We start from the raw sequence: 144,179 nt of genomic DNA, 5'->3' as shown, positions 1-144,179 counted from the left end.
TCAGGGAACACTTCTGAGAGATTAACAGTGGAAAATAACGCAGGCCTCTGTCCCTGTTCCAAGGCCATTCCTGTTTTTACCTAGTCATTGCCTAACATAAAACKTTGTATTTCCTAAGCTTCCTATTTAACCACTAGACCAAATTTTCTGTTTCATCCTCAACCATTTATTTGTCCTGAAATGGCTGTGCTCAGCAGGCAGGATGCTCTCTAGTTCTGTGGCATAGCATCCAGGAAGAAAACAAATGCACATGTCAGTAGGCATATCCTTACCACAGGCAATAGTCCAGTATACCAAGGAGTCTGGTGCTTGATAGAGGATTCGATATGGTGCCACTCTCGCACTGGAGTCCAGCACAACATCGAGAGTACCCACAAGGAGACCTACGGGAGAGGGAATAACGATCAACATTCAGTGATGAACCATCTGGGATCCTGCGTGCTTCCTTCCCTCCCTTAACTCCCCCAGTTCACCCTCAACAGGCAAAGACAAACCTTGTCTTCATCCCAACATACTTGTTCCTTCGCATTCCAAGATCTCGCTAGGAAAAGCATAATCCAAAGACTACCAGCAACAATAACTATGAAATGTTATGGTTTGGGTCTTCAGAGCAGGAATGAAGAAAATAATAACAGTGAAGCTCTTTTTCAGCAAAAGGATATTGATGAACAAGTCACTCCGCCAAAGCAGCTTTGACAATTCTTACCTACTGCATGCTTAACTGGTGCATATTCTCTATACTACCAATAATGCATGACAAGATTTCCATTACTTCTATAGTAATATGAAATCATTAAAGCAAATAAACAGAGGGGGAAAAAATATCCCCTTTATCCTTTAAAGTTACATGAGATATCCCCATTTTTCACCTCCATAAGAAAATCTTCACCTCCTGTGCAGAGATGTGGGGTGTAAATTTTTGTGTTGGAAACTCTCAGCAGATTTATCTCCTGGAAATGAAACTTCAAAAGGAACTTCGTTTTTGTAAATATTTACCAGGGCAGAAGCTACTTTTCTAAGAGCTGAAATAACTAGCATGCGCCAAAAACTCCAGAGCTTTAAAAGACTCTTATTAAAATCCCCTTCTAATTGTAACTGGTTCTTTTAATCTTTTACTGTCCGTTTTGTTAGTTCCCTATTCTGCAGGGTCACAGGTGGTACAGGAGGCTGCTTCCCTACCTGTTCCTCTTTCAGGCTTTCTTTATGCATCACAAATATAGAAAAGTATCRTTCATTTCCCATCTTAGAAGGAACATTAAATCCAAACTACAACTGAGATTTGGAAATACCCCACCTACCAGTGATTCTGTGTTCTTCAATTTGATGTTTTTTTATTTGTTTGTGGAAACAAAATTCATATTAAACATACTCTCTTCCCCCCCAATCCATTAACATCTTCCACTTTTTTAATCCGATAATTCTAAAGCATATGAGAAACACATATGGACATGGTATCAGGTCATTATCAAGCAAGGCCAGAAAGGTGCCTGTCGATAACAGAATATGAACACAAAATAGTAATTTTAAATACCCCAATGTTCATTAGCCAAGCTGGTTTTAGCAGTAACTATGCAATTTTACATGCTCCTCTCTCTCACCTTTTTGATTACTGCTAAACACTGACACGTTTCCCCAGTACTCCACTGGGCCTCCAAATATGGCTCTTTTCAAACTCATCACATCGAAGTATTTTTTTAATATTCTTTTAAACTTTCATTATCTTGCACTCTTTCCTGTTATATATACTCTCCAATCTACCAATATAAAAGAAAATTCTGATTTATAAAACTCTATAGACTTTTCACTTCAGCAATGGGCAGAGATCCTCAAATGGGTAAAGGTACTAGTAAGCTTAAGAGTATTTCTCATTTGGAGCGCAGACTAAGCCAAATATTATGAGTTTTTCCTCCAGATTTGCTGTAAGAAAATGGCTTATGCCAAAGAATATTCATGATTTAGAAGAGTCTACTGATATGCATTTTTTGCATATTTTTATGCATTAAATATGCAATAACATACACATTTACAAATTGCAATATATGCATGGTTTGATGCAATATTAAAATAAAACTGTATGCTGACCAAACGCACACTTCCCTGGGGTACAGGAACTGCTGGAATTTTAGAAATATGCTCATTTCTTTCCTACTGATACATTGCCACATTTATCGGCGCGTGGATGGTCCTACCAACTTTGCCATCTGCTCTAAAAGGGTGTTACAGCTGTGAAAACTGTGATCCACTGATGAACATAAAGAGCAGGAATAAACTGACTGACTTGCCAGGGAGSAGCAAGCTAAGAGAGAGTTCTTATCCTTCTCCCTGTGATACCATTGGTGCATTTAAAGTTATCCAGTTCCTTCACCCTTGAAACAGGCTGTAGAAATACCCTCGCAGCAAGTATAAGGGAAGAAAAACTAYAGAACTCCAAAAAGTCTCAAGGAAAATTCAAAATCTAGCTTTCTGAATCAATTGCTAAAGATACATTACCATTAATATCCTACTTACACAATAGAATATCTGTTCTGATAGAATACATAGTATTTTAAAACTTATGTGCTATTACACATCAAAGCAAATTAATATTCACTATTCTGATTAACTTCCCATATTGCTATCCTTTAGAAACAGATCCTTGATTTTACACTGTATGTCCTTTTTTTTTAAAAAAAAAAAAAAAAAGGCAAATATATGATGCAACCACAATGAAATAATAGCAGTTTAAACTGATAATCTCTCTGAGGAATTTCTACATGGAAGCAATCATAATGAGGAGAAATAAATAATTGATTTTAATCCTGTTCATTAACTCTTYATATAGCATGTACCTTCTGAGAAGCACTAAAGAAACAAGCAAATGAAAGAACAWGTAAAAAGAAGGAACATACTGCTTGGATTAGATCATTCCCTGGGCAAGAGCCAGCAAATTACCCAGTTATCAAACTGATGTGACTACACTGATTGCAAATTTATTTCCTTTTATTTCACCACATTTCTCACAAGACACAATGTAGCAGGGGAAGGAATTTCTGCTGTAAGAACACCAAATTTGCAAGCCCATGTTCAAGTGAGCACTTCTCATGGGCACACATTTAAATAATGGGTTWAAAATCAGTGGAATTAGTGCCTAACTGATGACAATGCTGATTCTGTTGGCATCCAAGCACAAGTGCTCAAGGTCCACATGCTAGATATCTGGAGCAAGCAGGTATAGACTTTTGGGGAGGAGTGAGAARACAGAAAGAATGTTTTGTTTTGCTTGATAGGACTTTTTGAATAAAATCAACTTCCTCTCTTAAATTTTCACATCATAAAACAGAAGACACGTTTTTGTGGATTTTTTTTGTGAAACATTGTGACAGAGAAAAATAAATCACAAAGGTCATGTCTGAATCCAGGGAAAATGCAGAAGCAACTGGTAGGACGTCTGTGCAATTGCTCTTGCACTGCATTACTGGAAAGATGCACAATGCCCTGGATGATATTACTGGAAAGGAATCACGTTACTTGATGCAATTTACACTAAGGGAAGAAATCGTACTACAGTCTACTTATCTGAGCACTGGGCCTCACATTTAGTCTTAAGCAGGAGGGGGACAGACAATAATCACTGCACGAAGTGTAGAGATTAGCAGTCTGCACTCATGCACTAAATTATGATGCACCATGCTTGCAACTTTATACTAGCAATCAAATTTCAAAGTGTCTTTTGCTAGAAGGCATTACTTCAACATCAAGCCTGATTTCCAGGATAACACAAACCCTCTCCACGCTGAAAGATTTCTCTTTCGCCAAAGCCTGTCTCCCAGAATGGTATGTTGTCTTGTTTTGATGACCAGCCCAATTGATCCCACCAGCTAGACTCTTACAGCCACCTCTGCACTCTCCTGTCCTCAAGGATCTGCAGGAAGCACCAGACTGCTTGCAAATTGCCCAGAAACAGTACTGCAGTCACAGATGACCTGCAGCAGAATCAAGTTGCTATATCTTAAACTATCGCTACTGAAAATATACTTTGTAGTAGATGGAGACACATAACTGTAGAAGTTGCAACATTTTTAGTGGTTTGGCTATACACATATTTCTGTACTTTATGTYTGTAACACAACTATTTGCTGCAGGTATTTTTTTTCTTTATTTAAAAATGTAACTARTGATCACTTTTTAATCTTTCATTAGAATTCGCTAATCTACTGCAAGTTACTGATAATTCCATTAAAATGAAAAGTAAACTTATGCATGTTACAGAAGAACAATCATTTTTCATTACAACAGGATTTCTTCCACTGAAAAGCAGTAACCCTTTATCACCAAGAGCCATGTTTTGACTTAAATAATAATAATAAAAAAAGGACACACACATACATATCAAGTAGTCTTTACTGCCTTGCTACAGTCCATCTGACGGCAACTTCATGATTAAGTTTGTGACCTTGCAATGTTTTAACCACTAAAACACACAATGTCCTCATGGTAAATTTGATTACACAGCCAAGATTGTATGTGGATTATATATCACCTTCTGTGGCCCATTAAAAGACCAAAACCAATTCAGGTACCAGCAGCGATGGCTTTATTGCACAGCTAATACTACCTAGCACAGAACAAGGTGATAAAGTGTCACTTCTAGTCTAGCTACAACATTGCAGTCCTCAGATTTGGAGTGTTTTTAGCTAAGACCAATCATCTATGGCCATTCTTCAGCATCATGGACAACTTGCGTGAGTCTTACCCAGACCTTGAAGGAGCTCATTTTGCAGCTGGCACAACTGTTGTGCCTCATACTCATACCCTGTGTCATCCAGGGACATGCTCTCCTGCCAGTTTGCCAGATGCAAGAAATATATTATGYGAAGGGAGAAGAAGCTGCCTGCCCTTGACCTGGCTCCTGGGAGCCCTGTCCTGCCATCATCACTGCCTCATCCTCCTCTCACGCTGCTCAGTGGCTGTGGCTGCTGCAGAAGACCCAAGWGTGAGGGAGACCAAGATGTTTGATGGGGAGCAGTCAGTTGCTCCTGGGAGTCACAGCCATCCTTCYGCCCCAGGGAGAGGCTGAAGAAAGGTGTAAGCATCTGCAGAGCATGTGGGCAGAAGAGCAGCAGCTGCTCTTTACTTATTCCACCCTTCCCTTTGCTCTAATCTTCCAACTACTGTTGCTACCRGCCTAGCCTGGGGCTGGGACAGCAGGAGCCAGAGTGTTATTTGTTACCACTTGGCTTCCCACTCCTARGGAGGTTGACTGCGTCAGCCTATTGAGTCTGTCAGAGATCTGTAAGCTATCACCTTGCCAGGGTCAGCGCTTCCTTTGTTTCAGTGGCAGTTTAATCAATAGAAACAACCCTGATGAGGATCATTTTCACTATATGCACAGCTCTTTCTGCTGGGCTAGTAAGACCATCATGCAGGTCTACAACAATAAAAATGTACCACATCCCTCTTTATTGCTATTTCTCCAAAATTCTACATAAATTGTTTCCAAGAGAAGATGACTGCTGACAAACCTTCMTTTATAATAATAAGCAGCCTGTCAATCTCTCAACATCCTCAGTAACAGTTTTTTATTTTTTAAATGTCTAAATAAAGASCAGGCATGCATCTTCTTAGCACACAGAGAAGGGCTGAAGCACACATCCCAAAGGAGTTAAGGCTCAGTACAGGTCAGAGTATGGTTCTCAGTCACGCTGATGAACTGTTACTTGAGGAGTCCCATTTAAGTCAGTAGCTGATTTATGCATGAGCTCAACCCTGCAAATTGGAATGTCTCAGTGCATTCCTAAGAAAGGTTGCAAAATCACATGCTTCATTAGTAAGTTTTTTTTGTTTGTTTTCAATGAGCATACTGACATTCCAACACTGAATGAAACGCACACTGTTTAAATGGTTCCTGATATTAAAAACATGTTAAAGACCCTTTCTCCTCCCGCTGTGTAGAAGGAATATAAAATGCGCTCCAGTTCTAATCCTGAAATTCTGCATTTGGATTGCAGATCTGCACTGATTTCTGACAAAGTCTCAGTCGGTAGAGTTGTTTTATATCCCATGTTTTCATCCCGAGTATTTACTTTTATATTTTATGGTTAGGGAACAAAATCTTCCTAAAGCTTCCTTCTTCTAAAGCTTACGTATTACTTCCTGGACTATAAGAACAACAACTCATAATAATACACTAATATTAATTGTTAGGATGTACAGACATGGGTTTGCTTTTCCCTAGTCACTCTAATGAATCATTCTTTTCCCATTCTTTCTCAAGGTAGTCCACGTGCTTATGTAATCAGCTCACTCATTTGTTATTACAGGAAGAGGTCACCCAATTACTTGTCCGCAAAACCTAACCTAAGCCACAACCTGAATTGCATAGGTAGCATTATAGACATACCCCTTCAGACTACTCATCAGTTTGTTTTGATTTCACAGGGCAAGCTAAATGAATTTTCAATAGCATACACCAGCTAGACATAACCTGAGTGTTAAATTTCCCATCCTGGTAACAATATCCATAAAAGTATGAAAATATCATCCTTGTGAACACCACYCTTGGAACTTTATGATGGGGTAGGCATTTCTGTAGCCTATGTGTATACTCATTTTAAAAAAAAAGAGGKGGGGTGTAGGGAGGGGACAGTGGAATACAGGAGGAGATTTAAAAAAATGGAAAAAAAAAAAAAAGAACATGCATGCMAAACTCAGGCAGGGTCAGATTAGATGGTATAGCTTGACTACTGCAAAGATCAGCAAAGCAAAAAACTTTCATCTTCCTTTCATATTTAACAATTGCAGTTGAACTGGATTATCTTCCGGAAATCACAACAGCATTCAGCAATTGAACATCTACTGCAGTACTTGCCAAAGTGCCCAAATGTCTCATCCTTGTTAAAGAATTTAACAAAATTCTAATCTAAATCTGAGTAGGTTCAGACTTCTAGCTTTTAGAACTTCCTGTAGCTTGAAGAGCTACATTGCACATTCAAGAGCTTTAAATCGTTTTAAGATATGAGTATATTGGTCAATATCACCYACTTAATTTGAAAATATTTTTAGAATTGTAAAATCTTGCTGCCTTTCTCCTCATCAGAGACCAAATCAAAGCATACACAGAAACACACACACACAAAAGAATGGTCTTTATTTCCACCAATGTCAAGTTTATAGACAATGAAATGGGCAAGTGCAGCAACCCACTATACCCAACAGAGTATAAAAAACTATTATACTCTGTTATTATAGAGGAGGTGTTTTACCAGGGTAAGAAAGATCATTGAATGGAAAAACCAAATACTTTTGCAAATGCAATACTGGAAAATGCAAAGGGGAAGTAGAACTCTGAATTGTAAGAAAAGAACCAAAAATAGAGAACTCACAACTGAAAAGGAGGCTGCTGTGGTARGAATTCACAAACCCATCAAATCAAGCAGATGAGAACTGTCTGAAAGCTTCAGAATAACAACAAACATGGTGCATGCAGTAGTTTGGACTAGAGAAACTCAAAATCTCCCAGGATTTAAACCCACCTTAACACCGGATTTGAAGGCAAAGCATAAATGTCAAATATTGAATATCAACATTAAATGGGCATCAGAAGAATGATTAGCAACTGCAAAGCCGAGAAAGTGCAAAATTTCATAATCAAACCATTAAAATCACTTATATACCACCTTACATCTTTATTTTTCAGCAAAATCAGTAGCAGCAACAACTTTGGCTTCTTACAGGAAAAAAATATTATATTACAGAGTGATACCATAAGGGATAAAAAACAGCAGAGACGCAAATTGTCAAAGAACAGATAAATCTAAAGAGACTTTGCACATGCCAATTGTTTACACAAAGAACAGTTACACAAGAATATATACTTTTTAACTCACTCTTAAAGGCATGTGACAGTCTATACCAGCCTACTTTGTGGAACCTTTTTTAATTCTACAAAACTTACAAAACTAACYGAAAGTATTAAAGCCTCAAGCCTCTGAAATATGGTATATTCTTATAAGAGCAAATAACAGGACATCAGTGTGATGAAAATGTAGACACTGTTGCAGAAAAGTGCCACTTTCTCTGTATCTTTCAGTGCAGTAGTAGATAACAGAAATCCTCTAAGCAACGTGAACTCTGGTATGCAGAAAACTACCAAGAGGTCTACATTTGGCTTATTACATTTTGCTCTTAAGTGTCATTACCAACAGGGTTTTAGATGTACAGAGATCTCAGAAAACAGCAAGCCCAGAAAACATCTCAGAATTCCAAGCTGTCAACATGTTAGAAGGCAAAAAGGCCAAGTGATAGATCAGTTTGGAGGCCTTGATGGGTCACAATATTCAAAGTGTAAAAAAAATGAAATAGCATTAAGAACAGGAAGAAAAATCTTTCATTAAGAAGCAACACGGCATGGAAACAAGAGTCACACTGCACCAAGCAACACTGAGACTTTTTATCTCAAGCACTGTATCTGGGCAAACGCTGCATTTTCAGTATAAACTAGTAATCAACAGAAGCACAAGACAGGAAAAAAGACTTCCTCCAAATGAGTATATGCAAATGTATTTGGGAATTCAATACAAAGACTGATGAAGCAATCCAGAGAATCAGAGCGGTTCAGCTGCCCATCTCTAGACCAAATGATTATCACAGGGTATGAAGAAGCAAATATAGCCATACTGAATCCTAATAGCAAACTGCAGCAGCAGGAGAACAGACAATTTTAGCAACAAATGACAGAGTGGAGTGCAAGAGATGAGTTTCCACTCCATGAGCCAGAACGGACATAATGAGTGGTCAGTCATCAACTTTTAAATTATGCTAATCACATGTATTTTGATAACTGCTTTATCTCAAGTATCAGGAAGCACAGGTTTCTCTCTGAAGTCTCACAGACGATAAAATTTTAACTGCTTTAGTCAACACGGAGAAAAAAAAACGTCAGTTTGTCAAAATGTGCAACATCTTTTTATGAAGACTTACGATATACTGGCCAGAAGCTTTTCTGCTTCTTAAACATAAGCAGGATTTTAAGTCATCCTTTCCTCAATGCTCCAGATTGAGAGGATGAAAACAAGGCAAAATTTCTTCCCCAAGTTTGGGCTCCTAACTGCACTGTTCACTGCAGAAAAGCATCCTGAGTTAGAACACTGTCACAGTATTAAAAATTACACTAGACTTGACATTGAAGGTCAGCATCAGTCAGTCAAGTTCCCAACCTTTCCTTTCTGCTTTTCCAATGTGAAAGTTGCACGTCATCCCCTTCCACGCAAGTATCTGGTGAGAAAGAGTTCATTTTATCATCCAAAGTCAGCCAATTTCTATCTGCTCTCTTCTGGCTAAGTATTAGAATTATCTTTGGCAACATTTCATGGACTCACGAACACGCACTGACTCTTTTCACTCACACACACACTGCCCCATCAGCAAGCATGGGCAAGCTATCTGCAAAATAATGCACACAGGCAAAACAAAACCACACCAACTCTTAAAAGCTAAGAAGAACAAGTTACTTGTTCGGGTAATCTGCGGGATTTTACCATGCATCTGGGAAGTTCATCTCTTTCACACACAAATGTATGTACATAAGCAGTGCAGCCACACAAGCTAAGCGTGCCACTCCCTCGATCTCTCTCCCTGTAAACTCTAGCAGAAACATTTGTTATGCTGTCAGGTAGGGGCTGCATTAATTTCTTGCAGTAATGTTTTCAAGGAAGTTTGGCAAGCATTACAATAACACAACAGAAAGCGAATATCGAGACATTTTAAACCTATCTTATTTCACAATGAACTATATACCGAACACAAATAAATATAAGCCTTCCAGGGATTCATAAGACTTAGGACATAATCAAATCCTTACATCCATGAAGGTAGTGCCAGGCACATGTCCAAATCACGGGAAAGAGAAGGTTCACGTGATATGCAGTAACACAATGGACCTTACCGGGAACAAAGCATTTATACAGGTCAATTTACCAAGCTGCTCAAGAGAGGCAACTGACAAATACGTAAGGCAACAGCTATCAAAAGACAAAACAGGTATTAAAAGGAAAAGATTAGAAGCACCCTATACCACTCACAATAAATAAAAAAACCCCAAAATTACGCTGGTGAACAAAATGAAGATCAAAGTCTTGCCTAATGGTCACACAAACGCAAAACCCATGCAAGTCATTATGTGCAGAGTATGATATTATTTCATTATGGGGAATATTGATCAATCATCAAACCATTTAATACAGGAAAGTACATTTTTGGTCTTGCCCTGGAAGCATCTTGCATCACTGCATTACAATCAGTTTACAGAGCAGATGTTAAAAAACAATCTACATCTTGTCCTTTTTTTTCTTACTTAAGAGAAAAACAAAACTCAACCAAGTCTTTGCTTAGGGCATGCTTACAAAGGAGAGTTGCACTGGTATGACTGGCTCTGATGCAGACACAATCATGCAAAAGAGTCTGGGCCTCAGTTAAGCATAAAAAAGGCTTCATAAAGCTTAGTAGAGAAGCTGGAACTCTGAGGCAAATTAATAATTAGCTACAGTTTGTTAGCAGAGATGACTTCTAAGGGCTGATAAGGCACTGCCCTAACACTTAAAGCTTCTAGCAGGTTACAATCCAGTACTAAACTAAATGCCAATAGTATTTCTAATGTCTGAGCAAGTACTTAAACAAAAGAGCTTCCTCTCTTTAACAAAGTTATGCAAACCAAAGTCAAAAGCAGAAAATCAGTGCAGAAAAGGCTAAGACTTCACCCCTTCCTTCAAACTGAAATAACTGCTTCATTTTGAACAAAGGTGTATAAATGACACCCACAAGATCCCTTCTCTTGGGCTTTGCTCTGGTGGTGGTAACTTTTACACCAACATCATGTGATTGCAGTGCAATAAACTCTTAGGCATATAAAGAGTTAACAGAAGGAAAGAGGAGCCTTAGCCTTAACCCAGATCATCTGCTGACTGTGCAGTTTCACTGCAAAGTGAGGTTTGGTGGCAATGCCTGCGAATCAATGCTGCGCATTGTCAATCCATGGCCTAAGCTACAGTGGCGAAGCCATCTCAAATTCCTAAACATGCATGTTCATCAACCTGAAAGTCAATTGTCATTTTACAATTTAAGACAAATGGCCTCAAGAGTCAATACAACGAGGGAGCACATCAGCAGAAATTAGATCCTGAGGGGAGAAAATAAATTAATTAAAAGGACAGCTGCATTTACATACTATTTGCATGTATAAATTCAGACCACTCCTACCACATTGCAAACCTTACATACAGTATTTCTAGTCAGCTTCAAAGACATGTTATCTGGTTTCTTGCAGAGCAACCAAGGCAAATTTTCTACAATGTTCACGGGTGGGTGACTTTTTAGGGGACAGATAAGCATATTTCAGTAGTATGTTATCATAAACCAGGAAGTCACTATAGAACAAGGAATTATGAGGAGCTTTTAAAAAAAAAAAAAAAAAAAAAAAAGGAGGGGGCGACTTATTCCTTGGTTTCTCCAATTTGGACCAGATAGCCTCCATTTCTGTCATTACAGTTCGTTCTTTATAATTTACAGAGTTTCCACAGGATAATCCGGAGTACTTTAAAACTATATACCCAGCTGGTAGTTTCTGCAGTGTTTTATTTATTTATTAAAACCTCAGGATCAGGTAGGTCCCCAGACATCTTCCTTTTAGCCTGCATCACCTATTAAGCACAACAGCTTGCCTCTCTTGACCTGCCTCAGCCCTCACTGGGCAGCCCACGAGTGTTACAGCAACTGGCACAATATTCCATGAAATCCATGAAATGCAACTAATCAGCAGCTCCACTGATTTTGGTGCCTACCAGGTCAGAATTGGTCCCACCACTCTGTTGCCACTTTTTCTCCTCTCCCATCCTTTGTCTACACTTGTGGCAAAATCCCATGTGTTAAAGTGGCAAGGTCTGACAAGTTCCCATATGGCTCTTTTACTACTGCCAATCTACCAATAACTTTATGAAGGCTGTTCCTGCTGCTAGCATGATGAGTGTTTGTTTAGTTATGGTTCTAGCAATATAATGCAATATAATGCAAAAAGCTATATTTTTTTTTCTCCAGATTCCTCCCAACTCGTGAACAAACAAAAACAAACAAACCGGCTATTTGTTGCTTCTACCTTATCCTTGGTGAAGGTATGGTTCTAGGCAAGCAAAGACACAAGCAAGTAACAGCCACATAGAAATCAGTTTACAAAAATATGTATATACGGTTGACATTCTAAAACAGTACATAGACAGCATCCACACAGTCAAATAACTCATACACTGCACTAAAACTCAAATTCCAGGGGAAAAGATGTACAAAGACAGAACTGTTTCTGTACTCTGATCTCCTGCCAAATTCTGCCGGCTCACCTGGGCTGCACAAAAGCAGCAGCGGACATTTACACATCCTGTTCTCCCTCAAAGGACTCAATCCTCAAGAGTTGTCTCTTGCTCTATACAGTGATATCATCCATCAGACTATCGCAGCTACTGCAGCAATGCTGAGACATCTATATACTCTGCTGAAGAGAAAACCTAAAAGTCTCAAAACAATTTTCAAGCATCTCCCCAAAATTGGTTTCTCACCAATTTTGGTTTGGGGGTTTCTCACCATCTCCCTCAAACTAACAAGGTTTCTCACACAATCTCTAATTCAAAGGTCACAAAGCCAGAGAGGCACAAGGATGCGTAGGCAGACCACCTATAATAGACAAACAAGGAGACCTTTGGAAGCAGCATCCAGTTTTCCGAGACAAACAAAGAACAGCCATGGAGAACTCACTCTCACTTGTGGTAACTCACCAATGGTCAGTTAGTCTCTTAAGGCTGTACCCTTGTTTCTCATTGGCAAATCTAACACTGCTTCAATATTTCATTGTCAGGAATCTCCCCTGGCTCTTCAAGTACTGCACTGAGATACTGGTAGCAACACTTAGTGGCAGTGGTCTATGCCACAAAAGGCAAGAAGGCAAACAATTCCTTGGCAATTATTGGGGTAAACTCCTGAGGCAAGAAATGGGTTTGTCAGTCTTGTTCATGATGTCAAAGATAAAGACCAAGGAGCAGCCAGTGTGGAGTGACTGCTGGTCACTTCCTTTACACGAATGCAGCGGGTGCATTAATGAACACCACCACCGTGCGCTGCAGACCTCAAGGCCTATATGAATAAACACTTTATATGGATGCTAAATTATGTGTGTGAATTATTTACAAGTCTGTAGAACATCCAAAGGCTGAACAAACACTTGATCTTTTGGCAAATATAGAGATGACCTTGAACTAAACAAACATAAGTAATCCATATGTTTATTTTGACTAAATAGACTAAAGTCTATTTTGACTAAATAGTCTAAAGAGCTAGTTTCAACGTAAAGTGGACAAAGAAGAAATCAGTCTTCAAAGACCAACCTGACAAATTTCTGCCAATTCAGGCAGAACTGGGGGTAGTCCTGTTGAGTTCTGTATTTCTGATCTTATAAAAATGCATATATATTGACTAAAAATAATGAAAGGTCTTGAGAAATGCATGCACACATTATTAAAGAGACCAAAATGCATGTGACCCAGACCTCTACAAAGGTGCTTTGAGTTGCAGCGGTTGAAAACAATACATTCGGGTGACATGCTCCACCATGACACCCCCAAAGAGGAACACAGAAGACTCAACACAAACAKGCTCTGGTGATTTCCAAGCACGCCAAGTCCGAAGCCTGGGTGCTCTGTGCACGCCTCCGRGTCACACCCTAACCTACAACAGGATCGCACACACACCCGCCACGGCCACCTGGGCAAAGCTCCAGCTTCCCTAGGAGCCCAAATCCCAAGGAAACCAACRTTACCTTGCTGCAGACCGTGCACAAGAATTAAATACGTAAGTAAACAATCAGGGGCGGCTTCAGGCTTTCAGGTCTGGCCGCAGCAGCCCTCGGCCACCACCTCCCTCCCGCCGCTCGGGCAGGGAGCCGCAGCGGGAAGGTCACTCCGCCCCGCCAGCGCCGCGGCCGTTATTCCGCCCTGCCCGGCCTGCGGGGGAGCCGCCGCCGCCGCCGGCCTTACCCGCGAGCCCGCCGCCGCCTCCATCGCCGCTGTGGCCCTTCCTGCGCTGCAGGATGAAGTAGGGGTTGGCCCGCTCCGTGACCCACAGCGCGTTGGCCAGCAGCACCTCCTCGGGGTTCACCCACATGCTCCCGCCGCTCCGCCGCCCGCGGCCCGCCGTGCGGGGCAGCCCCGCTCCGCCCGCCCGCGCCGCCGCCGCTCAGGCTGCGGGAGCATCACACGCCGTGCCCGGCCGCGGCGGCAGCAGCAGCAGCGACATGTCCCGGGCACCCTGCTGCTGCTGCTACCGCGGCCGCGGGACCCCGCAGCGCCCGCCTCGGCGCTGACATCAGCGCCCGCTCCGCTCCGCACTGCGCCGCCCCGCCGGCAGCTGCCGCCCCGCCCACGGCCACGCCCCGCCAACGGCCGCAACCGCCGCGCCGCCAACGGCCGCCGCACCTGCGCGCGGGGCGGGGCGCTGCAATGGGCGGCTACGTGCGCTGGCCGCTGCCCCGCGGCCGCCATGGCCGCCATGGGGCTGGGTTGTGGTGGCGTTTGGGGTGTGCGGGCCCCCCCGAACGGCCCTGGGGTGACGCGTTCCCCCCGGCGCCTTGCACCGCGACAGGCGGAGTGCGGCGGTGCCCTCCCGGGGCGGCCAGGGCATGGAGAAGGCAGGAGGGTGCGCAGGCCTGGGCACAGATCACATGGGGATGGGGGAGAGCCTGCCTGTCCTTCCAGAACTCGTGGCAGAGCCAGGAATTGCGGGATTTTAACGTGGTTGAGAAGACCTGGCCCTTTGGGTTGCATCATTTTGTGGAGGGGAAGGAAAAAAAAAAAAAGCATTTTTAAATAAAATTTGAACAAGTGAAGGGCTGTCTCCTTTTATAAGAGAGAATAAAATTCAGTATTTTTTTTTTTACTTCCCTCGTTTGCTTCCCGACCACCTCTAGTTAAAACCCAGCCAGAGCAGACTGAGAGTTAAATTCTGGCAGGGCTAAAAAGAGTGTCAGAGATGCCTGTCGGCGTCCTTRGCTGGTGACAGCGGGCAGGAGGGCCCAGCAGGCTGCCCAGCGGCTGCAGGGCTGGCTAGTGCTTCACTGTCGCCACTAGCCAAGCCCTCGTGGCCAGCAACCTGTGGAAGAGCTGCCCTAATGCTGCCACTGTGACACGGGAGGAAAGGAGGAATAAACTGTGCCGTCACCAAGGCCCGGGATGCAGCTCATTCTCTGGGAACACTTTGAGGTGATTTTGAGAGAAACAGAAGCTTTCCAAAAGAGCCAGCTGTATTTTAGATATAATTGGCATTCTCTGCTGTACTCCTGGTTTATGGATGTAAAGACATGGAGTTTGGTAGGATGATTTGGGTCCCCATATAGCAGTAAATGTAATGCACTATTATCCTATCCCAGTTCTATCCTAGGAACCCCTATGTCACTTGGAAACATTGTCAGTAAAGATTATTTAGTTATTTATGAAGTCTCCCTCTGGGCTTGTTTCATTCACAGCTGTTATGACCAAGTTAATTCTATATCCACCTTTATCTGGCAAAATCCCGGCTTCCGATATTAGCACTGCCATCTGTTTTGACCAAGGCTGTTTATACTGCCAAAAAAATAAACAAGCTTCCTTTGGCAGGATCTACTTCCATAAGATCATCTGTTGACGGACAAAGATAAAACACAGTGATACTGCCATCCTCTAACTATTTGTGAATATTGCTCCAGAATGATCATTTTGTTGTTATAACAATGTTCAGAGATAGACCAACTAGCCCCTGGTTTGTTAGGTCAACTGACAAAGCTTATTCTTTTTAAACATGGCAGGGAACCACATCAGTGTAAAGATGATAAGGATCAACATGTCAAATTGTGCTGTCTTCTGATGGCAAGAAAATAGATTAAACAGGCTTAACCRTTAAAACTCCAAAGCAGTTTTAAAGGTACCTAGAGCAAAACAAACTGACATAAAGTTGAGAAGAAAAATAACAGCCCTTTCAAACATGCTTTTGGAGACTGCACACATTTGAGCTAACGTTACCAGCAAAGGTGAAAACCCTCTAGACAACTGCCAAGAACTAATATTTTAAATGCAGCAGGGCCCTGAAAAGGCCACTCTGGCTATACTGTGGTGACATGCTGGAGAAAGGGGAGGTATGCAGCTTGGTAACATTATTTTTTTTCCTTTTTTGCCCCTTTCATGCAGATGCAGTAACGTGACATCCCCTTGCACTTCTGTGTCGCACCTGCAGGAGCCATCGCAGTCGGACAGGTAAGAAGTCATCCAACCAGTTGGGCAAGCAGCAGCATTGGTCCTGGGTCTTCAGCATGAGGGAAGTGAGGAGGTTGGGAGMAAAACACTGCTAAGGAACTAGCTTTATTCTAAAGACTGTAATGGATTGTAATGTTGTAAGACTTAAATAACCTTGGCCTTTCWTAAACTGTTTTTTATCCTTAAATTCAGCATGTTTATCTTCAAATGACATTCTGTGCTTTTCTATATGGATTCTGTTATTTGTGTTATACTAGGGTGCACATCTGATCAAAACTTTCTCTAGAGAAGAATGATTTCATCAGAGATGGGACCTAAACCTATATCAGAGCAATGGAAAGCCAGGGAAAAGCTGAAGTACTGATCTGTTTATTCATTTGCATATCAACCAATTTGTAGGATTCCTTGATTTAATTACGCACTTTCCTCCTCRGTTTCTGGAGTCTCCAGAAATGGCTCTGGTTGCTGATACCAGTGCCTTGAAAACTACCTCAGGGATTTCCTGGGCAGGGAAACAGGGTGTTCCTGGGCGTAACTGAGTAGAAGACATCATGAACTGGAACTCAAATAGAAAATATCTCTATTTTTCCATTCATAAGTCATTTCATGGCTTATTAAATTATGATTAATAATTAGTAGGTGTCACAGTAATGTGTTATAATAATTGCAGTTCTTTTGCTTTATCATGTTGTCCTCTAACCCTTACCAAATAACCCCATGTGATTCTAGAGGGAGTCAACAAAGACGATGTTGGTTTGGCAAGTGCTTGCATAGAGATAGTGATGTAATTAGTGGGAGTGTCTGCTCACAGGGTAAACACAGGGAGAGAGGGAGGAAGAAACTTGGATACATCACTCCAAATCCTAGCTTTTTGTTATTTACTTATTTATTTGCCTAAAAAAAAGGTCAATATAAATTTGTTGTCTGGGTTCCACTAACGCCTGTCTCTCGTTCAGCAGACTCTTCAGGAGACAGCTGATCATTAATACTGCTATCTGACGTGGTGCCACATGTATTATTTAAGAATAATAAATGTGTCAAATTGGGGYCATCATTTTTAGGTAAACCTCCTTGACAGTCTTAATAGAGTATATTTCAAAACAAACATTWGGGGTAAGTATGGATTAGATAATTATTGCCTCAAATATTTCACAGATTATTGTGCAGCATGTCTGTGTTTCATTTTATCTTCCTTTTTTTTTCATTTCACTTTTTATCTCTGTTGGCTCTATTTGCTTGTAAAATGTAGGAATATACAATATGTACCAAATATGTTTCTGTGCAACTCCAATGCCTTCAGTGAAGATGCATCAGGCAGAAACCTCGCTTTGTGTGACTAAAAGCTTAATAATTTATCGTGTGGCAGCCAATCTGAATTGGCACTTAGAGATTTCTGTTGTATGTTCTTAAAGGACTAAGTGATTCTTGAAAAGCTGATAAGATATGCTTAATCTAAATGAAGTCTAAATGAAGAGCAATAATTATTTGCCTGCTTATTGAAAACAGCATAGACAACGCCAAGATGAGTTACGATACTGAAATTTGAAGAGCTGCCATTCTTTGAAAACATCACATCAGTTCCAGTCAAACACRTTTAAATCCTCCATAAATAATGCCATCGTTCTCAGAGTAACCCAGGAGCAGTAGCCTTGTAAACCAAATACGCTAGCTGATTTGTGCTGATTTCCACATGAAATGTGTAAAGGAATGTTAATCTGGATAATGCTGTGATTTTTTTTTTCAGTTTTGCAGAAGAATGTTGCCTCTATGTAAGGATAGGCTTACARTGCTTCACTCTGTGCTCAGCCCTCTTTGAAACCTGAAAAAAGAAAAAAAAATAACACATGTTGTTTTGCTTTGGGGAATCAAAAAATGAAACCAATGTTTTGGTGTTCTCCAAAAAGGCACGGCCACAAGAGACTTTATATTGCACGATCTGTTGCATTGGGATGAGGTGGTCTTTAGTCTAATCTTGCTACTCTGCCTTACGCTAACTAGCTTCTTAATAGAGGTTATTGTGATGGAGGGAAATAAAACCACAGGGAAAGAAAAGACACTTTTTTTTTTTTTTTTTTCTTGAGGAAACACAGAAGATTCTTTTCCAGAAAATAAAAGTCAACAAAACTCCCTCTTCACTTGCTGGGAATTTGGACCTACCACATCTCCATTAAACATCTGGATTTACTGTACTGATCCCGCAGACGGAGCAGAGGGAAATGAGTGCAATGTGCCTGGCCACAGCCTTGCTGCCTCCTCAGCTTCACCCCAGGGCTGGCCCCCCTGTCAGCGAGCGGGAATTGCAGTGTTCAGTCCAGAGGCCTGCTGTGATACTTGAGGGAATGGCAGGGAGAGGAACGAGGCGAGACTCACCCCTCAGCCATTCCACGTATCCGTTAATTCCCACCTCCGTGCTCCCAGCCTGTGTGGTTTGGTATTTCTTTGTTAGGATCCTCCTTTCTTTACAGGAATGAAGGGGTTAGGAGGTGGAAGTAAGAGTAACTTGCCCTCCAGGAATATTTTTAAATGATTGTTCATTCATTTATGGCCATTTTTCTTCGATCCCACTSCTTAGGAAAAACTGCGTGCAGTAAATCACATGTTGCAGTTGCAGACTGACTGTATCAGWGGTGGCTTTCTGTAAAAGAGCACAGATCACATCCTTTTCAAAGGGATTTTCCTAGTGCCACTCATCTCAAAAATGGAGAAGTGGAATTCCTTCAAATTTTCCTCTTCTTCTTGAAAACAGTCACTGAGAGTAGTCATGGAAAGTCTCATCTCTAAAACAAATCTTTTCAGAAAGTCATATAAATAATGACAAGTCAAACACAGAGCTGTGGCAACTGGATTACAACCTAAGCAACAGCATGGACTATACCAAGAGCTTTCAGGATGTTTAATAGTCTATCTCATTATTTGTTTGATTMGTAATTCACATGGACTACTAAGTCCTGGATGGTCTTGACAACAGCATTTCTATGGATTCATGTGATTTTGTTACATTTTCTATAGCAATTCTGACACCTGCTCATTCTTTTCTGCTCCCTTGCCCTGGTTCGGCAGCAAGGATTTTCAAGACCTGACCTGTATCAGAAAGGAAATCTCCATCTGTTAAAAGTGTTAGAAGTTTCAACATTGTTTTTTTCAACAAAACAAAAAAGTGCATTTTTAGTACAGTTTAGAAGATGACATATCAGAGATATATTGGAAACCAATAGTCAGGAAGAAATGTGTGTTGGAGTCAGTTTTTTTCAGGAGAGGCTGTTAGAACATCACAGAGATTACATCTCATCTTAACCTTTTCAGAAGTTTATATTTACATATAATGCATCTGCTTGTAAATAATAGAAGTATAACAGAAGATATGTAGAAAAACACATTTACTTTTTTCTTTTTTTTTTTTTTTTTAAGGGACTTGTCAGTAATATATTCTTCTCATAGTCCCATGACAGAGTTTCTGGACAGTTGTGAGTTGCAACACTTCAGAGAAACTTGCTGTTTTAGACTTCTCAGAAGAGATGACAGGAGAGTCAAAAGTTTAGATGCAAGAAGCAATAAATCCAGTGAATCTAAGCCATGTGTACTGCTGATGTGCCTTGGGGACCTCCARGGGATAATTAACACTCATTCAAAGGTAATATAAATTTAAAAGGCTGATGTCATAGTTGCCACAAAGCTTAAGAGGACATGAAATCATGCTCCAAAGAAAAGCAGGATTCACCACCACCCTGGGGAGCTGTTCCCCTCGGCCAAGGAGGCCACTTGGTCTCCTACATCAGTTTTGGTTGTGATGGAAGCTTATCAGRATTTTTAGGATGGTGCATAATAATTCAGAAAACACTTTCATGGCAGGAATATCACAGACTTCTGGAGAAGCAGAAAGAAAGAAAAAAAAAAAAGGTGTATTGAAATGACTTTTACCCCTGTAGTCTGTGGTTCTGTTCTGCTCATCACCAGCACAGTGTTAGTCTTTGCTCCCTTAGCGGGAAATCCCTGCTCCCATGAGCGTTCCTCCTAAGGACGGCCAGCTGACCTGGGCGAGCCACTTCATCGGAAAAGCCATGGCAGCTTGCCTCCTTTTGGAGTTTTTGTTTATTAATCCACAGTAAGTCACACAATACTACAGCAGCRAGGACAAAAGCAGCTCATGGACGGGCTGCTAGCCCTGCCCTTCCTCCCACCCCGCTCCTCCTGGCTGCCCACCAAGCAGCTGCCGACAGTCTGCGACCAGGGTTTCTGTGTCTGCACAAAATGCCTGTTTTTACCAATTGCACAGTTAGCCTGGGCACCCAGCCAGCTCTTAAACCAACCTCTTTCCCATCACACAGCAACCCTCTGGAGCTGCGGGGGATGTCTGGGCTAGTGCTAGCCCAGCCCACACGACTGTGAGCTGCGAACCCAGGCTTCAGGTTACCTCCGCCTGGCACACGCCTGCTTTCCTGGCATCCATAAAAGTCCTCCTGTCTTCCCACAGTTACCCCTCAGGCAAAGCCAGGCTTTTCTTTAGATGTAGCACTGCAGTGATGCATTTTAGTACAAGGCCCTGTGGTCCCTGTGCCGAAGCACGTGCAGGGAACAGCGAAAGCACAGGGAAAGCAGCCCAGGGCTCCAACCCTGTCCCGGTGCAGCTGTGCAAAGCGTTCACTAACTTGCAGCGGCACCGTCACCGCTCAGGCACCGCAGTGCGGGTCCAAGCCGGGCCTGGGCCTTTCAGCCATTCCCCAAATCTCGGCCAGGGCTAAGGGAGGGAGATGCATCACTCTCCAGCCCCTTCAGGGCCACTGACAAGCAAAAGAAAGGGATGGAATAAAGAGGAGGAGGAGGAGAATGCAGAAGGGAATGATTCAAGGCTGAAGGTGAAATAAAGAGGAGGAGAATGCAGAAAGGAATGATTCAAGGCTGAAGGAAAAGAAGAGAAACAGATACATGAACATGAGAAGTGGAGAAAGAGAAGAGGACCTAATGGAAGTGTGGAGGTAGGGGTGGAGAACAAGTGGGAGGGGAAAAAGGAAGAAACAGAAAACACAGCCTGCTGCAGCACGTCAAAATATCACAATATTTTAAAACTGGCAGATTCTTTTAATCTTGTGTTACCTGCTTTGGCACACAAAGCCAAGCAAAACCTYGTGTCGGTTCATGCCAAGGTGCCCATGAAGCAGCTGCTGCAGGATCCTGGCAAAGGCTACACAGGCTGTAGCCTCTATGTTCATAGGAATGAAGAGGAATGGAAGCTTTTAACTCATTAACTCTTTTTTTTCTCTTCACAATGCTTATATTGGTTAACTCTCAAATAGAGATCCAGGAGCAAACCAGGACACAGCATCTCAAACACTCAGATTTCCTCACAAAAAAGTAAAAACATGTAAATTAAGGGGTTTTATCAAATTCCTGGAGGCATATGACCTTTCGCCACTCGCTGCTACCTCAGTGGACCCTGCCCTTTGCTTTTGTGGAAACAGCCCGCAGAAACAGCGAAATCCTGTGCGTACTCCAGGARATGTTTCCAGTGGCTCTTATTCTCCTTACAGCAGGCTGCAAAAAGCCCTGTAAAAATTCCCTGTGGAAACCCAGAGGCTGTTTGTGGGAGCCTCCCCAGTGCAGAACATCCCCGCTGAGAAGCTGGGACTTGTCACTAAGGCAAGGATAACCTGGAGGCTGCACTCCCAAGAATAATAATTCCACGTCTGCTGCTGTCAGACCACCCAGTAGGATGGGTCTGATCCATCCAGGATCACATTTCCATGAAATTGCACGGAATGTGCTGGAAATGCCAGCCCTGTGCTGGCTCCAGAGAGGACTGAATACCTGGCCCAGCATAAAGCCTGACAGAACAAAGTTCTCCAGCCACACATTTTGGACAAAATCCAAACCATCAGATACCCAGTATGAGGAGCCCGAAGCCACACTGCTGAGGCACATCCCAAAGGCAGCTTTTCCTTGGGCTTACTGTAGCTCCTGAAAGGGGATTCTGAAAATTGCCTGTGGAGACATGGGCTGGCAGACCTCCCTGTGTGTCAGCTGCTCATACAAGAGCTGCAGGTCATGTGGAGAGGAATGTCAATTAAAAACATACGTACAAGACTCCTATAGGCCAATGCATTTATTCTTAGACAATGTTATTGTCAATGACAAAGCAGCTGTGGGTTGGCCAGCCTCGTTTTGCGTCTGTACAAACCCCGTACCAATGCCAGACATACGTGAGAGCTGAGCTACTTGGACCTGAACCAGCAAAGCATCCGAACACTGCGCTGTCCTGGGAGCGCTGCTGAAATCAGAGGAGCAGCCTCTGATCTGATCCRAGCTGGCTGCTCAGCTCGCTGTGAAGCAAGGTCAAGTTCACCTCAGCACCGCAGAATTAAATTGCCTCCTTCCAGCGCACAACTGCAAGGCAGAAAGAAAAGGAAAAAAAAGAAAAAGCACCTGCTTAAGAAAGATCATTTCTGATAACACAGGCACAAAAAAAATGTCCCCATTAGGCCTTCTGCTTATTGTCACCCCGCTTTGAGCAGCTTATACGTGTTCCCRGTGCAGACAAAAGAATATGAGAGATGAAGCTGGCTAAAGGGGAAAAACAAACCAGCGAACCAAGAATGATAAAGCCAATGTGACCTGGAGAATATAAATCATTCAGGAGCTGGAGGAGGAATCTTTAGGTTAAGGTGGCAAAGGAAATGGACTGCATGAGGAGGGCTTAATGTGACAGAGCATGGGGATGAGGCAGCAGGAGAATTAAAGGAAACAGGGCAGAAATGAAGGATTTGAGATCAGTAGGGAGATAAACGTTGATAGGGGAAAAAAAAGAAGAAAACAGTTAATAGAACAGAGTAAAAAGGAAGAGAATAAATGAAATACAAAAAAAGTGATGATGAAGAAAGGAAACAAAATATGTCAGGACCTAAGACTATGACAGGGGGAGAATCAACCTCCAATATAAAGGACTCTAGAGGAAAAAAAAAAAAAAAAAAAAAAAAGCATCTAAAAAAGCAACTATCTCACGGCTAATAAATATACCACTGTGCAGAGCAGGGCTTTCTCCCCAAAGTAGTTATCCTTGAATTCACTACTCTCTTGCCAGGTAAAAATAGGGGAGGCAATAAATGAATATTTTGTAATAACTTGTTAAGAAGGCAGCATTTATAGCAGTACTGTAGGCTCTATGCAAACATAGAGGCAGTTCCTGTGGTTTTTACTATGCAGCACCCAGCAGATTTGTTACTGGCACCTAACCACAACAGGAAACTGCTTTCACCACTTTCATTAACTTTTCTAGGTATGACAAAGTACAGAGCTAATTCTCAATAGGTAAAGCAACAGAGGCATTATGTAGGCCCCCCTATGCTCTGTGGTTAAGAGTATTTGTGAAAACATAAAATCTTTTCAGAAACAGAAGACCATAAAATATCAACTGTGACTTATACAGAGCAGCACATAGATGTACCGGCACACTARAAGGTAAAATTGCTTTCTAAATAACTCGTTATGGAGCTTAGACCAGTCCCAGGGCTGAATTATGTTCAAAGGCAAAGCATTAAAATTTTTCTGTTAAGGCAGAAACACCGAAATAACTCTCTGTGCTATTCTAAAAGCGCTGTGCCGATAAACTCTACCCATTTCTCCCCAGATTTAACGTGGGATGCATTACTGTGGGCACGTAGCAGCTTTGTAAAACCGTGCTGCCCGCTTGGTTTGGTACTGCTGCCTCCCGAGCACCTCAGACACCTCCACAGCCCGTTGCCCGTCAGCCAGGGCGCCACCTGCACAGCATAGAAAACCAGGGTTGGAAATGATGGCCAAAAACCAGATCCTAAGCTGTGCCTGGGGAAGCAGAGACGGCCTCTCCACGGAGAGCTCAAGCAGCCTGGATCACTGCCTGTGTCCCTAGCCCAGGGTGGGACGGAGGCTTGAGCATATGAAAGGGAAAAAAGAAGGAAAAAATCTGCTTGCACAGCTACGACTTTTTATTGCAGGCATTGAGACTATTTTTAGAGAGCCATATTATCTGCTCAGCTACATTGTCTTCACCAGAGAGCACTTTTGGCTCTTGCAGATAAGACAGAAAAAGAATGCTTTTCTAGGGAATGCAAGGAGCAGCAAGCCAAGAGCCACCAGCAAAACTCTCTTAGTGGAGGGAGCAGGAGGAAAACAAAACAAAACAAAACAAAGAGTGGAAAACGCTCAGCAGCACAATCAACTTTCGTACTTTTCCCTGGAAATAAAGAGAGGCAGAGGCCAGAGGGTGCCCCAGGGCCGCCCTGCTGCAGAGCTGCTGGTGGCTCTCGGGATGAGCAGGGAAGGGCAAYGTAACCAGCCACTAACGTTCAGAACACACAAAAACCAGCCAGTGCYGGCGGAGAGCGCGTGGGTATTTACACACATGCTCCTGCTACCTGTTCCGTGAAGGAAAGTCCGCTCATCCGGAGGGTGCGTTTGCTTCGGGACGCTGGGATGACGGAGCGGCCTGCAGAGCTGCCGCAGGGCGCCCCAAGGAGCCGCTGCCCCGCGGGCAGAGCTGCCGGCGGGCAGGGCAGCCTCCGCATTTCCAGCGGGCCCTTCTGCAGCCGGCTACGAAACCAACTGCAGAAGGAGCAGGGCTAAAACAGGGGAGAAAAAATAAAGTCAAGGGGGTCGGGGTAATTCGCGCAGAACTGGAATTCCTGTGGAACAGATAACCTCTGTAATTCTTCCAAAATAACTCCACGTACAGACATATTCATTTAACAATAACTTTGCCTTCATTCAATGTAGTTTTGAAAGCGGATTATGCTGATCTGGATTAATGTGTTCTTTCTCCCAGAGTAATATTATGCTCCAAGGAATCACTCAGATACAGCTACCAGGGCATAAATTCATAACCTGCCAAAATCCACGTTAGTTGTCATGCGTAGACACCTGCTTTGTAGAAGGACAAAGATTAAAAAATGATTGCACRGCATAAATATTTTTGAATGACAGTGTAGGTGCTGCCCCGGAGTTAAGCTGATGGATTTCAAACATGCCCCCAGACTATGAGATCTACGTTTAAAGACTTGGAATTTTGTTTCCATACATCCCAGTGCTTGGATTCTCCGCATTTTAAAGGAGTGAGTGCCACAAGTGCCAGAACAGCCAGGCCCAACACAGGAGATATTTTCTTTCCCTCTGCAGCCATGAAATATTTATTTGCTCAAGCAAAACTGACAGACGGGTTACGGCACGGAGCAAGCCGGGAGAGGGGCAGGATACCACCAGGCCAAGGCGGCACGCGGAATCTCTCTCCGGCCATGGAGGCGATGCGCACGCGGGCGCCGCGCGAGCCGCCGTGGCCGGGCAGCTGCCCCCACGCAGCTCGCCGACGGGCTCTGCGGCAGCAGCGCAGAGGCGGCTGCACGCGGCTGCAGCGGCGCCACGCGCGGCTGCAGCGGCGCTGCTCGCCAGCCTGCGCCGCGCCGGCGGCTCCCGCTATTTTTAGCGGATGACTCAGCCCGGGCGCGGAGCCTGCGCCGTCCCTGCGGCTGCGGCACGGCCGCTCCGAGCGCCACGACGGGCTTTGCCTGCAGGGCTCCCTCCGCGGCGAGGAAAGGGCACGGAGCGCCAGGGCGGTGCAAGGGGGGAGCAGCGCCCGGGCGCAGGGGTTCCCCACAGCTCCCACAGCAGCGTTTCTGTAACGCGTGGCCGGCTGCTGGGATGTGACCGAGCTCTTGAGCTAGCTCCAAAATCCGTGGCTGAGATCCCCAAAGCCCTCAGCCTGTGCTGCTGACGACTGACCCRCTGCCTGCCTCTGCGTGCGTGGACACGCATTGATTTAGTTGCTGAAAAGCTGATGTATTTTATTAAGCCTCAGCCCTAGCTGGGTCTCCCCACACAAAGAGGCCTTCACGAAGGGGAGCCCTGCGCACGCGGTGAGCGGCCCTCTCGAGCAGGACCCGAGACCTGAGGCTTCCACAGCACCCTGGCAAACTAGTTGGCTCCCAGGCGCCGCTTTGCCACGTGCCGCTTCAGAGAGGCACCATCGATCCCTGCGGGCACCATCAATCCCTGCGGGCAGCTTTTCATGTGTTTTCAATCCCCATGCCGTCTCACAGCCCTGCTGGCCAGAGCAGCAGGGAGCTGGAGCCAGAGCCCTTCCCACGATCTGCGTTTCTCTTGCAAGGCCCAAAGCTCCCCGAGCCCCATCCATCAGTTTTAACGAGAGCTGAGAGCAGTCAAAATTTCGCAAGGAACCTGTGGTTCCTGCAGCCTGCGAGCCTGGCTTTTAAATGCTTTTTTCCCTTTCCAAGGGCAGGCAGACCCGAGCCTGATCTGAAGCACGGTGGAAAGGTGGGCTGCGATGCAAAGGAGTCGTCACCCGCTGCTGGGCACAGCCGCCCTCACGTCAATACCCAAACACACACAAGCGGAGGCCGCCTGTGCTGCGCGCCCTACAAAACGCTCCTTTCTCTGGGGAGCTGCTTCCTGGGAGCTTTTCAGCATTCCCAGCTTCACGAGAGCCCCATGCCCCGCAGCACCACATCGATTCAGAGCGGCTGGCACCAGGCCTCCTGAGCAGGCGTCACCAGCCCCGCCAGAGCGGGGCATGAAAGATTCATACTGCGTGTAGCCACGCGCTGCAGTAACACTCACGAGGGGCAGACAGGATTTCTTCAGGAGCCCCTCAGCCAGCAGGCAAGCAGTAAAAGGCTTTCAGAGTGAGCACCTTTGTTTTGATTTGTTTTCATCCTACAATTGTTTTAAAATTCTGGTTAGCACCACAGCAAGCGTAATTTGTGGTACAATAACCTTAAGCAGCAGCAAATTCTGCCGATCAATAAGATGCTGCATTACAGTATTTCCTTTCATTGCTTTTAGGCTTCATGTCTTTCATGCCTTGCATTTCATGGAGGAGTAAATAATCCTGACTACGCGACTATTTTCTCCGACAATATTTTATATCCCTCTCGAGTTTCCTGCAGGAACTGGACAAGCGCAAGCAGCAGATGAGGAGGCAGTGCTGAGGGCAACCATCACCACGTGGGACAGTGCCCCAACTTGTAAAAAGTAGAAAAAGGAATAGCAGCCAAAGAAGTCCTGGAGCACYGCAGAGATCGGCGCCCTGCGGGATGAGAGACAGGACATGGACCAGGGCGCCGCACGGAGCAGGGAACCTCCGCTCCCTCCGGCACAGCACCCACACCGCGAGGCCCTGCTCCCCACTGCTGCTATGGGGCAGGTGACCAACATGGCCTGAGGACTCGCRCCCCACATCTTGCCGTGCACCTTGCTCTCTCCTTTCCTTGGTGCCTTCTCCTTTGCATCTTCCTCATTTCTTCCACTTGGCAAATTGGAACATATATCTGTATCTATCTATATATAAAGACCGTGCATGAATCAGATTTTTCAAAATACCCAGCTCCATGGTAGCTATTTTTGAGAGGCATTTGTTTAACATGCAGTTCATTTGCAGCTGCTTCCATGTGCTAATTTGCTGCCACGTGACAAGATCAAAGTCAACTCGAGGCAAAGAGGTGGGGGGAATTCAGCACAGGGTGGGATGAAATGCAGGGAAGGAAGAAAAATCGCTCCTGAGCACCAGACTCCTGCAGAAGCAAGGGATACAGGAACTATAAGCACATACCGAGGCACAGGAGGCCCAAGTTAATCTCTCTGAAGCGGGCGGGAGCTGGGAATGGAGCCGCCGGAGCCCCCAGGGCTGGAACAGCGAGGGCTGCTCCCTGCGAAAGGGCGGTCGGAGCGGGGGGCTCCTGCCGCGCTGCTGCTCCCTGCTGCCGGGCCCTTCGGCAGCGTCACCGCGTGCGCCAGCCGCAGGAGCGACCACCGGCACGTTGACAGCGAAGCGCCTAACGCCAAGGAAAGGCGCTCGGCCCCCCCGGCTGCCAAGAAGCCTCTGCTCCTACCCGGAATGGAGACCAAGCGAGATGGAGGACGTCCCTGACGGCCGCAAGGGCTAAGGGCGCTCAGGAGGCTGGGGCAGGACAGTTAAGGGCAAACCGAGGCAAGCGGACGCCGCTCTGCCAGAAAGGCAGAGCTATATTGACGTCTGACGTAGCGCTTGCACGCAGCCGCGCTCCGGATCTCGGAGCGCCCAGGACGCATTAGTGAAGGGCTTCATTGAACATCTCGCGCGCGGGAGGCGGGCAGGTCGGTAGCACTCACTCACTCCTCTGCTGAGGAGACTTAATAATTTTCAGCAGCTGCAAGATTATCTCCCTCGAGGTTATCTTCCACACTAAAGAGAAAAGCTCTTACGGTCAGAGTGGAACTGCTCCCTGTTTAGGAAGCCTGGCTGCCAACAAAACACACACGCAGCGCTCAAGCAGGAGACACCTAAACACCRGGCAATCACTGTTTTTACGGGAGCGAGTTCTCCCGAGGATGCATGCGCCCCTTTCTGCTCGTTTAGCAGGGGACAACCCCCACGCGAAGCTGTGACCTGCCCAAGCTCCTGCAGGTGCCGCTGGGGGCTGCCCCAGTGCCCGGCTCCGCAGCCGCGCTCCCCTTCCACGGCAGCTCCGAGCGTTGGTTGGGGAGCCTGTTTTTGATGCAAAGGCAGGCGAAGCGAGGGTCCCCAGACAGCAGTGTGGCAGGCTCGCTCAGCAGCACTTGAGCCCCGAGCCACACACAGCATTACCACGAGCAGCGAGGGGGGAAAAAAGGCCCTTTCCCCACCAAGCACCTCAGAGCCTGCGAGGAGGCCTGTGCCCACCCTCCCCAGGGCCTCCTCTCCTGGGACAGGTATTTATACTCCTACAGACAACAGTGCAAGTAACTCACATCTCCGCAACGCTCCTCGCGGCACTTCTGGGACTGGCTCGCCAAGCCCCACGGAAGGCGGTTATCCTCTTCCGCCGTCCTGGGGCTCCTCCAGGCTGCGCAGCTCCAACAGGCTCCCTCGCTCCGGGAGGAGAGGCAGGGCCACGCCAGCGGTGGCTGCGCTGGGGGCGCTGCAGCCCAAGCGGCGCTGCCGCCTCGCGTCGCACCTGCAGGGCCCCAACCTCGGCCGGGACGCGCGGAGGGAGACGGGCCTTTGAGGCGAGCGGGGAGCTGCCCGCGTGCACRGCCCGCTTCCTCGCGCTTGGGCTGCAGTAGCTTGGGAAACCCAGCACCGAGCGAGCAGCGCTTTTCAATCTGCACTTCCCTCCATGCCACAGCAAAGCCCTGCTCAGGTGTGAGCCGCTGGCCGTCCAAGGAAACACTCGCTTGTGGCATTTGTGTCCCTTCTTCCACATGCTATTGGGCAGCYGAAGAAATGCCCAAATAACCCATTTCTAAACATAAGTTCAGCTGATTTCCTTTAAGACCACCCTAAAATCAGTAAATTAGCTAATTTACTGATCTTCACCTGCATCTCCTTCAGCTGCAGCTCGGCAGCAGCTGGAGCCCCCATCCTCTGCCCTCCTTTCCAGCGGGTGCTGCTGCCCTGGCCACGAGCAAACCTCCTTGTGCTGCCGACCACGGCRTTTCAGGCGCTTGCTGCTCTTTTATCAACGCGCTCTCCTCAGTCACCGGGGCTCCAAACAACCTGCCCCGCATCCCTCTGACCCTGGCTCACTTGCCTCAGAAGCCGAGGGCTTGTGGAAAACATCAGGCATCGTTATGTCACACACTGGTGTCACATATCCGGAGCAGAAATGAAGCTCACAGAYTTCCCCTAGCCCTGAGGAAAGCATGATGCAACACCCCAGCTTAAGCATGTGCTTAGATCCTGGAATTCCTTGCCTTGCGCCCCCTGCCATGCACAGCCCCGATGCCATTCCCGGCAGCTCCAGAGAGTCTTCACATTCACAGCTGCAATTCCCAGCGCAGCCGCCGAGGATGCCGGTTTGCTCCGGATCGTGGGAAGAGCATCACCAGATGGCTGCCCGGAGCTCCAGCCTGCCAAGGCCTCCTGCTCTTTCCCTCCCTTTTCCCTTCACCTCACGCACAGCAGGAAATGCCAGTTTTACAGTTGTTTAGGAAATAGGTAGGACACAGTAATCGGTTTCATTTTATTAAAAAACTTGCAATAAAATTCCTTGGAATTCACAATCTTACCTTTGATAGTTGCAATATTTTACTAGTACATAATAACACAGTTCTCACGTATTTACATTATAATCCTCTATTTAACAAAAATAGCCATGTTGTACTACTGAATGCTTCCAAATGTTAGCCGTAACATTTCAGTACTTTCTCCAGCTGAGTCACTGTCCATGCTCTTCAGCATTTACAGTATAGAACAAAGCAAGAAGAAGAAAAAAAAACAAGTGTGTGCCTTAGGATTTCAGGCAAATCCCTTTACGATGGCGGTTCTCTGACTCCCATGTTTTCCAAGAGAGATAAAGTGCTTTGGAGGGGAGGATGTATACATGACAAAACATGAGCCAGGAGTTGAAGGACGTTCACAATACTGTACAGAAAACAATGCCAGAAGAAAAGGCTGGCTCCGCAGGCTGCCGCTGCACCGTCTTGGCAGCAAACGCACCAGTAGCAGGAAAACAAACAGACAAACAAACTCCCCTACGTGCCAGGTCGCCCCGCGCGCTGTTGATGCAGGTGCTGCTGTCCGGGTGTTCAGCCCCGGGAGCAGCCGGCTGAAGGCGGGGGACGATTCCGCACTCCGAGTGCCTCGGCCYGCGGAACCCGGAGCCCCCGGCAGGGCTCCGCTCGCGGCGCCCCTGSAGCAGCCCCAACCCCGGCGCCGCTTGCTCCCGACTGGAGACCATTCCCGTAAGCCGTCCCGTATTCCCGTTCACAAAATAACAAGCACAAAATAGCACTTTGCTCCTCTTCTTCTTCCCTTTTCGAAAACAGCACTCGCTGGAGGGGCTCTGCCGCGTGTGGGAAGAGCCAGCCCTGGGACCCGGAGGGCTCCGGCTCTGCTCACGAGCTGCGTAYGAATCGGGTGCTGCCCTTTTTTGGTTGGCTTATAAACTACTTGGAACAAAAATAATTCTCCTCTGGAAATGGATGGAATGCTTATTTCTCACAAGTACAAAATCATGTAAAATGTTTCCTAAATACAAGGACCGTCTTGCTATAAAAATTACAGACCCTCCCGCGCTGCCCCCGCCTTTACATTTCTAATTACAAAATGGCACAGGCTTTTTGGGTTCCTCAACATGAGACAAGAAGTCAGGACGGTGGTGTGTGCACATACAAAACATTTAGATAGTTGACATCTTAATAACTGCATACATTCAGAGCAACAAAGCTTCCTTCTGTCTTGTTTAACACTATACAGGACTAAAAAATGAGAAAGTAAACAAACAAAAAAAAAAGGTGAAAACACTATTTTTTTTACATTTTTATTTTCTTTTTTCAGCATTCACTGCAGTAAGAAGCAACTTTCCCCAACTCGCATGTACTGTAGTTTGGAGAGTTGAGACTGACTTCAGGTGGCATGTCTGCCCGCTGGCTTTTCCCTCAAAATGCACAACACATTTACCTTTCTCGTTTGCTTGCCTCTTTTATTCCCTCCATCTCTGAACTGCATCTCAGGCTCAGGACTCTTCCGTGTTTGTGTTCAGACCAGTGCCCAAGGGAGCGTGCGGAGGCCGCGCGTGCAGCAGAGGGCACTCGTGTCCCTCGCGCTCCGACCCGCCTGGTACAAGCAAATCCCAGGCCAGGGCCCCGCTGCCGCTCTCCTCCCCACACCAGAGCCGCCAGCCAGCCCAGGAAAAGGCTCCTTGGAATAACGGCAGTGCCTGCATGTGCTGTGTCCATTGCTCCATTGAGAAAAGCACCCTAACAGCCCGATTTTGCCCTAAAATACCCCTGTATGCTCTTTCCCATCACTGCCCTCACCAGGGCTGCTCCCAGCGCGTGCTCCAACAGCCTGTGCCTACAAAACCGGTGGGCTGATGCCCAGTGCTGCCCGCCAAGGAGCCACCTGCCCCGGGCCATTCGGAGCTGCTTATGGGGCACTAGGGCCCCCCATCTGCTCCATACCCGGGCCCGGTTTTATTGAGCCTGGAGGCTGAATGGCACCGTGGGCCGAAGATCATTCTGCTTTTTCCTAGCAGATCGGTAACCTTGGCATCTACAAAACCAAAAAAATGGTAGAAACAAACAGGCAAAGCAAGCAAACATAAAACTCCATTATTGCTGATGAAATAGAAATCAAAAAATGACTACTGGCTTGCACAGCCTGCTAGGTCGTATTCTTAGCTCAAGAAGGGGCTCATTGATTTGYGAAGCACCTCAAGTTCCTGAGGCAATTCACAGGTTTCTCAGAAAAAAAAAAATCATCAGCCAGGTTCTGCTTTAGGAAAACCCTTCCATTTGACACCGGAGCTTAAATACATTCATATAAGACCCATTGAAAATGATGTGATTCGGGTACAAGCCCAAAATCAGATAAAAGTGCTTTTGTGAACATGGACGGATTTAAACGTTTACTTAAGTTCAAGCTTCAGGGATGCATCACCTGGCCTTGCACTGGTTACTCCTGAGCAGGAAAGACATGGAAAAACCTGCTGCGTGCAGTGTGGAAGAGGCAAGGAGGAGGAGCGCGGAGCCAGGCTTGCCGGCTGACCTGCGCAATGACCCAACTCACCTGCACCCTCTCACAGCCCCTCGCACGAGCGTGGAYGTGGCGTGCTTGGTCGTGCTGCGGTGACTCCACCACAGCAACAGGTAATGGTCAGCCGAGCCACTGAGAKAAATGTAATAAAGTTTGTGAAATARAGAGAGGACTGGGCAACACTTCCTCTGGAGCAGGAGCGGTACTTGGCAGGGCCAGGATTTAGCTTGTTGCTGCTGAGCCGCAGAGGGATGTCAGAGCATTGCAGGTAGCTCYACCAGGTAGCTCCTATGAACCACTGAAATCCCGCTTCAGCATTATTTCCAGGGCTCAGATGGAGCTAATGTGGTTCCTTGGGCTAACTCTCTGCATAGGGTGAATTTCACCATCAGTAACCCTGACACAGAGGGCCTTTCACACAGCAACAGGGAATAGGGAGGACATTAAAGAATATGAAAAAAAAAGAATGTTTATAAAAGCACAAATATTGGCAAGAGTGAGCAAGGGCAGGCACGCAGCCTGGAACTATCTCTAACTTCCTTTTCAAACCAAACAGATCTCTGCCTGCCTGCATCTCTTCARTTAAAAGACATGACATTTTTAAAGTGCATTTCTGGATCACTGTTTTGAAATCTTAGGAGCTTGGGCTCTTTTGTTTCAAGGTTAGCCTGAAGTTTAGGGAGTAGGGAAAAATCAACAAAAAAACAGAACAAAAAAACCCAAAAGCTTAGATCTAACTGGACCATGAAGCACGGAGTAAGTTTTTTCCTTCTTCCTGGAACTGAGAAACAAACCACCAAAGACTTTAGGGATGCTAGTGAACACATTTGTTCCTGAATAAGATCTGACAGGCAAATTTTGGCTGGAACTTCATTTCCACAGGTAACATGTAAACCACAAGGAGATTAAATGGAGCATGAACCCTATATACCCTCAATATTTGCATTTTGAGTTGCTGCTGTGACACAACTAAATGAAAATATTTAAACTCTCCGTGAAATGTTGAGGCAAGGTGAATTGTTGATTCTCCCGACCTACTCAGGAGGCTGCAATGTGATTTAATCCATCTGACTCTCAACAGAAACCATTTACTCTTGTGTAAACTAAAGTTTCTGACTGAAAAATGAAACTGTGCACTAAAGTGACAAAATAAGCTTTGCTCTGGACAACATAATTCAGGTTGGACTAAATAATAATTATAAATCATTAGTATTTAGATGCTTTATGTTACTTCTGTTTGTTTACAAATTTGCTCTCCCATTTTTTTTGCTATCCATAGTTCTATCTAAATTGCAAGTAACCTGCTATGCTTGTGATAACATTAACAGAGATTCTGGAGGCAAGGAACTGCTTTGGTTCCTTTGAAAGAGGAATCCAGGYTTTGGATTCCTGTATTTGATAATAAACAGGCAAAACTGCATTTAAATAATTAGAAGTGAAATCTATCAAGAAAAGTAAAAGAAGTAAACATTCACGCAGCTGCCTCTTGCTTCATTAGCAACTTCTGACACCACTGTTGGCATCTCCAAACCCTTTCTCAGAGTACTTCTGTCACCCACATAATGAGCAGCTGCTAACAAGCACCCCTTGGAAACCTCTCGGACACTCCTTTGGCCTACTGGCCACATTTTGGTCTGCAAAATTAAGAAAACACAGAATGTTACAGGAGATCTTCTTTTCCGGCTATTGAATTGGGACCTGAAGGAAGGCCATTAATGTACTGACAACTGCTAATAGCCCAAAATAGAGCACAGGATTACAAGGACACGGTAAAGCTTAATGCTCTTCTTTCGCTCCCTCATACGGTACCAAACCTATTTTGAATAGAACTCTAYGTCAAAGCAACATAATGCAGTTTAAACAAACACTCAGCGATCTCTGTTAATTCAGAGCTCTCTTGCAAATAAAAGCTTTCAGAATACATGATTTCCAAGGCCTCGTTTAACAAAAGCAGGATTCAATTTAACACAGGGCGCTGAAGCACTACCTTTSTGAAGCCACGTACACATCACGCAGAAATGCCAAGGCAATAATAAAACCTGGATTCAGATCATGAAGTGACCAGTGGAGGGGAACTGACTTTYTTGGACTGAGCTCTTGAAAAAGCTGGGGTCAGTCAACAAAAATATAGCGTCCATCCATAACAAATAAACATACATAGGTCTTAAAAAAACAAAACAAAACAAAACCATCGACCAAATGTAGAAAACACTCAAGCTGTCATTTCAGTTGTGCACTTATGAGCCACTGAAGAGCTGCATGACTGCTCTCAAGCACATGGGTAACCGGGAAGCTCTCACCTTCCACGTGAGTCTAATGGACATGTGCAGATGACGAACCTGCCACCAGGCAGACACAACTGTTGCTATTGCTTTTCGTGACCGTCTCAGAATGGAGCGTGCTGGAGTGACAGTGCTCTGGAGGCGTGTGCATGACTGGTCCAAACCCTACCAAGGCGACTCGGTCCCTCCCTGTGGCCCTCCCCTGGCGTCTCGTGCCGGGTTTCTGTGTGGATCTCAAGACTTCACCTCTTCGCAGTCTTGATCGGTGGACAGCTCCACGTCCGACAGTCCAACCTCCATTGCCATAATCAATGAAATATCTGAATCACTGCTGACTGCTGGCTCCTGTTCATCTGTGAGGGTTGAAAAGACAGGAAAAGGGCATTAGGTCTTTCTGTCAATGCATTATTATTATTATTGTTGTTGTTATTATTATTATTATTATTATTATTATTATTAAACTCCGCAGATGGACCTAAAGGCAGATCCAGGCTTCTCCATCGCAACAAAGTTGTATTTCTGAGTTTTGCTGTTGTTCAATATCATTCTAAGCAACACTTTCATCTCTTGTTCAGTGGCTTTTGGGCCCCTCACTTCAAGAAAGGCAAGGAAGCTGGTGAAGGGGCTGGAGCACAGACCGTACAAGGAGCTGCTGAGGGAGCTGGGGGCATCCAGGCTGGAGAAGAGGAGGCCCAGGGGAGACCTTATYGCTCTCTACAGCTGCCTGAAAGGAGGCTGCAGTGAGGCGGGGGTCGATACCTTCTCCAGAATAACTACAGAYGGAACAAGAGGAAACGGCCTCAAGTTGTGCCAGGTTAGACAYTGGGAAGAATTTCTGCATGGAAAGAGTGGTGGAACATTGGAACAGGCTGCCTCAGGACTTAAGCCTAGACTATTTGCCTTCTCAGGTCCATTTCAGACCTGATTTCTCTTCAATCTTTACTTTCATTTTCAAATACCTTGTAGGTTCCTGATCCAGGACCAACAAATCTACCTTAATCCTGTATGATCACAAGTACATTAAGAGTCAGATTAACAGCATTCACCCAACTGCAAATCCCAGCAAAACCAGTGCGAGAGAAATAACAGATTTTTGGTTAACCTTACAGCCCACACTACACACGTATTTGGCAGAAGGCAAATTATTATAAAGGCCTGAAAGCTGATTTTATTTCAAGAACAATCCAGAGAAACAAAGTGCACTGGCTCTCTGGGAAGSTCCTCAAAGGTGCAAAGATCCCACAGGTGGCTGAGTCCCAGACAGAGTCCAGAACTTGATGGCTCATATGCTCAAGTGGTTTAATTATAATAATGACATTTCTATTGTAAAAATACACCATATTTATATCTGTGGCAGATTTCCTTTACATAATTTCTTTCTTCCAGACAATAGAAGATGCTGAAAAGTCTGAAAGTTGAGTACCTAAGAAACAATAAGAAACATTTCAGAAAAGCCAGGAAAATAACTCCTCACAGTTTAATTATTCACTTGAAGCTAAATGAGCACAATTAGTCTCCTCTCAAGAGATATGGTTTTATAATTGTTTTTACAGAAAAGTGCGTATTTACTTGTACTGTAAGTGCTGACTGGACCTCACGTTCTGGAGAGGAAGCTTCAGTGGGCTCTGTATTATTCATGCTGCAAGAGCCAACGTGTTCCTTTAAAACCCTACACAGTTTTCACCCTGTTATTTTTGCACTTTCTTGATTGCAAGCTAAATAATTAACACACACAACCTCTTTAGATCTGCATATAGATATATTTTTTTCCTATCAATATCACAAGTAGTCAAAAGTTTCTAGGCATTGCTCCCGACGAGCAGTGCTTCTCCTGGAGGTGAAGTACTTGATGACTGAAGGAAATACAACACAGACCTTTCCGTGGGCTGCAGTTACATTGAACTGTTGGGTGAATGGTCCAATCCAAGAGTGCTAAAGTGAACACCCACACCTCTGAGATCCAGAACGTCACCTCCAGGGTTATCTGCTCCCTGAGCCAGAAAACTGTGGTTCCAGACTACCAGATTATCAATCAGCCCCCTGTACTGAATACAGTTTTTAGAAACAATGGTAACGGTTACTTGAATGGTGACCTAAGAGCAAGTTTACAAAGTTTACATTCTCATTTGAGAGTTCCCAGGACTTAGCCATGTTAAACAGCACTTTTAAGAGAAAGCTCCTTTAATCTGAACTGCGCAGGGAAGAGCGACAGGCTGAGCTGTGTGGGGTAGGCAGAGTTGCACTGAACCGGCAGGCTGGGCTGCCAATACCAAATGTCACAGTGTCAAGGGAGACGTGTTAAAGGGCTGAATGTCATTTCAAGAATTATTGCCTCTTTCGGGGCTGCACAGCGGAAAAAAATCTCTACTGAATTCAAAATAGAGAGAGAGAACGGAAAGAGCTGCTCAACTACCAACTTTCTGGGCCTTTTATGGACAGAAGCACCTGAAATCTTTCCAAATCAGTGAACTTCACTTTTTTACATTAAAAGAATCCTTGGATTTCACTCTTCCCAAACTGCAGCCTTGTTGTCTTTGGGATGAAGGGCAGGTCAATAAGAACAATGCACAAAGGAGCCTCAAAAGCCCGTCCCTGCTGACATTGCCTCCATGGGGCTGCCCAGGAGCCTAGCACCGCGGACACCCCCTTCTCCCTGCTTGCTGCCCAGGTTCCGGGCGGCTCTTCCAGCAGCTCCGCTCGCCGGCACCGCTCCCGCGGGACCAGCGCCGCCGCCGGCTGCAGGACTGTTCGCTATTCACCACTTCTGACACTTGTTCTTCCCCCAAGTTTTGAGTGATTCTGTGCTTTCCTTAAAAGCCCTGAGGTCAGGTGAAGATCCCAATTTTCAGTGAAGACCTCGGCTTTCACAGAAAAACAGAAATCCTAAGATACAAAAAGAAAATAAGAGATTTTTTTTCTTTAAACCTTCTAATTCCTAGAAAAGCTTTATTATGGAATAAAGGACTTGTGGTTTCGGATGCCTCAGATTGACAGCTCTGGCTGACAACACGCATTACGATACTTCCACTGCAAATTACAGTGTTTTATGCCACAGGCATGCTGCTTAATGAAGCAAAATGCATTTCCCAGGCTTTATCCTGAGTGCTAGTGCCTGCAGCAGGCAACTGCAGACCTCACTGCCACCATCCTCTCACATCAGTGAGAGAAACACTGCACACCACAGACAGACAGCCTTTTTCCTCCCACTGTTACTGTCTGACACACATTTGCTTGAGAAAGGTGCAAAAACTCAAAGGCTTTCTCTAGCTGATGTTACCTGAAACTTAACTGCACTAATGCATGGAGAATTTGACCAGGGAAACATGGAAGYGCCCTATGTAACAGCGGTGCCATCCTTACCTGTTGCAATATCCACTAAGTAACTTAAATATAATTGTAGTCATAAAAGAATTCAAGTGATTACTTAATCACTTTGGTGCTTTAAAAATGGTAAGACTGCACACCAGTACTGGTTACACATTACTACTGCCGATAGCCCTACTACTTTGAATATCTCGGACACTAATAAATATTCCAAAATAAAAAACAGGTTTCTAAGAATCTGATACTCTTGGCATAAAGAGCAGCCAGGGGAAAAACAGAAAAGCCTATTTACAAAAATGTTTATGTCTCATGCGCAGGTAAAAAATTGCAGTGATGTGGTCAAGGATGAGGAACAAGCTCATATAACTACAACTGCACTGGGTTTGACCAACAGGAAAGTAAGAATACTGGCAATGCAGTAAAAACTTCTCAGCATTACAAGGAAACGGGGATTTTGCTCAGGACGGCGAGTCAGGGAGCAAGAAGAAGGTGTTGCGGTGCTGCTGGCTTGTGTGTCATCTGTTTGACTGGCTATACAAGGCTGGGCGTGTACAATCAGAAACAGGTCTTGCTTTGTCCTCCGATAATTTATTTCATCAGTCCTTGATGGTGGTTGATGCCTGTCTTCGAGGAGAAATGTCTAGAACCCTCTGTTTTTATTTGTAAGGTCGGTGCTGAAAATAGGACAACCTCCAGTGAGGCAAAGTATGTTTCRAGTCTCTTCCCACTGAAAAAAAGACATCAGTGATATAGAAACAAAGTCCCTTTCTTGGAGCAACTTACCTTATTTCTGCTGTGCAGCGCTGGCTCAGAGGCAGGTCACACACAGCCGTGGTGCACAGACAACACTGACACGCACAAGAGCCCACGTCCAGCTCCCAAGAGACAACTCTACCCAAGAACATCCTTTACYGTGACAGATTTACCGCTCCCTGCCACACGTGGCAGGGCTGCACTAAACCCGAGCTTAGAGCAACCCTGCCRCAGCAGCACTTTGCTGCTTGTATCTGAGAACAAGAGCACAGTCCCCTCTCGGAAAGYCCATTCATCAAACAGTGACTCCTTCCACAACAGTGCCTATCAAACTGATCCCCAGGACCTTCTTTAAAAAGGTTGCAGAGGATTAGAATTATTCTCAAATGAACCCTCCAGTAATTCATATCAGCTCCTTGTAGAAATACAGCCCCCAAAGCTTTCTATATCATCTTGATAATCCTAACACTTCAGAACAGGGCATACTGCAGTAACAAAACAACTGAAATAAAATGCATTGAGAAAATGCCTATAAAATCTGTAATTCCAAAGAACCACTGGAAATACATTTGAGGAGAAGGTGTTATAAAAAACTGTTATTCACACAGCCCTTTTGTGCCCCAGGGCTAACAAAATGGATGAAGTCTGCCTGGCAGCAACCGAGAACAAAGTACTGGGAAATATTTTCTCCTTCTTCTCTTGCACCAGAGAGTGATCTCTTTTAGCTGGAGGGGAAAAAGGACTTGGCGAGGAACGTGCTTGTGAAAGGAAAGGGTAGCATCTTTTTCATAAAGGACAAGTCAGAGCCCGGTGAATGTATTAGCAGCAACGGGCCCTCATCCAGGGGCTCAGGCAGCCAGGCAACGTCTGGAACGGGGCTGTCACAAAGGACACCCAAACACTGGCAAGCCAGAAAGTGCCGAGCGCCGGGACCTGACCACATTCCCTCACAGCAACATCACAACAATGTCTTTAACTGGACTGAATCTCCCTGAAACCAAGAGACTTGAAAGATGGCTCTGGTGATGATGTAACACTTAGGAGACACTCCCCAAGCAATCATGGTTTTCTTCTTAACTGAGTGACAACAAACATTTTTCCCTTACTCTTTCTTTAGGAGATGTACTTTAGGAGATCATAGAGCATCCCTTTATGAAGTCAAACAAAGACATAGTCTCCCATCTTCAAACATCTTACAGTCCTTRCAATCTCTTTAGAGGGGAGCTGCTGAGCTAGAGAGACGTGACTAAGCAAAGCATTCACCCACTGAGGGCCCAATTAACATCCACAACCCTTGATTTTCCACTGATAGTATTAAACACCGTGCACTCCAAGCACACCATCTGCTACGGCACGTACAGCTGTAAGCACTAGGCACTTGTGGAAAGCAGATCCTAGGATCTCAAGTCAAATGTCTGAAAGGCGACTACCTGCTCTGAAGCTTAAACTTGGAGCAGGTCATACTTTGCAAATGAAGCTCAATACCAAATATTTGACCAAAAAAAAAAAAAAAAAGTGTTTTGGCAAAAAAACAATAAACCCATTTTTCATGAACAGCATGGAAAATATCAGCCCCCAACTGTTCTATCCGAAAGAGAAAGAAAAAAATCCACCCAAATGAGGACAAATAATATAAAACACATGGAGCATTTACCAAGCRCATTTCCAGAAAGCTGAGCAAAAGGAAAAGAACATGTACCAGATGTTGTAGCATGCAGACTCTTGGGGCTGACTGGATGGAAAAGCAAAGTCTATTTTTCTCATCTAYACACATACACACATGCATATATAAAAATATCTATAAAATAGCCTTATACTTATTTTTTGGGATTATGTCCATCAACCAGAACAGTCTGAAAGGCTTTGAAATTCATAGCAAGCATCAACATTATTTGAGAAGTCTTCTGCCTGTAACAGGCTGGCCGACATTCTGGGAACTCTTGATGGGAGCTGCCGACCCTCGCTCCAATACCTGAGGACACTCGTGCCAAGCATGATGCAGGAACACCTAGTACCCTTGGCTCTGGCTCAACTTTGCTCTCCCTCCTAACTCTTCCAGTCACATTATTATGTCCCTGCCTCAGGAATCTTCTTATGTGGCCAAATTACTGCAACTTCCTTTCCTCTCCTTGCCTACTGAAAAGTCAGTCAAAGTATGGCTAGAAAATTGCAATAGTCACGTGGAGATCTCTTGTGCTGATGTATACTTTCTCATATCATCTAACCCCTATTCAAGGTCCTTCACAGTTATCTTCATATCTAGTCTCACTTCTTACAAAGCATCTTCTTCCACCGGTAGCCCATTCTGCATTCCCACGCTTCCCCTTTAGTTGCCAGGCGAGATTCCCTCTGCAGCCTCCACAGCGGGGCCCTCGTTCCTTTCTCCCTCCAGGCTCCGGCGCTGCCCTCAGGGCGCAGCCGCAGCAGCCCTGGCCTGGTGCTGCCCGCACTCCTCCACTGCCCTTCAGCASTGGCAACAGGCTGCAGACCAGCTGGACACCGGGTTGGACCAGTAAGCTCTTCTGTGTCTACAGCACGTTTCAGAAATTAATCTTGAGTGTTTTACTCATGCATAGGCTGCTACAATGATCATTATGTAGAACTGGCGAAGCTACTTATGTACTTGAGTGAGAATCAGGAAATACGATCCATCCTAACAAAGGAAAACATTCAGAAATACTGAAGCATAAGGCTCTATGTGACAATTTTGATTCTCAATTCTGAAAGGACTTTAGCTTCTTTTTGTAACATCCCTCCATTTCCTAACCCCAACTAAGACTCTTAAGAAATATTAAATGAAGTTTTCCACTTCATGTCAAACAAAACATCTAATTCAACTCCTCCTCAAGCTCAATTCCAAAAAATCTCTTATACTCATCGCACCGAACTGAAGCTGCTGTTATTGTGTGCACAGTCCCAGCAYTGCAACTCACACCTGGTATGCAGGGCATATTCTCTGATCATTTCTTGTATTCTTCCCTTCATTTTCTGTAACCAGCCCTTGTTTCTGCCTTAGCTGACGTATGGTTTCCTGACGCATCGTGCGAGCAGCCTGAGGCAGGGCCAAGCAGTGAGGTTCAACTCGCCTGCCTTGCCCTCCTCTGGCCCTGCCCTGGGCACAGGCTCCTGCCACTTACTTTCAGTCAGCTCTGCAGTTCCTTTGATGAAAATTAACCTGAAATTTTTTTTGGCTATGTTAGCAGCTGATCAGGCTGGCTTAGCCAGCAGGTAAGTGCTGCAGCCAACCTAAGGAAAGAAGCAGACAACAAGGAGAGAGCAAGGAGAGCAAGAACCCGCTCTCCACTCAGCATCTGCAAGGTGTCACCGAGTCCCTGCTATACCATGAGGTTATAACTCTAAATTGGCAGGTGTAGAATGGGAACTACTTTTTTATTCCACATTCTCAGCAGCTGCTAAATGACCAGGGCTCCTTGGTGCTACTGCAAAACAAATAACATTAAATGAGAAATCAAAAAATAATCTTGTTTGGCCATGCTCATTGTGTTTAAGAACTACTAAAAGGATTTTTCAGCAGTCAAGGTGGGAAGCATGGAGAGAGATGTCTTTTGAACAGAGAGCAAAAATCCTTAATCGATGGCTATTTAAAAATCTGAAGCAATGGGACAGAGCCAGGGGACAGAAGTAGGATTAAATGCACTGGCATGCTTTATATGCTCTATGGCCTATTGGCAGATGATAATATAGAAATATAGATAGTTTTACACCTGAAAGTACAATCATACAATTAACCTGTGTGTATCACTATTTCCATGGACTGTGTGTATCACTATTTCCAAGGGTGACAGCCCTTGTGACTGAGCTTTCTTATTTACACTTTAAAACCCCACGTCAGCAGCACGCTTTGCTTCCTGCAAGCCCAAGAAAAGAAGGCAATTACAGCCTGACTCAGACACATACTGTACTGGGCTGAACAAATGGGCCTGCAGGGGTAAAAGSAACTCCAGTTCTGCTTTGTTCTTAAGGAAGACCTGGAAGAAACAGGAGGTGATTCAGAGACAGTCTGGCCAATACCAACCAAATCTCTTGCCACCGCCATACCTGAGAGGCAGCACAGCGCCATCAAGCACAGTATAATATTAATCCTGAAGACTTAATGCAAGCTAGTAGTTTTGAGAATGTTTTTCTCTGGTCCGTCCATGSTGTGGCGTTGATAGTTCTGCTTGGGGAACTCCAGGGCTGAAGCTGCAGCACAAAYAGCTTGCTACAAAGGCAACTCCTGATAATTCTTGAATGATGGGGTTGAAACAGCTCTYGTCAGTCTGGCTGAGTTAGTCTGTCACGGCAGCATGTGCAAGATTTTCCACTCTCTCTCTTCATATACCTTTTACTGCATAAATTCTCAAGAAACTAAGGTTACCAGCAAACCGTAGTACTGGAGAAGCATACACTGAACTTCCCAGAGCGGTTCCAACAAACATCTCTGCGTACGGAGATCACAAAWACGCCTGTGCAGATTTTGGAGGGTTTAACTAGAACATGCCTAAGGAGGAACTGGCTGAAACGCCTAACAGTGGCGGAAGGTCAGGAGCCACATACTGACCACACTGCCAAACCGCAGCTTTAAGCAGCGTGTATGAGGTAAGGGGAGCCTTCCCCTCGGTGCAGCGCAGGGAACCAGCACACCTGAGAGGCGGCCCAAGGCAGGGCACGGCTGACCTCATCCGTGGGAAGGCCAGGCCTCCAAGGCTGGGCAGACAGCAAGGCAGTCGGGGCCATCCACCTGCGCCCATTCACCAGCCTCCTCGCCACCACGCTGGCCGTGCTCAACAGACACCTGCAGAGAGCACAGCACGGGGACGCTTCCGCTGCTCCCCTGCGCCTTTCACACCTCACACGGAATGCAGTATTTCCCCTCCCTCAGCTACTTGTAGGAGCCGGCCGCCTGGAAAACAGTCAAGGTCTTCGGGAACATTAATCCAGCCCTGTATTTGACCAGCTGTGTTCTCCTCCTCAGTCATTACATACACTCACCCGACGGCACCACTGTCAGCTGAATGTCAAAAGAACCTGGTGAAAATTTCACCAACGTATTTAAGTTAAAGATCAGGTGTTCCAAGCCCATAAGAACAGAAAATACACAACAGAAACAGCACATACACGAAAGGAAAAGCACATTCTTGAACTTTACAAGACAGTCTAACCCCACTGGAATTGAACAACTTAATTATCTATTTTTGTCATAGGCCTTAGCTTATCTTCTTACTGTATTTCAGAAAATAAACACCGATTTAAGTGTGAAACAGCTTTGGAAAAATCTTCTGCTAAAAGCAGAATCCTAGAGCCTTYGCTGTATCGTGTCTCAGTGTCTCTGTAATAAACTCTGTGCTGCAAAAGCAAAGCAACTGCTTGTCAGTTGTCAGCCTTAGAAAGGCCACCCAGGATAGGAAGACGTCGTCACTCCCGAGGCTGTGGCATCAGCAGCAACACCATTTGCTGCAATTAGGTCTGGTGCAGGCACTAGAAGCAGCAAAAACCTGAAGAGATGCCTATAGCCACACTCTTTAGCTATCCTATTTCTGCTATGCTAAGATGGGCAGAACAGCAAAAATCATCYTCCTTAAGAGGTAAACAGATATTTCTTATGAAGAGCTAGTTGGATTGGCCATTTTTATGTTTACAAAAAAATAAGAATGAATGATCATTTAAATAAAGAAAACACGACATCAGACTTCAAGATAGCTCTAGTAGAAAGAGTTTTTTAGTGCAAGAAGTATTTCTCCTTACCTAAAGAGGATGCACTAAGGACACTAGCACGGGATGGGAGGTCCTGGGTAGCTGAGTCTACTCCGTGCTACTGCAGTGAGTGCTATAGTGATGTGAGTGCTGATGTGTTTCATATTTGACCTCAATTAGTATCATTCACTCTAGGAGCTTTCCAGCCACTTAGCTCATCTCTTTGCCAGTGCAGAACCCCAGCTGGAAGACAGTTAAAAGCTACAATACCTGGTTTTCAAATGAACCCTTCGTGCAACACCAACTCACAGAGATTTAAAACTGTTTTACATCCTGTGGTGACAGATCAGTTCAATGCTCTTTTCTCTTAAACCTCACGAACCTATCAAACCTTGCAGCAAGTTTTACATTGCTACAATTATGCAGGCTTTCAAGATAAATGACTCCAGCTCTCATCTCTCCTGCAACCTACTCAATCTCTTCACTGCCCATCAGATTTTCTGCCTATAGTTGTGGCCCTCTCTGCTCTGACCGGCCACCAAATTTGAACTTGGCTAAAAACAAAATTGTCAGGATCAAACCGCGAACTGTTGATACTTCCTAAAAYCAGAATACTTCCTAAAACCAGAACTTTCCACTCTCCAGACAACCTGCACACCATTTAGAGCCACGTGCATTGCAAGTCAGAGCTTGCCCTGCATCAGGCTGAGTGTTGGCACCTCGCATGGGGTGATGCCAATCGCTGCCTACGGACTGGCAGCTGGGCACTGGCAGCTGCGGAGTAACCCRTAAATCCCGCACAGCTGAGGCTGAGCACTAACAGGAGCAGTAAAATAGGCCCACACAGCTCCAAACAGCCCTTACTCTCCAGCGGGAACATTTGCTAAGACTTCCTATAAACAACTAAACCTGACYCAGCACATTTGGAAATAGTTTTTAAGAGAAACGTGGTTCTCTTCATTAGTTTAGAAATCAGAAAAAAAAAATCCTGACTTTTTTGAAAACTTTTGGCTTTGGAAAAGTAGAACCTGTTAAGTGCCCTTTGAGTCTMGTCTAGGCTGCTTTCGGAGTCTGCTTAGAGGATTCAGCAGTACTTTTGATATAACCAAAAGCATTTCACAGAAAAGATAAAAGCACTAGGAATTGACAGATTTTAAATCTCCTTTGTGGTTARGTTTATTTTTTCCACTGAGATGCTATGACTTAATAAATCTATTTTAACTRAGCACTTTTCATATTCCACGCTCCTCTGACTTCTCCAATTCTACATGTTTTCCGTGCATTTTTCCCGTACAAGCGTGGCTCTTCAATATCACACAGCACTGTGCTAACTTCATAGAGACAAGCAGAGGAGAAATTCACTACTGAGATCTCCAGGTAGGTTGTCTCATCTGTGTGTCTTAAGCGRGGGTTTAATTATTGCCACAACAGAGCATATGTTCCTGCTTGCTCTCTATGTGCCTCAGGCATGTTACTGCAAGTTAAAATAAAAGTAACTGAAAATAAGTATTGGCTCTTACAGAAAAAAAAAGAGGGAAAAAAAAGATCGAGTTGTGTATTCCCTCATATATTCTCTAGGTGCTTTGGAAATACAGATATTAATTAAGGCAGCTCTGTTTCTACACTGAATTATGCTGAGGGCATGTTGAGTATATTCCTGGAAAGATTCTCTTCATTGTTCACAGCCTTAAAACCTAGATGAATAAAGAAAATTCAACAACAGTTGCTGCAAACAGTGCATTTTATTTGAGTTACCTTCAAATTGGACAGAACTCTGCGGAAGCACTGAGGAAAACACACCCTGCATTCTGATACAACGTAGTGAAGAAAAGCAGGCCGGCAGAATCAAGTGTCACCGTAGGCACAAGCGACACTACCTTTCACGAGCATGTCCTACACCTCAGCGTCACGAGCCTGCCCTCGCACAGGTGAAGCTGCCTTTCTGCTGCCTTTCTTCACCACGGGAGCGTGGCAGAGCACACCTGCCTGAAACAGCAGCAGCAGCAGCCACCAGCACTGACCCTCGCTGCTGCCTCCGCTCAGAAACCTGCACGCGCTGATCCAGGCGGTTCCTTAACGTCTCCCGTTTGTCTTGGCTCCTGAACGGGCTGGAAAGATTCTGAAACACAGTACCCTAGGTACATGATACCCTAAACAGCACTTTCTACCCATTTCACAGGAAGCTTTTGTATAAAAGCTGACAAGAACAAGAGCCCCATAGACATTAGAGGTGTAAGGCTGGATACTAATTAATCAAACAGATTGTATGCAAGGTGCTGAACATCTCTTGCAAGGCAGAACCTTTCATTCCCAAATGTAAATCAAAGCGATCAGCCAGCAGGAAGACATTTGGTTTCTCTGCACATCAGATTTTTACTTGATATACCTATTTTGCTTTAAAAATAATGTTTTTTCTTTACACTGTGAAACAGCGTTTCTGTTTGAAACAGTGAGGTATAAAGATAAAAACTGTTATCACTGATCACAATCTTCACGCCCTCTTTTCCACCTATAAATATGTCCAAAGCAACTGGGAACCCCAGCAAGAAGGGCCTTGGGCGGAGGATCTTGCCAACTGTTCCACCACAAGCGGAGGATGAGAGGCCCCTTTTTGGAGCAGAGCCCTGAGCCTGCCAAGCAGCAGCAAGCCGGGAGCTCCCAGCCTCTCCCAACCCTGGCTGCCACGGAACTGTGTCCCAGGGGTTTAAAAAAGCGTTACCCAAGGACTTCATAGACCTCATGACGGGAGGTTAATCCATTCTGACAATTACGTCAAAGACTGTCAGACCCTTCCTGAATCCACATCTGGGCCGCATTTCAGCACCTTCCTGCACCGCTTCCCTTCTCTGTCTGCATGAGGGAAGCACAAGTTTGATGGCGAGAGAGACAAGGGGTACTACAGCTTATAGCCCCGACARCCTGCGCACGCCATGGGCCCGCCTGAGGGTTTATGCAGAGGAAGGTGAGACTCAGAAACCAACTGTTTCGACCTTGCTATCTATAGTCAAAATCAGTGCAATTAGCAGATRTGAAATGCAGAGGGAAAAAAAAAAGAATTTAGTGTTTATCATTTACTTCTTATTTCACCGCACTTTTGTACATTCATTTTTGCCACGTGCAGTCAGGTTTCACTTGGTGAACCTTCCAAACCACTGCTGGCCTTCCAGACCACCAATGCAATGCTAGTACTAGTCTAAGCTCTCAGCCRAGCTGCAAATTTTGGTCCACAGTAACGACTTATGCAACATCCACACRGGCTTTTAATAGAGCTGCTAGACTTATGTCATCCTCAAGGCACAGGGGACCCAATCTGCTCAGCCTTTAAGTAGGTCTCATGAGGATTCTGTCTCCAGGACAGTGCTAGGTGCTAACGCAAGTGTTAATAACTTTCAGTATTAAGTACTGTCTGRGGAATTTTTCACCTTTTCCTCCCCCTTTACTTTCTGCCTAAACAAAACTATTAATAGCAGGGAGGAACAGTCAAGCGCTTGCAAGACACCAGTGGATCACATTCTTACCCTGCACTTTCATCTGCTTCCAGAGGCCGATTATTCTTCAAAAAGACATTTTAGACATACACAGATCAAAATAATTACTTGCAAAGTTATATTAATAGTGTTAAGGAAGAACTGTCAGAGACCTGAAAATACCCTAACACTCATGATGAGCTACACATTGGAAGCGTTTTATAGAAAGAACAAAACTGAAAGAAGAAAAGTAAGTGTGGTTTTCCCTAGAGGGCCAACTCTGCAGCACTGCCTGCAGTTGAGTTTGCTCAACTCTGTGAACTTTGTAGGTGACACAGTAGGTTTGCAGAGACTGTTTGTGTATTTTCCTGCTAAACTCTTATCCTTGTTTGGAGCAGAAGTATTTATGGATCTTCCTCCAACTACAGAGACAGTGGGATTTCTGAGGCCTTGCACAGTGTGGCACATTCTCAAATAGGGTATCTCACTGAGAGGTGCATAAAACCCCGTGCGATCTGAAAATTGAGAGGTGTTTATCAACAGGGAGCAAAGACCTAGGCAGGGCACAGGATCGGCTGAAGAAATCAGCAAGCACAACATAGCAATTGATGCTATATATGATGCCATAAATGATGAGAAAAAAAAAAAAAAGGACTCCCCCCGCCCTTCAAATGCCAGGAATGTGACTTTTCAAATATCCAGATGTTGATTTCCCCAAATTTTTAAAATTAAAAAAAAAGGGGAAATTATCATTCAATGCTGGCTGAGCCTGACCCAAGGAATGTTGCAAAGTGTCTTCCACAAACCGAAAACCATCTTCCACTGTGCCCGAGCAGCTGAGCTTGGAGCCTCTCTCCTGCATAGGTTAGCCAAGTCAAGCCTCAGTCTAGCTCTCACTCTACCATGTCTTTAAAGCAGGAGATTTCACCTGCTCTGGGATCTCCAGAGATGGCAGCAGCACTTTGTATAACTCACTGCCAAAAAACTGGGCAGCACAGAACATCACGATGCACTGCTGCAACAGAAGATTCTGAGCATATCTTCTTTCATATCCTCTGGAGAGCTGAAAAGTAATAGGATCAAAGCAGGAATCTCAGCTGGAAAGAGCAGGTAGGCATTTCACACATTTTTTTCACCCACTATTTTTCTCATTCCARTTTTTCATGCCTTTTTAGCCACTCAGAGCTATCATATTTCAAGATGCTATTCAGATATTCTGTAGAAAATCTTATCATGAAGAAAAGTCATTAAGACTAAACAGTGAGCTGTCTTTGGCTGTGGACATGCCCAGAGGACTAGATGAAGCCTGCGTCTTGGCAGAAGCCAGCAGAGAGAAACTGCTGGTCTGTTCTTCAGTAACTATCACACAGGACAGCAAGAAACCATGGGAAAAGGCTGCAGAAGGAAGCTCATCCAGCCATCCATCATCCAAGTGACAGAACATCACCAAGGGCCCCGGGGAAGACATTTTCTATTCAGGAGCATGGGGAGGCAGAGGGAGGGAGCGCAGAGGGAGAGCTCGTTGAGCACATGCACAGAAATAAAAGACAGCACTGGCCAAGCTCCAGAGATGAAATTCTGGCCCCACTGAAGTGGGTGGGAACTCTGCCACCAGATTTCAGTGGAGAATGGATTTCACCCAATGTGAACAGTATTCTGGAAATATCCTCCCTCCAGACACGCTGTGGGAGCTCATCTGGCTTTGAATTCTCACTGGAAACATCGAAAGGAGGAACTGACTTCTGCAGCAATGAAATTAAATCCAAAATGAGGAAATAATACCAGAACAATTAATCAACAAACAATAGGGATGCGATGACAGTCAAGCAGAAAGAACTGTTGCAGAAGTGGTTGGAAAGGAGAGGGGGAGTCCGTCACCTCCTGGGATACTGAACCCTGCCAGGGATAAGGAGGGATGCAGGGAAGGGCCCAGGACACAGGCTGCCACGTCAAGACTGCACTGGAGGCATCTTGCACAGATTCAGTAACAAGAGGAAAACCTCTAGCCCAGACTCAGCCTAGGAACACGCTCCTGTCACTAAGGCCGAATGAAGAGGCCAAAACCTAGTAACTCCAGCACAGATTCCTAGCAGCAGTGAGCGTCTTCACTTGTGAAGTCCCAGGCAGACTAACTAGCTCACAGAAAGGGCAGGCTCGGCAAGCTCTGCATTGTGTAACTTGGAGCATTCTGGAAAAGGGAAATAAATTCCTAAATACAGCAAACACAATTCTTATAAAGCYCTGTCTCTCTGACAGCTATGACCCAGTTACTCAGGTCACAGATGCTCTCTGATTCAGGTACCACTTGGTTTCATATCCCAGCTATACTGTGGCCCTAGATGTTACCCTTTCATTGACCAAGAGTTCAAGTTGCTTAAAATGACAGGCTCAACTTTTCAGATTGCCTGAACACCTATAGAAACAGCATAAATTAGCTGGAAGTATAAATTCCCATCCCTGCTGGAACTCGGCCCCTACCTTCAACAAAAAAAAAGCTTTCTTTGCTGTGAGCTCCTCTGCAAAGMGGGACCAAGAGGCTCTGCTTCCAAGCACAACTGCAAACTGCACCACTTTGGATGTGATGATATGAATGCATAAACTTGTACACTTMCTACTGACTAACACTCAGTTATTACTTGGAAATGAGAAATTCAGAAGAAAATTCATGTTTACAGGGGTAGGTGAGAGCAAGTACTAACGCAGCATTTCCTGAGTGACTGTGTGTGATGGGCATGGCTGAGACAGGAACATAAGCAGGACCTGGAAGCTGCCAGGATCCTCTGGGCTTTCACAAGACTCCTCTTCCCTTACAAAACACGTGGAGGGGACTAGTTTTAGCAGTACATGACCTCTGTGATACACTGATGCTGACAACTGTCGCAGTGATCAGGCCACATGCCCATGTCCTCCTCCTGCTCTTTTCTTTGTCCCTCAAAGAGCTCGGGAAAAGCCTTTGCACGGTTACCCCGGCCGGTCTGTCCAGGTGACAGGCCTCAGGCTCCTGTTGGAGCCCCACACGTTGCTGCTTAGAGAGCAGGGTGCCTGCCCAGACYGCTGCCCACTCGCCTCACCTGCACACCGGGCACTGTAAAGACCAGCGGGACAAGGACAGGCATCTGCCAGGGAGCTTCAGGAGCATCAAACGGGTACAACTAACCTAGCCCAGGCCTGAGCACCACTGTGGTACCAYGAAACAATCTCATGGCTTGAATCAGCCTCAGATACATTTAAAAACTATCACTGGAGGGAATAAAATCTCTTATTTTGAACAGCCCTTGCCAGCATCCGAGGAGGCTTGAGAAAGGTTTATAGCAGCAGCTGACAYACTGGCCCCAGACCACAATGGGCTGCACAACTTTGCCACTTCCCCCTTGCTGCATCTGGGATTTGGAACAGAAAAGGATCCAAACTGAAACAAGAACATAAATCACAAAGGTAGTCTGAAATCCACTGCTGGGTCATGAGAACGATTCAATGGCCAAGGCTACCAAACCCAGTGTTTGCAGAAGTTTCTTTTGCTGCCAAACACCACCAGAAAAAGGCAGGAAAGAAATGCTGCAACAAATTGACAGTATGAGAGAAATTATAAAGTCCCTCCACTGAGTTAGAGACTCAGGCAGAATCATTTCWACTCAGTCCCTGCATCTCTCTCCCACTTTTACACATCATGCTATTATTTGCTTTCTTTTTCACACCCAGGCTCAGAATAGTATATAAAAATGCCTGAAATATATAATTATTCTCTATGGATTACACAAGTTCCATATCCAAACCTGCATTTTATCTCTTTTTTCTACATACCTTCAATTATATCTGATGATTTTCTATAATACTCTTCTCAATATTTATACATGAGCTGATGCTGAACACGTGTGTCCCAGTTTTATGTTATTTCATCTAAAAGTAGGGATCTTAGACTGTTACAATCCTTACTTGGAAGAGGTGACAACTACTTTTTCTAAACTGTCAGAGGTAAATTTTCAACAAAGAGCATCATTTTTAGGAACAGAGAGAAGAGCAGACATTTGAGGCATTACTTCTTCAAACAGTGATCCTTGAACAAGTGAAAACTAAGCAGGAAAAAACACACTGGAAGCATCCATATTTGTCCTTTTTTAGTACAAATTGCCAGTGTTGTTTCAGTAATGCAGGTTTACAAGTTCAGGAACTCTGACAATAAATCTCTCTGAAATGARAAGTATGAATAAATAACCAGTGAAGCTTCAGTCGACATAAGAAAATAAAGGAAAGGCAAAACCAGAAATCAACAGCCTTTTCTTCTTGTCTGAAGACAAAGAAAGCGATTGTGTCACTTACTATTTATTTTATCATTTGCGAGTAAAAATAACTTCCATATGATACCTTGCTGCCCAGGGAGGGAAGGCAGGCCAAGGCCAATGCTGAAAACAACAAGCACCAACCTACTTAACCAAGAATCCTGGTGAAATACATCAAGGCTATCATGGTAAAAAAGACCACTTGCAGTAAAAAAMATCCTAAAATGACCGTAAGTTCATATTGCATTGTACTGATTGAAACATTTTTTCTATCCAGGCAGAGAATTCCAGTTGGAGTAATAAAGTAATACATCAATTTGCACACAGGGCTGGAATTGTCTGCACCACGCTATAATGACACGTGTATTTAAATCTACTTACCTTGTAGATATCTGCTGGGTGTAAAGTCAGGAGACCACTCCAGTAAAAATGCCCCTAAAAGCCATTTTCCTCCCATTAAAGATTGGTTTGTGATTCAGGTTTCTACACATTCCTTTCAGTGCAAGTTCTGGCAGAAAGAGGAACTTACTGCTTGTTGTGAAGTTACCCTCCCCGACTTGGGGAAAGGAGTCTACGTCTTGGATGACTTGTAGAACTCCCACAGTCCGGACCGGGGGATCCAGGGCTACAGAGCTCTCGTTGACCGTTATGTCACTAGCTCCCGTGATCTGGTTCGTTGGTGGTCCTCCTATGGATGCTTCTAAGTCTGGAGGTATATCATCCATGCAATCTGCATTTGGCTGATGGGAAAAAAAAGAAGAAATTTGAGCATTCATCTATCAGACGTGTTTAATCTACCTACTTCCACTTTTTAAAGCGTTTTCTCTTACATCCACTGCGGCTATTGTCAGTCCCTTGATTCCCTTGGGATTGCTTTTGAATGAGTATTGTAAATGGTAACATCCAAACATCCAAGGAATTCTGGAATTTGTCTTTTATTGCTTGAATTTGCTGGTTTTTTTAATGTATTTAAGTCCTCTTAAGAGAATTGGTTGTTGGAGCAACCTCAAGTATGCAGTACGAAGTGTTTAGTAATCACAGATAACTAACTTTATTTACACTTTTCAAAGGCTTTAGGAGAGTACAAAAAAGTAGTTCATTTATTGATATGATCTGCTCAACACAGGCAGATTGCTGAGTCAGATTAGGACAGTAGCTGAAGGAGAATGGTTACTTTCAAATTCATTGCTGTGCCTAAATCTATGTTTTTGTAGAGTTCATAGCAGGGTTTTCAGGATCATAAATTCATGGTTTCAGGATCATAAATTCAGGATCATAAATTCATAACTGCTGTGGGGTAATCTGTGTGTGGGGTGCAAGATTAGAAAGTAAAGCTATCGATAAGAGAAGATATGTATTTTAACATCAAAGACCTCGACTTTGCTAATGCTATATTTTCTGCAAGATAAAATGATGAGAAAAGAAATAAACAAGCCTTAAAGGGGATTTGAGGAGTTTTATTCAGTCCCATCTTTCTTGCTTTGTGATCCAGAAAGACCAAGGAAGGACTCCAGTCCATGTAACTGAGGTACTTCTGTATCTCCATTATACATTTAACACAGCTACCCCTACAGAATGGGCCAAGCTCTTTAAGTTGGGTGTTTGCCTTTCCCCCGAGCTTATAGGGAAGCAGGGGAGGCACTGGGGTGCCCACCTTCCGCACAATATTCTCAGCAGCACCTATTCAGGAAGAGCACTGGGAATCCAAGCGGGTCCTGGAAGGCAGAGAGGATTATTTGTCCTGTGAGACTACATCCAAACCGAGCACTTGAAGCAGTCACACTAGGTTCTACCCTAGATCTCTCTCGGCCTGTTACAAGTCTGGTGCTCCTATTTATTCATAAAGCAGTGGTTTCAGTGGAGCTCCCCAAAATCATCTGTGGCAACCATAAACAAAGCTCTGAGCAGCAGCAGGTTCCTGTGCCRCTTACCCATAGAAGCAGGTCTAGATCCCCTCAAGTCATGTATCAAAATTTGTTTGTATAACTATTTAAGGAACTGAGTTTTGAAGTTGTAAAGTACTACAACAAAAATATGGCAAATTCAGAAAGAAGGATGCTGTTTGCAAGGCTTCTGAAATGCCAGACAGCTGTAGCAAGGCTGAAGCTGATTTCAACTCGACAGGGTTGAATTGGCTAAGCAGTTAACGCAGATAGCTTGTTACRTTGGGAGGCAGGGAAACTGAAGTTGTTCCCGCTTGTCTTCATTACCCAAAGGTTAGCTGGCTCATTCCGATCAGTCACTTAGGCTTCCTCTCTCTTCAGGAGGCTGAAGTAATTTTGCCGTGTGACTCATCCCATTCCAAGGCAAGAGGTATGAATCACGGCCGCTCCTGCCACTCACCACTCCATGGAGAGGAGGCTCAAGCTGCTAGGCTGGAAATCCAATGTGTGGACATTAGAGAGATGTTCTCCTACGCTTGGGTGTCTCACTGGCCTTGGTGTTTCTAAAAATCTCACTAGGTGCCTATCTCCAACAGCAGGCACCTAGAAACTAAGCAAAACATCTCAAACATCGACAGAGCAAAGGACTTCAATACAAGTTCAGATTTCAGCACATGAGTTAATGCTTTGAACTCGGGCACAGGAAGTTAGCATATGCTGAAGTGCTTTGCAGAGCCAGGAATGTAGCATATTTTCTTTTCTTCCCATAAATTCTCTGACTGTTGTCACCTCATAAATATTTTCTTGCAAGTGTTCCTAATGAAAAAGACTGGCTTTTAAAACAATCCTCAAGTGACTTGTATCTGCAAAACAAAGTTTGGGATAAAAACTAGRATCGTCACTGTCTTGCTACAATTTAATCTACAAGCCTTCTTCAGGGCTGGGATAAAGGTACATTGAACTATACCAGGATATAATGAAATCCACCAAACTAGTACTTTCCTAAGCAAAATACCGAGCATTTATCAATAAGACTAGGATACAAAATTACTTGTTAAATTCATCACTTTTTCCATGAATAAAAAAAAGGCCTTCAGAATTTTATTTCTAAATTGAATTTGTCTTTGAGAGCAGTATATCTTTAAGAAAAAAAAAAAATCTGTTTTTTCTTTTCTACTCTGAAAAAAAAAATCCTTTTTTTCCCCAAGGGACCAGTTGTCTGTCCTTTGCTCTGTTTCCAGTCATTCCTAGAATGGGGTTTAATAACTAAATTTTAAAACTTAAAAAATGGGATTATAATTGAAAACTGAACTAAACATTTAAGATATGAGAAGCATCTCATTCAGTATAATTAATCCCTTCACTCCTTAGTCATTTTAGTTGAAAAAAAAAAAAAACAGAAAAAGACTAAGCTGCACACTATAAAACTGATGATATGAAGTACTGATTGAAATAAAATAAATACATATTACAGTTTTCACTCTCAGAGTGACCCAGATACATTTGGGAAGTTTAATTATATTGGTTTCACTCACTCCCTGCGTGCAAGTGCTTTGAGGGCACAGTTCCACTCGAGTCAAGGGAAGTCTTTGTATTGACTTCTAAGGGCCTGGCTAAGGCTCTTAGTGAATAGCTTCAAGTCATCCAATCTGCTGCCAAAAATGCAGCTGTCTGCATATCCTGCAGATATTTGCAGAGAAGAGGGAGAAGCAGAGGGAAATTATTTAATTTGATACGATCATGCCAATAGCAAAGTAGCCCGCTGAACGCGGAAGACACTTTCACAGATAATTCRCTTCAGATCTTATGGCCAGAAGAAGTAAACTCTGTGAGCTGGATTCACCCGCAAAGAAACAGTGGAAAACGTGATGCCAAATGTTTGCTGATGGATGTTAGCAACTGTCTGGAGCTGCAGGGCACCCCGGTGAAAAGCGGGATCATTAGGGTGCTCAGCTACTGTGAAAATCCGGGCAGTCATTCTGGCCTCTCTGCAGCCTGGGGATTCTTGTTTGAAGACTGAAAATATTTAAAGTCTTTGTTACAAAATGAACGGAAAGTTTAACATATGAACATTCACATTTTCTGTTTTTTAACCAATSAATTCCGGGAAAATCCTGGGCCTTGCTGCTAAACAAAGCCAAATAAATCCAGTCACACAAGCCAGTTCTTCAGCATCAACCGAAGGACAAGCATGACGCTGGCAGAAACAAACTACTCTAGCCCTGCCTGTGGAAAGATTTCCTTGCTCTTCACATTATAGAAAACAGGGAGGATTTTGGCAAAGCTGTGCTCAAGTTTCCCGTCAGGGAAGCCTGCCTTCCTGAGGCCACTTTTCTGTGTGTGGAAATCCCAGTGAAGATGGCTTGGCACTACTSAAGAGTGTGGCCAGGGAATGGCATTTGCAGAAGCGTTTGCCACCATTCCCTAAGAAGCCCTAGCGCTCTGCAGCTTCTCCCAGGGAAATGTCTTTTCCCACGACAGCCCTCTGACAGCAGGCTACATTATGAAAACACGAGTTCGCCCGAGCCGATAGGGATCAGTGCCTTATCGGCGACTGGTGGCTGCACTCTGCGACRAGAACAGGACTTTCTGTGCTGCTGGAAAGCTCGCGGTGACACCGGAATCCACAACACAGGACAGACAGATGGCCCCTTCTCTGCTCCCTGCAGCCGGCACCCRGGCACAGCAAGGATGGGGAGGAGGAGGGCTCGCATTTTCTGGSCATGTGGAGAACAAAGTCCCGAGGCCAAGGAGAGGACGGGTACACACACACGCAGGGACAGGCAGCTCAGAAGGATAAGGGTTCGGAGGGRGGCTCATGCAGCAGAGAAGCAGGGACAAGGGGGTGAGGTAGGAGAGAGAGAAGCAGGAGTTAAGGCAGATTTTAGAATCAGAAGACAAAACAGAAGGGGAGCAGAAACTGAGAATGATACAGGAGYTTTTTAACCTGCAAGCTCCCAGACCCTCTCGGACACTATTTTCCTTTGCTGTCAGCCACAGGGACCCTGACAAAAGGAATATTGTCTGCTCAGTACTGCAAGGGCGAAGCGCCGTCGAGCGGCTCTGCCCCCACGATCCCGATCAATGTCCCACCCGGGGGCAGGCAGCACGCTCTCTCCAAATGATGGAGGCAACAGCTTGCTTTCCGTTTGTTGTCYTAGAAACCTAGGATTTTTCACATAAATTAATAAAATAAATCCTTTGCTAGTGGAACATTAACACTAAAAATCAAGTGCTTGGCTGTTAAGATGAGAGCAACACTAAGGCTGACTCTGAGATCTTAACTTGACCCAGTCGTCTGTGTCAGTTACAGCAGTATCTTTAATTACAAGATCACACACAATTATTTCCTAGAAACTTTGAGCAGAAAACTCTCAGTGAGGGAAGCAGAGGGATACCCTTTCAAGGCAAAAGCTGAATAGCATAGAGGGAACAAGCCAGGGAACTRTGAGAAGGGAAAGCTGAGCAAACTGAAAGCCATGTCCTTCACTCTTCCTGGCAATCGGCTTCTACACTTGCAGCCACAGAGGAGTTTGTTTCTAATAAAGCCAAAACCTTCACACCTGGCCCCTCAGCATGTTGCTTTCTTCTTCCTCAGTGCACCCCAACTCTACAACATGTGCCACACGCTCAGCCTCCAGTCCCATGCAAACAGGGACCGACAGCACTAGCCATTCTGGAAAGACCTTTCCAGCTCACAACAGTCCACCAAAGAGTGCAGGCCAGCCCTGGCTATATCCCTGAGTTACAAAGCTGGATCAGAAGCATGTCATTAAATGCTTAGCTCTTCTGCTGGTGCAAAAAGCCCAAGAGGGATTGGGCTGGACTGAGTACAGGAACTGAATGGTATYATAGATTGCAGAAGAAGATCAGGAGACTATATACTACTCAAGGAGAGCAGGTGTCAAAATATTGGATCATTTGCTCTCTGGCAAATGTGTGAACTGAGACACAGAACATGTGGGAAAAAAAAAAAATCTGTATTTAAGGCTCGAGTGYAGCAATGCCGAATGGCAGAGACAGCCTTAGTTCTGGCCCTTCCAAACATCTGAAATTCTGACTTAGCTACTGTACCTGTTGCTATTCCAAAGACAAGATAAATATACATCAGGAAAGTGGCCCAAGTATAATAGGGTATTACCCTAACCACAATGCTCTAACACATTTTTTACAGTGTATGTTGTTAATTTGGCTCATGCTGTTGTTTACCATACCTGCCTACTTCTACAAAAACAAATTCCATCACTTGCTATGAAACATCTTTGGCAACAGCCTGTTTGGCTCCCATGTTTCCATGACAATGAACCAGTGCATTTGGGGAATGGCCACAGCAGTTGCTCTAATAAGTTCATATATCTATTTTACRTTATATAACTCTTCCATAAGTAAATTGGTGTGGCACCACTTGTAACTGGGGAGGGTATTAGCACCTTTTAACACACCAACCAGCAACGCTTCAGCATCGAACYACCCTATCATGTTTACATGCTTTACATATTAGCTTTACATAGCTTCACATATTGTGAGAAAGTGACTCACTTCTTCCTGGAGAAGACCCTAATCTTTGTGATAACTSTATTTAGAAACTGTACGGCAGGCAGGACATGTGCTGAATGTAAACATGCAACCTAAAAACGTCAATTGTTTTGGCAGATTCTAATCACATCAGAATGTACCAAATATCAAAGAACCTAACAATCTCCTATATATCATGGGGTCCACTACATGTTCAGGTATTGGGAAAACGGTTTCTAAATGGAATTTGGAGTATTCAGAGATACGGCTTCCTAAAATGAGCAATTAGCTGTTCCAAACTTGCATATCTCAGAAAATTTTATTGTATATCTTCTCCTCTGAGAAACAGAGACCATAATTAAAAAATAAATCTAGTCCTGAACTAAAACACATACAAAAAAAAAAAAACCTTTTGAAAGAATACAAAACCCACCAAAACATCATTAAAAAATACCCACCTCCACAAATCAGGCAGCTGCAGACACATAAAGCCTAACACCCAGCCCCATCCCATACCCGCACTCTCCCTTGACCACTGAACTGGGGAGAGCGCTAGAGCCACATGTTTCAGCCTCTATTCCCCTAAATAAAGCAGTATAACATGGCAAGAGGCACAGGACAGGAATAGACAGAGAACTGGGGATAACCCCCCAAGGTTGGTGTTTTCTCCCTGCCCYGTCAGGGCTGCTCTGCAAGGCGCTTACCGGAATCCCTAGAGCTTTTAGAATATTCATTTTACACATGGGGCAGGTACGATGGTCTAGCAGCCACGGGTCTACGCAGGACTTGTGAAAAAGATGCCTGCAATGAAAAACAGGATATTTTTAATTCAAATCTACCACAGCAAAATTTACCTCTTCTTAGTACCAGAAGCTTCTTCTGTATTCTGCCAAGTGCGAGCATTTCAAAGAGTGTAGCTTGTGATCTCTGCAAGGATGACGAGACCATGTGCAGACAGGACTTGATAATGACTTCTGCAGCAGCTCAAGCACCTGTGCACACCACACCATTCCTCAAGTGAGTTTGGAAAAGACATGTACACAATTAGAAAATCAGAAAAAAAAAGGACACGGTGTGAGCAGTGAAACTCATATTCTTTAAATGTTAAAGGCYGTTGGTAAACAACATCTTCTTGCTGGAAAAGGTCAAATCACAGCAATTTTTTTGATGGTACTACAGACTAACCTGATTACATATAATTTAAATGTGAAACCATTGGGGGTCTCCTATTATTTTTAAGGATGCAGGGATAGGGAAAAGAAAGTCAAATACAAGTAAGCACCACTTTTCATTTAAATTAAAGAACATGATGACATTTTTTAAAACATTCTCTCTTACTTTTCTGCTCTTCAGAAGGTGCCCATCAGAGTGAGCTTCCAAACCTCTCTAGCCCTGAAGGGGTGGTTGCTGTTCCCACATTCGATGACCCCAGGCAACGACATGATCTACATGGCTGCAGAGGAACGCAGAGCTTCTTGTCCAGCTTTGCCGGACACAAAATGAGATTGAGCCCGGAGATATTTATTATGCATACTCGACTGGCAGCTCTGTTTTCTCCTGTGAGCATATTCTGTTACACCGTGGTTTTAGGGGATAAATGCTACAGATCACAGGAATAGTCCCTGCTGCAGGGTGTGGGCTTGAAGAAACATTGTTGAGAGCAGCAGAGCAGCACAAGGTGGTGAAGCTCCCTTCTGTCCATACATTGTCTTTTATTTAAATTTTAACTCACACGTATGGGCCCTGTATTGATTTATCTTGCTTGTAATAACCCTGCCCTCTTTCTGAATGTGCTTTGAAACTTCACTGTTCGTGATGTTTTGTGCTGGTCCAGCTCCACTCCTGAAGAAGCAGAGCGAAGGCACCTACCATACTCACAGCTTTAAATACCCCACTGGTATGCAGGAGTTTGAAAACAGTTTTGCCTTCCTAAAAATCTTATTTACACAATGAATAACTTAAGCAAAACTGAAAGAGAGTATTTTTATATTGAAATAAGGGGATCAATATACACAATTTTGCACCAAAAAGTACAAACAAACACTGATTTGCTTGTTTTGGTACAAGTTACAGATGAGTTTTCATTCCTTTCTAAGACTTGCAACAGGTGTTGCACATTCAGATTGGCAGAGCCTGAAAATCAAATTTCAGTCTACTTGAACTTTGACACCTGAGCAATCTCCAACCTCTGCTTCCCTGTGGCCCATTAGTAYGGGGAGTACAGCAAACTACACCAAACCACCAAAGCTACCAGCYACGGCCTCAGGCTCCATAGGGACTGGCCATGCAACTGATCACGTACTGGCCTCCACTAGGAAACGTCTCTGAAGAAGCCAGAATCCCTTAAGGTACCAGCATAATTTTAAATCCAAAGTGGTGTGCGTGCAGGCTGCTGTATCCCATCACACTGCTCCAAAGGCAGCTGCTCGCACTTAACCAAGACACACAAAAACCTTTCAACTTGATGGAAGATACTGAGGTGCATTTTCATCAGTATCGATCTGTATCCCTGGCTCTTACTGAAGTGATACCAACCCACACACTAGCTGGCTGCAATCCTAAACACTAGAAATTCAAAGCCAAAACTCTGTGATATCTCAGAAGCTGTGATTCTTGCCACTTCAATATTTTTCTTCCTCCTTCTAGAAGGAACGGACCCTTTGTGAATCAAAGCTACATGGCGAGCTGTAGTATTCCTGTGCTTGGGCTGACTTCACACAACTATGCGAAAGGGCAAATGTGTTCTTGGAAGTTTGACCCAGTCTAATTATATCAGCTGGCTGTTACASCGGCCTTCGTCAGGCCTCACCTGATCCTGTATGTCAACACAATTAGCACGAGCGAAGCCTAAGTTTAAGCCACTACTTTACTAAGGCTACTAAAGTTCACAAGTCTTCTTCAAAAACATTTGCCTTTACTGGATGAAAAACAAAACATCTCAAAGCTCAGGCCCAACTCCCTTGTCCTTCGACCTCAGCAAGGACATATTCAGCACGTCATGAGACAAACATYTGGCACAGGTGAAGGCACAATGACACAGTTACCAGGTGTGTGCAGCTTTTACATTTCAAACTCTTACCAGCAGAATTCCTTGCTCGAATGTGTTAATTCATGCAGAGTCCTGAAAGTTACTGTCTTGCTTTTCAGCTATTCAAAATAACTACAAAAATCTTGACAGTGATGTGTTTTCATTAGTTATATACCCAAATCTACAAATATGTTTAACTACCAAACATTTGAAGCATAGTTGGGCCAAAATAATCAGTACACTGAGATATTTATTATGGTCCTGAAAAAAATGTACTGCCAAAATCTGCTTCTGATCAAAAGCATGCAATTCTGTAAAACCATTTCATTGTAGACTTTCTAGAAAGTTTCCTTTTGTTTTCAAACTCAAGCTTTGCAAGCCTCAGTCAAGCTGTGTCTTATTTTACAGCATTTCGTAATGTTTGCTAACCACCTAGGACTTGGAATTTTCATGTTTTACAGACATTTAACTAAAGTTGAGCTCCTTCTAAAGTTGTTTTCAACAACAATATTCTAAAGGTAATGCTGAGTAATTTAAATACATGACAGATCATGTCACTTTGCACTTTTCAATATGGAATTAGTATAGTGCTCTATTATGGCTCTATTAATTTTAGATTTAATATCTACAGTCAAAAGACCCGGATAATTAGCTGGAAGTCTATGAAACACGAATGTTACTAAATTGAAGATTTGTATTTTTAAATTCTTATATCAAAGCATATAACTAAAGGGCTCAAATTATCTATTTGTGAATATGCAAACATCTGGTGCAGATAAATTAGTTGCCAGGCTTTGTAAATTTGGATTTAAATATTTATTTTGTTCTTTGTTAGCTATACCATTACATGTACACTTATGACTTTCAACAAATTGGCAGCTTATCAACATACTAATAAGTTTACCATCTAAATTCAGAAAAAGTAAGGGCCAAAACAAGGTAAAAATGAGAGGGCAACTACCATAGTTCACAGTCACACGCTAAGACAAAGGCAAGGTCAACTTCAAAAATCTCTCTCCCTCTGCACTTGTGGTTCATGCAAGTTTTAAAAGGAAGGAGATGGTAAAGGCGGCATGGATGAGTCCACAAGCGATCCCTATAGGAAGACAGTAAGAAAGATTTTTCAAACATAAGCTTGGACCCTCACTTTGACGATAAAAGTCATAGCTAGAAAAAATGTTTTTGCTGTTGGGTGCAACTGCATGCATGCAAAACTACGCTGATTTGGATTGCCTGAAAAGCTTCTCAGAAGAACTGCAGTTGCTCAGTTTGGAGAAAGGATGGAGAGAGGAGAGGAAGGATGTTCTAGCAGCCTTCATACACAACAAGGGCCTCCAAAAGGAGGCAAAAGCTGAAAGCAAGTCCCATTCCTAAGGGCTCTGAATAAGAGAATCAGTGGCCTGAGGTGGACATGGCAGGGGACTGAGAGATGGCCTGGTGAGAAATTGGGTAGCAAATTATTATCCAACAAGGAGGTTGGGCATTTCAGCAGGATATTATTATTTATTTTGAGGAAGAAGTAGTATGGTGATGACATGATTTTCATGTGAGACTAACAAAAAGAAGGAAAAAGTGGAGCAGTCTATGAACTCATAATTGATAATGGATTGGAGATTCAGGGGAGGGAGGTGAGCTTGAATGGGATCAGAAAGAGCATTTGTTGTTGACAGAAACAGAACAACCAGAAAAGGAGATAATGAAAAATTAAAAAGTTCTCAGACAAGATGAGGTTGTGAGAACCATCTTGCCACTTTGCGTGGAAGGTGATCCTGGACAGCAGGATAAATAAAAGTTCAGTAAAAGGCAGCCAAAGGGTGCAGCAGGACCAGTAACTTCTTACAAGATGCTTCAGATAAGATAACGCTAGAGATGGAGGACAAGAAGAAGGAACTGGGGCTGTGACAAGAGATGCCATTCTCCGAACAATCAACTTGGTTGCATTTGATGCTGTGTCAGTGTCCTCGAGGACAACTTCAGTGATGCTTGCTACTATTAAATACAAAACTAGCTGTAAGCCAGCACTTAGTTCATCGCCAAATGCAATGTCAGTGTCAGTATGTATTTACTTAATTTATGAACTCTGTAGAGTGAAACTTATTAATACACTCAGCTGTGGGAGTTGGCTTCTTAAGACGATGGAAAGGAAAAGAGCATAAGTTAATTGTAATTCTCCTCATAGACTCCAGCGTGAGATACACAACAGGCTATCCCAGCACTTGCTCTCTGCAAACAGCAAAAGATAACGGGGTAATGCCACAAGTACCATGAAGCATCTAGCTATATGACTTTAGACTTCATCTACCAAAATGTAGGGCAGTGGATTTTTGTACCAATTTCTTGGGGATTCCAGCAGTCCTAAAGAGAAATCTCACGTTATATGCTGACTTCCTACAGAGTGTATCTGCTAGCCATGGTATTCCCAATCCTGCCTGCAATACAAAGCAGTCTTGTGTGCAGTTCCTGGGGAATGCTTGGGTTTGCAGGGAAAAAGTCCTGCATCTTGAGCACCTCCTGGATAAAAAAGTACGGATGGTCAGCTAGCTCTGGTGTCATGGTGTGGGCTTTTGTAAGGTTTAATGAAGTGCTTTTGTATGATGTACTTACACTATATGCCTAAGTTCATCTTACAGTCTCTGGAGGACTTAAGATACAGGGTGCTTCTACTTACTTAACAGAGCTAGAGATAAATTAATCTCTACAGACAACAGTAGGAAGACTCATGACTATTATTTCCTGTTTTGGAGCACTGAACCCATATGAATGTGCAAGCTACTACCCTCACAATTTGCATAGCACGAAAGCCAGGCTCTGTGAAGTAACTGCTTAGGGAAGTTCTTCTAATTTCTACAATTCAAAACCTCTTAGGCTCCAACAGTGGGTATTTTACAAGACAGATCTGCTGCTGGTAACCTTTCAGCATGAGTCATTTTCTAGGTGACCTTTTAAGCCAGCCAAATACTGCACAACACCTGCTAACTGTGTGCTTCCTATTCACTGTGCTTTACTTCAGACTGTGCATGACAAAGTCTAACTGGAGACTCATTAGTTTATGAAGCAAGACACAAGTGAAAGCAATCGCTTATCTGTACTGTTTTTATTACTGCACAGCTTCCTTCCAAAACCTTTTGTCAGTCTAGTCCGTCTGTCAGATGGACTAGTGCAAAATGTCCAGATTTGATTAAGCTTCTATAGAAATGGGCTTGATGTCAAACCAAACTTGTATTTTCATATAATTTCTCAGTTTTCTGTGTATCTGCTTCATAAGGAAATGCACTGGTGTCTGTTTCTAGAAAAAGAATTGATATGCAATATGCAGTTTGTCTTTAGGGGGTACACAGTAGGTCAGATTTATGATTAATCTGTTGTTTTTCTGTTTGCCATTTAGTGACAGCAGAAAACAGATTTAATGAGTCACAAGAACGAATAGAATGGACAGTTTGCAACATTCGAATATCTTCTAGGGAACAACACAGTCAGAAAAGAAACAAACATTTCAGTTTCTCAAACCAGTGAACATGTCTGAAGCAGAAGAAAAAAACTCCGTAACAATCTACACTCTCTATAGCATATAGCACTTGAGATTCTTGTTTCTAAGGAAGTCAAACACTTGTGCTTGCTCTTTTAAGAGAATTAGCATTCCCACAACATTTCTGAAGAAACTGATCTCCCTAGAGAAATCATACATTAGTTACACTCCACGTGTGACAATACAATGGCACAGAGAGAAGAATATAGCTGTGATGGGTGGCAAGAAGCTGTGCTCCTCTGTTACATCACAGCAAGCACATGTGAAGGGGAAAAAAGGAGAAAGGACAACCATAAAAGCTCTTGTCAGCTCCATCTACCAACATGCCTGGTAATGGTTTCAATAAAGAAAAAAACAAAACAAAAAAAGGAGACTTTGTCATATTCCTTTTTTTGCTTTCCTGTTTTTTCTATTCCACATATCTCTGGGTTGGGTTGTTTTTCTGATACAATTCATCCATTTCYGAGCATCTGGTCATGGTGCAGGATATCAGAAGTGGCTCCATGGGGAGCAGAGAGACTTTCCTGGCCCTATGACTGTTGTGCTCAGTGCTCTCCTGGAATGGAGGAGTAGTCTTTAAGCCAGTTATAATAAACTGGTATAAAACAGTGGGAAGAATAGAGGAATCAAGCTCTTTAACTTAAAAATACTGCTAAAGACTTTATTATATATCCAGACAGGGCAGCCTGCAGYCTTGAGTTGCGAAGTCTTAAGTATAGACATATAACTCTTCATACTAAAGGGTTTTGGCACTACTATCTTAAGAAAACAGAAAACTGTTCTTGTTACCAGAAAACTCAGCATCAGCTAGCATCGTGTGATTTAGCTAAAAATTCAGGCCAGACAACATTTCTGACTATCATGGCAAACTCAGGTTGTCAGGCTAAATGGCTCTCAACCCCATTAATATTGTTTTCACATCAGAAAGGAAAAAAAGAGACATTCCAGGTATCTTTACAGAATACAATGTGCCAGTACACTGAAACAATTAGCCTCTCGGTCCCCACAAAGCTCTCGAGTCACCTCATTGAAGTGATATTCAAAGAGGAGAACCCATCAGGGCAGGCAGAGAGACTATCAGAGCTAAAAATGCCTCTAACCTTCAGGTTAACTTACCTGCAAGGTAAGATTCTGACAACGTCATTGGGCTTGTAGCCTTCAATGCAAACAGCACAGTTATCAAAGTCTGGCTCAGTTTCCTAGGGGAAAGAGAACATTTATCATTTTCATTCTCTGACTTTGTCAGCTAGTRTCTTCACCCAAGAGCCTATGTATCAAAGTAGAAGGGGCAATGACGTATGTTGTAAATGCAGTAATACACCTGAAGACAAGCAAACCAGACTTTCAACATGCATCCAAGTGGAAGCCTGCCCAGGGAGGCATGCAGATTTAGTCAGCGTATTTCTACTTTCAGGACTTTCTGCATCTTTGTATAATTTTACCTCTTTCTGCTGCTGCTCCATTCCATCCACAAATTGYTTACCAGTATTTGTCCCCTGCCCGGAGGGCAGGTACTAGCTTAGAAAACAGTCATCATTTCTATTCTGCCTCTTTGTTCTGGTGGTATGAGGCACTCTTCGGTGCACACATGCATTTCATAATGAGCAATTTAAAAAATTACCTTATCACCTTTCCTGATTGTTCTGACTTGCAGCTTGCTGATTGCTTTCTTTGCAGCATCTCCAAGACGGCGCTGTAATATAAAATTTGCTCTTAAGCAATGAGTGTCTCTTCAGGCAGAAATCATCACCTTTCTTTCCCTAGACTTAACAATCTGAAGTAACTGTACCTGAAAAAGGGAAATGCTGCATAAATGTAAACAGATGCAGTCAGATCAATGTGGGAAGCAGTGTACTTTTATTAAGAAAAGGCAGCCAGTACTCTAGGCTTATTGGTAACCTGTGACTGCTGAGGCAGAGCAATTATAATGCAGTTGAGTGGACTATACACAGCCTACCATGATGTTGCACTACAGCATTTCTACTCTTCAAGTGAGCAGCAACATATACATTAATTATTTGGATATCTTACTTCTTCCCTTTTTTAAATTATGCTTGTAAAAAATACATTATTAAATAAGGCCTGGGCTAGTAAGAAGAGCAAACCTTTCTCTCAAGATTCCTGGTTTCTGTTCTTGTATTATTCTAGGACTGGTTCATGGTCCCAAAACTTTAGTGCTGAAATTGAGSTATTTGACAACTGAAAAATACGAATCTTCCTCTCTCTTTTCCTTGTCTACTTAAGAGAGTACCATATGGTATAAAAATAAGGTTAAAGCATCTGCAGTTTCTTCCAGGGAAAGTGCTCTGTAGTCCTGCTGTCACATCCTATGTGCACAAAATCAATTGTGTTTTCTTTTCCTTTCCATCTCTCTCTCCAGTGGACTGTGAATTGCTCACTGTGTGACATTCCTGACTGCTCTCCCATATTTCCAGGACACTGTGACTGTGCTGGCAGCATCACAGCCACTTAGCATTAGAGTAAGCAGCAACAGCCTGATGCAAAACACCCTGTTCTCAAAAGCCAAAGCTGAAGATACCTGTTTCTTGCAGGAGGTTGGGAGCGGTCTCGGGCAGAAACACAGCTCAGCAAAGCTACCTCTGCACCTCATGCTCCTGTGCTTTGTGCCTATATCAAGGACTTGCTGCTCACTAGTGCTAACCCAACAGTGAGGTAGTCAGGAGACAGAAGCACAGGCTGGAAAGGACTCTGAGAGGTCTGGTACTCCCATCCCCTATTCAAGGCCTGGGAACTCGAGCCAGAGCTCGTGGCTGTGTCAAGTTCTGAATATCTGAATATCTCCAAGAGTGGGGATTTCAGTCTCTCTGGATAACATGTCCCAGGATCTCCCTTCTCCTAGAGTGAATTCTTTTTTAATATCTGAACAGATAAAATTTCTCTTGTTGCTGTTTGTGCATGCCACCCCTTCCCCTCTCTGTGCACTTCACCAGGGAGTCTGAGTCAAGCTCTGACACAGCTGAACGCTGCAGCGAGATCCCCTGCAGGTTCACCTTCTCCTGGGTAACAAGCCAAGCTCCATCCACCCGCTCTCCTACCTCATGTGCTGCTGCCCCAGACCACGTTGGAGGCCTTCCTCTGGGCTCCCTCCAGTTTGTTAATGTCTTTCTTGCACAGGATCAGGTTGTAACACCTACTCTGAGGCATTCTTATGGTTTTTACAGCAGCTTATGTATCTCTTAGTGAACCCTAATTTTTCATCAGTAAATGCCTTAATCTCTTTTTCTTCAACTCCCCTTCCCTTCTGATCCACCCCAGCAGTTACAGTACGTGCTGTTAGGAGCTAAGTGCTGTCAGGAGGGAGATGCAGCAGCACTGGTGACTCAGAAGACATTCAACTTCTTAGGCTTGGAACAGTGAATGTGGCTGAGTTCAAAGAGTCCTGTCAGAGAGAAGGGATTCCAGCTGGAGAGGCAAGAGCTTGAAGCCAAAACTGGGAATAAGTTGGATGTAGCCTGTAAATTGGGACCTAATCATCACACAGATATGATTAAGAAATTACCACTTTCTTTTTCTGTTTCAATCAAAATAACCAAATTTAATTCAGAGAACAAACTTACTGGATTAGAAAGACATAGAGGAGTGACACAATCAAAGCAATACTAAAACGAGGGAGGAAATTCAGAGCTAGCTTAGGAGAAAGATCTTGGCTATCTCACATGAAGCTTACATGTAATCTTTCAACTACAACTAATTATTACATGTGAGAGAGTTCTTGTACTTGCACAACATCTTATCTGTGGTACATTTTTCTCACAATCTCCCTTGAATAAAGGGATCAGGAAAGAGTGGGAAACATTTCTCGCCAGCTATTTGTAATATAAATCAAAGACAAGCTGATAGCACACAGCAAGACAAAAGCCATTATGTCCTGCTTCAGGAATTCCTTTTGATTCCTTTTTATCGTTGTTATTATTACTACTTAAACTAATGAAACGTCTCAGCTCTTTTTTGCACAATCTTCAAGGGGAAAGGACAAGATTAAAGACTCATGTACAACTTTGATCTGCTTGTTTTCATGTTTGCTTTCTCTGATCCATCTTAAATAGACAAGTTCATGATTTAAATAGAAATGAGAAATATTTAGCTTTTGAAAAAAAAATGGGAATATCCTAAAGTAATTCTTTCAAAAGATTCCTCTATTTGAATGCTATTCATGCTATCACTTATCAATCAATGCCCCTAAGAGATAGGAGCCCTAACACAGTTTAGAGGTTTAAAACAAGGCATAGAGATTGGTGATCACAAATCCCATAATCTCCTTAGCAAGGCCGTGTCATTCAGCAATGGACCGGAAAGAGTTAAGGGTATCAGATRCAACGGCCTTGCGGAGATGGTGATAGGAGTTAAAAACAGAAGAGACTAGTGTGGAAAACACCATTTGTCACTTCCTGAGGAAATAAGTGACACAAGGTCTACTTGTGTAAGAGAAATAATCGTAAGTGCTCGTGTCTTAACGGCCAGTGAGATGACTGCTTTTGGCTTCAACATTCCCGCAAGGTTTCTGTCCAGGTTTTATCCTATTGGGACATCCTGGGAAGTGCTTCCAGGGTGAGTGTGCAGCGAGGGCCAGCTGCTCCCTGCGGAGCTGGGAGCTCCGTGCCCAGACTCCTGGCTCCAGGGCTGCTCGTGCCCAGGGCCGGGCTGAGCTGTGCCTGCTGGCAACCAGSTTCTCTATCGGCCAGCCCTACGGGCACGTCCCCGACAGAGGTTACAGAGGTAAGTGCAGGTTAAGCCCTTGTTTTAAAAGTGTGGGTTTTTAAAACATTCAGATGTCAAAACAAGTTTAACTACACTCTCTTTTTAACTAAACTCTAATAAATAAGACAGTTTTTAGGACTTACAGAGCAAGGCCGCCAGTTCACACAGTTGGATTTTATTGCACTCCGGAGTAGGAACCGATAGCACTTTCTCTAAATTGGCCAGCTGGCTCCCTCTCCATCTGAAGCTCTGTTTATCCAAACATTTCAACTTTACCCCTCAGATAAASTTTATCTGGAGTACATCAAATACAAACGAAAGGAAACATCTCTCCTAAAGTTTGCCTGCAACGAAGGCACTTAAAACACAGAGCACAGAGCCTGCACRCAGACAGACTCGCAGGCAGGGAATACAGCCAGAAGCTTCTGAGCAYGATGACCAAAGAACAGTGTTCTAAATTACACGCCAGCAAAGTAACACGAATCATTTATCTTGTGCACATCAGCACAGCAACATATATCCTGCACAGCAACACAGAACCTTGTGATTCTATCCCTGCACTACATGCAAAAAAAGTGTCAATGTGTCAAGCAGGCAGAAMTTTAGGGAAAACAAAGACAGAGCAAAGAGAGTTCTTCTGACAGCTACCTACAAATCTAAATTGCTACATTCCATAACCAAGACTGAAAAAAAATAAACATGAACACAGCTGGTCAAGCTTTTTCCATGAATGTCATTAACATTTCTCAAAAGTAAGAGGTAATAAAGAGATTAGAACAAATGTCAGGCAGATGAGGGTGAAGTAAGTACAAAGCAATTAGAGTTAGCTCCATAATGTTATCAAGGTAAAAAATTAATGTTAAATAATTACTTATAAGCTCTRTTCTCCTATGCTGCTTGAGAGCATAACTAACATTAAGACTAACTAACAGGRTTATTCAAATCTCTGCACAGGGCAATTGCTCATACACACACCAGTCTCATTCCAACTAGGAAAAAAAAAAATCTCCTTGAACAGACAAACCTAACAGTTCTAAACTACAGCATATCACCTGAAGTGAGCTTCTTATTTTGCTGGGTTTCCYGCTTGTGCACATATGTATTTACACTGCTAATCTGCCTGTATAATTGCTTGATTGAAAACATGCTTATGGTAGTCACCTACATAAATTAGGCACACATGTGCTTCTGCAGCCAAAGCATACAAAAATCACCAGAGAGAAAGTGCTGCCAGTGATGTGCTCATTCCAGCTGTGACAGTTACATTCTTCCTATTCAAGATCTCATGCGGCATATTTAAAAGCAAAATATGTATTTTTTTCTATCTGTAAATACATAGCAGCTGGTGTCTAATACAGAGGGTGTCTCAATTTCAATGATGGGCAACAGATCCCTATAAACTAAGTAGAGAGTATGGAATATTTTTCTCTAAAAAAAAAAAATTATTAAGAATTCATGTTAACTTTTTAAGCAAGGCAGCCCCTCCCCACACAGTAATTTGTTAAGGGTACAGAAACATCTCAGGGCATTTTTTTCTTATCCTGCAATAAGATGGTTATTTGCCTCCTCAGTTGTCACACATCAAAAATATTTTCTACTGCACCATTAGAATGAAATGTAGAAGCCTCACCTTCCAAATTCTGCTGATGCTAAGGTAGCTGCATCCAGACAAGAGAAGATTGAATTTATTATCATTACCACTATTAATTACAGCTAAACCACCATAAAGATGCACAATGCATCTTTACAGATGGAGAAGATGTCAGAATTATGACCCACTGCATCCAGAAGATGTCAGAATTATGACCCATTGCAAAAGTTCTCGCCCCCACATAACGCAGCTGGGTGCAGCAATACAGGTTTGCTGTCTCTTTCAGAGGCTTTGGACAAGGTGTTGAAAAGGAAGCAACACTTGAATGATATTGTTTAGCATTATAGTTACATGTTCAAGGATTGCTGTCAAATGTACAGAGGCAGCTATTCCCCTTTCAAACTCAAGACCCTTCAGGATAAGCTTTAAAATGAAAACAGTTCCTATGCTTTTTCTTTCCTCTCTTCACTTAAGCTGAATCCTTGCTTTGCACACACACATTCACTTACCTTATACCTCACTGTTTTGTAGTCACCATTTAGGTCTTAAAGTCATTATTTGTATACATTACTGTATCCATTGGCTATATATACACTATAGGAATCATTTTGCTAAGAAACATTAATCTTTCCAGTTATTTCTTGTGTATTTTGCATGGGGAAATAAAGCCATAAGAGATGCACTACCTATTTACTCTTTCTTTTTTTTTCTGAATATCATCAATCTGGCCAAGAAGTCTTGACTTGTCTCAGATACCGGCCTTTCCAGATCTCCAGTCTTCCCACTCTTGTGTTCTCTCTTGTCACACATGCATGGTTTCCCCAAACTTTGCTTTAAAACTTATTTCGATCCGAGTCCTACAGAGATTATTTCAGAAAGACAGGCATCCACTGGAGTCCTGCTCACCTGATTCCTGTCTCTGGCATTTGCATAGCGGAACCGCTGGATATAATAGAACACCAGCCACGCCAGGGAGATGATCATCAGCACAATGAAGGAGATGGAGACGAACACCACGGAGGTCCGGCTCACGTACTTCTGCAGGTTGCGCGTCCCGATCGTTATGTACATCATCACAGTGATGTTCCTCTCCAGGAGGCTCACTATCTCTCTCCCTTTGGGTTCAGGAATCATTATTGCTACAACATCTTCTAGACCTGTAATACAGGAGGGAGAAGGACAAATAAAGTAAAAACGGTGACTGCCACATAAGAAAATGACAAGAAGACACGGTATGGCAAAGGAAGGCACTCTTGTTTTTTTCCTGTTGGTTTTCATCAAGAGGTAAGGCTGATGAATTTATTGATGCTAGAACCASTTATATACTAACCTTGTACACTTACATGCTTTCTGTATGCTTATATTGGTGAGCTAAGTAAAAGGTGTTTCCTGGATTGACATAAACCCAGTTTTCCAATATTGTTGAGATGTATCTAGAAGTTATCGGTGTCGCCCCTGCAGAAACGCAGAGGTGCCACAGACAGCTATGACACACTGTGACAGTCCGTTTCTCCTCATAGGCAGAATCGACTGCAAAGCTGGGGCCTGAACTCTTCTCTCCCAAGTCTTGGAGTAGAACTGGGAATTGCACCATTCCTCCTCTCGTGAGACTTGGCATCATAACATTGCCTTATTTTGAATAAGCCAGTCAATGAAGTGCTGAAATTACCGATTTCACTAGATCAAAGAATTTTAGTTATCTGCAGCTGAACCTATTGATAATTTCCAACTAAGTATGAATCAATTTCATCTATTTCTCTTTTGCTTTAGTCTAATAAGAGCCCACCCTGAGCAGCTAAAATAAATCTACCATTGCAACACTTCTGAACCTGTTTATTCCAGGTTAATTCAAACATTACTCTAACAGTGCAGGGAGAGTTTGCCAAGTCTCAAGGCAGCTGGGAAAGGCACTGATCATGCACCATACCAGTAATTTTCCTGCAGTCAACAAGACAAGTGGTCTGGAGCACTGCTTCTCCTTTCTAACTGTTCACATGCCTTACTTGCTTCTTTTTCCAATTTTAAGAAAAATAAAATGCTTAAAATGCTCTCTAAGCAAGAMAACTTAATCAACCGCTTCACACACTGCCAAAAAGAACTCAAAGGGAAAAAATCCCACAGCATAAAAATATCGAGATGAATTTCATCAGCTCTTCTCAGAAAAACTACCTTTTGACCCATTCACTTGTCCAAAAGGGAATCTTTAATATCATCTGGAAAACGACATGCATGATGTAACCTGAAATCTACACAAATGGGATAGAGATTAAAAAAACACAGTGGAAAATATATATAATGTGTTAATTCTTTAATTGAACAATAATTATATTCAACAAAATATAGCTTAGTGTATATTTTGAACAACTGTATATAATGGACACAGGCGAAATACGACACGTTGTAAACTGTGAATCACATTTATTTGTGTAATTAATATTTACATAATAATAAAATAAGGATCCTTAACACTCTACTCCTTGGCACCTCACAAGAACGCCCAGTCTTCTTTGTATTTCCGTACTAAAGCAATGAGAGAGGGCGCAAAGAGCTCGTGATGTCCTGCTCAGGACTAACCCCATCCCTGGTCACCAGCTTGTCGTGGTCGAGCTCAGCACAACTGTCTGCCTGCAGCCCTTGGTGGCTGCCTGAGTGGTTTGAAGGGGCCCGCAGCCAAACGCGGCTCCATTCTCTGCTCTGGCCCCTCTGCCCCTCACTGGCACCACGCTCTCCTGCAATTTTTGACCAGGAGCCTTTTAAGATACTTTGCAAACAACAAGATACTGAAATAAACACTTTTGCCATGTACATATGCTAAATACAATTGTGTTTAGAAAGGCAAGTGAAAAGATCAGGCTACTGCAAGAGGAAAACAGTGGCTTCTATTTACTTAAATACTTAATATATTCCAATTGCAAGCTAATTATCATTTTTAATGAGGCATTCTTGGAAAAAAAGTTGGCAACAAATATTAATGGGGATGATTTTCTTTTTTAAGCTTCATTCAGTTTGCTATTGTTTCTCCAGCATATCACAATGAATCTTACTTAAGCAATCACCAGACCAAGGTTTTAATCTCAAATATGCCTAATATTAGGAAGGAAAAATAAAAAGTGAGAAATCAATTTACTCCCCTTTCCTCTTTTATATAACAAAATGCCTGTTTCCTCTGTTGCAGTATCTGATAATACATGGAGAGTTAACAAAACATAGGAAAACTATCCTAATAATAATAATAATAATAATAATAATAAAAAGAGAAGTAACCAGAACTCAATGTTGAGAGTTCTGTATCTAAGTATATATTTGTTTCAACAGACAAAAAAAAATATCTGTTAACATGTACTGATACCTCCCTTGTGAGTTAAGTGGATACTATGCCTTTCAGTGTGTACACCCCCAATGGTAACTGCTCTTTGTGGTAGCCCATTACCTAACACGTTCTTTTTGTTTTTCTGGCCAAGATTAATGCAGAGCATGACATGATTTTTTAAGTAGTTGTCAGGATGAATCAGAGATTCATAAATCAAAGGTATACAAGCTCAAGTGAATGGATTTTCTTCTTCTTTGGCTTAGAAAACACTTAACATATCAACATCCTCTCCTTATGTACCAATAACAAAAGAGTRAGGTAGAATTTGCAGGCATTTGGGATGACTTAAGCCATTTTAATTGCTGAAGCACTACAGATATTTGGCTGGAGCACAGCTCCGTGCCGTGCTGCCCATCTTTGGCAGGATGCACAGCAGTACTTTATGCACTGGCACTGCACCGGGGGGCACTCGGGAGGTCTGTGCCGCACTGCCTTGGCACTGGCCATGCTGAAGAGCTGCCCAGCGGCTCCGGCTGCTTCCCGACTGCAGGGTCAAGCAGGCAGCCCAGGGGCTAATGTCAAAGCAGTGCTGCCAAGCTGCTCCACAGGGTTGCTCTGGAATGAACACACCTTAGTACAGGGAATCCCTCGTGCACGACACCTTCCTCTGCACATCACACAACTCTTCCTCACTGTAACCTGCACAAAGAGCCCCATCTTGTGCTGAGCAAAGACAGGAGGAGGTTGATGCTCAGCCTGCAGCTCGCTCCAGCTCTCTCTTGCCACCTGTATATGACGGTGGAAGACACAGCTGAGAAGCAGCAATGGAGTCGGAGAGAATAATTTCAATGGCAAGATGTGCTATTGAAGGTAAGTGCTCAACCGCCCCTTGATGATCTCCAAATCCTCCTCCTCTGTTCAGTTCTTGGCTGTGGAAATACACTTCAGCTTGGAAGCTTGATATGGAGAGCAGTAAACGTTGTCCAGGGTAACAATCTATATGCCTGGCATAAGGGATAAGAAGGATTTCAGTTCTATAACTGTGGCTTTTATTACTCAAATGAATGAACAGATCTCACCTTCTTTAGGAAAAAAAAAAAAAGAAATCTGAAAAACTGAAGCTGGGAGATAAAGGTAATTTTTTCCACCTTGACCACAGGCTGATCCTTCTCTGGCTGCTTCTAGGATGATACTGAAAACAGCCCCTTACGTTACGAATTAGCAGTCAGGCCCTGTCATAGCTGGCTGCTGCTTTAATGCTTTGTTGATTTTTGATTGAGGCTCTAAAAGGTGATGTGTTCCTAACACATTTTAGAAGGCAAGATTTAATTCCTGCTGCTTGGCAACTGCTAGGATTCAGTTAGATAAATAATTAATTGAATTATTTGAGTAGAATTCCAATTTGGGAGAAATATAGGGGCTTCTGCAAGACTTCCTATCATGATATAAGTAAGGATTTTTCTTATGTTGCATCTCAAACGAAATACTTACTCCTTACAAATAAACACACGCTTAAGCTACAGCCTCCTGAAATGAAAAATTGTTTTTGCTAAATACTATATTGCAACAGCTGCTTTTTGAGCTTTCCCATTCCAGAGCAGCAGCAGCCTAATATCATTTAAAGATATTTAAATGGCCTGGAGTCTGCATAGGCCAACTGCAAAGTTATACGTAAGAAACCAAACTGGGCAGGATGACTGTTCCCTGCAGCAACTGTTCTTTATGGGAAGTGCACTGCATTGATCTTAAATTGAAATATCTGCAAAGGAGATTACAGAGCAAACTGGCAGAAACGACAGCAATATATAGCAAGCAACAGTAATACATAGCCAATATATCGTATATTACAGGCAAAATGACTCCAAACTGTGATCTGCAGCCTCCTGCATAAGAAATGTCTCGGTGCCAGAGGACAAGAAAGGACACCAATTTCTAATGAGGTTTCACAACAGATAKGAGCAGCTAGGGATCAGGTCCTTCACAGGATTCAACTTGGGTTTCTTCACCAAAGGCTCATAGGGAAAAATGGTTGTTATAAAATATGAGGAAAAGGCCTCACATGTTAGGCTTATGTTTAAAAAAAAACATATTAGGCCTAACATGTTAAAGGCTTTAACATAAGAGGTTAAAGGATAGGATATTTGTGATCTACAACATCAAAGAACTGCTAAATACAGAAGATACTTGGGAAACAAAAATTCCTGGAGGCTGAAGGAGTCATTCTGGAGGTGAATAACTAAATATTCACCCTGCTCTTACCTTCCTGCCCGAGCAGTTACTGTCTGCCTTTATCAGAAACACAATCCCAGGCCAGACAGACCCTTGCCCTCAACCTGCAGATCAGATTTTATTTTCCTAACTAGGAACTGAAAGCTGGATCTCCCTCCGGGCAGATGAGAGATGAAGTCCAGCCCCAGACAGTGCAACTTGCAGAGTCAAGGCCAGGGGTCCAGGTAAGGCCAGAAGCCCCCCTGAGCTGCAGAGGATCAAGCAAAGCAGCATCTGCAGCCACTGACAAACAGGAAAGGATGGTGGCAGAAACAGCTCCTGCCTCTGACTTCATGAGGGCTCAGGCAGGGCAGCCGTGTGCTTCTGTGCACACCACAGAGTTGGAGCTACCAAAGCGCATATTTTTAGCATACCTATTTTTTCCTTTTTGACTCTAGAGCCCTTGCTTTGCAATGACGTAGCTGCTTCCATTTCTTTTCTCCCCTCACCTTCCTCTGTTTCCACTTCATTTTCYTTCTCTCGGTTGCAAAGCAGAGAGAGCTTTCCCTTAACTCATCCTCTCTCTGCTTCCCTGTCGCTCCTTGGCACTGTTAGTGCTCTCCTTGGTCCCTTGCCCATCTTCCAAAATATTTAACTGTAAATCAGACTCCCTTATATGGCAAATGCAGCAACCACTGGAGAGCCAGGCGATACCTCTTCCTCCAAGCAATTCCTCTTCCCTGCTTTTAAATGAAGAAAAAAATCTTCTATGCAAATAATTCATCACTTTCAGACAATTTTATTTCCATGAATCAGTTTTGGTCGCAGAAGCATGAATTTCTAAATGGATAATTAAGTGACCTGTAAAGAGCTTGATAGTTATTAATGACCGGCTGCAGGATTGCAAGTAACTGATAGGAAAGTTTTGCGTTTGGTCATTAAGTGCACAGCAATAACCTCCAGCAGAGCTGCAGCCAGTTAATTTCTTTCGGTGCTCAAGCCAGGCAGAGGCGAGACGCTTCTGGCTGTGATCTCTCCAGCGAAAAGCAGGCTCAGCCACTGTTTATTACTGCTTAGGGACAAAGAAATTTCTCTTCATGTTTTTGTAATCAATGTTGATCTTGCCAAGGCTGTAAGAGCTCAGAATATATTGACTTCCTCTAATTGTATGCAGAAACTGCAGCAAAAGAAAAAAGGGGGGGAAAAAAAAGCCAACAACAACAAAACCCAAACACTACAAAACTCACATACCCAAACTCAGCAGAGCAGTTGCATTTGCCCTGGGCTTGCTTCCCATCCTGTCAATCTGCTGAACTAACCAGCACTAATGAACCAAACTATTGATATTTATTACTGCTAAGCTACAGAAAATGGGCACTTTTCTTAAAGGCTTCCTCGGACCCCAACCCAGGCCACGAACATCTGCCCAGGCTTTGCTATCGTAGCCAGGAAGGCACTTCATTCTAACTGCAAGTCATGGGTACAGACGGTCTCCCTAGGAATCTCCCAGCGTTTTCTAAACACTGTGGATCCTTAATGACATATCCCTCTTGCTCTGAACTCCCGACTCTGGAATTTAATTTCTGTGACACTGCAATGCTTTAGGATTTTTCTTTTACAAGGTGGCTGGGCGGAATCCTTCACGCTGGCCTTGCAGCTAGAATATGCTCCAGCTCACAGTGAAATATGCTACAGGGATCATTTATTAGTRAAAAATGATCTTTCCAGAGCTGTGGTAAAACGTGCCCACCGGGCAAACAAGAGCTGCTTTGCGGTCTCCAGGGGAATTATGCCAAGGAACTATGTCTTAAGCAGCATCCCAAGAAGCCCTACGCAATGCAAACACGAGCTAGGTAGTGGGCCGGGTGCTCTTTGAGCAGGTAGAAGTGTATTTTCATTTACAAATGAGCAAACCAGGGCGCACGTGTTGAATGACTTGACCAAGGCAGACTGCCGATAAGGGCAGAGCACATCATTCCCACGCGTGCCCAAGCAGCACATCTGCTCCTCTGCAGAGGGAGGATGAAATGCAGAACGGCAGGAGCTGCACGTTGCCTTCGGAGAGCCCTGCCTGAGGTGTCATTTCCTCTGCCGGGCACGAGGCATGCAGCGAGAGTGGGAGACGCTTCCCGGAGCTGCTGCTGCCACCCCGAACGCCTGGGCACGCTGAGCTTGTCCCCATGTCCCCCTGTAAACCCTCCTCCCCTCAAACTGCAGATGCCTCCCCGGGGAGCCCCTGTCAGGGGAATGGGGACACATGCACAGAATAGAGGACAGAAACGTGGTGGCAGGTGGCACTCCAACGACTGGGGAGGACTGAGCCCGGGACCTGCTGTTTGCTTACATGGAGCCATGTCCTGCTAATAGTCACTTTGCAACAGTCACTTTGCAATAGTCACTTTGCTATGAACAAAGAATATTGAGAACACGGGCAAAAGTATGAAATAAGCATGAGATAAGCCACAGGAAAACATGCAGCCRTCATCATGCAAATCAATAACAGCCTTTCATTTACATTTTGGGACATCAGTGTTTTCTCAACGTAGTGACAAATTCTGCTCATTTACTTACAAAGTCAAAGAAAATAGGTAAAAGTATATATTAGTGGCATAAGCAAAATAAACAATATTTCACACTGGAGAGTAAAATAGCATTAGGAACTTTCTAAGCCTTTAAAAAACAGATGTATACAAAAATCTCATTTTATCTAAAATACCTGATTCTGCAAACGCCATTTCAAGCACTTTTAAACACAGCAGAAAACACCCAGGACGCCTCATTCACAAGAGTCACTGCAAACTCTCCATCACAGGGAACAGAAGGGGAGCAGACGAGTCTTGTGCGATCCCCTGTTCCCGCCGCCAGTCCCCACGACTTGGGCCAGACCCGTTTCCAGCACAGGGCAGAGCCGCTTCAAAGCTTTTCCAGCATCAAGGAGCTGCTGGAAGGYGCCCAAGGGCCGCTGCTCTGGCCCTGCCCTTCTCCTGCCCACCTCTCCCTGCCCTCCTGCCTTCAGCAGGTCACGCAGGCAGCAGTTTTACCCCAAGACCTGGACTACAGCTGGGTGCCACCTCGGTGTGTGCTGCAGAGGCAGGTTCACAGCAGCAATCTGGACTTGCTATTCTTGCTCCCGGGGATTTTGGCTTTTCTTACGCAGAGAAAGCTGCCCTGGAGSTGTAAAACACCGACTGCTTTCATTGCTCTGGGCATGGGGAATAAAAATAACTGGTGACAGCTGCAAATGAATATTGAGCAAGAGAAAGAAAATGAGAAAACGAATGGTAGAAATGAAACCAAGGGCAAACAAGCCAGATCTCAGGCAAGGCATCACTGGGGCTTTGGCCTCAGAAATTGCTGAACATCCCTCAGCGCCACYGGATTTTTATGGCAACTGCAGTTTTATAGATCTCTACAATATGTGCCATAAGTCATCTCTTTTCCAAGCAGACTGAGCCCGGCCTTACCCCGTCACTCCTCATATGGAAGCTGTTCCATACCTTTGAACATGCTTTTCCATATAGGGAATGGTCAGGCTTGATTCACTGTGGCACATCTGCCATAGCCTAGTTATGTTGCTAGCATCTTAAGGACAGACTTCCCAGGGAGGAAAAGGTCTCCAATCATTATCCTTAGTGTAAATGCCTGACACTTAATTAATTGGTGGTAACAAAATCATTAGGAAAAATAATAACTAAGCAATGGCATCTCCACTGCCCCCAGCACCATCAAGGCCATAAAGCAATTAAAGGGGAACATTTATAGCCTCTGTTTAYGGTCAGCAAAGGATGGAGGGAGGACCTGAATTAAACAAACAAATCAAGCAAACGCCTCCCAACAGAGAGGGATATGGTTTGCTTCATTTTACCTCAGATACAAACAGGAATATAAATACTTGCTTTTTCTGGGGAGATCTTTGTTTCCTTGGGAGCTTTATGAAAACTTGCCAGCCTTAAGAAAGGGCAGAATTACTTCATTTTTTCAGCTTCATTTTTCAGGTAATACTGTTAAAAGCCACTGAAAATGGAATCTGACCCACATGTTGAAATGAGAAAGGTAAAAACTAGTAAAAATATGACAARGATCAAGGCAAAAATATATTCTTCAGCCTCAGAAAATATATTCTGCACCTCCTTTCTTAAGGAATCAAGTTTTACTTCATTAGTCTTGCTAACATCATTAGTTTCCAATTCTCCAGCTGTCTATACAATCCCTTAGGATAAATGACACTTAAAATGTCTAATGTGAAAAGAAAAAAACAACCAGAAAATAAATGTTACTTTTTCCCCTACGTTATAAGTAGGCATAAGCTTAACTAAAATTTAATTTAGAGTTGATATAATTGAATTTGCACTGCAAACCAGTGCAAACCAGGTTAACGTTGTTGTTGAGAACATAACTCAAGAGAATGTAAGGAGCAAAAGAGAGAATGTCCTAGAGCAAAATAAAACTTCCAGGCCCTCTCCACACATCACTGAAAAYGTCTGGCAAGCAACAAACTCCATTTTTAACTAGGGTATCAGGCTTTTCTAAAGACAAAATTCAGTAACGTTCTGGGTTACCTTGTGAAACAGACAGAAAAAGAAACGTACCTGAGGACAAGCCACCTAAAAAGGCTGCTTTTCCCTCCAGACTTATTTTTTCCGGTATGAAGTAGACCGGGTGCCARAGGAAAGCAGCCACAGAGCCCCTTATTTCCTAACCCCGAGGAACACAGCTCTAAGTTAGACCCTGTTTCTGCAGGTCAGTAAGCCAAACCATGAGAAAAGGAGAGGAAAAAAGCAGGGAGAAGGAGCCTGATACCCAGAGAGCAGCAACTCTGGCAGCAGAGCCCAACAAACAGGCGCCGCATCACGATGAAGGCCAAGGGCAACCTCGTGGCAGAGAAGCCAGCAGGAGCCTGGGATTTATAAACAGGAAATGGGGAGCACAAGCACAGCATAATGGAGAGGCGCACAGGGAAAAGGCAACTGCTCCCGACTGCATGGAAAGCACCTCCTGGAAGCGGCCCCGGAGAACAGCGGCAGCTGAGCGTGTCGGATGGAGAGGTGCCTTGGGTATAGAGCATGCAGGTTCCACTGGGAAAAAAAMCAAAGTTTAGGAGAGTTTAGTTTCCCAAGCATGTGCCTGCTTGGAAAGGCCTAATGCAAATCAAYAGAGGAGGAATAAAGCACAAATGCAGGAGGAATGAAGCACAATGAGCTGTGAGGAGATTAAACTGGAGAACAGATGATTGTGGTCAGTGGCAGGTTCTCCATCCCCTAATGCCGAACTGTTCCCTGTTTTGTTGCTTTTGTTGGAACACGCCCTTTGAGCTGAATAAGCCACTCAACAGGSCTGCAGAAACGCACTGAAACGTGCCTAGCTGTGCCACACAGRTCAGATTAGAAAAATCTAGAAATCATTCTGCCATCTGCTAAACGCAAACCCCAGCTTTTCCAGAGCTTTGACACTTGCAGGTGCTAAAGTGATGTTGTCTAATTTCAAAATTGCTCCGCCAAAACAAGAACAGAGTTTGACAAAATAGGATTTTCCCCGTGTGTGTGGTCATTTAATACAGTCACCGATACCTGCTACGGCAACTGCAACTCCCCTTTGCATTTGGATTTCCTGAGATTTCAAGGGGGTGTAGATGGGATTATTTGACAGGGACTAAAGCTCACCAGACGCTGCGGGGCAAATCCGGCAGCCTCACTAGACACCCCCGTGCTTACTGCAGAGCTGCCCCCATGACTCGGGGAGCAAACGTGATGCTCCAGCCCCGGGCAGAGAGCTGAAACCCTCAGTTAAAGCGTGAAACAAAACTAACAAAAACAAACCAAAAAGAGGAAAAACTGCCCCAGTGAAACACAGGAAAAGTGTTTTTTTCAGGCTTGAGCTAGAGTGAACCGTGCGAACCCAGAAATAGTTGGCAGCGTCAGCCAAACCTCAGGCTCTGCGAGATACACCCACTCGCAGCTAAAACTGCACACGCAGCCTGAGCGCCCTCTCAATGTGCAGGCCTTCGCGGGGAAGAAAAAGGGAAAACAGCCTCAACGACGTGTGCAAGCCTAAATGCCTCGGAGGAAAAATATTTACATTTCTAGAGAGGCACAATGGTTCTCCCTTCCGATTTCACGTCTGGAAGGTCTTTGGCAAGCGTTCTAATGCAAGACACAGAAGTAATGACACTCTGGGAGCTAAGGCTTTGGAAATTTATGTGCAGCCTGACTACTCCACTTCTTTAAAAAAAATCTTTGGTGTAATATAAATACATAAAAGTAATATATGAACGCACAAATGCCTTAAACACCTTTTTTTTCCCACATTATAAGCACTGAGGAGAGGTGTTTCCATTTGTCTTTTCCATGCAAGGCCAGCTCTGCCCTTAGCCCAATCAAGGTCAGATCTCCCGTTCGCCTAAAATGATGCAGAACTGGACATCTCTTACGTAAGGCCAAATACCCAATTTATGCAGCTTAGATTTAAATCTCTCTGCAGATGCCTCGGCAGGGTTCAGTTTTCCACTGAGGTACACCAAAGAGAAGAAAAGGCACCTGCCACCCCCGAAAAAGCTGTATTTTCATTCACATGCTGCTCTTTAGATAAAAACAAGTTTTTAAAGTCTTGCATACAGGCCTTATTCTCTCAGCACAGGATGTGAGCAATCCCCACYGATTTGTACAGAAGTTACAGACATCCTGGAGAAGGGGAACAGGGCCCCAAACRCCCTGGCAGGTGTAAGAGCAAAACATTTTCTCCAGATGCTGCACCGTGTCCCAGTACTTCAAGGGTTGTGCTCCTCAGCAAAGGAGAACTGCAGATTTCATGATATTCAAATCAAATGCAGCATCTGAATGAATCACTGCCAGATAGATACCCTGGCTAAAACAACCTCCAATCTCATTTCAGGGATTTCAAAAAGTTACCTAAAAGGAGTTAGAATTATTGAAGAACGTTCCAGTTCCATATAAAGAAATCCTCTTCATCTGCTCAGTGTATCTTTTCTTCACTGTCAAACATACGTGGGCATGATGTAAAAAAAAAGTATTACAGCTCTGATGCGTCCTTCAGACCTAATGTCCCCATATTGCTTTAGAGATATCATTATTTTTATATCACCCTTATAAAGCTCTATGATTCAAAGTTGAGCAATACAAAGGAATTAATCTTTCTCACGCTTACAGGCTTCTCAACCTTTCAAGCATTCTCACTGGAAATAGAGACTTAAGAAAACAAATAATTCAGGTTGAGAACTAGAGCTGACTGCACTAGGATACATGCACAACTGAATATTTCTGTTGGTATATGCTACATTAAGAGGAAGAAAATCATGTGTTTCCTAAAAACGCTATTTATAACATTTAGGGCAGTTAGAGTAATTTCCTTCAGTGAAAATATCAGCAAAGAACTTTATTCCAGRCGTTTCTCTTTGCAAACAGTTTTAGTACATTTCTCGTGACGTTACCTTTATACAGAGGCTCTCAAGACTATTACTAAGCAAAGGCTAGAAACAAAATAAATAAAACTCTGTTTCCTCCTCCACAAGGAGATAGTCTGGAAATGTAAGCAATGATGTAAAGAGAAGGGAGCAGAAAACAAGGAGTGTGTGATGTTCTTCCTACTGAGSCTGTGCCTGGGTCAGGAGCCAAAGTTCCTGGAAAGGAAAACTGTTGCTGCCTCTGTGCTTCAGTGCTTAAATCTCCTCAGTGCCATGGGAGAGCAGCACTGCTACCTTCCTACCTCTCCTGCTGATAGTTCTGATTTTGCTGAGGCTCGGCATGGTTTTCATGTTCCAGTTTCATAATTTGTGTAATTTTGTGGAGGTTTTGTGGTATTTAAGGCAGTCCCTGAAAATGCCACTTGCTCATGTTCCAGTTGAATCTGAACAATTTCACTCTCACTTCTCTTTTTGTTTCTGCTCACCAAGTCCTGAAGCAATTCAAGGGCAGCAATTCAGCAAATTCAGTGCTATTTAAGACAAATAATGAAGGACCTCCAGAAATAAGAGAGAGAAATACCAGAGGGTCTGAAGGAATTTAGGCAAGAAGCTGCAGTTGAAGCTACAGTTGAAATAAAGTTTCCCCCAGAAGGGGAGTTTGGCTCTCTCAGAGGTTAGTTCATTAAAAGTCAACAAACAGGGACCTTCTACTCCAAAAATACACCCCAAACCTTTAGACCTAGACAGCCACTCCCAGGAACCAGAAGAACTGAAAAAGATTGGAAATGGAATGAAGTGTTCACTCATCCACGCTTTTTMAGTTTTCAGTGTTCTTCCAACACAGATTTAAGATAGCAACAAAATATATTGACAAAGGCTTCACATTTGTTAGCGAATCCTTTGAGACCTCTGTTTCTCCCTAGTCATGAACTACTCTTTTGCTATATGAAGCAAGACCAGGTTGCTGACAACAACTAAAGATGGATTCCCGTGAACAGGGTGCTGCAGTAATAGCAGCACCAGCTGAATTTGAACCATCTGTGAACAAAACACAGCAAAACACACCTAACTTCCTAAAAGACGTGCCTTTTAAGATCCTGTATTGCAAAATGTTTTATGTCTGTTATGTATGTAGAATGAATACCAGTAAATAAGAACACTCATTTTAATAAAGATAGGAATCAAATTTTTATGCCCTGTGAAAATAAAGGAGTTACAGTTGTACCTGCCTTGAAGAAAAGAGATATCCTAGATGACTTTTTGAGGTCCCTTTCAATACTATTTTAAAATTATTCTCTCAGTTAGTATTTTCAGCACTTACAGACATCATGGTAGCTGGGTAGCTCCTAAAAATATTTAGTGGCAATGTACTTAAACAAACAAACAAAAACCTAAATAAGACATTTTTCCTTAGACATTTCTGTAGATCCAAAGTTGTTCGAGAGTTTCGTCTCCCAGTCTGAGTTAGGAGGGTGCTTAGGTGTGCTCCCCTCAAAACCAGCGAGCCTGAAGTCTGATCTAAAATCACAAGATGGAATCAAGAGCACCTCAGTTTGGTTGCTCACAAGTCAGCCACCTCAAGGCTCTTGCAACAGCCAGGAAAGGTAAGCTAGTCACCCTCTGCTAGTACATTGCTATCTTAATTAACAATAAAAGGGGACCATAGGGCTCATTTGGACAAGTGACCTCACTCTTAGATAACTTTGGCTTAAAACTAACTGGCAAACAAACAAAAGATGAATCCCCTGCAATGCAGCCCATGCAGTTCCAACAAATAAAATCGGTGAGGAACTGGGGAATTCATTCCTCCATCCACCAAAGGCTGCTCCTAATAAACAAGGCTGTTCATCTAAGTATAACTTAAAAAGTGGTTGGAAAGGCCTTTGGGAAGAATGACCACACTAGGCAATGACCTGTTTGTTTTCATGGAGCGAGACAAAGGAGCAGAGTGGTCCTTTTTATTATCCTTAAGCAAAGGTCAAAGCCTTGCTGAAAAGACAGACTTTGTCAGAGCTCCAAAGGGAGGTCACCAGGCAATTATCTTGCTCAGCCACGCTGACCCAGACGTTGGAAATCCATGCCAGCCTATTATTTTTTCATGCCTTGCATGTGCGGAGGTTCGCAGCTCTCCGGAAACAGGGACAAAACTGCACGCAAAAAACTTAAGGTATCCTTTAGCTCGCACTCTGCTTCATTTCTTCAGACGTCCTTCTCATGGAGAGCACGGTGGGCAGCTTCTAGGGCAGTTCTTCCCAATCGAGCAGACGTGAGGGCAACTTCTCTCCGTGTGGGCAGGGAGCGGCTTTTGCGAGCCCTGGGAGAAGGCCAGGACCCTCAGGGAAGGCCAGGACCCTCAAGGGAGGGCCAGGACCCTCGGGGAAGGGCAAGGGGCTCAGCGGCCACACTCAAGAAGGGTCTCTCGTGGGTTTTGCTGGGGTTGTTTCCATCTTGGATTTAGTTATGGAGAGGGGAAATAAAAAAAAAAAAAAAGACATCTGGGCCAAATGATGCAAGGTAACTTCTGTGGATCAATGATGTTCCTTCAGATTAGCATCTCTAACTTGGAACAGAGTCTGGTTCACTGGAGCTTTGATTACAACAACCTAAAGCTTTTAGAGCTCTCCATTCCATCAAGATCTTGGGGAGAAACTACCACAGATGGGACTGAACTTCTCATATTGCTTTTAAGTGGGAGCCTGCAATGTTGGTTGAAACTAAGCCGCATGTTGCTGGGCTGTAGGTAATAGTTTCTGTACTTATTAATACATAATACTCATCTGGAGCAAAATAAGTTAAAACATTCAGTTCTGAAATTCTCATACCACTACTAAAGACTAAGAAAGTAAATCCCAAGAGGTTGCAGAAGTTTGATAAAAAGGCTTCTTGTGTTTAGGACTGTTATACTATAGTAATGTGGTTGGCCACTGATGTATTACCAATTCCCTACCTTGTTTCACATTCAAATACACTTCAGTATTAAATACAGGCACTGTTCCTTACTTGGCTACAGTTATCTGCATGTATTAATGAGACATCTAGATCACAGGAAGCGCTGCCCTTTCCAGTCCCTTGTTTATTAAACTGCTCAGCAGTTCATGCATGTTATGTGAAGCCTTTCTGGGGAATTTAGCCTTGAATTATACAAGACTCAGCATTTCCTAATTTTAAAAATGAAACAGTGGAAAACAAATTGTAGCTGTAGAAACTCACCACTTAAAAAAAAATCATTACTTAAGTAAATAAAAAGTATTTACATATTACATGACCTGCAGATAATTCATCTTCATTTTTTTTCCTTTTTTTAAAATTTTTTTTTAAATAGTCTTAATGAACATGGCAGGGCCAGGAGTCACCGTGCCAAAGAGACTCCGGCCCGATTACAGCAGCTCCCAGATTATTCACTGCCCTGGAAAACCCCTGCAGCCATCACATCCGGATGTGCACAATACGCCCTCTCCTTCAGCACCGGGATCACAGCCTCTCGCAGCCTTTTGTAGTGCTGAGCCCCATTTAAAAGGCCATGTGTCACCTGCTAACCTGCTACCTTCCAGATCTTCTAAACAGCACACTTGCACACTCTCCCTGGGCAAAAAATACAGATACTGGCAACACAGTCATATAATAAGACTGTCCACGTGCATAAAGCAGCTGTGACAAGTTCAGCAGCTCCAGCTAAGCAAACACAACATACCCAGGTAAGCCACACACACGTGACCCTGCGACTCCTCACTGAGGTTTCCTGTTTTCCCAGCAAGATTGTCCAGTCCCTGGCTTTTCCCCTAAACCAGGGGGTTAGGCATTAGCTCAATCCTGTTTGTACCAGCTGAAATCTTATTTTTACAATGTTAAAATATGAACTTACACCATTTACCACACAAATTAATGTGAAAAACAGTTCTAGAAAATGTAAAATATTTGTGGTTTTATTGTTTGTTACCGAACTCTGATTATTGCTCAGCTTCTTCCTAACACTGAATACAACCTGTGAAACCTCCACATTTTCTTAATTTCATTAGACTCTCATCTCCTGGCAGCTGCTAAATGTGAGCTAGCACATTTCTTACCCTTGTGAAGAGGCTTTGTGCAAACTGAGCTGCATGCAGTCTGGATTCACCCTGTATGAATTACACTGCAGTAATCTGTACAGATAAAGCACTCCAGTCCATATCAGGGTGCCCTTGTGAAGTGCTCCTCAGCAGCCACAGTAATATGGATAAGAAACAGCAAAGCCTCTGAGCAGCATGCAAACGGCAGATTGATTCCCTCTAATTAGACTTAGGTCTTCCCTGCTTCCCTTTATGTCATGAAAAGAAAGATGACTGCAAGACACTTCACTATTCAGACATCATACAAAGTATTAAGCACTACATAAACTGTTATTCAGGAGTCATATAGGGATCTAAATGACTGAAGCAAGAGAAAAACTCTATACCATAAACACTGTCAAAACAACAAAAAACATATTCTCACCTCCCCCTAAATTAAGGGCAAATCAGATGCATCGGGCTTGTTTGACCATGCATCATTACACACACCTAGAAATAATAACTAGTTGTCTAAAACTGAAGCAGGTTATAAGCAATTTAGTTCAGTTCAGCTCCTTTCAGAACTGCTCTGCATACACTGAATAAAGGTGCGTGTGTGCRTGTGCGTGTGTGTGTGTGTAAATGGATTTTGTTTAGTATTGAAAAAAATCATGCACAAAGGTGGTCACAGCCATATAAGCTGCTCTAGGTAGGCTGATGGTGAAAAACTGTGGCTCTGTTTTTTTTCCCAAGAGGGAAGCTGAGGAGAAAAGCTAATGTGATGGATGCGTTGGCTGTTAATGTCAAGTTCCATAGGCAACAGCCTGAAATTTAATCCCACAAATCACTAAAAGGAAAATGTTTGGTTGAAACAGCTTGCTTTCAAAAGTGCCTTTTTTTTCCCCCCCCTCTCCCTCTAGAATCTGTTCCTGAATGAGCTGCAGTCGCTCAGCCTCCTCTCTGAGCACATCAACAAAACAGATTAACTGTTAGGTAATCTGATTTAGAGGGAGGGAAAAAGCAAAAATAAAAGGCTGCGCAGCAGCCGCGCCGCACACCGCTCAAAGCACATGGAGTCACGAACAGCAGGCCGTGCAGTGCGGCCCTGCGTTGCCTTTGTATCCCCTTTGGAAGCACTGCCCTCGCAGCCCAACACGGCTAAGGGATCTCGCAGGGGAACAGTCGGCCCTTTGCTTGAAAGGCCCACACTGCACCCGAGCACTGTGCTCTCCTCCGAGGGACTATTCCAGGTCTATAAGCACTGCACGTTATAAAAACAGCCCTGCATTTCTCAAATTTGCCTTCACTTTTAAGTGTACAGAATAACTGTGTGCGTGCTTTATACCTTCTGAAGCGGAGATTCACACCTCAGTACGTCTTCTTTTTTATTTTGCTATTGGCAGCTTTAAGTTAGTTCGACTTAGTCTTCTCTACACTCACAGTGATCCTTTTCAATTGCTTTTATTTCTTGGTGTCAAGTCAATGTAAACGGCTGTCGCTGAATTACAGATCTGCTTTTCTCTACYCAAAGAAGTGATTTAAATCATAAAGTGCGTTCCAGGAAAGATCCAGGCAATGGAACACAGCAGCTGCTGCTTCTCCACAAGAGCTGGACAGCAGCAGGCTGGACACAGCACAGCATTACGCCAGCTTTGCAAAATCAGGACCCGACTTTGCTTTTCCTTCCCCCTTAATTTATCTCCTCACAAATTTGCACAGGTGCTAAGAAACTTACTTTGTTTTGCCTGGGATTCAGAAAGAAATCATTATTTTGCATGACTAGGTATTTTGTCAGTATCAGAAGGCAGCGTGAGGCAAGGCTGGCGAATCAGCTGTGCTCCTAAGCACGCGAGGGAAAAGCAGATGTACACCAAGGTACTCATGAATTCCCGGTTAGAAAAGTCTCATCCCAGGCTAATCTATGCCACGTTTTCAGCCAGAAGAAGATTTTTATGGATTTGTGCAGTCATTACAGAACTATTTAAGTGAAAGTTTCACCCTATTAATTTTCATTTTAACCACTCGTTTATCATTACCTTACACTGAGCACAAGGACAACTATTTTAGTTCTCCAAATGTTCCAGGAGCTGAAAGCCTCCTTTGGAGCAAGCAATTTGTTTCCTGGCTTTCTCTGCTCCGTTGCTTCGTTTCACTTGTGACCGTCTGGCCTAGCTGCAGGATAACACCAAACCTGGACATTTTCACAAAGCTGCCTTCTTCCCACTCTGCACTTGAGCAAAGCTGCCAGCAAGAGCCCCTACCGTATTCAGCTCGGTCCTGGGCGCTCGAGCAACCAACGCCGCCTTCCCAGCTGAATGGGGTGCAGCGCAGGGGAGGGAATTGCTCCTCCCGAGCCTGGCCTGCCCCACTCAGGATGAGCGCCCGGCGCCTGCTGCAGCAAGTGCCCGTGCACGAYGGCAGCAAGATCACAGCCCCTTCCCTGGCCAGGCAGGGCTGTGAGCACCTCTCTCCCTGCTCACTTCCCTGCAGCGGAACTGAATCCCTCTCGAACGAGCAAAGCAGGAATCACGAGTGCAAGCTCCTTTTCCTTTAAGCTGCAGCCTATGCTGGAGGGGTTGGAAGGCACCTCCGAACAACATCACAGACATATTAAAAACCGGGAAACAGTTGACTAAGTTGTCTAGCACGGAACAATAAATACCARAGGAATTTTTAAGAGCAGCCTAATGACTTGATTTATTGTTTAGCAAGGGCACGGGGTTATGGCTGCACACCAGCACTGACACCCTGTTGTGCACACAGCGCACGCAGACGTGTGAAACGGGATAGAGGGAGCTGCAGGGAAAATGAGCCACAGGCTAAGCACAAAACACGGGTCCCTCAGAAAGAGCATCACTGGTGCAACGAGGAAGCAGGGGGCAGGTCACTCTGGCAGGTGCCCGTGGCCTTCGTGCAAGAGTTGGTGCTTGCCATTAGTCAGAGTCCTTGAACACTGAGCCCAGAAATTCCCCGTTACGAATGGTGTTCACTCATCTGGCCAGATGTTTCTTTTAGAGCCTTTAAGAGGAACTGCTGCACGTCTGCATCTAAATATTTGCCTGGCTTAGTCATTCAACAATGGGACTTTATTTAGCCAACAGCTTGTTAATAAAAAGGCAAACAAACATACAGCTTCCTAAGGATGTGCTGGGGTTTTGCCACACAAAAATTACAGGCAGCATTCAGTGAAACCATACTGTGTCAGACACTTTTGTAGAAGAGCCATGATTTTATACTGCCATAAAAGCAGCCCTGAAATCACAGCAACATTCTCTTCAGCTCTAGCCAAAGTTGCAGAAATTGTTTTTTGTCTGATGGCTTTAGTGATTTAGAAAGGCACCCTTGCGATCTTGCCAGGCAACTAAATCATGCCAGGCTCTTTAAAAAATAACACACAGCCCTTCCCTCCTCTGCACTCTGTATTTCTCCTAGCAATGCCAATAATCATTTCAAGCAAACACGCCAAAGCTTCAGAAAGTGGAAGCAGAAGTTGCACTAAATGGAAAAAATCTCTGACAATGCTTCAGTGGGTTCCAAGCCAGAGAGACGGTCGTTTCCAGTGCCGAAAGGAAAAACAAAGCAGATTCCATTCTTCTTGGAATGAAAGCACATCGACTTCAATGGAAACAAGAGGCAAGTTCCATGTGTGCAACTGCTCTTCCATTGCCGTTTAGCCAGCGGAAACCTCGTTGATTTGTATGTAARTACAGAGCTCGGAGCTTCCCGACTTCCATGCGTTCTGTATCGTTAATGTATGGAACCCACTCTGAGCCTGCCCCTGCAGCAGCCACAGTTACTGTCAAGCATCAAGGCTGTATCTAAGTAGGAAAGATGACATCCCAAAGGGCAAAAATTCACACAAAAAGAGAAAATAAATAAATAAAGCCCCAACCAGAGTTTAAAAGCAAGTCCAAAATAATTCTTTTTTTTACAGACTTGCACAGTCAAGGTTTCTTTGTGTCTTYGTAGTGATTTCTGTGGACCACCCAAATCCCAGCACTGGCATTCTGCTCCCATCTCTTCTTGGTAATGAAGAATTTGTAAGCTAGTTTCAGTCTAAGATGGTGACATCCTGGATGACCCCCCTMCTGCACATCTGCCCAGCCACACACCATGCCCAGCCTGGTGCTTAGGCATTTTACATGTTAGGGTACATGTGCAAATTGCCACTGTCAAAAACCTACAGGTTGCTATCCGACTCCCTCACTTCTTTCTCCACGCGGCTTTCAAGGTTTCCTGCAGCTGCTCTACTTCAAACGGCTTACACTCAAAGGCCAATACCCCAGGTCTGCTCAAGGTATTGCACTTTGCTGCATATGAAGTGATTAATCAGTCAAAATACCTACAGCACAAAGCCAGGAACACCACAGGTAGAGAAACCGCCCAACTTTCCTCTTCTAAAGTTGAAGAGAATTTCTTGCATAGGATTCTTCATTTCTCATATCAATTTGCCCTTCCTTTTACACACACAAACGTACACATTTCAGTGCTGAAGCTCCTTCTACGTGGTCAAAGCCAAGGAGAGATGCAAAACTAAATACCAAAGGAGTAGGTCCCTTCAATGAGGTCTCGGGGAAAAGCCTTGCAAGCACCCGCTCAGGGCACTGGTTCAACAGAGGGCATTTGGGAGCAGCCCACTCAGCTTCTGAACTTTATTTTTCATTTCTTCCTCCTGTGTAAACAGGCTTGCAAGACAAAAGAGGTAACTGGACTGGAGGTGGCGAGAGTGAGGAGAAATGTGGACCATAATGTCCTGTGTTTTTCTCTCGTGCAGGTCCTTTACATAACGTTCTCTACAAAAACAACATTTGTGTGAGAAACGGGAGAAAAAAAATAACGGTTTTGCCTGTGAACATCCCCACAGAGCTTGGTGGCACTAAATCCATTTTTGCTGAAGTCAGAAAATGGTTGAGTGACAGAAACTCTGAGACAGGAAGGGTAGATTTTAGGAAAGACTTTGGACAGATACACCCAGTGACATTTTTCATTACATCCCCTGAAAACATGAGATGGTCTTCTGCGTTTCACTTCAGGKGCCGGCAGGTACAAAGCCCTGGAGCTCCAGCAGGCAGCGCGTGGGCCCTGCAGAGGAATTCCTCCAGCTTCTGCTGAGCTGCATCCGACCCATGACCTTGGTGCCACTCCGATTTGGCCACTCTTGATAGACCCCTTCTCCTCCATAACTAGGCACATACCTGGTGCTCTTTTCAATTACCACCTTGAATTAGACAGTTTAATTACCCTTTCTCATAATAAACACGTTTTTATATGAAAGCTTTTGACGTGGAACGAGAGAATAGCAAATGAACCAGCTTCCATTTAAACCACAACATTGCAGGCAAACAGCATAAGGTTGTCACTCATATCCGGGGTCTAATCCTGCCACCTCTGCTGTGCTCTGCGAAGAATCCGACAGAAGGAATAACTATGGAGCACGAAGCAGGTGGTAAAATATGGCACTTCATGACTAACAAGTACGAAGTTATTCTAACCTTGTGCTTTCYGTCTGCCACACTATTGTTAACTTAGCAGGTGAAGAGCTCTGCACACGCTTGTTTTCTTAGCTATAYTACAGAAACGAGAGAAGGAAGCCTTGCAAAAACCAATAAAACAGTGAACAGAGATTCTCTACCTACTCTCGCCTCACCCATTTCTTAGTAAGATAGACTTAAGAGGCCTTAACATATTAGTCCTTAATAGGACTTAATATATTTATTTCTCTTGGATCTTTATGTTTAAATGCTACATTTCTGTATCAGCACCTTTGTTACAGCCCATGTCAAAAACTGATTAGATCTTTCATCATTGCCATAGTTTTTTGCCTGGAACAGTACTTTTCACTCCTAATTAAAAAGGGTCCAGAATCAGAAGCGTGAACAACCACCAGGCATCTGTCCTGTTATCTGGGTCTGCTGATCTGTGATAAAAAACAACTGTTCAGACATCAACCAAAAAAATGGTTTCCTGCAGACTGAATCATCCCTGCTGACCCAGAATAACAAAAAAGGCTAAAATGTTATTTCTCTTCAAAAACATTTATTAACAAAGCACTGTTGACGAATGAACAATGAAACTTCCTGCGAGTATTTCCATGAAATATTTCACCACTTTTCCTATCCACAACAATCACACTTACATATTGCTGTTTATCCGAAAAAAAATGAACAAAAATTTTTGCCGCATTCTAGATTAACAAAACTTTTCTCCATCTTTTCTAAATCACAAGCCTTCAACTTAAAATACAACAGAATCTGAATCTGTTTTTTAAAGGACTCTGAAAACACCAAACAAAATTCACAAGATGACTGATGAGAAAAAGCATTTAGTAAAACCATAGTAAGAAGAAAAATAGCTGTTACCTAGAATCAACTCCCCTACCAGTATTTTTAAATCTAGCATAGATCACCTTTTCAGCGACAAGGCTCCCATTCAAATACTAGTAACTGTCTTCACCATCACCTTGAATTATTTCTTATTTTTCCTGCTTTAATAAGGCATTAAAAACATGAGGCTTCATATATGATATGGTCATATACCGAACTACAAAGCCATTGGCTAACAGACATCTCCACAGTCGAGAAATCCACTTTTTAGAAACTTTTCAGAGAAAGTTAGAAAGTTTTTAGAGCAAATAGAGTAGCTCTTCTTTCAAAGAACCCACTTCTGCTCCATAGCACAGTGGACCTGCAATAAGATTTTGTGGGCAAAATGACTATTTCACACTTAATTTGGAAGTTGCCTTTCCTTAATACAAGAAAAGGTATATAAAAGTAAGCTTCAAAGAAACATACGAAACAGAAGGAAAATACAAGGCTGACAACACAGTACAGCTATGGCCTTATATTTGTTAGGATTCTTTAAAAATATAGCTAAACTTATGACCTGCGATTGTATTTTAGAAAAGTAATGAAAAACCTGTATGTATCCACAAGTTTCATTTTGTGGGCTTGACTAACTTCCTACAAGCGTAACTCGAAAACCTGTCTGTTATAGGAGGCCTGACTAAGGCTGGAAAACTCAGTGAGAACACGGTTCAACTYGGTAGCTTTGTTCTCTCTCTCCTCACTTTTCTGGGCCCCCATCTCCCACATGGGCCAACATCACCACAAAGCAGACTGCAAGACAGGCAGCTCTGCAAGTGTTTCCTGAATTAAGACCTCCTCTGGTTATCTTCCTTTCTCGGCAGGGCTGCATCCTCCCCTCTTGCTCCCCAGGGCCCTACGCTCTTTTCTCCTGAAGGTCTCGGTACTGCCTGTGGGATGGATGATGAAGGACTCCTGAGGCTGTGGGACGCTCCAGTCATGGGATGTTCCAGCAACCTCTTACAGTGATGAGTGATGGGCTTGCCCAAAGGCAGTGATGGGGTTGAGGGGAAGCCATCCATCTTTCCCTGGAAAAATTTCCTCGGGTAAAAGATGCCAGGCAGCTAGATGGAAGCACTGAAGTGGTGAGAGGGCACTGCTTTGGGAGAGAAAGACTTAAGCGATTACGTATCAATCTCGGCTCTCCCTATATGATGCTTCTGGAGCTCAGAGCTTTTAACCACTTTCAAAATACTGCACTTCTAATTCTCCCACTAGGAAGCAACAAAGAAAACTTAACAGCACTTGTTCTTCTCTCTCAGTTTGGGGGTGGCAGTGGGGAACTTGAGTGATGGAGGTCTGAATGCTGAGGGCTGAAAGCGCTGTATTCTCAAAGGGTTGGAGGCTTGAAATGAAGCATTTGAGGATGGAGCACATGCATGTAGGTAAAAGGGATGGTTTTACCCCCAAAGGAATAGTTAAAATTCATAGCCAGGGGACTGAAATACTCAGAGAGAGCAGGATTTTTCTCTTCTTACTTTTGACATTTTTACAGTTATTGTCCAAGTCTAAGACATTCTATGGAATCATACACAAATAAATAAGAATTTTACTCACAAATACAAAATCATATCCCTTTGTTTAAAGAAGGCTAGCTCTTAATCACATGGAAATCAGAGCTCTTAATGTATTGGAAGGAAGATTGATTAGTATCACTACTTCTTCCTCCCTTCTGTGAGATTCTTCAACATTCAAAAATCAGAAGTCTTGCAAGAGTTTTGTTCTCTGCAACATTGATCCTATTTTATAAAAAGGTCACATTTAAACGGTTGCCCTTAGCAAGGATGAGGGTAAAAAAAAATGGTTATGTAAAGCAAATAAGTGGAAAGATCAGCTCAGCAAACAGAGTAAGAAAATGGCTTATTAAAACAAACACAAAATACAAAACATCCTCTGTGCAACACTCCCTTTCTTCTAGTAGAAGCTAGACAACTGAATGCTGAGGTAACCTCCCTCCATACATTCCTAGCATTTGTGGTAAGGGTTTCTCTTTTGAACGTCTAATTGCAATGTGAACTTCCCAACCACATCTGTGCTATCGAGATGTACCCCTTCTCCAGCTCAGGCTGGTGCTGATAAGACTCATAAGAATAATTTCTTACATGAGGATACAGGAATATACAGCACAGATCTTCTCAAGTGACAGCAACAATCATTAGCAAGCAGTCAGATGTACTAATGTTTTCTTAGCGCTGGATTTCATCTCTAAACGTCTCTTCTTACAGGCTACAAATGTGTCTTAAGAACCTGCCCTGTCAAGGTGAGGCACAGAATTTAAGTGATGTTTACCCAGAGTTATTAGCCAAGAAAAGAACCACCCGGTTATGAGTGGCACAGGAGAGAGGCGTCTCCTCAACACAACCAGCCGGGCACCAAGGGGCTGCCCACAGAGCAGGACCGTGGCCACTCTCCTCTCCACGTCCAGGCCTGGCAGCAGGAAGAGACAGGTCCCCCCTCATTTGATTAAAGAAACCACTCTTATATTTGTGTAAAAAGATGCAAAACCCTTAAATGTTGTTTTGTAATCAATGCAATAGCTGAAAACACCAAAAAGACAAGCAAAAGCATTAAGGGACTGGTACTGCTAAACAACCAGTTTCTTTTTAGCACTAAAAGAAATACCACTTAAACGACAAGGATATTCATTTACAAAGGTAAAAATAATAATGCAAATGTATTGGCCACGTGTCGCCACAGAAAACGTGAGCCGATTGAGCTCTTGCCAACTCACTCCTTAGGAACAGCACGGCGTAGCTGGCTGGGGAGCTCGGAGCCAGCTCCAGGCACGGGCAGAACAAGCGGGCGCTTAGGCCAACGCTAGGCCGGGCTGCTGCCCCCCGCGGCCGCGCCTGCCCCGTGAGCCCCGCTCGCCACCCTGGCCCCTTGCTGACAGYGCCCAAGCTCTAACATCTACAGCCAGTTTTTTAAAAACATCAACCTATCACTCTGTGCTACTGCTTTGGTACTGCTCCCCCCGCAGCACATGCATGTTAGATGCCTCTTCTCTGCATTTTCCCTTTCTGTGTGAGCGTGTGGCCTAGTTAGTGACATCCCTGTTACTGACTCGCCAGTCATGACTCTGCCACATGCATTTTCTTTACTCTATTTTTGGCTTTATGCTTTCCTGAAAATACCTCTTTATGCCAAGACCCATCTATTGCCTAACATTTTTGAACCATCAGTTTGGCTCCCATTAGTCTTTTACAGCAATGACAAATTTGCAGGTTTGCAGATTGCAAACCCTCTGGATTAATTTGGCCCACAAACCCCACCAATGGAACAGTAACATTATACACAGAAAAACAGCTACTGAAAGGCAAACCCTGCCTGAACTATTTTTCCGTTGCTGCAGGAGGAAAGCAGTCAGTGATTTCCATCCCCCTTGTCACGAAACACATCGATTTCAAAAAAGGAAGGCTATTATAGTTTGAAGTTTCTTTAGCTGTCTTCTCAGCACTGACATTCTTCTTGGATCTGCCTCACCTACTCCAGCCCCTGCCACAAGCCCTTGCTGTTCCATCATCGCTGAGCAAGGCTCCTGTGATTTCTTACAATACCGCCCAACTACTTTTGTCCCCAAATTGAACTGCCCAGGGATGGCAGCCAGTGCCATTTTACATTTTAGACTCCCTGGGACATATGGCAGGAGTCTGTATATGCCCACAGGAGGTAGATGCAGGACCTAAGGGAGACCATAGCAGCACTGGGGAGCAAGGTATGCTACAATGCCTTGAAATCTAAGTGAAATGGCACATGAAATCTATGTAAGAAGCACCTGAATCCCCATCTAAAGTGGGAATTTTTGCTCTGGAGAGCAGTCTCCTCAGAAACGTGCTCCACATCTGAGGCTGCATGCAACCCATGTCAAGGTGCCAGTTTCGATACGTATGTGGTAAAGCCAAGTCTAGCAGAGCAGAAAAACAGGTCATTTTGGTTCAGTAACCAGATGCCATCCCATCTCACCAAGATCTCCTTTTGGGTTACGCACGGCACAACTGGATCTCAGTCTGGGATATAAAATCCAGAGCACAGGTGACCTCTGGTCTACACCTTAAGCTAGTTTCCTTCTTACTGTTGTCTAAAGCATATCAACTGCTAAACTGTTAACTGCTTAAGTTTACCTAATAAGTACCATTTCTGCATTTGAAAATCTAGATTCTGCATTTTATGGATCTGCATTTTCTGGTCACTAACAAGTTAGTGACCTAACAAGTTGGCAGGGATCCATGGGGTAAAATGCTAGGAAAGAGGAGCACTTTGGAGCATAGCTATTGGTGTGAGCATGTGTGCACATGTGCCTGTGTATCCAGGGGTTTGTGCAGGTGGAGGCAACAAACTTGCAAGGAAACCCACAAAGACCATCCAGGTAGCAGAAGTCTATAAGAGAAACCAAGAACAAAGACATCCCATTATCTTCAAATCAAATGGAATAGGAAAATCAATTTTCAATCAGATTCATCTTGCTGGTCACAGGTAATATACTATTCAATTCAGGATTCTTTTTAACCATATTGCAAAGCAGCAGTACTCTGGCTTGCCACAGCAGGCCTGATGTTTCCAGTCACACACAGCTACAAACCTCTCATTTTCCCTGACTTGCATGGACTTGCACGGACAGCACAATAACTTGCCCACAAGATGAGGGCTCGTATTTCTACTTTAGACAGAGAGTACAGTTTACACAGTAGGCACAGTGAGATACCGGTTATAAAAATAACCAGGAAAATATATGTAAATAAACATGACTTCTGCTTAGAATCGACAGGAACGCACAGCTTGATTCCAACTTTCTGTTTGCACCAACAATCGCTGCCCTCTTGCCCTGGATGAGAAGCGGCCAACACAGTGGCCCAGAAATCAGCAAGACAGAGAAAGCTGCATTCCCAAAAGTATGCTGACATACTCATCATAGAAATGTCTAAGCATATCCAAAGCTCACACACTGAGCAGGAGACCACATTTGGGGATGGAGATGTTCCTTGCTGTATAGTGGATCTATCCGTCGAACAACAGAGACAAGCAGCCACATAGACAGACAAGCCCATCAATTATGTAAGTAGCCTCCCAGCAGCAGCTCGGCCTCCTCTCTTTCCACTATATTTATCTGCAGTTCCTTTAAAAACTTCCTGTATATCTATGTACAAAATTCCTTCATGCATTCCTTACGCATAATTGTTCTTTGCCTCACATCTGTTAGCTTTCACACTCCCTTGCACATGACCTATTTGTTATTAAAAAAAAATACTTACAACAAAGTGTTTAAAGGGAAAACATCTACTCATGGAAAAGGGGAAATCTATGTATGCAGAACAGTGTAGAGGCAGGCAAACACACAAAATTATTAGGTATTCAATCTCTCTCATAACTGCCTTTGTGTCTAACTTCTAAAGAAGGGAAGGGAAAATAGATGATCCTTCTGAAGATCACGCTCAGAAAGAATAAAAAGGAAACAYACTTTGCAGTACTTTTTAAAATTTAAAAATGCAATCACTGAGAAGCCAGATTTTTCTCATCAAATCCTTTCTTCCCCTAGTTTCACCACGTCAATACTGAACACAGATATCTCTTTTTAAGACTCCAGGCAGAGGGCATGAGTCCTCACTTCTTGTAAGAGTCGTCACTTAAAAATCTCCTACTTTTTTACTTCCTTCTTTTCCGGCCAGGGAAATGTGAGCCAAAGCTTAATGCAGGTCAGATTCTCTAACTGTTCTGGCCCAGCTGTGCCAGAAGAACTAGCCGAAAGCTCTGGCTGGGCAGATAAACCACTGGCTGCCCCTGTCACGCCTGTCCTGCCCTCCTACACGGCATTCAGGAGCAAGGAGGCACACTGCACRTGAGAGCTCCCTGTCCACAACACTCTCCAGGGTGCTCAGATTTGCCTGATAACCATGCAGAACTGGCATCTCTGTCCCTCCATTGCCCTCAGGCTGCATCCACGGGGACAATTCCTTCAGGAATGTTTTCTAGGTACTTCTTGCCCGCAACGCCCCATCTGGCAGAGGCAGCGCAGTTGGTCCATGCCAGCTCCAGGAAAGGCACCGGCTGCGAGGCAAAAACGTGACCGCAGCTGGTCAGGAGCAGCAAACGAGCGGGCTCACGGCCTGCTGCTCGGGAGGGAGTTCCCACAGCTTATGCTGCTGTCACATCTAGATTAATGATGCACTTTATGTTCCAAACAAGCTTAAATCCCTCCCTCCTTCCCCTCCCTCTCACACACAGAAATGCTTCCGTCACCCAGCTCCCTCTTCCATTAAGAACGGTTAAGCTATGGCTCCTCTGCAAGCTGAGCCTGCCGTCTTTTACACAGGCCTGGAGGAATTAGGGCTGAGTATGAATGACCTATCAATCTTTGCTCGTTCAGCAGTTTTAAATCAATTACCACTTAGGGCCATCACTTCAAAGCCACCCTTCATCACCAAGAAGGCCTTTCTAAGGAGATGCGAGATTGTCCTGGACCAGATACAGCCTTAAAGAACTAAAAAGACACAGGTAAAAATGTTTTTTAGAACAGGAAAGCCTGAAAAAGATTTGAAACGTGGGTTTGAAACGTGGTTAAAGAAACACCCCAGTAACCACACTATCTAACTGCTGAGAGGGCAGTGACATTCGAACGTTTCCCAACCGCACAGGTAGAGAGTCAAAGCAGAGCCAGCACCTGAACGGACTGTCCCAGTTCCACATTATTATATGCTGGAAAAGACTCCTGACTATATTGAGCACTCTGCAGAAACCTGTGAGGTATCACATGAAAGCAGAAAAGCAGCATGAGGGATCTCGCTCTGCAAGCATTGTCCAAATCAGATTTTTTGATTGMAGATCTGTGCAGCTCCTGAAACTACAGCCTCAATCTTTTTTCCTGTGCATCTTCCTGAATTACTGTATTGCCACAAGCTAAGCAGTACTTAGCCCCCTCACTGATCTGCATAAAGCATATTTCTGAACAATACAAACAACAGAGCAACTTCTTTTTACCTTAAGTGTTAAAGAATGTCTCTGATTTTCACCCAGTCAGCCCCAATGATCCCAACTGCACTGGGCAGCGGGTAGACTTTCCCTGTGTGGAGTTTATCATCTTGTCACTACACACGAAGCCAGACGCAAAAGATACAGAAAAAAAAATCCCCCCAAATTGTAAGACCTACAGTCTTAAAACTGGTCTGTATCTCAATATATCTCAAAATGGGTAACATGAGCTACTCTGAGTGCAAAGGGTAGTTCTCATTTTCCTGACTTTTGGAGCAACGTGAGCTCTTGATTACAGGCTCGTGCCACACTGCTCAGGTTTTCCAGCCAAAGAACAAGTGCATAACGAACAGATACCAAGGAGCCATCACTAGACAGGACCACAAATTACCCACCAGCAGCACATTCTGGAGATTTTCAGAGCAGAAGTCAAACATCTAGATTCTTTACCTCTATCCTCAGCCTACTTCTCTATTGTAAACCTGTTTGAAAAGATGTTATCAAAACAAATTCCTAATGAATCCATGACAATTATTCCTGAACAGCAGTAGCTTCTGACATGTCTTTTGGACAAGATCTGGTCTCATCTGTGTCCTTAATATGCAACAGAAGTGCTCTGAGAATGGAGCAAAGCTATCACATTGGAAACCCTCCAAAAGCAGGTCARTAAGTATCGGGAAGCTCTTGGTGCTAACTCCACTCTGAAGGGAATGGAGGTCAATTCACTGTGATCACTATGATGTTGCAAGTGTGCTGGGTATCGAAGAATCTATACAAATGAGCCTTGTTACATGTCCAAAACCAGCCTCCACAGGAAAGATAAGGTCTGCACATTCCTTGGAACAGCTAATGGCAATTTTTGTCTGTGTTAATGTTGAAGAAAAGGGACAATCCAAAGATGCAAAGAGTCAGTAGCACAGCAATTCCAAAAATTCTTCCAATAATAACAGCAGGAACCACCTAATCATGTTCATTGTCCAACTTTCCATCCTCGTTCTCTTCAGTTACTGGCACTCTTTCGTTGTTTGCAGTTTTGTTTACATTACAGTGTGCCTTGGAAGGTCTACATGAAAGAGAGAGCCTGGGCTCTGCATGCAGGACTTCACACAGACTTCTAAAGCCTGTGTGAATGGCACAGAAAATTTTAACCTTAATACTATAATTTTTAATCTACAGTTTGTCACAGTTATTTTTCTTTTAGCCAGTGCTGAAAAGCTCACAAAGAACAACGACTAATATTTTATTCTGAACTCGGTCACACTAAAAACACACTAACCAAAATACCTCATCGCTGGGTTTCTGTTCACTAGGACAGAGTAATTGAGCATGTGAGAGCATTCCTCATGATTCAGTTCAGCACTGAATAAAAATAGCATCTCTTAACAGCATAAATAGGTTCAGCCCCAGAAATGTGCCATGTTGTGACCTGTGGTGAGAGGCTGTGCTGAATGCACCTTGCAGGGATTCTCCACATGCCTCTCCTGARTGATCCCTGAGAAGCCCTGCAGCATCCGTTTGGAACAGCGTGCCCCTTCTRGCTCTCCCTCCTCTCTGAAAGAAATTCGGGAGCAGGTTCCTGCTTGAACAGGGGTTGATGATGGGGAAAGGAACATGCAAAACTCTACTGGATAACAAGAAGAAACATTAACATTTATATTATAAAGCTAGATATATGATGTAGGGTGGGAGTTTTATCTCTCTCTTTTTTTCTCTCCTTCTTTTCCTTTTTAAGATTCCTGAAGCTATCTGTGCTGAGATAACTCATTATGTTTAGTTGTTCATAGTATATTCATTCTTAGCAGGTACATCAGCTTTCTCAGCTTGCTCTTTTTGACACATTTGGCTTTTACTTTAACATTAATTTCTTCTTCAAATAAATCAAGTGTGTTCTGGAGATCACCTATTCCCCCCTCCACACACACACAAGCAGAGTCCAGGCGGATTCTGCACATTTTCAGGGATATCCAGGGACTCCATCACCTCTCTGGGACAACTTGTTCCAGTGCTCTGTCCCCCTCAGAGTAAGAAGATTTTCCTCATGTGCAGAGGGATCGCCCTGTGTTTCAGCTACTACCCACTACCTCTCATCCTTTTGCTGGGCTCCACAGTGAAGTGCCCGACCCATCCTTCAGATACTGACACACATTGATAAGATCCACCCCACATCACTCCCCAAAGCCACTTCTTCTCCAGGTTGAACACACGACAGATGCTCCAGCCCCTTCATCATCTTAGCAGCCCTTCTCTGGGCACATAGTTTCYGAGAGACACAGGTCACAGTACGTTCCCAATTTTGCCTGCACTAATCCGCAGCACTTCACACTCTATCTCGCTCCATCAGGGAGCATTTGCACGAAGTTCCAGCAATCAACTAAAGGGACAGGCAGGATCTTTTTATGTTAAGAAAGTGAGTGCACTGGCATTCAGACAGCAAAGCTTAATCTGGAATTAAAGTCTGTGACTGTGCTTTAAACGCTACTGCTGCTGCTTGTCAACATAAATTTCTCATAGGTTTTTTCTCTGTAGCAACCACAACGTAATTTTGAATAATCTACCCCTATGTCAGCACGGGAGTTAAGTGCCCTTGCTTTAGGTCAGGTTTTCTTTTTTTTTTTTTTTGGTGCTGTTAAGATGTGTTCCGATCATTTCAAAGCTAACTAGCTGAACTATCCCAAAATAGCCCTGCCAGAGCTTACAAGGGCAGACGGTCAGCCCTGCAGTAAAAGGGACTTGTTGCAGAGCGTTTCTGATTGCCGCTGAATTCTCWACTGGAACTAGACAAGGCGCTTAGTTTGATTTGGAGCCACAGGTGCTTAGCACCTGAAAAGATTGTTCCAGTTAAGCAGGGGAAGAAAAAAAAAAAGAAAAAAAAGCGAAGGGAAGATACTGTGTCTTTCATTACCAGATTAAATGGCATTCAGAAATAGATCAACGGTGTTGACAGATTGCTGAATTTCATTTTCATTCGTGACCAAAATATATCCTGCTGTTATTTTTATCACAGAGCACAGATATGATTATTTTTTATGTTTTGAATTTGAAAAAAACTTAAAGTATATAAGAGTAATATTAAAGATAATTTGATGGCATAACATTTTCTAGGCATTATATTTCACTTTTTTTTTTTTTTTTTAACATTGGGGACCATGACATGGATATATATGCAGTAAACTGACAATACTTCTAACCGCAAACCAGGGGCCTTCACAAACCTATGAAGTTTACAAAAGACAAGCCTCTTGCACATATATGGACTTTCTTAAACAGATTGCTTCCTGCTGCAATTCAAGTAGAAATACATAATACACTAATAATTCAAAATGCAGTAATAGAGTTTTTAATTCTGGAAGAAATTTTAGAGAAATGAGACGTGCAATTTTAACTAGTGCTTTTCAATAGCTTGCACATTAAATGCTCCTAATTTACCAGGAAAACGGTATTTCATATTTTCTGAGTAAGCAAAAGCAGGAGTTGGGCCCGTGGTCGCGGCTGAGCTGCCAACGATGCCTCCAGGCCTCTCCAGGGGTTCTCCACACTGGGCTCTGGCGGCGGCACAGGCTGAAGGGGAGCGGTGGCTGCGCTCCAGCGCCTTGCCCACCACCACCACCAGCCCTGCTGACTCTTCACAGGCTACCAGAAGCTACCAYGACTGTGATTTAATGTCACTGCATACTGGGAGTATGTCTTTGGTAAAGAAGACACCACGCCARAGCTCCTTTTCAGGACACAGGCTCCATTAGAGAAAGAAATTGGAGTCATTTTTCCTCCTGTCTTGATCGTCTCAGACCTCAGCTGTTTCACTGCAGGCATCTGTGAGCGCCCAGGACTGATTCTTAGCCTGTAAAACTTACATACTATGAGTAAATTGAAATACATGCTTAGTATTTTAAATGTTCATAAATTTGAATGGAATAAATTAGTCCATCTTGCTAAAAAGCAATGCATTTTTTTTTATCGAGTAGAAACTAAAATCTATTTCCAAATGGAAATTTATAATCAACTTTATTGGCAATTAAAAAAAAAAWTTATCATGAAAGGGAATTAAAATCTAAATGTTTTCTTTTTAGAAGCTGTATTTTTAGAACTACTTAAATTGTGATTTTAATCTCAAAATGCAAAGAAAGCCATAAAGCCTGGGCAGAGTTTTATTAACTTCAATGTATGAACATTGTCTGGCCAACCGGATTTGTCAGGAGCCAGACACACCTTAGGAATCAGCTTCCTAACTGTTACCAGCTATGTCATTTTTCAGTAAAACTACTGCCTTCAGAAATACAATTAAAATGTCAACTAAATTTTTACACTTACAGTTATATATTTCACAATTCATTCATGTTATTAAGTGCTCTATTCTCCCATATATCAGGAATGTTAAAATAGGGAACATGGCTATTTTCCTTTAGGTMATGAAAACCCGCTATTTTCAAAAGCCAAGAGAACTCTAAATTAGTCGGGTAGGATTTCCACCAACCGTCAATGACAAATCAACTTCTAGACCAAGAACAAAAGTGATAAATGGAAGCTTAAAAGTCACATTTTTAAAAGTTACAAAAAAAAAATGAAGTGGCACTAGTGGAAGCGCCTTGACTACCCTTTGTACCAATAGCAATAGCTCCTGCAGTTGCAATAAATTGCAGTAAGCCCCGCAATTCAAAGTAACACGTAAAGGACTTTTGTATGCTGCACACTGAATTGCTGTTAAACACATTCAAAGTACTATAACTGGAATTGAAAGACATTGTACTTGGAATACTTGTTCATCTAAAATGAAAACCTATTGCACCACATGAGCTTCTGACAGCATGTACAGAGGCTGACAGCTGTAGCACTACCACACATCTCAGAGCCCTCCATTACTGAAGCATTGTGTGATTATCTTCTTTTCATATTTCACAGGGAACTGCAAACTCATTTTCTTCTTATTAACSAATGCACAATACTATATTTACAAGTATTGAAAAAGAATGAGGAGTTTGTGAGTGGCTTACACTGATATTTGAAGCAAGAAAGATAGGAGATATTCTGCCTAGGCTGCTGTTTCAGATTCAGAAGAGCAGATATTTCTTTTCAACATATTGATAAAAACAAATATTTAAGACTTCTTGAAGAAAATTACATGTCAAGCAGACTATCAGCTTTATCACCTTTTTCCTACAGAGTGCTATGAAACATTAAAATAAGACAACCCTATGTAACCCACTGCAATAGTGTTTTCCTATGCTAGCTCACAAGCATTCAATGGGAGAAAGCAATATAAAGAGGAAGYGAAATCAACTTACAAATAATGATCAAATATAATGATCAAATATCATCAAATCACCCTGCCATCCATACCATGGAAGCACAGAAAGGACATTGGGAAACACCACAGGGCACTACAGTTCAATCATTATTCCTATCATGAAACATATTTCAGACTTYCATTTTCCTTTATAGGGATTTTTGCAACATCCCATTCTTACATGTTTCTCTTCTGTTTATTTTCGCTGTTTTCTGTTCTTTCTTTGGCAGCCCCCGTGTCAGCCCCCTGGCTCTCCAAACATCTACAGCTTTCTTTTTCATTTCTGTTTCCCCTTTCTCGGCACTCGTCCTGCTTGGAGATGCGGGTAGCTCCGTAAGGCGCACACGAGAGGGCCCTCCCGGCAGGACCAGACGGAGCTCCGCGCTGGCACCGAGCCCCGGATGAGTCAATGAAACTGTGCGAAGTGATGGCACAGCAGCACACGCAATTTTGAGACAAAATGCTACACAATAAGGAAAGCTGGAAACTTGCTATTAGCCTCTTGCACAAAGCTCTTTGTCATGGGTCCCCATRAAACAGGGCACTTCACTATACATCTAGCCTCAGAACAATATAGTCTCTGGTTGCAGATGGGGCCATTTCAGAGCTCCAAGTTCACTGCTGCAGTATTCTTGCCGAGGCGAAGTGCCTATGGGACAGACCCCGGCATTCCTGACTCCTTGGAGCTTAATCACATGAAATGAGGAACGGCCTTGAGTGAGACACTGCTCTCTGGCAAGGAGCTACCAGTGCTGCTAGCACCGCACAGAACATCTTTGGTACATATGGCAGCTAAAAAGCTCAGMTTGGAAGCAGAAGGGGAGTAAGATCAAACGACACTATTTAATTACGCTYGCCTCTTGCCTTTTAATGTGGTAACTAATTCTTTTTCTTCTAGATCCAAAAACAAAAAAAATGCATTTTATGACAATAGATATCTTCACTATTACTGCTTTCCAGATGGTGATGAAAAGCCTATATTGACACTGGAGCCCCGTGCCAGCTTTTTAACCCTTTGCCCATCCTCACCGACCTAAGAGACAATATACTTTTCTCCTAACCTGTGTCTATTATGCAACATTTGAGGTATTAAAAGTAATATTTAATGAAGGCAGCTGTTATTCTCTGTTGTCTGTCAGAGCCATTTTACTAACAGAAAAGATACTCAGGTTTCTTCTTCCTAAGACACAAGGGCTGCATGGAAAATGCAGTATGAGCACACACATTAAATGTAAGATGTATCCCGGCCTCTGCGGGAGATCAAAAGCCAAAAAATAATAACCCACGCTTATGCAGTTCCAAAGCCAAGTTCCCTGATGCTGTGCAGATCCGCTGTTCTGCTTGTTACCAATTCACCGAGATAGAGAGAAATAAGAAGCAGAATTTTTAGCTTATTAAATACACTCCAGACCCCCTTAAAATAAAACAAAAATCCTTCATTTTCCGGCAAAGCAGTCAACAGCTTCACTTGTTAGCTCCTCTTTTCAAACACTGTGATTTTCACCTTTGCCAGGCTTGCTAACAGAATTACTGAGAAAATCAAGATAATGAATTAATAGTATACCTGTGATATGGAGTCAGCACAGGACTAAGGATACAGTCTAGTCTATAAAAGGATTTTTATGATTTAACACACATGTTAAAAAATGCTCAGAATCTTAATAGAAGATTCTCTTATTCACCAAATCTTATGCAAAGTTGATCTCTGCTTTAGAATTAGATTCTTTTTTGGCAAGCATTAAAACCAGTTCTATCAGATTATAAGACAACTCATAAATAGAGATGTTAGAAAAGATAAATTGTTTACTGCCAAGATGATGTAGTATGTAATATAGACAGAAATTAGTCAGATAACTCATACCCACTAGCAGGAGATGCACAGGTGGGTAACTCATCTACCAGGCTGACTAGACACACCTCCATAAACAAAGTCTACCCGAATTTTAATGTTAGGCTAAACTATAGCCTTACAGTCCAGGTGTATGCAAAAGAGATCCATCACCTCCAAGTCAGGACTGACCAGAAGGGCAAGTTGCAGGCAGCGTTTCAAGGTGCTGATGCGATTTACAATGTTCATTCTCTGATACCTGAGCGAACAACTGAGAGGTCTAAAGAACAACTGGTGATCTTCAGAGGGTGGTGAATATAGGATGCTGGAGGGGAAAAACATAATGGTTCCTTGAACTAAAATTAGGAAATTCTTATGTGTTGGAAAGACGTGTTGGAGAAAACTGAAGGAAAATGCATGCAGAGGAAGATGCAGCACTTGATTTACCTTGGCAGGAAAAGGTTGCTTCAGCAGAGCTGCCCTTACTGCACAGCTCACTTGCAGCTCCCCTGCATGGGGCTGGACACAGGTAGAGGACCAGCTGTGCAAACGATGGCGTGATGCACGAGCACGACCACCACATCYGTATGTGCTCGCAGGAACTATCACAACCCTCCTGAGAAGCCACAGTCAGATTTAACTACAACGCATTCACAGATTTTTCAGCACATGCAACTGCTCTCTGCTCTGGCTTAAGCTCCCCAAGCACGTGTCTCTCTCCTTTTTCTCTCTCCTTCCTCTTTTTTAAATGCTTTGGAGAGAAAGGTARATGTTCTACATTTAGTTCTACTACACATCAGATATTACAGCTGTTTCAAAAGCTACAGCTATCGAATCTGTCTAAGATTAGAGACTGCCCTTAGGAAAAGCATTGATTAAGCATGCACATAGCTCAGAAAAGGYATCTACATGCCCACTAACAGCGACGCCTGTGACGTGACTTGAAAGCTGAGTGGAAAGAGACTGCAAGTAAGGACGAACCACTGCAGGGAGAGGAGGTCAGCAAAGACGTGACAGATGTTCTGGAGGAAGAGTCAGCTCTTCTGGAGCAGGGAGTGCCCTCGAGGCAGTGACACCGTGTGCCATGCCAGGCACTGGGGAGAGGCAGGCTCCGGCACACAACTGCTCTTGGAGCCGCGGGGAGCACCGCTCAGGGTGGATGTCGGGGAAGGACTAGGGCTTTCCTCAAAGCTGGAAATTGAATCCAGAAGCAGGGGGATCCTTTCACAAGCGACTCCAGCTGCGGCAGCTGCCAAGGGGCTTTCGCACTTCACCTGCACGGCACCGCAAGCAGCTGAGCGAGCGGCGCCTGATGAYGCTCAGCTCACAGCTAAGGCACACGCAGCCCCCGGGCGCAGCTTCCCCAGGGCCACCACGTCCTGCAGAGCTCCAGCCCCCGCTTGCCTGGCAGACTTCTGAAACCTTGTAACACTCTTTAAAAAAAAGGCTAGAAAAATTAGAGAGCCCATTAAATTGCTCTTGCACCATTTAAATAAAAAAAAAAAAAGAGATCGACATCTTAAATTTGAACTCTGTCTTCTCAGAAGGACGATTAAAAACATCTTCTAAAAATAGTTTCTATGCCAAACGTACAGACCTTACAGCAAGACAGAGGCACCACTGTGACTGCTCCGACTAAAGAGACTGGCTTCCYTTACCCATTGCTTCCCTAGAACTGAGCACGTCTCCTAAATTAGAACTAGTAGTTTCCATTACTTTCAAGTTGACAGGCAGCATTTCGTAGCATCTGGCTGCTTACAGAGACCAGTTATATACGGTGYACAAAGCGCTGCAATAAAATCTGAGATGAGTTTCATTCAGGTTGCCGAAACATTTATCTCGCCAACTTAAAATTGACGTGCAAAAGCCACCTTCTGAGCAAAAAGCAGATTTGTTACTGCCTCATAGCTCCTTCACTGTAATTCTAATCTAGTATTCTGCCCAACTCGCAGAAAATTTGCTGCAGTCATTATGCTCAAATAAATAATTGCATTTGTGTTTTTGAATGTTACTAAAAGTAACAAACTACACATGGAAAGCACCCTGACATTTAATGCACAGGAAAAGAAAAAAAAAATCACTTTTAGCCTCAGTGCAAAGTGAGTTTCCATCTGTAACCCTTCCAACACCAACACCCCTATGTGCATGTGTCTGCCCATGGGATCTTCAAACAGGCACGTCAGGGTGTTCTCCGGGCAGCCTGCGCATCCGTCAGCAGGGTATCAGCAGATGAAGCTGCGTTCAGCCGCTGGGAGCATGGGAAAAGAGTCATATTGGTTATTTAGTCTTAAATCTACTATTTCAAGAGGAGAGGAGGGGCACAGGGATATGCAGGTGCTCCAACAACGGTTGGATGTAAGCACTCCTTGTTGGATTATGTTCCCCCTTTGCAGCAATCTCTTCTTTTTTTTGTGAAATGTAGTAAAATTTGAGTGGGTAGATTGCACCTAACCCATAGAAGAATAAACAGGACATAGATGAAGACAATCTGTAACATGAATACAAATGGACATCAGCTAAGACCCGAGGAAAAATTCAGAGAAATTTGCTTACAAGAATAAATCCAAACCTATCTTGGAGGGAGTTCAAGCATCCACAAAAGCAAAAGGTGCTTTTGGGAAGAGATTTTTTTTTGTTTTAAGTTATATCAGTCAGATTCTTCTTGCAAAGAAGAAAGAACCTTAAGTATTGTATTTACTAATTCTGAAGATTTTCTTAATTAGGTGAATTTGTTTGCTGTCTCATTACTTTTCCTACACCGCATGATCTGCAGAGTGAACTGCTGCTCATACATACAGCCCAGTGAAATTTAAGAAGCACCATCTGGATAAAAACATACATTTGATAACTAAAGTTATAAATAGATGAAGCAAGTTCATTATATGCATGAGGTACTTGCCTGCATGAGTACTGCCAGCAGGAGGACCTAAGATTACAAGACCAGTCACTACAGCTTTCCTACAAGCAACCCTGCTTTTTAGCTGAGAAGTTGAATACTTGAACAGATTTTTTAAAATTTCATATCTGAGCTTTATCCAGATGGAGGAGRGCAGAGACCACTCTTTGACTCACTTCTAATCAAGCAGTTGAGAATATGAGAATATGAGATATATGAGAATAATGTTTATTTCATTTATATAATTTTTATATAAAAAGACTGAGGAACTCATCTCCAGATGGAATCTCTTGTTTCTAGTACTCTTAAAAAGTTAATAAAAATGAAAAAGATGAAAAGGGGCTGTCTATGTCTACATAAGTAGGTACTTAATAATCAAACATGGCCAAAATAACTGTTACACATATCTACATACCTTGTCTCCACTTGAACCAGAGCCCAGGTGAAATTATTTCGTAGCCAGTCTCCCTGGAGGAACCCACTATTTTTATACATGCATGCATATGGGAAAAATAACACACAGACACATGCTTGCACCTATATGTATAGGCAAGGGAATCTACTTACTAGCACAAGTAATAAAAGTAAATAAGAAGGTACTGAGATGCCTAAATACAAACTACGTGCTTTAGCAGACCTCAAACTTAGGCAGGCARAGTCCTTCCTCCGTCCTGTTCCCTTTACAGGAACATGAACACAGGCTTTGCTCCTGACTCCTCAGTCAGAAACAAATTCCTCCTGGCACCTATTTCTCAAACAAATTCAGGAAGCTGCAAATGTCTGTATTTTTAAAGCAAAGCGTTCTTCAGAGCTACCTCTCAATATCTGCAGGCTTTACTGAAAAGTATAGTTTTGCCCACATTACATTTTGTGCAACTCTGTGACTGATGTTGTTACGTGGTGCATTGTCGGGTTTCCATCATTTCTGTGAGGTTTAGGAGAGCTCTGGGAATGCTGAAAATGACTGCATTTTACATGATGCTGATATTAYAGTACATGGCTAATTAGATTCTTTGTTTTTAATACTCAAATACCAGCACAGATACGATATTTGCTTAGTATAAGTTTGTTGTTGTTATTGTTTCATGCTCAATAGACCAAGTAAGTGCTTTATTTCCTACTTAAACCTGGTTATCTAAACATGTACCGGAGCCAGAAAACTATAATTAGAATTCTATATTGACTGTGAATTTTTAACTTCTAAAATGCCTTGAAGTAACCTGATATAAAACACTGCAAATCGGAGATGTTCAGGAACCTAATCTTTCATCCAATYGTCAAGTACTACTACATAGACACTGCTCTTCAGCTGCAAAAAGATGCAAACAGGTTGTGCTTAAATTATATGGTCAATTCAAAACTAAGRTTCAAGTCCATCTACAATTTAATGGCAAATTCTAGTTATTCTCTGAATATGCAACACAGATCCTGCATTATACTTTTTCAGAAATTTACATATTAATTTAAATTAAACCTACTTGCTTTCTTTACATATAGCCTCCCAAAGAGAAATATTAATGATAAATATTGGAAGTTTTGCTCAATTGGAAATATTCCTACTGCTCACACATTTCTATGTTCAAATTTCAGCAGAGACCAGTTTTTCTCTCATGTAAAACAACATCAAAGGAGAGTATTTCTATTTACTTTGGTTCTTATGTGATGGTTTCGTCTCTTTCTTCATTTAGTTTTTATACTTATGAGACTCAGTGCCCGAGTGTCAGCAGATCACAACCACCAGCTAAAACTCATGAACTTCAGCTACTCTCTTTTTCTACRCTGAATCACCTATCAGCATCTCTCCTTTGATTTTTGATACTTCYGTGTAATTGTAACATTTCTGTTAAGCATAACTGAACATTTGATATTTCTGTCTGCACCTAGCCTCTCACGCTTAATTTGGACCCAAGAGATGAAAAGGATGCGTCTTTAGGATACAGCAAAACCTACACTAATGAAGAGGGAGATTCTCTCATTAGCACAAATCTCTATTAGCAAAGAGATAGACCCTAACAAGGCATGAAAACTTACAAAGGGGCTAAACAGCCACAGGTTTCAGAAATGAAAGTGTAATGAAAAGTAAAAATAAATCATTTGCATTACAAATCATGTCTTCAATATTTTGTCATTGGACCCCCAAAACAAGGTTTGAGATACAGAAAGTACAGGAGGCAAATGAGATTATCAGAGCAGTTTCAAATCCCCAAAACTCTGAATACTGACCAGCATCACTCAAAACACAGTATGCACACATGGAGCAAAGGCGTTCAGACTGCCACACAGTATTTCCTGCACTGTGTTCTTTACACCCAAAAAGTATTKCCCCAGAAAAGAACAACAACAAAATTAAACACACATCAAAGAAGTCACTAAGCAGTTGCACATGCCAAGACCTTATAACTACCATTACCCTCTTTCCTGAAGAAATTTGCCCTGTATTACATGCCCTTGTAGTTTGGTGAGACTGGAAGGCGGGTGGTGGTGACCTCTGCTAGGCGTGCAGYGGACAGGCCCTGTTTCTGTACCGGCACCACAAACAGCGGCTCTGAGCGAGCGCTCCTTCCCCAAACAAGCGCCTTGCTGCAGCACTCGCAGCAACCAGGCTGTCAGCACTGCCACTCCYCCTCAGCACGCCAGCCAGCGAAGGAAGGTGTGAAAAGGAGGCAGCTCTCGCCCTCCCAACACAGCTCCGGTGCTTTGCAGTGCATCCAGCCAGTACCTGCTCGAGGTGCCGGAGCTCCCGGCTGGACTCTGGCTTCTGGCGGGCAGCGACGTCGCCCGCAGCTGTTTGGCTGCTGGCAGCCGCCTGCCCTGGGGGATCAGCTTGGACCTCGTGCAAAMCAAGCCCTGCAGCCTCTCCTGCAACATGGCTCTGGCACACACACATGGAGCTGGATTCCTTTCAGTTCATGCACAGCCATAAGCCTTGTGAGAACGACATGCGATGAATAGAGCAGATCTCAGGAAAGTTTGCTTTGAAGCCCCCTGGCAGAAATACTCCTAAGATATGACCCATTACCTCAAGCTCTTCAAAGGGTAAGAAAAACAAACTCTACCATTATCACAGATCTAACAACAGCTACACAATTTACACAATCACCTGGGGCCGACTGGACCTTTTATCAAATAAGCTGGAGAGATCATGTAAGTTAACAGCTACATTCTGAAGGCCCTTGCAGGTGGCAGGTAATTCTTCTCCACTACAGAACAGGCCTAATGAAGCCCCTGCTTCATTGGCACTGCCTGTGGGGCTGCTTTGGTTGTGTAATGTGGATCGAATCCACGCATGCAGTTCATGAGGAATGCGAAACTCCACCGAGGCTGCTGCAGAAGAGCAGTGTTTCAGGTGGGGCGTGGGGAACGTGCGCCTTTCTGTACTTGACAGGAACGGATTAGAGACTACGGGGCAGCATAAGGTACCTCATGAGCTCAGCTGTTTATTTTCTTGGTTTAGAACTCGGCAATGAAATCCTTAGGAAGCTTTGGCATTGAAGGCATCGGGGCTAGGATTTCACAAGCAGATGTTACAAATTATTGGCATAGGTAAGCACATGGATCAGCACACACGGCCTGCCTTTTCTACAGGAAAGATCTGGGTATTGGAGTTTCCCAGGATTGCTGCTGGTTTTCTCTTCATAGCATTGTAAAATGTAAATAGACGGAACGAGAACTTGGGAGACTCTTAATGTGATGGTGGCTAACCTAGTAGTTCAGAAATAATGATCTGAACGTCCTAAAAGCACTCTGTATGAAGAAAATACACTCCATGAAAATTCAGTTTGAAGCCCAGGGTAATCCCAACCCCCCAAAATAAGAACTATGCAGACCATAACACTGATTCAGGAGAATATTTTTCCTGTGATTTTTTWGTAAGTTTTACAGCTAATTTGTCTGTATCCTTCTTCAAAGTAGCTAGAAAAGTGATTACTACAAGTAACATCCTTCATAATAAACCCTTGGGCTATACCCAACACTTCTRCCTCTATCCATAGGCAACGTTTTGCCATAAAGCCATTTTCAACATTTAGGCCAGGTGTTCAATCTCTGATTTACTCTTACTGAAAGCTAAACATAATCTTGAAGATAGGCACTTGTGTGAACATTTTCCTAATGTGTGAAACACTCTCCAAATTACCTTTATGYAATGTAGGCATTAAAAATAATGTCTACGCTACACTTTAAAACACCTACTAGTGAGCTTTATGGCAGCAAAACCACTTAATGAAGCAAGATGTGTTTTTTAAGTATTGGTCTCATAGGCAAACAAAAGATTTTAGAACTTGTCATACTGATACACRCAAAGGGTGAGACATGATTATACTTTCCTCCCTCGTATCATTAGTGGCAAACAGTAAATTGTTTTGTATATGCACAGTAGCTCCTGCTGTGTAGGCTAAACCAAATATAGATCTGACTAGTCACAGAGCCAAAGATAACACTGCTAGTTTTATTGCAAAGCTGTTATCTTTCAACTGGGGAAAAAATATTTCTGGACGATGGACACAAAATAAATTGCCTAGAAAAGACCAACAGTACAATTGCTGTGCTGATTAATCACTGTATTGACTGAGAACTAAAGRGGAGATTCTACATGGCAGAAGTACAAGGCAATCGATAGGAGATACTCCATACAAGATATACAGTGCTCGCTTCATTATTTTTCATGAGTATAATGGCAACAAGACGTTATGTAAGTCAGTTCACAGGAATGAAACCCCTGATTATTGAAGGCAGAAGTGAAAGGTTGTGCATATTTAAAAAACAGATAATATCAAATCTTTTACCAAAAATCCTTGAACAACCAACCTGTAAAACTTTAGAAAAAAATAAGTATGTGCTCATATTTTCCCTGAAAAATAGGCTATGGACTCTGTTGTAATTTGCATCTCAATGACGTCTGGTTGGTAGATTAAGATAACAAAAAAAATAAGCCTGAGATTTAGATGGATAAAGCAAGAATGTTTGTGGAGAAAAAGCATTAAAAGCACTTTTTCCTTATGTGCTTTCTTAAGCAGGGGTTAGCAGCCAGGGGACTGGAAAGCAGAGACGAGATCCCAGGAGAATCAACCGGCACCAGAGGATCCCRGCTGCCTCAAGAGCAGCTCATACTTTCCCATACAGTTCTGCTTTCTGGTAGCTTTCTAATAATGCAGCTCCCCATTCTCAGATACCAAGAAATGAGAGGAAATTGCTAAAGGCTGCTAGAAAACTTTAAAGCCCAGCCACGAACACAAGTGAACTGAAATCCTTACCATCTCAGGGAAGCAAGAAAGGATGGGGACCAACAGAAATGAGATCACAGACAAGAAAATTTTGGAGATCTCAACAGCAGGTACTAGGAAGAAGTGGCAGCCAGTACAGAACTGAAACAGSGATGAAGATAYGTGGATTTGCCAAACAGTTTCACTAGCTCTGAGATAAAGGACAACTGTATGTCTCCCAYCTGATGACATTACTGCAGGAACATKTTACCTTAATGGCTCTTTTCCCATCAATATAACTTCAGCTTTTCAGGATCCAGGTCTAGCCACACAYGCTTCACCTAACAGCTCTTCTAGCCCGGTCTCAGGAAAGAAATGACAGTACTCTAGGCTTTTGACACAGTTAATTCATCCTCATGTGTTTGATACCGTAGCCACTTTGCATTGCACTGTATCATAATATTCCCTTGTGCTGCCATTTGACTATTCAAATACAAGTGCTGAGAGGTCCAAAGCCTTTACCTTACACAAGGTCAAACAGCAGCTTTCACAGCTAGTCCAGTGAATACTGGTTTTGTCGAGGCTTAGAGGTGGCTGTCTGCATTTGTTGCTTTTTTTTCCAGACACAAAAAAAATAGAAGTGGCTCAGAAGATATTTCTTGAACCTTTTCTTGCACCTCTCTCTTCTGTGAGGAAGAGTCACAAATGAATAACAAGCTGGCACTGGTTCAGCAGCATCACCTAGCTAAGGTCTTTCCTGACATGCTGAGCAGAGATCTTGTCTTGAAGAATAGATGCTTCAGGCCATAGGGTTCGTCTTGAGTGATGTTGATTTTGCAGAGCTGTTTTGACAGTCTCCCAAAGAGCAGAAGTGTGGCGTGATGGTTCCAGAGAAGTACAATTTCCTAAAACCACAAAGAACTACCATGATCACCATCTCTAACCTTCTTGGAAACAGACTACCACAATTCTCCTGTCAGATGTGGTAATTTGCCAGGATCTATCTTTCCAAGAGTTATCCAAGCCCTCTCACGAAATTTTATGTGGCAGTGACTCCTGTCTGGGCACCTATTTCTCTGCTTAGGACAAGCTACAAGCTTGAATTTGTCTAACTTCTACTGACAACTACTGATTCTTGTTATGTCTTTGCAAGGACAGTTTTCATCTCCTATCAAGTATCACTCCCATGTGTATCTAGACACAGCACTAAAGTCATGTCTCAAGACTGCTGTGTGTATACACACACACACACACACACACACACACACACACACACACACACACAGAACAAGGACTAAAGATGTTATACTTTATGAACTAAAGGAAGAAAACTGTTCTGACTGTCATCGGGAAGGGAAATTCAGCATTGCAAAGGGGAGTTCAATTCCTTCAAACAATATTTGTAATCCAATGCATGGGTTGATAACTGTAGAAGTGTAAATCAGAATTGTAAGATCCTGCATGGACAGGAAGAATGCTTTGTAAATCAGATTTTTTGTTGTTGATGTTGTTGAAAACTCATTTCTCTACTAAAAAAAAAACCCAACCAACCAACAAATCGCTCTCTCAAAAAAAAAAAAAAAAAAAAAAAAAAAAAAAAAAAAAAGATGAAGGAAAAAATCCTGCTCAGCTTTTCTAACACGCAGCAGGGGAAACTTCATCTTCTCGTGCACAAGCATGAAAGAGCGGGGTCTGCCTCTTGCATAAAAGCGGCGCTAATTCAGTCTCTAAGAATTCATGAAAAAGACTTCAGAGTGCTCAGCACAAGGCCGCTCCACGCAGGGCCCGTGTGCTGTGTCTCACGGGCAGCGTTCCCCTCAGAGCCAGCAGCCCCCATTGCTGCCTGCCCACTGCTCCAAGCCTGCCCCGAGCTGCACACAGCGCTCAGCGGATGCTCTTGAAACCTGGAGCCATCYGCAAAAGCAGAGCGGCACAAAGTGCATAATCCCGTCCTGCTTCCCTTTACAGTCAGCTGCGTGCACAGAGCAGTAACCTTTGGCTACTGCTGTCAACCTGATAAAGGGGAAAGGAAAGGACAAAAAATAAAATTAAAAAAAAAAACCACAGAAACTAGAAGAGATGCAAAGCAACTGCAGAACGCGTAAGCAGAGAAGGGAAGATGGCAATGGGTGGGAAGATAAAGGGAAAGATGCATCTGATCTTCAGAAAGTAAAGAAAATGTACATAAACACCGGGGGGAAAAGCTAAGCAGAAACCAATGAGAACAGAAGGAAAAAATAAAGCAATGGAGAAAAACATCAAAGACCATATCATAACAAGATTATTCATTTTTAATCCAACTGCTCCTAGATTTTCAGTGTGAAAAAAAATCAATGTAGTACTAASTAATGCAGAGGCATGGATTTCAGAGACAACGAGATAGTACTTCAGACATATGGGCACATAAAGAGCACTAAGAGATCACACAAAGAGATTACAGAATCTTGCAGATGCTGCCTTACTCGAGAAACAACACTGTCAGGTAAAACTGAGACAGTGAGAGCTTAATAAAACCTTAGAAAGGCATGAAGGGGGAAAGCACATTCTGTACAATCAGGAGCAGCACTCATGAATGAGACTGCAGCATCAGACTGTCTCATTTTAAAGATTTTTCATAGAGCCCCACATATAGAGCAAAAGATTTAAGATACTCTGTATAGAGTTTTCTGAAAGGCTAAGGTATTTATGACTTTTCATAGAAAAGGGTGAAATGGATAAGGGAGTGTTATTATTTTTAGCTAGCATCACAGAACATAAAACATTCATCCTAAAATAAAACATATATGTTAATGAAGGATGGTTGTATAGGAATTATCTATCAGGCTCTCAAGTCCAGTGTTATTAACAGCAATGTCGGACGCATTCAACAATATGACGGTGACTGTGCTAGAAGTGAATATTTTGACTGGAACAGCAAGACCAAGCAATAAATAAAGCAGCATTGTATAATGACGCTCATTTATAAAGCTGGAAGCCCAAGATTAATGCAATGCGTACTTCTCTAAAACGCATACAACGCCTGGTGAGATATCCCCACAGTGCAAAGGGAATTYCCTGTAAGGGAAGATTGGAAAAGCGAGAGGGAAACCAAAGGGCTACAACAAAAGGAAAGCCACCCAACGTACGAAACGTTCACAGGAACAATAATATCCAACATAATCAAGCCAATATTTAGGGGGAAAAAAATGATGATGTATATAGCTGAACACATCAGAAYATGGCTGGCTTGGTGGGAAAGGATCCAGAGAACTGCTTGGTTACAGAACAGGGGCCCCACTGCCCAGACTCCTGAGCAGGACTATCTCCCTGCTTGTCCCTTGCCTTGGAGGGACTCAGACTACAAACTCTGCACACCACCCAGTGCCATGTGGTGCCCTCTCACGATAAAGACTTCAAGACATTGCAGAATACATATTTATTAAAAAAAAGTATATGCTTCATTACCCATGCAGTATGAGGGAGCACTTGCCAAACTCATCCTGTGCCAAGTATCCCTGGAGAAACCATATTCCTATGCAGACACTGGAATATGCTTTTATGCATATTTCAGGAAGATACACTCCAGATACACTCCACCCAGCACCCTACAGAGCTGCAGAGTCACAATTTATGTTTCTGTGTTTTGGAACTAGAAGGATAAACATTTTTTCTTTACTTATTTTTAAAACCCTCTCCAATTTTGTTTCCAATATATATTGCAAATATATTTTAAGTTAAAATAAATGGGCTATCTTCCCAATTTACAGCATAGAATATTACACAGTGAAACATAGTTAACGTGTCAAATTTGAGATTGAAATTCTGACAGACCCTTAGGTCTAGCAGTATAACTGAGTAGCACTATGATTATGCTGTCAGAAATAAATGAACAGGCACTTTGCTTTATTGATGCTATTTAGAAGCTACTCCTGAGCAAAAAGAAATGAATAATTATTTCAAAAAAACTATTATATCTTTAAGTAGCAAGGATGTCAACATGCTAGCTTTTCATATTTCAATATAAGGGAGCAATAAAACAAACTAGTTAAGCTATTCATCATCTCTTTCAGAACTCGGTTCAGAGTTCTAAGGGTTAACTCAAATGACTTRCTGTAGAGAAGCCAAAATATAAATAATGCCCATACTAAGCCACTCTTGTAAACAGCTGCATAATGTTGCTGTCTTTCAGGCAAACCAACCCTTATAATCTTTCTCCATCTACGAGAGCTGCTGTGAGAAGAGCACACATGCTCTTTTGTTGTTTCCACAYATTGTTTCTACATATCCATGTAGCATTTTGAATCCAAACCTAGTGTTTCCACCAGACCTGTAAGCTCACCTAAATCAGCGATTTACAACGCAACCTGTCTGGAGAACTACTTCTAAAGTGSCCACGGAAGATGTCTAAGAGAAGTAATCCCAGCTGATGGCTTAAGTTCATAGAAATTTTGTTTTCAAAAGCGTAGGCTTATAAAGACTGGGAACTGTAGATATAAAGCTGGTAGATTTAATACAGTAATAAATTTTGAAAGTTCAAGTTTTACTTAAGCAGTATAGGTTTTTCTTCTGCAGAAAAGCTGCAGCTTTTAATAGCTTTATCTTGTGAAATATTCTATTTAAATGCATTTATAAACAAGCAGGATGCTCTAGGGAGTCCTTGACTCCTCTTCATCCAGACTCTGTGACTTGTCCAACTGTGCTGGAACCAAAACACAGCTCATCCCTCTAGATTTCCTTCCTGGAGCAACCTAACACTACCGACAAAAAAGACAGAACTGGGTGACATCTCACTGTGGAATCAAGACACTGAAGAGTAGGCCTGTTTGGACACAGTTAGCTGCAAAATATTTCATTTCCTCTTTCTACATGCAGTTGCCATATACTCCCCTGAGACTGCTTGGTACAACAGTTAAAGTCAGCTTTAAAGCTTACTTTATAGCAGCCATCCTGCTGCTGGGATGGCTTTGTGGAAGTTAGGGCAATGAAATATTGCTGCAGGATACGTTACTACTGTTTAAGACTCTCCTACATTTCATATATCTTGTTTCAGCACCGTTCAGCTGCTTACATAGACTACGTTGGGCTCTGAAGCATCCCAGGATTCTTTTCTTAGCARGATGCAAAGCAAAAGCACCGTGCCAGTAGAAGATGGTAATGCTGTAGGAAGAAGCCCTGCATTACCAAGGTGAGAGATTACATGGACTTCCTAGTCTTTTCCATATCTCTTTTCCATGAGTCAATGACTGCATTGTTGCTTCTGTATCAAACAAGGCATCAAGTGGCTAGTGCTCAAATGCAACTCAAACAGCAGAAGTGGGCCTTGTCCTGAAATGAATGCTGGTTCTGTGGAGGCTGGCTATGCAGAAGTTCCTGGGAAACAGAGAGGCAGTTGGGCTATCCCTTCACAAAGATCTGGCTCTTCATTAGCCTGGCTCATGCTATAAGGAAACAGAGGTCACTTGAAACTCAGTCATCTCACATGATAACGTACCATGAGTTCCACCAAACAAGACAAAATAACGGGCTCTTTTAGTCTTCCCCTACATGAGGAAAGTAGGATGTGTCCCTTTCTCTTATCAGGAAAAGACACCCTTGAAAAGCCAGCACAGAGGTTACTGTAGGCTTCTCTCCTCTTCTGCTCAAGAAGTCCCTGTGCTCTGTGACAGACCATGAGGCAGAGTCCAGCACAGAAGCATATCTGCATGAACGTGTGAGTTACATCAGAGTCAAAACAAGAGCAACAGACTGCCAAAAGACCAGAATATAACSCAAGCTTCCAGGTACCACCATAAAGTCATAATACCAGCAGGACTAGAAGAAACAGCGACGAACCATCACTGTATCAAGAGTAAACCATCCCCCCAAGGACAGCATTGCATCAAAAAAAGGAGCCCTGCATTAACAGCCAGCCATTGGTTTGGAATTGCTGCTGATAAAGATCCACATCTGAGCAAGATTTTCCTCTTGCTGCGTCACATTTTCTGCAGAGCTGAAGAGAGCACTCATATGAATAACGCTGCGAGCCAGTGCTGCAGATAGCCCAGGAGAATGCAGGAACCCAGCTGCTTTGCAATCAGCAAGTCAAGTTTGGAAGATCAATACAACCACCAATGAACCAAGAGTCAGCCGCTTTGTAGGGCAACCTCCATCTCACAACTCAATCCAAAGCCCAACGGACTCACTGTCTGCCCATTGACTACAACGGGCTTTGGAGGAGACACCCAAGCCATTCAAGTAAGATTAAAAGGGTAGGCAAGATTTAACACAGCAAGAAGTGTATCTTTGTAATGGCACAAGTCAGTCAGCATTAAAGTGGCTGTCCAATGTAGGAAAAGAAACAAAGAATTTCTGTTGTTCTAGTTACTAGAACCACAGTTATCCTTTTTAACACATTTGAAGCTAAAACAGCTATCGATATCACAAAGTTACCTCATTGTTTGGCAGAAAAGAACTTGGCTGCAATAGGGAAGCCCAGCCCTGCACCACTAGCAGAACTGCCAGGCTACCATGTGGCTCACTAGTCAGCTTGGAGGGACAGCTTGTCAGCACACAGGTGGCTCTAGCCAGCTACAAATCCCCAGCTTCGATAAACGTGAGAAGCTGGAGTTTCAAAAAGTGCTGGCAGCCAGGCCTCCATCATGAATGCAGGACTCCTCCAAGTTCGTAAGGATGGCAATGTACCTTAGCCTGTTCTCACTTCATGGTGGAAAAGGCTCAGGGATGTGCTGATCTGTACTTCCATCCCCTGTGGAGTTGGTTGCTATTAGGAATGAGTCCTGGGAGCCTAGAACAGAGTTACTGCAGGCTCTCACTGCTTGAAATTTCCAAACTTTGATTAATTCACACTTATCCACACCTTCATGACCTGAACCAAGGAATAGAAATCTGAGCTCCAGGGAAGCAGCTGTGGCATGGATCATGGCTGGCCACATCCAAAGTAAGCATTTACGTATGTATATATSTATGTACATAAAGGACTGCACCTGGCTTTCTGGTGGAGCGCCCACGGCCCTCTTCCTATGACCAAGTGCATGCTGATGAGGGAGAGGAGCAGCTACAGCCACTTTGGACCACCTTGGAGAATTATGTCTCAAAGAAGAGAGCACAGTTCCCAGTTACTACCAGTGTGTACAAGCCATTACAAAAACACTCTGCRGCATCCGCCTCTCATAGCCTCTCATTAGGCTGTCATACATGCAGCACGTGACTCAAAATTGATGATGGAAAGCACTGTAAATGTAGAATGTAGCACAGTGTAAAACTGCCTGACTTGCATCTGCCTCTGGTCCAAAATACTTAGGATGCAATTTACTCTGCATATGTATTGTGACATGCTCCGATGCACCCCAGAATTCAAACTGAATGTCCCAAACCACATTGATTACTAAGAATTTGTTTTATGCATACACATGAATCATGCATGTGAACATAAACATTATGTCAGTGTATAAAATCAGTTTACATCCCTCCCTAGCCTCACGCACTTACCTTAGGCGCCCAAGGTAGCAGCGGTCTCCCTACGTTCCCTGAATAGTTAACGAAAGCTGGAGAGAGGGGAGCTCTCACCTTGAGCCGGCTTCGGGAAGGCCCGCCAGCTCTCTCCATAGTATGCAGAGGGAGCGTGAGAGCATTTGCTAAGGCAGGCAGTGAAAGCACTTCCAATAATACTAAGTTATTAAAGGTAGACACAGCAGTCTTTTCAAACTTAAATAACAGACAGTTTGTTCTGAGTAACAAAGAAATGCCCTGAATGACGTTACGGATTATCRTCCTGGAGGAGAGAGAATATTCTCCCTTTTATTAGAGAACTTTTCTATTAGAAAAGTTGATTTGGGAGAAACAAACAAACAAAAAGATGAATTCTAAGCACTTTGTTCCTCCACTGGTTAAAACCTACTTAGACAGAAAGCAAACACGGTTGGACCCAGAGCTGCTACTCCTAAACTTGCAGCTCAAGCCAATAAAAATAGTGATTCACAGAGGCTGTGGCAGACGATGCAAATGCCAAGCGTCTCCCAGCTCTAGGACCAAAGACTTCTGACTCCACGAACACAGACGTCACAACTCTTATCTCATCCTTCTAGATGTGTGAGCAATGACCTAAGAACAGGGTCCCTGAAAGAAAAGATTGAAAATACTGTGATCAAACCGGTTCAAATCTAACACCTGCTCTGTTCTGTCTACTGTACTAGATATAAGTTCTGGAAAGTTGCATGTTAAATTTTCCATAACAAGCTTTAATAAAACACCACCCTTTTTGGAGTGGGGAAGGGGTGAGAGAAAGGAAGGTCTATTAACCCTCTTCTAAAGGTAATACTATCTTGCTACAGTTTCTTATAGATTTTAAGATCAGAAGGCATCATTACAGCAAAGGGCTGATTCACACACACTGTAGCTGAGAAGAGGCAACTTGATTGYATATACAGCTGTGGAGCAAAGAGGTTTTGGCAAAAGAAAGAGCTTTGGGGAGAAAGCAGGAGGCCAGGGTAAAGGGATATAAAATAACAGGGTAACCTGACCAGGAGAAGGAATGAAGCACAGGGGAAGAGGTGAAGAAGTCAGAGGGAGGTGAGAGCAGCAGTGAAAGAAGAATAAAGAAAAAGGAGGAAAAATGATGAGAGCAAAGGCAAGAAAGCAAAATATACAGAACAAGGCAGAAGCCAATTACGCAAGAGAAAACTATTTTCTATAAGGAAGGAGCTTACGCTTAGATATGAAATCACACAAAAAAATCTGAAAAAATAAGTAACATCATATTTAAATTGCCTTTTTAGGTCACATGTCAATCCTCTTCCCTCCCCCTTGCCCAGAGTTTTCCAGGGATGGAATTTTCTGCTTCCCACTACAGGCTTTGGCGTGGGCAGAGGCATCGCAGATGCTGCTGAACTCAGAAGCCGAGAACCTGATTCATTCTTCCCTCGAATCTGGTGCTATCATTTGCACTGGGACTGAGCGAACGTCATAAGCTGCAAGTCGGAGAGAGAGAGAGAGATTTTTCCCGGCTTGTGCACTAAATCCAACTCTGGACCTCTGCCTCTTCATCAAATTGTTTTTTAAAAAACATTTTTCCTTCTTCTGCAGCAGACTTAGCTCTACCACTCCTCTGTATTTTGACTGCATGCAGGGCGTAAGTTTTCTCCCTAAGGTAAGAGCAAGAATCATTTTTCAACTTCACAGAACAAAATCCTTTTCCTTAAAATGAATGCAATCAGTCAGGAAACCCTTTGCTGATCACACTCAGCAAGTCTGCATTATCATCTGCAAGCTTCCTTACATTTCAACCTACGGTACGGGTACCACTTGACTGCTGTTCAAGTATTCAAAAGGAATTCTCAAAATAAGCCATAATGAGTCAGATGACATAAAAGAAGCTATTCCCACCATAAGTAATGTGGTACTCATATTTTTGAAAGCTGAGGCCACTTTGAGTAAGAAAAATTCCTTGCTTACTTCATCTTGGACTTTTAAACAAACAAAAGCTCTAACATTTTAAAAGGTTAGACACATTTTTACTCCCACTGTTTCTTAATAAAACACCATTTGTGTGGGAAAACAGCTTAGTGCATACTTTAAAAACAGGCAAACGAGTAATTGATCCAACATGCTGGCGGTTTTCAAGAAACTTACCAGGCAAGAGCAAGTGATGCAGCTCGAGTTCTGGAACAGCTTGACTTTAGGGGTGCCTAAGCATACCGTGCTTGCTCACTCCTGCCACTGCTTATTAAAAAAGCTGTGACACTTAGAGCAACAAGAACTATAATCTCAACAGCTACTGAACTACATGCACATTACAAAGCACAGTTTTAAGAAACCAGGCAGTCAGGAGTTTTTTGTCTTACAAAATRCATGGAAAAATACTAAAAATAAATAAATCGCCATCCTCTACTGATCCCAGCAATAGAACATGAATTTGGCCAAACAGTTAATCTCTTAAGAGGCTGCAGGCAGGAGGATCCAAAAGCATTACTTTGCATCAGACATGCTACAGCATTTGTATGGCAACCAAGTCTTTCTCAGGACATTCATTCTAGTTATTTTGCAGYGGACTTGACAATGTTATTAGAGTAATATCCATCCTCTTTTGCAACCTTTCCATGTTTCAATTTACCCTCAACTCTGCTAAATTTCAATTGGCATGAAACAGCTGGGCACAATTAGCTACTGGACACAAACCAGGCAGTGATTTCACAATTGGTGGCTTTTAGTCTCCATGGAATAGGCTGGAGGCACACAAGACCAATGACCCCTGCCAGAAAGCTCTGCCCCTAAAAATAAAGCCGGCGATCTGTTTCTGAAACAACATTATTTTCAGACAGGATGCTGCTACAGCAGCGGTGGGTTGGTTGGGGGCACAGCCGGGGACAGGGTCCTTTCCAACACCTGGCCATCGGTGCGGTCCAGGCGGACGCCAAGCACCCATGTGGGGAGACGGGATCCCCTCTTTGGCAACACGGCCCGTGTCCACACCACATCAGACCCTTGGCATTCCCTCTTGGCTCCGTGGCGTMCACACAGCCACGGGGAAGCAGGAGTGGGCTCTGTGTTCCCTGTTTTATCGCGCCTCCCTCCACAACAACCATACAACACCCACCCAGCATAAACACGGTGCCTCTCCTCTCCCAAGGTCTCACTCTCACCCATCCCATAGGGCACCTGCTGGAGGATCCCTGGGGCCKCCCCACGCCTTGGCGCGTTCCCAAGCCCACAGCTCCAAACTTTCCCATGTGCGTGCCCACACCAGGGACCCCGCCGGCGGCGTCGCGAGCGGGCGTCGAGCGYGGCGGCGCTCACCGGCGTGCGGCATGGTGATGGTCTCGTTGGCGTTGCTGGAGCCCACGTTGTAGATGACCACGGCGGAGGCGTTCTGCGCGGCGGCGTGGCGGATCTTGTCGCGGTAGGTGCAGTTGCCGCGCGGGATGAGGGCCACCCAGCTCTTGCCGGGCGCGGGCGCGTTGAAGCGCGTGGCCGGGTCGCACGCGAAGCGGTCGGCGGGCGAGGCGGACAGGGCCACCTGCCCGCGGGCGTCCTGCTTGGGCGACTGCTCGCCGTAGCGGCCGCACTCGCTCTTCTCGCTGCGCAGCTCGGCGCCGCCGCCCGCCGCCGCGGGCTCGGCGTAGGTGATGTTCACGAAGGCCGTGTACCACTCCTCCTTCTCGGCCACCGTGAAGTCCAGGCACAGCAGATGCACGAAACAAAAGGACAGCAGCCATGTTGAGAGGGCCAGGCTGCGGCACGCCTGGATCACAGACATTGCCATCTTCATGTGCCGCCCGCGCCGCGATTCGCCTTCCGCGCCGAGCCGCGCCGCTGCGAGCCGAGCCGAGCCGAGCCAGCCCCCCGGCCGGCCGGCCCGCCCCCGCCCCCGCCGGCCTGCGCCGTGCGCGCCCGCGTGCGAGGCTGCGGCCGCCGGCTGCGGGCGGGCAGGAAGGGGGCCGGGGAGGGGGGAGCCCTCCCCTCCGCAGCCCTAATTCATCTCGGGGCCGTGGCGCTTCCTGGGGCCGTCCCCGCCCCGGCCCGGCCCCGCTCCCCTCCCTCCCTCGCGCTGCCCGCACAGCTGCCGCCGCCGCCAGCCCGAGCAGGAGCAGCGGGGGGGGGGGAATCTCCCCGCGCACAGGCGCGCGCTCCCGCGGGGGCGCCGTGCGCGGGCGGGCGGGCGGCGCCGCAGCGGCACCTGCCGGCGGCGCGCGCGGCGCGGAGGGGCGGGGCGAGCCCCGCGGCGGCCGTTGGCGCTGGGGCAACGGTCGCCGCCCCGCGGGGAGGAGGCCCCTCGAGAAGCCCCCTGCTGCTCGGCGCTCTGTATTCAAACACGCCGCAGGGTGCTGGTTTATCCCTCATCTCGCCCCACGCCGCTTCCCCGACTGCCGTAGGACAAACTACAACACGCACAGACACAGGCTTGGGCTCTCCTTGGCGCTCCCTGCCATCTGCCACCTACCCCTCTGCTGACACGGGCCTGACTGGAGACCAATTGCTCCTAAAACGGAGCTCTCGGACCGTCCCGAGGACATTTCCCTTGTTACTGTGAACACGGGTGTTAAAAGGCAGTTATACCCTACAGCGTAAAAGGGAAAGTGCTTGTTAAATACATTTTGTGATGGCTACGGGCTTTGAAATACAAAGCAAATTACTTTCTTATTTATACCGCAATGAGCTGAGCTGATGAGTGCATTCACCAAGGGCAGGTGGGCTACTGACTAATGCTCCCTGGGAAACCTCCACAAAAGGACAGAGCACATCCCTGGAAGCACTGAAATGCCAAGGGCAGGTGCAAAAAAAAAGCTTAATTTTGCCTCAGGGAAAGGYAGGGGGATGTCGTTGTATCAGACATTCAGAGTTATGTGCTTGGCCAAAACTTAAATGCTTCCTACCAATACACAACAAGATCAAAACACCTAGATACTATATTTATCTCTTCTAAACAAGCGAGTAGCAAAAAATTCACCTTTTCACTTTTACTACGCTCTGTAACAGATGGCTATCTCTAACAGTGTCCATTTTAGCTACCTCATGATTAAAATCTCCTGCTAAAAGCACCACTCCCTTTGATTTACACAAGATGCGCAAATATCTCACTAGTGGCAATATTTGCTGGTTCCTAGTTTATAGTTGCAGTTGAGCTGAGCAAACAGAGCACACCTCTAACCATATTTTACATACACACACGTGCTGGGTTATTTCCTCAAAGTTGAAGAAAAAAAAAAAGTGAAATTGGGAGAAAAATGAACAAATCTGTGAATAGAAGGGGAGAAGGAAAATACAAAAGCTCACTCCCCCCAAAAAAGAAATTATTCTAGCAAGTGGACAACTCTGGTTTGAAAGCCCATTCCTGAAGAAGTAAAATCAGCAATTAAGGGAAAAAAAGTCATTAGGTAGAATAAATGTAGAGAAAAGAAAGTAGATGGAAATCAATATTAATTAGGAAGTGTTGAGACTTCATAAAGGAAGCAAAAGGCATTAGGGAAAAATCTACTGCTGGCAGGGCTAAGGCAATAAAGCTTTTGTATATTTGGAAGAGTACTAAATATTATTACAGGGTAAGGCAGAAAGGTGTAAACATTCAATAAATATTTTTTACTTTATAAAGATGATATGTTTACCAACTCATAAAACAGATATTAAGCGATATCTGCTACGAACATATAAACTCCATCAAAACCTGTAAAAATCCACAAATAATTCCCAAAGAATTGGCTGAGGGTGAATAATCACTGTCTGACACCACTTCAAATGAATCTTGGCATAACAAGGACATTTTGAAAGACTGAAGGAGTGTTTCATAAGACCCAGAAAACAGAAGTATGGTGACTAATATGGTGACTAGTTATAGGACAGTTAGCCTAACATTAACCAATTCCAAGAAAAACAAGGAAAAAATCAAATGTATGGCTGCCAGAAAGTTTTTTTTTTAATGGGAAATGGCCTGTTAAGTAAACATGATGATTGATACACTTGAGAGAAAATGATCAGTGTGTTTAATAAAGTCCTAGCGCCATGACTGTAATAGTGTATGGAAGGCCAGTTCTTTAATGACATATGAAATTCTTATTACGTTTGTCACACAGCAAGAACTGGGTAAGATGGGCTTAGTTAAAGTAGAATCACAGATGTATTTTAACACAGCTTAGTGCAAAAACATGACTTCAGGAGAAGAAGGGGGCCAGCCTGTCTGGAGCAGGACCTGCTTGGGGGGTCACTGCACACAGGGAAGCATATGGGGCCAGAGTGGAGAGGAACCATGTTAGACACCTAGGGGAAAAAAAAAAAAAAAGCCTCAGATGTGTAAGAATAACAAGTAGCAATAGGGAAGTGATTTTCTCTCAGTGAGACAGATACTGGAAGCTGTCCAGGTTTGGTATCTGCATTTTTAAAAGGATATTGAAAGACTGGAGAAGGTTAAGAAAGGAACCCTAAAAATAATTTGAAGTAATTCCTCTCCAGGGAGAGATTTCAAGTGCCCCATATATTCAGCTTTTCAAGAAAAGAGAAAATATGATTACACTGTGTAAGTAAGGGAGATAACAGCAGGTACTAATGGGCTCTTTAAGCTAGTGGATAAAGGCATAGCAAGAATCAAAGTTTAAACCAGATAATCCAACTCAGAGCAAAGTACTTGATTAAGCGGTCATTGTTCTGTGGAAAAGAAATCAGAATTAAGACCATCCTGGGAGATAAAAGATGACCTGATCTTATATTTCAATCAAACACAGAAGATAACATTTGGAAAACATGCTTTATTGAAGTGCAAGGTATGACACTCGGCATAGGGTAATAAAGGTCAAATTCTTCAGAAAAAATGTATAACCTAGTTGTCGCTTCTCATCTTAAAAATATCTACAAATAAAAATAACAGAATATTTTTATACTTTTGATGCCAAAACCTGAAGTACAGTTAAGAATGTCAATGGTTTAACTTACAGTCATCCATTTAGTGTAGCATTTGGTGGTGGCTCTTCCCATTTTAGTTGCTCCTGCCTCTTYCCATTTTAGTTGCTCCTGCCCACAAGAACATTTCGGGGTCTTCCTTTGCCTGCCTCCTCCTGTTCTGCACTTGGCACAGGTTCACCCCACAGACGTCAACCACAATACACTTCCTCGCAGGCCAGCAGGATGTCTGACACCACCTCCACCTTGCCTATTCTCTCTCCTTAAAAAAGTAATACAATATCCATGACTTGTGGCCCAACTGTGCTTGTTACTCATTCTGGAAACTCCTTTTACAGACTCTAGGGCCTTGAGTGGTGGGTTGTTTAGCTCATTTGCCTCTTTTAAGCTCCAGATTTGTCAATAGTTTAAGACATCACCAGGCAGCTGAACCGTTGCAACCGAGCTCAGCGCTACCTGAGGCTGCATGGGCTCAGTTAATTTCATCATCTTCCTTTCAATGTGCCCCCCACACCATGATTACCAGTGAATGTCATTTACCATGTACTGCATAACCATGCATCTTGTTTGGTTCCTCTGACATTCCTCTAGTTTTCTCTGAATAACCAGGACAGTTCTTGCAATATTATTCGTGTTCCTTTTCTTTTTATATGTATATATGGGTATTAGTTAAGTGAAGGGGAGCAGATGGAAAGGAGTTTGTTAACATTTGAAAAAAATATTGATAACAAGAAGTGTAATATTCCTGACTGGACACCATTTAGAAAAGTTTTGCAAGGGAAGATTCTAAATTAGATGTTCTTTATATACAGTGTATTTGCAGTAACTTGGGGGGGGGGGTATTCTGGTGAGTTTTGGAGGGTATACATGCATTAATGACTTTTTTTTTTACCACCACATTTTCATGTTTCTGAAGTGAAAATAACTGTACCTGAACTGCTTTGTAGAAARGCACAAAACTGTCATATTCAAACCTGAGTATGTGAAATACGGTTGGTAATAGAAGTGACATGGGGGATTTGTAGCTCCAGATTCATGAAAACCTGAAAGTCAGAATCTGGATTTAGGGAGCAGCAGACTATGAGCAAATGACATGCTGAAGTCACTACATGACTAYTGGTGCCACGATACCTTTGCTAGATTGCCCCTTCACAACATAAAAGCCATTAGTCTATATGTTTTGGGAGTTAAAAGATAACTTGCAAAATTTAGATTATGCTGGATTGTGTGTCCACACACCAATTTTCAAATTATTTTATTGGTAATGGTTAGAAATTTCTTTAGTTAGAGTCAGTGAATCCTGTGGTGCTTCGTGGCTCTCCCATGTATCAGTCTGTCACGATGATCATGCCAAGAGATGAAAAGGCAAGGGTTTAAAGGGTAGGTTACACTGCCTATATTCTGCTGAAGTGGGGATGTACATGGATTTTAAGCATCTTAATCCAGAAGAGTAACTGGGAACTGTCTAACCTGGCATTGCAGGGTATTGAAAAAAGCTAAAGTGATATCTTACCTTTAACGGAAAAGAGGCAGGTGCTTCCAGCAAGTGACTCAGAGCCCAAGAACATGGTGCCACCTTATTGTATATAGGGCCTAGCTGCTTCCAGAGGTCAGTGACCACGTGTTGAGCTTGGCCAGGAAAAAAAGAAAACCTACAGAAACAGAAATAGAAATACGGAATACACAGTGCTTGGTAGATGCCAACTCCCATTCCTCTCTGCTCTTGGGAGCTCACGTGCCTATGTCACTTGGCAGCTCAGTCAAGCTGAGTTGCTTGATTTTGGCTGCCCCATGTAGAGGTGGGACCTGGGGTGGGGGGTGTCCAGACTCGGGGATCTGGAATTGGAGCTCACTTGTAGCCAGCCTGCAMATCTTTCCACGCTCATGGCCAGTTTAAGTGGCCATTGACTGAAACACAATCCCTCTGCAAGTGCTCAGGAAAATGAGTTGGTTTTCCTTCTCTRCCTATGAGAGTGAAACTGATTCTTGTTTACAGCAAGAAGAACAGAGGAGATAGCACAGGCCGGAAAAGTGTATAAGGCGCTGCCATCACCTCCCCCATTTGCTGCAAATACTACATTTCACATTAAAGAAAACATGTTTCTTCATTAAGAAAGTTAACTGAGCAGTGCATCTTTTCATGACCCAACTGACACTGTTAATACTTCCTATTTCATTCATCTTCCTATTCGTATGTTAATAGTTATACTGTCTATGACTGATTTGTTACAGAATCCTGCCTTCAACTTGAATAGTGTTTGATTCTTCTGTAAAATCACATGATTAATCRTAGTTGTTATGGCTTTCATTTACCTAGGTCTATTTAATACTGTTGATAATGCTCTAATGAGGTCAACAGAGTAAAGTTCCAGAAAAAAAAATCTGCATCCCAGCCAATACAAACTCCTCAGTGAAGCTATGGGAAAGGTTCAGTAAAATTTATAGGGAAAGTGACATTTTCATTAAAAAAAAAATGAGAAGAGTTGAAAGGAGCTTTATCTTGTTTGATTTTATTAAACCGAAACTTTGTTTTCCAAGTGAGATGGTGCTCCTCATGTCCTAAAGGCAAAATTGCCTTGTCTTATCACATTTATTTACCATCTGCCTTTGTTACAGGGATTTTTTTTTGTAAACTGTAAGAATTCAGGAGAATGCTGCTGATGAGCATCCTTTTGCCTGTTTCCTTCTCAATTATAGCTTCTTAAAAAATGGAACATTTGAAAGAAGTGCATTTGCTTTTTGCAATTTCTTGTACCTTCCTCTTTCCTCTTGAATAGCCAGGTGGAGTGACTGGGGACAATCCTTACCTTAAGTCTGAGATAAGGTTAAATTTGTACTGCTTTGTCTGGACTAGACACTGACAGACACTGACAGGAAAGTGCAGACCTGTTGACACAAAAGTTTTCAACACACAAGTATTTAAGCTCCAAAACTATGCCAGTTCTTACTGTTTTAATCATCCTTCAGAGGAAATATTGTGATGAACCTAAAAGAAGTGCAATTTATATTACATTCTTTTTTTCAAAAATCCAGAGAATTTTAAAATTCATTATGCAAGACAATGTTAAAGGTGGAATTTGTTGCAGAAGCTGCACAAAAATGTGTGATTAGAGATGATCATCTGTGCCTAATGTTAGAGATTCCTGTGATCTGGAATGAAGAGAGTCAAGCTAAGTGCTACTTAGGTAGCTCATAACTTTTGTCGTATAATGGTAATTTTGGAAATGGAGGTTGCCAACTACATGCACTTCTCTAATTACTAAAACAAATACAGAATTCRGTCTCTACACAGAAAAACATTCACACAGATCTCACCTATATTAAAGCATATTAATGGCAGTATGTATTAAATTTTTCAAATTAATGGAAGAATGACACTTCACCCTACGTTGGCTGAAACATCTCAATGAAATCACTGCAGAAGAGAGGTAGTATTTGCATAGACAAAAGAAATACATAGCTGTAGAAAATACCATGTTCATGCACTAAGGCTGTACCACAAGTTCTGAGTGAGAGAAAGAAAAAAAGAAATGAGGATTAGAACAAATATAGGCATAGTGCTTGGCTAAAGAGAAGATAATGACACACTTCTCTAAGATGAAATGGAGTTTTTTCATGGATAACTCCTGGAACTGAACACCTTTAATAGGATCATGAATGGCCATGGTGCAAACTAGCAAAAGAAGAAAATGTTCGTGATATTCACTGATCACATCAAATCAGGTGCCGTTGGCAATAYAGAGAACAATATGTACAGAATACAGGATAACCTTACTGATCAGAATGAGACACAAAATGTGATGAAATTCAATAGTGCCTCATGCCAAGCCTTGAATTTATGGGCTAAAATATACATATTTCTCCTCTTAACTGGGAGCTCATGGGTTGGGATCATTAAGCCGCAAATTTGAAAAAGAAGTCTTAAAAAAATCTTAAATGTAGCTGTAAAGTGTATCAGATAACAGTCTCTGCAGCAGTGGGGAAATATAGATGTCCTACCAAGCCTCAAGAAAGTCCACTCAGACCTGTCTGTGTTTCGCTTAAGAGGAGTTGAAATTGTGGAAGATTCAGAAGATGAGAAGTAGAAGAGCAAAGGAATGAAAAATTAATTCTGACAGAATGCTACAAGATGGCAACAAGGCGAAGGCCAAGGGAGATACGATTGCTCTCAGTCAGGCTACCAGGAAGGCTAAATGCTGTGCAGGGAAAACAAGTCTTTCGGGTAAGGCACAATGGTGCCACACAAGGAAACACGCACAAGTCGATGGTRTATAAATCAACACAGAGAAACTAGAAGAAAGCTTTTAAACCSTAGAAATGTAAAATTTATAATTATCTGGCAGTAGAAGTAGTGAGGACTTGGTAACTGATAAGAGGGAGTTACTAAGCAATTGCTATTGCAACAACAGGGTTTGGAGTGGACAAATCTCCTGTGGCTCTGTTCCTACATACAAACTTTACTTTAACAGGTAACAGGGTATGTTTTTTTTTCCCTCTCTCCTCCCTTACCAATAGCATACATTACATTATACAGCACTCTAAATGGTGCTGTCATAGACAATTTTATAAGCTCGGTGTGCCCAGACTTCCACATGAAGAAACGCTGTATAGCTGTGGCACATCAAGCATATTTTACGATGTTATTACATACTCTCTTAAAGTTTGTTTGCTGCTCAAATCTGTGGCTAAATAGGTTCTTAGAAACAGAACCATGGTTTAGAGGGAGCCCAGTCACATGCAGATAATAAAATCCCTCTTTCAATGGTATTTTTTGCCACTGGTTTGACTTAAAATGGCATTGAATCCTAAGGTTTCCYAACACATGAAAAAGATGACCATCCAAGATTTTTCTGGCTCATTTTCTTCATTTTCCTTCCAGGGGCACTTTTGTTCAGCTCAGCCGAGGATATTCCTCAGCTTCACTGCAAGTTGGACTAGGGCCTATGAAAACATTGAACACAGACTTAACGAAAAAAGCACGCATAAATGTTATTTTAAAATCCAACAGAGCTGAAACATGTTTTATCAATTAGAGGCTATTACTACTTCTCATCCCTTTAGTACTTCAGATATAGCTTCCCTCTGAATGGCTGGCCTGAAAATTTTGCAGTGTGTTCTGGATTCAGCACTCGGGTGCAGACACTTCATCTGGAGTTTAGATAACAGCGCTAGCAGTCGAATTGCATCTTCTTAGCTCACACATTCCTAAACCAGTTATTTCTGCAATTAAAAGGACAGAGAAATGGTCCATGCAGGACAAGAACTGATGAATGATTTGCGAGTACTTCTGACAAAAAGGCAGTTCAAGGAAGTTTGCTCATCRAGCTCTAAGTCTAATCTCTGATGTGGGTTTTTGTTTGTTATATACAACTGAACGTTGTCAACTGAATTGAGACTCTCAGTAATACTGTTGTTTGTCTGACAGCGTTAAACTCAAATTGCTCATTTAGTTGTCATATACCTTAGTCAATATCTTGTCTAAAAGCTGCTTTTTTGCTAAGAGACTAAAAGTTTCATTCTTTCAAATATATGTAATGGTTCATTACAGCACTATACATGGATAAGTATGTGTGGTAGTTTCTAAATTGAGGTTTTCTTTGCAAATCTCTTGATAACCTGTGTATCCTGACTGGTCCTGAGTTCACAGGCTGCATAACATCACTAGAAGGTTGTGCCCACTAGCTATGGACATAGGGCAACTGAAAAACACACCACGTGCCATGTGCWACTGCAGTATTTTCACACTATTTAGGAAATACTTGTGACACCTTGATTTATGATTTGTGCAAAAAGAAAACTGATTCCTCGTCATGCTCTATTTTTGTGTGATACTCTGAGTTATTTACTTATAGGACCTTGGAAACAGCTGTATTTTAGGAGTCACACAAGTGACGCGGACCAGCACCYTACCTCTGAATGGCCAAAACAGGGTAACAAACTCCAAGGTACACMAAGCCCTATGACAAGCAGACATGAGGTGCTCTGACCTCTCTTCCTTGCCCCCAGCTTGTATCTTATTGCCTTGAAGCAGCAACGCTCTTCAGTCTTGAAGCACAACATCTCTGCTTTGTGCTAGCATCAGCCACTAGAGGTAGGCATCTTGAAATACTGCACAGCCCAGTCCCTCTGACTTTCGACTTCTCCGAATATTTTTCGAATCAAGCCCTTGTTTCCAAGATTGAGAGGTTTGGATGAAATTAGAAATGTTTATATTTACTTTCCAAATGTGATACTACAGATTTTACACTTTAGCAAAAAGAAAAATAATGCACACTATGTCTGTAGGCAGCCATTCACACATACAATTTAACAGCATACTACCCTACCTAGCATGGGCAGAAAGAACATTTAGCAAAGATTATTATGTTGTGTAGCAGAGAGACAGTTTCCTCCCTCAACTCCACTGAGGATACCCTAAGTCAAAAGAGGTTAAACTTTCAGAACATGACTCAACATAAACAATTTCAACTAAACTATCTTTAATATATCAAAAATTTTCTTTAACTTTATATCTATAGGCATAAAGTATCATTAAAACGATGTGAATGCAAGTTAAATGATTTATAGCAAGGTAACTTTATAGATGCACTTTTCACCAACTGATGGTGCCATTCACTCTGTGCTTCAGCCAGCTTGGGCAGTGAAAGAGTGTTATTCTCCTGTTGTGGCACAGTGACACAGCACTTGCCTTGGACACTGTTAAATTGATGAACGTGTTTCTAGGGGGTTTTATATGTGCTTTATTTTTGTTTCTATCACTTTTAAGGAAAAAAATTTAAATAGACATTTCAGTTTAGTGAGTGAAATTATAGTAGTAGGGAGACACCCAGACCATGCTCTCTGAGGGCAAGCTGATGCTCCCCATTTAAATAAAAGATGTGCATAGGAATGGTTAGGTTGGTGTAGCCGATACTGAGAGTCTCCCCTAAATTGAACAGAAAATTCAAAGCACAAGCCTGCAGTTTTACTAACTACCCACGAGAGGTCACGGTTGCTCCACGAGAACAGTTTCCTAACTCACTCATCTCCTCTCACGTGTTGCTGGTTGTACTCAGTGCTTCCATGAGAACTGACACACTAAACATTTAGCTGGTGCAACTGATATTTTGCCTTTGTTACAAAAAAAAATCCCATCTTCTGTAATAAATTCAAAGTGATTTCTAAAAATATATACTTTTATCTTTAATCTGCATCTTTTGTCACATGCCTTCCTCTTTCTCTTGAACCTTTCTGAACATTCCCCATCCAGTTGCTCTCTAAGGGGCTTTAATGCATGGATAAAAGAAGGGGCACTGTTCAGGGCACTGTTTGTCAGACAAAACAGCTACTTATCACAGCCCAAAGGAAGGGATAATATGATCATAGTTCTTGTTCTTCCTTCAAAGAGCTTTTGACTCTCTATAATGACACATGTACCTTGTCTTATTCCCAACTTAAAAGAAAAAGAATATTCCAGAAATGATTCCCTCCCTACTTTGCTATCTGATACAACGCTACTTCACTAACATAAGGAGATAAAAAAGACATTTTTTAATCTGACCCCTCCCAGGAGCCTCTTACCAGGTGCTTTTTGCATCATCTCTCTACAAATTCAGCCTTTCTTATGCATGTCTACCCCTTAGACCTTACATCTTACCTAGGCACTCATTTTGGCACAAATTTTGGTCAGTTTTAGGCTTACTGTTGAGAAGATCAAGGTGCCTGGCTCTGTTGCCCACTTGCTACATTTTCCTAAAGCGCCATTACCCCTGCATGCTTCCTATGGAAGGGCAAATCATATCATCATCTTGCAAAAGCCTCCTTAAAAGCAAAGGCACTTATTTAAATGGCAAAAAACCAAACCCAAGATAGTTGAGCAACCAACTCTTTTGCCCACTGCTTCATTCTTTCCCAGCCTCTGAGCACTCCTTATCTCATTCTTTCCCAGACTTTCTCCAAAGCTCATCTGTATCTGGTTAAGCTTTTTGAATGGGAACCATGCATTTTCAACATCCCTTATGCAACAGGGTCCAAGCAACAAAAACATACAAATAAAGACAGATTAAGGATTTAAGTTACAAGAGAACTGGCTCACATCAGTTACTTCATGTGGAGACATGATTGGTTTGGGAAAAGGTTTGAATGTGAAGTCCCTCTCGTTTCCAGTGACAAAGTGAACAGTTTACTATAACTACCTTCATCTGGGACCTACAAGACTCCAGAGCGGGTATCCAAACCCTGTTCTGCCTATGATAGAGAACAGCCAACTGCACGGATCCTCAGGGAAGCTGGGACTTCTCCTCAGCCAGGTGGGCTGTCCAGAATCACCACGGCACAAAACCTGCTCCAGTGGCCATAGGCCCCTCTGGCGCAGTCACCATGGAAAGCGCAGTACGGATCAAAGCTACCAGTCCAGCACTGTCGAGCCAGCAGCAGCGGCGGCATGTCCCGAGCATCCCATGAGCAGCTGGGAAAACCTACTGTTTCTTTAAATGCTGGAAGGAAAGCAAAGTAATTCATTAATTTCATGGGTATATTACTACAAGGAAGACTTCTAGCTATGGAAAGCATTTGTCACTGTAATGAAAAATGACTTTTAACTAAATAATTCCCCAATTACTACTTATTTGTAGTTTATCTGTGATTGTCCTCCTCTCAGTTTTTCTAAGGAGTCATGCAATAAATTAAAGGTTCAGAAACACAGATTCAAATTGAAAATCTTTGTAGATTTGTATTATGGAAATAAATGTATTGTTGATGTATGCCCAGCTTGACAATACAAGGAAGAATGTGTTATATATTTTAAATAATTTAATGCAACTAATGTATGAGAAAAGTTCAATACTGTGGCTTGCAGTTGAAAGGTGTAACATGCTGAGTAGCTGTAGGAAGTAGATGATGTTTTACTGACACAGAGATCTGGCTATATTTTTTACATTATATGAATCATTACCTACTGTTCCACTACTTAGAATACTATAACTAGATTACTAGAAAAGGCAAAAGCAATTTTTACACTACATGAATAGGCACACGATAAAAAAAAATGCAGTGTCTGAAGTCTCCTAATTTATTATGGCACTTCCCATTGTATAACATAAACAATTGCCATTGTTTTATATCCGTTCTTTTCCATGAAAATCACAACAACAAGCAAAGTTCTCTTAATTTTTATGCTAAGTAACGGCTTTCAATTTCAGCAACTTCTGTGCATACAAATTACTGTTTTGAATGCACAGGCATTCAATGCAAAGCAAAAATCATTGTATAAGATATATAGGACTTGGAATTTCTTGTACAAGAAGAACGCCAGTTTCGTTTCCCTTCAGTTTTCAGGAATCTGCTCTGAAATCAGTGCCAAGGGCTCGAAAAGCTGCAACAGGAAATGCAAAACCAGCTAGGGAATCAAAACGCAAAAAGGAAGAAAGAAAGAAGGAGGGGGTACGCTCGCCAACACGCAGCCAGTGGTGTGCGATGCCCGGCTCTGGCAGCGCAAGCGCTCCAGCACCTAAGGCCRGGGCTGCAGCTGAGTCACTCACGCTGCCAGGGCCTCGCAGCCAGGAGCAGAGGTAGAGAGCGCAGCCACGTCCCAGGAGATCCAGGCACAGGCAAGGACGGAGGCCAGGAGGCCGGCAGAGCCGCGAGCAGCTGGCGCTGCCTTGAGGAGCCCCGATCCCTCCATCTCCCGCCCCAGACGGGAGCAGGGCCAGCAACGTGTCCCAGGGCACTGCCGGGTTAGTGCCTTGCTGGGAGCTGCTGCTCTTCGGGCAGCTGCTCAGGAGCCTCCTCCACTGCAGGACACCTGCCAGCCCGGCCCTCAGAAACCATGTTATCTTTCAGTCAGCAATGAACAACAGGTTTTTAGCATTGCCAATGTGTACTAGACTGGGGGAGGCATCATTTCCTATCAGAGGATCAAATTAGAGGGCCTGGTTCTGCAAAACTCCCCAAAGGAAAGGCAATAAAAACCTTGTGGCAACCCACTTCCAAATGGGATAATTGCATTTTGCATTTATCTGCATTTATCTCCATGTTCTCAGTGGTGTCAAGGCATCTTTCATTTCCAAAAATGCCTGCAGCATTCCTGCACCCTATTTAATAGCTGCAACTGTTCCACAAGAGATGAGATGTGGCTGTACAACAGCAAGCGGATAGCAATCTCTGCACAGATAAGATTGGACTGGCTTTCAGTCACGGCCTGTACTTTAATTCCCTGCTTTCCAGCTTTGCCCTTGTTGGGCTATGTCAGAGAGTCCTCTGGAAACTTCCAGCCCCTATGTTGCTACAGACCAAGGATAAAGCATCAGCAGACCTAGATTCAAGCTTCCCCTCAGCTTCCCCTGAGGAAGGCCTGACGCCTGCTCGCACAGCGACACACTCCGTCCCAGCACTTATTTCAGAGACCTTCCCAGGCTCCCACGAGGGCTCCTCTCCCCTGGAGCTGCAAACAATCATCCCCAGCGGCTCCAGCCCACGCTGCCAGCTGCGCGCAGCCGCCTCCTTCTCTTCCTCGGCCCTTTCCCCGCCGTTGTTTGTGGCGTTTCCCTGCGGAGGCTTCCCCAGGGGCTGCTAATGCACTTATGAAAGGAAATCTCATTTTCACTACCTCCGCATTTTAATATCTTAATGCCAAAGAGCTGCTGTTCTGCTTTTTGGGTTTTATTTTGTTTTGTTTTGTACGGAAATCTTGCATTAAACAAACATTACATGGCAGTCAAGGGGATGAGATGGCTCAGGGGATCGGTAATGGGCTGTGAAGCCTTCCCTTTCTAGGCCAGTGCTCCAATTCATTCCAGGCTGTTTTAGCTGGATTCAAGAATGGGAAAAAAAAAAAAAAAGACACGTCCTCATTTATGAGGGTCTGAGCATTCTGAAGCTAATGTAATTTAAAATAAACTGACCAATGGAAAAGGTTGACAATATGTACAGAAATTCCAACCAGTAGCCATTAAAAAATAAAAAAAATCTACTTCAGCTGGGTAGCTATACAAATAGAAACACTATAGAAACATACTGACCACCAGAGCCATCTCATCCATCTTCCTGTTCCCACCTGTGGTGCAAGTGGCTTTTTGGGGATGCCCAGGAGGTCCTCAAGCTCAGAGCAGGTCAGACCAGGAGCAGGCAGCATCCAGAAGGGATTGCTACCAACTCGTTCACCACCAGGCAAACAGCAGGCTGCGAGTCTCAAGGCCCCATTCTTTGGGGACAGGTGTACAACACCATCTGAAATGCAGAAAACACCATACAAAATGCAGAGCCACGTCCAAGCTACAGATGGCATCATCACTGGGGATTCGCTCAGCTTCCCTGACCGTCGGCCCGCGATGCATCAGCAGCGAGAGATGCACTCGCACGAACAAGCCAACAACTCCGCAGGCGCCGCTCCAGGGTGCACTCCCTGCAAAAATGACTTGGAGACAAGAGTCGGTGAGGAGTAAGAGACAACTCCTTCCTGGCAAAGGAAGCCACACGCTAGTGCAGAGTGMTAAAGGAATGCAGCGGCACAGGGCGAGGGTGCTGCTTTTAGGTACCGTGTACCTCTTYTCTTGTCCCTCCCCTGCAGTTGCAAGTTAAGTGCCTCCGTGCTGCAGTTTTCCATCAGGGCCTTAAATACATTGCCTTAAGTGCATTAAATGAATGAAATAATTGAAAGAAGGTTTTTAGTTTCCTGCAAGACTTGCTTAGTCTTAGTATGGCTTTCACTCAGCTTTTTATAAAAATAGCACATTTGAGCTTGACAATAAATATTCAAATGTATCTTACAATATATCACCCACTGAAAGACTCTAGCTACAGTAGTACAGACAGATTCATTACTCCACAATAAATAAGGTATTAGTGAACACTGTCAGCAAGCAACTATTTATAAGGACATTTCAATAACTCTAAATTGAGCAGGTACTTGAGAAGCTGTTGTTATAACTTTGTAATATAAGTGAAATTAAAAAAATACTAATAAAATGAATAAAAGGGTTGTCAGAATGCTAGCTAGCTGACAGCACTGGAATATAACCAAATGGRTTTTCAAATCGAGCAGAATATTGAAGACTGACATCTATGTTTAAAAACGATTCTAACTCTTGTTGGCATTCCCAATGCCATAAGCACATGATTTTGCACTCAATTACCTGCACTCAAACATGTTGCTTATTATATAATACAGGCATGACTTCAGCTACAACATACAAGTCACTGCATGAGAAATCGCTGCATGGGGCTACTGCAGACAGCACGAGCAATTCTGTTCTTCATGCACGGGGCTTTTCAGAAGCACAGCGGGAGCAAATAAGATGGACCTTATTAAATCTGCAAAAAGGATCCAAAGAGGGAGCTTCCCTCCACACCAGGGGACAGGGCAGGTGATGCGAGACCGGCCAAAGCACCCGTGTYGCATGCCAGAAAGCTCAACAGGCTCTTCTTCAGCTGGCAGGAACCAGCTCTTATATGCAGTACTTAATCGAGCCAGYGCTCAGTGCCGCTGCTATTACTCTTGTATAAATGCAGGTGCAATTAGACA

At 43.5% G+C, this 144,179-nt stretch overlaps 2 protein-coding genes across 4 annotated transcripts in view; both read right to left on the bottom strand.

The window, feature by feature from the left end:
- Positions 1-14,209, bottom strand: part of TBC1D9 (TBC1 domain family member 9) — a 44,188-nt gene extending 29,979 nt beyond the window's left edge. For both annotated transcript variants that reach the window (XM_026042658.1, XM_026042659.1), the window contains exons 1-2: positions 14,049-14,209; positions 273-383 (exon numbers count right to left, since the gene is read on the bottom strand). In XM_026042658.1, the coding sequence (XP_025898443.1) occupies positions 273-383; positions 14,049-14,175 (238 nt within the window). In that variant the 5' untranslated portion in view covers positions 14,176-14,209. The remainder of the gene's footprint in view (positions 1-272; positions 384-14,048) is intronic.
- Positions 14,210-35,028: 20,819 nt separating this feature from the next.
- Positions 35,029-128,587, bottom strand: RNF150 (ring finger protein 150). Of its 2 annotated transcripts, none has more exons than XM_026042589.1 (7): positions 128,090-128,587; positions 72,735-72,985; positions 67,140-67,211; positions 66,635-66,717; positions 59,669-59,765; positions 53,096-53,306; positions 35,029-35,404 (listed from the first exon to the last, which is right to left on the bottom strand). In XM_026042589.1, exons 1-7 carry the CDS (start codon positions 128,559-128,561, stop codon positions 35,286-35,288), a joined length of 1,305 nt encoding a protein of 434 aa, XP_025898374.1. In that variant the 5' UTR covers positions 128,562-128,587; the 3' UTR covers positions 35,029-35,285. The 2 variants fall into 2 exon arrangements, with proteins under 2 accessions (XP_025898374.1, XP_025898375.1); XM_026042590.1 differs by lacking the exon at positions 35,029-35,404 and adding an exon at positions 52,903-53,001.
- Positions 128,588-144,179: the final 15,592 nt, after the last annotated feature.

The sequence above is a fragment of the Nothoprocta perdicaria genome, unplaced genomic scaffold, assembly GCF_003342845.1.
Source record: "Nothoprocta perdicaria isolate Ctin4 unplaced genomic scaffold, notPer1 scaffold_31, whole genome shotgun sequence".
NCBI lineage: Eukaryota > Metazoa > Chordata > Aves > Tinamiformes > Tinamidae > Nothoprocta > Nothoprocta perdicaria.
Note: the sequence above shows the minus strand (reverse complement) of the source record. Positions and strands in the feature narration are given on the sequence as shown.

What these genes read in the sequence shown, in the direction of transcription:
- RNF150 (XM_026042589.1), bottom strand. Translation starts at nt 128,561, where the DNA reads ATGAAGATGGCAATGTCTGTGATCCAGGCGTGCCGCAGCCTGGCCCTC. An exon ending in TAAAAGCTCTAGGGATTCCG is followed by an intron (nt 53,307 to 59,668) that starts GTAAGCGCCTTG and finishes TTTTCCCATCAG; the next exon opens with CCAAATGCAGATTGCATGGA. An exon ending in GGGTAACTTCACAACAAGCA is followed by an intron (nt 35,405 to 53,095) that starts GTAAGTTCCTCT and finishes CAACCCTCACAG; the next exon opens with ATGAACAGGAGCCAGCAGTC.